Source organism: Sitophilus oryzae, unplaced genomic scaffold (assembly GCF_002938485.1).
Source record: "Sitophilus oryzae breed Bouriz unplaced genomic scaffold, Soryzae_2.0 scaffold_1018_pilon_pilon, whole genome shotgun sequence".
Taxonomy (NCBI): domain Eukaryota; kingdom Metazoa; phylum Arthropoda; class Insecta; order Coleoptera; family Curculionidae; genus Sitophilus; species Sitophilus oryzae.
In genome coordinates, this window is record NW_022145636.1 from 1,258,737 (window position 1) to 1,385,427 (window position 126,691).

A 126,691-nucleotide genomic window follows, 5' to 3' on the forward strand; every position below is an offset into this window, starting at 1 on the left:
ATTTTTTTTTCATAGAACTGAATATTTATTATGTTTTCTGAAGGGAAACCATGATATTGGAAATGGAAAACCGTATGATTTTCCATCAAAAATATAGGGCCGAATATTATATACATAGATAATATTTTAATTATGTTTTTGTTTTTAATTTTCTAGACGATCACTCAAAAGATAAAGTTATTTTTCGGGATAATTTTTATACCTATATTTTTGCAAACGCCAACATATTTTGAAAGTCCTTTTTTTCAAATTCTAGTATTGTGTTGATATTGGAATATACTTTTGGAAGAAAATAGGACAGATTTGGATACAGTAAACACTCTGTATCAGTGAGTATATACTGAAAATGAAATTTGTACAAAAGAAGATTTTTTTTTGGTAGAGTCTAATAGTTTTTTTCACGCAAAATGCTGAAAGAAATACCTAAAAAAATAACTGAAAAACATTTTTTATGTTGATATTAAAAATGCTTGAATAATACATCACCAAAAAAACTTTTGAAACAGGTGAAATGTCCGCCCAGAATGATAAAAAAATGTTTAAAGTACATTTTTGCTGTAAAATTTCTGTACTGTTATTGATTTTTTATTTAAATTTTACTGTATATACAGGGTGGTCAATTAGTGCGAGGAAGTCCAATATATCGTCGTTGTTATCCGGCAAAAAAAAGTTTTATATAAATGTACATGGTTTATAAAGGTCTATATCATAAAATATTTAGTTGTATACAGGGGGTACCAAAAAAAGTGATAAAGTTTTAATTTTTTTTAAATAGCAACATCCATTTTTCTTTACATAATCGAAATCAGAATAAAATTCTGCATATAGTATTTTTATTTGAAGCACTATGCTGAGTTGCCATTTTATTTCTTATTTACTAAAACTTTTGTTAAATAAACAAGTTCCAATCAGTTCATAACTTATAGGAACACTTTAAATACAAAAAATGTTCATTTTTTAATTATGCATCTAATAGAAAAATATTATACAGGGTGTTGCATTAAAAAAAATACGATATAGCATTTTAAATATTGCTATGTTGGCGACGCTATAAAAAAACCTGTATAAGATTATGTAAATTTTCCTTCGCAGATTTTTTTCTGTTATCTTTGGTGTTTAGGAAAATATAGCTAAGTTTTAGTAAAGTTAAATGTATTCGCATACAGTGTTTTTAACCAAAGTTTCAGTAAATAAGAAATAGAATGGCAACATTGCATAGTGCTTCAAATAAAAATACTATACTATATGCAGAATGCAGAATTTTATGTTGCACTCAATTATGTACAGAAAAACAGGGGTAGCAATTTAAAAAAAAACTTCTAACTTTATTATTACTTTTCATGGGACATCCTGTATACAAGGTGGTCCGAATTGTATTCCGGAAACTTCGGCAGCATATTCTGCAGATAAAAATAATTAAAACATTTCTTATAAATGTATGTCCTAAAATGCTTAGTTTCATGGAGATACAGGGTGTAGAAGTTTCATTTTTATTTCGATTTTTTCCAAATAATTTATGAAGGAAGGTAAATATTTGGATGAAAATTGGTGTTTGGGAGTTTTTTCACATGACACAGTTTTAGTTTGATGTCAATATGACCTCTACTTGTAGAGGGCGCCACCTACACATTTTTTAACAGGTTTCAATAATGACATGTATTTCCATTCTAAATATCTTGAGAACGGTTGCTCGTAGCGATTTTTACCAAGAGACATTTTTTACGTAAAAAGTCACAAAAATGTATATTTTTTCACTCAGTAGTTTTATACAGGTACAGAAGAAAAGTTATTACTCTTCAAAAGAGTTAAAACACATGTAGGTGGTGCCCTTTACAAATAGTAGATATATTGACATCAAAATCAAGTTTCTCATGTCAAAAAACTCCCAGACACCAATTTTCATCCAAATATTGACGTTACTTCAGAAATTATTTGGAAAAAATTGAAGTAAAAATGAAACTTCTACACCCTGTATCTCCGAAACTAAGCATTTTAGGACATACATTTATACGAACTTTATTACTTATTTTTATCTGCAGAATATGCTGCCGAAGTTTCCAGAATACAGTTCGGACCACCCTGTATAGCCATGCAACATTATTTATATAAAACTTTTTTCATTTCTTCGACAGCAACGACGATATTGGACTTCCTGTCTCTAATGGGCCACCCTGTATGTTTATCTCTCTCAGCATAGAGCGTTCGACTTTGGAAAACTAAGCTTTAGGCTATTTTAAATATATCTCATCGTGCTACAAACTACGAAGTACTTTGTCAATTCTCTGCATTGCTTTTAGAACAGTCTTGATTAGATTTAATTCTTTTTACAACTATACAGACTGGACCGCGCACGATGCGCAGCAAGTCGATGATCTCGTTAGTGTTCATGTGATCCACGCTCTCGTCGTTAACCTGAAAATAACAAGAATAAAAAGTTAGACAATAAAAAATACAATTCATCAACACCCACTATACTATGCCCGAAATGTTTCTGGAAATATTTCGTGAAACATTTCGCGAAGCATTTCTCGAAATACTTTCAGAAGCAAAGTCTGACTAGAATGACATATCATATGTCAACAATTGACATTTTCGAATATGGCTTATATGAAATTGCGATACATGCGATACATAACGAATATATACATACATTCCGACAAGCCGTCAGTGAAACAGAAGAAGGAATTAAGATCAATGGAGAAACCATCAATAATTTAATGTACGCGGACGATACAGTTCTCATAGCAGATAGTGCTGAGGGATTGCAGAAATTAATAGACTGAGCGGTAGAGGCATGTGATATGTATGGTATGGGGCTTAATTGCAAGAAGACCAAAATTCCAGCAGTTAGTAAAAATGTTGAGGCGCAGTTCAAGGCGAATAACGAAACCTTGAAAACAGCAGATACAATCACGTATTTGGGCTGTAGCCTGAACAAGGAATGGGATCACTCACGCGAGATCAGATGCCGCATAGAAAAAGCCAGAACCGTTTTAACCGCCTTAGAAAGATCCTATGCAATATGCACCTGAATATTGCTATAAGAGCACAGGTCTTAAGGTGCTACGTATTCTCCACGCTCCTATATGGAGTGGAAGCTTGGACCTTGACAGATGCTACATCTAAACGCTTGGAAGCCTTTGAAATGTGGTGTAACGTTTTTAGTTCGTTACATGTCTTTTTTATATATAATATATGATGTCTGGGCATATCGTCACCCGATTCCGTATCGTTCGGGCCTGATGATTTATTTGATGAATTTTTACGTTCCACAACCCTGTTTTCGTTTGACACAACCCTGTTATCGCTCTGTGGAGGCGCGCGCTGTCAACATCGCTTCTGTCAACTCTCTGTGATTTAACTTCACTTTTGGTTAGACTGTTTGGCCTGTCAGACGCCATTAGTCCCAGTTTTTGAGAAATTGTGATTATTTAAATCTTGCTGTGTAATCTGAATCAGCTGCTATTTCGAAGCTACAGGTAAAGATGAGATATTATCCTTTTAGATTCGTTACTATTACTGCGTATTTTTAGGGTAGAGTTGCGGATGCCCCAATCTAACTTGTAATTGTGTTTTGCTGGCACGTTGGCGTCCTTTTTCTTTTTGTCCTCCAGAATGTCACATGGAAGGGAAGGACAGGTTCTTTATTATTTAGTGAGCCCTCGGAAGTAATTCGAGGTAGGTTCATTTGTTTATAAGATCTTGTTTGGTTTTAAACAAGAGTTTCATATTTGTAGGGTCCAAGATACGGACTGTGTCCAAGGTACGGACTATTTCCAAGGTACGGACTGTGTCCAAGGTACGGACTGTGTCCAAGGTACAGACTGTGTCCAAGGTACGGATAGTGTCTTATGTACAGACATTATCTTATGTACAGATGTCCTGTGGACGAGTGTCCCCAGTTAGAATGATTTTTTTCCTACATATAAGTGCCACAGCGTGGATGTAGCTTGAATCCCATGCTGCTTCGTTCCCAGCTATAAGCTAGTTAGTTACGGGTGTATCAAGTCATGGTGTCCTCATTCTGGCCCCTTTGGTTGTGTTGGATGGCTGATACAGAGATGCGAGACCACCTCACGCTGTTACTGTTTAAAGCAGGATTGCATAAAGAACAGCTAAGTGTAGATTTAAGTTATAGTTTTGCATTTAACATTCAAAACATTTACAGTCTTAAACAATAACGTACATCTTAAATAATATCGTATAGACTATGTTGAGTGGTTAGATTGTTAAGAACATTCATGTCGATTTAGTAGTTAAAATATAATTTAGATCTTAGGTTTCATTGCATTATGTCTTGTAATAGTATTACTTTTTTATAGATATTATTATTGCACTAACATCATATAAAATATATCAAATTAATTAAAGTAATGCTACATTTCATATATTCTCTTAAACTTTACATGTCTTGTATTTTATCATAGTTGTTTTCATAGATATTTAGTACAACTCTTACCACCACTTTCTTTGACATATAACCACTACATATTCACTAGAACTCTACAATGTCATGTATCAGCAACGAACATCATGAATAAATATAGTCATTAGTTTTAAGTAATATACAACTGTGTTTTCTTTCTCTGTACATGCCTGGCGCCCAATATCTATTTTTTTGTTTATTGTTATTAATTAGTTTTCTTTCCAGTGAAATACCTTATCCACGACTGCTCTCCGATGAAAAGCTGCCGTTCGCAGTGGTGGTTGTTTAAAAAACGCTACAGTGGTGCTATTGCCGCATGCTCAGGATTTCATACACTTACCAAGTTACAAACAACACCGTGATCCAGAGAGTGCAAAAAGAACTAGAAATGGTACATAGTGTGAAAGTGAGAAAAATGGCATACCTTGGGCATGTGATGCGTAATGATAAATACCAACTTATCCAACTAATACTGCAGAGTAAAATCGATAGTAGCGGTCAGGGACGACGACGAACATCATGGCTGAAAAATATTAGACAGTGGACGGGCGTAAACGACGACCGTATATTTATTCAGGCCGCCTGTCAATAGGATTATATGGACCAATATGATTGCCAACATCCATAGAGGATAGGCACTGAAAGAAGAAGAAGATACATAACGACGATTTGACTCGAATTACCAAGTGTGTGGTACGAAATTATTCCTAAAAAAAGGCTTTTTCAAAATATGCTAATGAGCCACCCTCGTTCCATTTGAAGAAATTGAGATATGATTAAAAATACGATTTGGGCATTTTTAACTTGCTCTTTCCAAGGCTCCTTGAAAAAAAGTAGTGTTTTTAACACAGCCATGGCACTCTAGATTGAATTTTAAAATACGATTTTTTATTAAGCAAAAATGTCAAAAATTGACATATATGTCATTCTAAATCAAATCAAATCAAATCAAATCTCGTTTTTTTTTATCTAAAAAAATAAAAAAGTTATAGGGGCGAGTCACTTTTGAGACGCACCCGGTACAGTAAACAAATATATTTCCAAAACTTAAAATCGTAAAACTGCAGGGCAACAGTAACCAGTGGGGATAGAGAGGGGGGCCCATGGGGCCCGGTCCCCCCCTAAAATCTATAAATTGGCTCAAATATTAGGCTTTTGGGTAAAAAATGGCACCATAAAAAACACATTCTACATTACTTTATATTTGGGCCCCCCCCTAAAATAAATTCCTGTATCCGCCCCTGACAATAACTAACTGTTCTGACGGCCCGTCTTTTATAGGTTATGATCCACGGTGTTAAACCATGGTACAAAGAATACAAGGTATGATCGATAGCGGCTCCAATTTCGTTCGGTTCGCGCATACCACCTGTGACGTCACTAGGAAAATAATGAATAAATAAAAAATAAAAAAAGTTGACAGGAGATCTGCAATTTTTGGGGTTATGGTTAAGAATTGTTTATTTTAAGACTTTTTAGTTCGTTTAATTTAATAATTACTAAAACCAGCAGTTCCAAAAATATATTTAAAAATAATAATTATCTATTAACATGGATTTGGACGATAGGTAAGAATACTGAATTTATTTCTATATTCGGTATAAAATTGTTTATTAGGTTTTTAGTTTGCGATGTTTATGGTAAATAATTTTCATTTTCATTGCCTCTGAATTCACATGAGGACAGAGTTGAGGATATCTATGGAAAAGTAACCACAAGAGGAATTGTTACATCATTTAAAAAATATTGGGAAGTTTATTGTTTCCCATCGAAAAGTAGAAAATGCCAATGCAGATGAACGTATTGTAATTGTGATAGAAGTAATCCAAGGGTGAAGTTTATTATAATTAGTGGAAGTAATTCCAAGGGTGAAGTTTATTATAATTAGTGACCTGTGCTTTTCTTTTTATATGTAGATGTTTCTGGTTTTGAGAATAAATCCGTTGAACGACACCCAAAATTTAGAGGAAGTATTTGCATACCCAGAATATGCCCATCAAAGATTATATAGCTCAAATTTCCTTTAATGGTAGGCAATTATTCAATGCAAATTAACTTTTTAAGTGACTGAAATATTAAATAGTTTACAATATGGTATATCATTAAAAATATATTACTTTTAGGTACAATTAGGGCCTGATACATTTCAAAAAGTAGAATATTATTTTATATTAAATGAGGTATTGTACCAACAGTCAATTTATATTAATACCGGAGATGAAAAAATAACAGAATAAATAGTTCTTTTTTTATACTACAAAAATAAACTATAGAATACAACAGTATTTAAAAAAATAAATAAAAAGTTATGTCCCGGCCGAGATTCGAACTCCGGTCTCTCGCTTCCTAGCCCAACTCCTTACGCACTGCTCCACAGTAACTTGCTTAGCGATAATTCAATGACGGTATATAAACAAAAAAAACAGGTTTATAACAATATCTTGACGATTTGAACTGGCGCGCGGAGCGTGCTGACCAATAGCGCCTGTTATCACCTGTGACGTAGCGACCAACCTGCGCAATATCATACCTTGTATTCTTTGTACCATGGTGTTAAACTAATAGTTTCTATAAATATTTCGTAAAACATTTCGGGATAGTGTACCTAGAGGGTATTTTAGAAATTATAGGTAAATTAAAGCTAAATATACTGATGATTTTTTTCCATTTTGACGAACGAAATAATTTTCGAGCCAATTATTAATACTATTTACCTTTATTATCCTATCACCAGGCCTGATGCGTCCATCTTTGGCAGCCACAGAGTCAGCGTGGACAGCACTGACATATGTCACTCCAGCAGCGCCTTGCAAACTGAAGCCAAGCCTGCTGTTCCAGCCCCTATTCAGTTCAATGGCAAGAATCTGCGTAAAAATACATTTTTTTAAAATTATTTGCAAAATTAGGCGCTTACAAAAAGTAACTTGTACAGTTATTGTAAAATACTCCGGCCGTCAATAATTTATTCAACTTTATGATATTGTCATTGATACATTTTTGAAGCATTGAAGTCAAAAACATTTTTTTTCGTGTCATGAAATATTCAATTAAAGAGAAAGTCACCACGATGAAAATGATAGTTTGGTGAAAATAGCTACCAAAAAAAGTTGATTGGTAGCCTCTGATCTAATACAATACTTTTTTTTAATTAATAGGTGAGCCAAAAAACGATACCCTTAAAAGTTACATGGGGTTTCCTCTTTGATTGTAGTTAAAGAAAATTGTATTGACAAAGAAATAATTATTGTTCTAAACGTCCTACCTCGTAATCTTCCTTCATTGGTGTCATTTTGTCACCATCCACCTTCATTTCAGGCCTTCTTTCCGTATCTTTCTTCAAAATTCCTTTCTTCCTCTTGATGGTATCCGTTTCTTCATCCTTATGCGTGTTTTGGCTGCTTTTGGAAGTGCTACTGCTGCTCCGCGCATCAGTCTCGACGCATGGAGGATGCGCAGATTGGTAGGCAGGGTTTTTGTAACTGTAAACAGGACAAATTTATGTAGAAATATCTACAAGAATATAAACAACGCATCAATGCTTGTATTATACCGAGTGTTGCATCGTCGGACGGGACATAGGAAATCCCATGTAAATTTTAATGGGGTCAATTATTGGCTTTCCTAATTATTTTACAGAATAATTCTATTTAGGTTTATTGAAGAGCACTAAAACCCACATTCAAAAGAATAACTTTAGATATTTTTGATTAGCTCGTTTACGAGTTATCGCCGATTTCTTTTTAAATATTTCTCCTGTCTTATTAGTCAAGGTAAAAGATACCTGTCACAAATGAAGTTGTAATTTCAGAAATTTATCTATTTAGTGCTTTATTATTATTATTAAAAACTCATACCTACATCGAAAATATTTTTATAGTCACGAATTACACTACCGAAGAAAAAGTATTGATGATTAAATGGTATTATCAAGGAAATAGTTATTAAAAGGTGTCGGACATGTTTGCTGCTCTGTATCCGAATAGACCGATACCTGGAAAACCTACAATCGCAAGGAATATCCAGAGATTTAAGAACAAAGGTACCCTAATAAATAACTGCAGATGTGAAGCAAGGCAGGAAAAAAGAGAAGATGCAAGAAATGATACCGACTTGGAAGTTTTATTGTGCGTTGAAGAGAACGATGGAAAGATCAGCACAAGGAAACTTGAGGATGAAATAGGAATAGATCACACTACAGCGTTTCGAATTTTGAAACGACATAAATACTACTCCTTCAAATATGTCTGACGTTACTTCAACATAGTTGTCTAATTAGTCCAACTTTAACCACTAGTTATCATTTTGTGTCAGTTAAAACAAAAAAAATTCTGAGGAATAGAAAACCTTAATAATATTTTGAAGATATATAAATTTCCCATTGAACACCAGAAAAATATACTGGGTGTTCCATTTAAAATAAAGGAGTAACTTGCTTTTAAAAGTGTCTTAAAACTGTGTAACTTTTCGGGTCAAATTTCAATTTGGTTTAGCATACATTGGTTACTGTAATTAAATATCAGACAATACAAGGTCAATTAAAATTTAGATGTTATCGAAATTTAAAATTTACTCCTCATTTTCACAAAATGTGAAATATATCAAAATTCTTAGATTTTAGGTATATGCCTCTTTAATAAAACTCATCTTTATTTTTTTCCTAGAGTCCGAAAATCAATTAATATATAGCGTGTTCGATTAGAAAAAACACAAATTTGATGTGTAACTTTTTTTGGGGAGACCCTGTATAATTCTATATATTTTTATAAAATGCTTTCAGTTAACCTACATATGCTGCCAAAATTTAATTTCGATATAAACTACCGTTCTCCTTGGAGCTTCTGTGGCCTATGGGAGGCGCCACCCTGTATATAGGTAGAGTGTTTAGTACAAATGGTATATTACCTGAAGGTACTTGAGGTTCCTTCGAGTGGAATGTGAGGCATGCTGGCAGGTTCAGAGGGAAAACTGGCTTTATTTTCTAACTCTATATGACTTCCATCATCGACACCTGCAAAAAAATATTTATTACAATTCACATCAAGACATTTACAAATTACTTTAAACATAATTATAAAACGCTTCAACTAGACTTAACTTACCAAGGTTATAGGCCAAATTTGGAGCATCCAAAACTTCCGGATCCAAATTATTCAATTCATACGCGTTATGAGCCAGCGAAAAATTGAACCTCGGCTTCCTAGTAGCTACCGGAGTCTGATTTGGGTTGTACAGATCCAAAGAACTGGGCCTACAACAAGAACTACAGCTAAAATTTTTCGATATCCTTCAAAACCAAACCAATCTATACCTTGAAGGCCTGTCCATATCCTCACTATCGATACTAAACAACGAATTGTAAGCGTCCTCTTCGAAATGAGCGGCGCACTTGAGCAAACCTTCGTGGAACTGTTCCTCTGGAATGAGGTACTTGATGCCGGAAGAGGAGGAGTCCTGGGACGCGTCACTGGGACAGTTGTGACGTCTTAGTCTTCTGGGTGAGGAGGACCTGTGACCTGGAGGCTCCTGGAGGTTGCTGGGTAAGAGTTTTCGTACTGCGATATCGTTCAGCATGTCCACAGCTTCTTGCCTGTAACAAAAAAATAAATCTAGTAAAATTATTGTTCCATTTTAAGTGAAGATTTTTATTATTTGATCATCAAATGGTAATATGGAAAAAGGAATTTTTTAAAATAGCTTATAGAAGATTATAATACACTGATAAAAAGATAGACTTGAACTAAAATCGTCATCGTTCTTGAAAAAAAAATATTAGTGGCAGGAGAATTTATTTTAGCGCAAAAGAAAATATTTTGCTTGAAGAAAAACTCTCTTATCTCAAGAAAACTTGTTCTCTTGAAAAATTCGAAAATTTCTCTTGAATCTATTTTCATTTAACCAAGTGCAAGTTACTTTGTTTTAAGATAATAACAAAAATATGTATAGACTTCTCTTAGATCAAAATAAATTTTAGTTGAGTCAATAGTATTCGCTATTGGTTTAAGAAAAGTGTCTCTTTAATCAAGAAATATCCCTTTTCAATCAAGAATTTTTGCATGAATCAAAGAGACTATTGTTCTTGTAGCAAGAACTTCTTTGCATATTCATTTTGGGTCAAAAGTGAAATACTTTGGACAGATAGATTCTTCTATTCTCTAAAGTAATTTTTTAAAGCTTATGAAAAGATAGTTAATGCTTTGGTTAAAGAAACGTCGTTCTTGACCCTATTGAAAAGCGCCAATCTTTTGGGTCAAAGTCGTATTCATTTCGACTGTGAGATCCTTTTTTTCAGTGTACACACTTTATTATCAATATTTGTTACATTTGTAGCTGCTTTTTTATCTGCCTTACATGCCCAAGCTTGCAAAACTGTTTTTTAGTCACGATTAATAAAATTAAAATAAAAATTAAATTAATAAATTATACATATATTTTACCTAAATTATTATTAGATATTATTGCTATTAGTTGTTATTACTATTAAAATAAATATTATTTTTACGTGAGGAATCTCCCCACGACAGATGGCACATGTTTTCTGAAACACCCTGTATGTGGCAAATTTGTATTTTTTTATGATATAGTATTGAGCAACTTCCATTTCTATCAGTCATTTGTCATCATCTATAACCAATAATCTGTAGATTTTCTGTCCTGCGGTAAGACGTCTATTTGATAAAATCACTTAATATTTCTGAAACAGTTAAAGATAGGTATAGGACATTATATATAAAATATGTCTAGAATTTCCCGAGGAATCCAAAAATCGAATAATATACAGGGTATTATATTTAAAATAAAAAAGTTGGTATTGGTAACTATTACACGACACACCCTGTATAAAAAGTTTTTACTGAAAAAAATGCGCAATTAAAAATACTAATCGACGTGTCCGAGGTTTTTTTTGAAAACACCTCCGTTTATTTATTATTAATTTTATTCTATTTTACTTATACACAAACGGTATATATTTAATATTACTGTTTATAAAAAGATACAATATTCCTATATAAAATTTGTAGGATTTCTTTAAAAATATTAAGTAGCCAAAAATTAAAAAAAAAATGCTTCAGTAAATAATTTCATTAACGTCTGATTCAAGCTTTAAATTACTGAGAAAAATTAGTCTAGATTCGGCCTTAGCTTTTCCGTTTACTAGACACGGCGCGCGCTTGGGTAAAATTTCGAAAAGTTGGCCGTGCACGCTTGGCTGTCAAGATCAACAGAAAAAAAAGACGTTCTGAAGTAAAAAATATACTAAATTATGTCGTGTTTGTATTATTTTGTGTAATTATTTGTTCAAATAGTGCTGTTTTGTACTGTGTGTTGTTTTAAAATGTGTTTTACGCGTGTGTTAATGTAACTTTTGTATCAAGCTGTAACAGTTTTGCTGGAACTTAAGGTAAGTAACGATATTGTCTATACATATATGTCCACGTTTATTTTGAGTGTTCGAAACAGGCTTGAATAGCTAAAATGGCATCAAATACTGATAGAAACGTGTACAGGGTGACTCATTTTCGTGTGTTTTATGAGGTTTCTTGTTTATGGGTAGAAATACAAAGATTACTGTGCTACTTTTCTATGAAACTATAAAGATGCTACACATAGATTTGTCCTAGCCCCCTTGGTTCCTGAAATACAGAGCGAACTTGAAAATTTTGCATTTTTCGATTCTCTTCGTATCTCGGTTATCTTATAACTTATAGAAAAGGTGAAAACTTTGTCCCATGGAGTTTTTCACGTAGAATCCAGTGGCATATGTAAAAGAGGGCAACACTGTGCCGGTCAAGCTTAACCACGTGATTAAAATTTTAATTGGTGTTTTTCAAAAATAAGGTAACAAATGCATTATTTAACTTGTTTCTCTTCTGGTGTACGAGATTCCTGTAGCGTGCATTTTTATACGAGACACCTTGTATACACGTCTGTTAAATTGTTTGCTATTCTCCTATTGTTCCCGGAAACATGTAATGTATATTTATAAGAACAATAAAAAGAAATAACCCAGCGACAGCGAAAATAAAAAAAAACACGCTACAAAAGGGAGTGGAAAAATGAAAAACCGTCAAAAATTCTCGGGCAACGAGATGCTCTGAAATGCGGGCCAGCTACACACATCACTAATTTACAAAAGAGGTAGCTATATAGCAACGCCATATTGCACACCAGAATCCGCACTGAAATTTATTACTAGGGATGTGCTGTTTTCAGGTGAAACATCGATATACTGGGCGTTTTTCAAAAGTGTATATAACTTTTTTATTTTTTCAGATAAAAAAAACGAAAATTGGTATGTTAGAACATAACATAATATTTCGTACAGTTTCGAAAAATCTGGTCATTGATTAATCACGATCATGCTTAAAGCGCTTGACGTAAAAAGCTGATTTTTGGAAAACGGATTGACTCCAGGGTGTAGAGGTTCGATAAGAAGGGATTTTTCAAAACTCGAATTCCAAGGGGGTGAAACCACCCCTCAAATATTAGAATATTTTTTAATTTAAAACCGGTGAGTTTTTCGGAAAAAACTCTTAAACACGTATATTTTATTTTGTTGTTTTACATATTTTAAGACTTTTTTAAAAATTATACAAGGTGTTTCATAAAATATGACCATTGAGTAATCACGATTCTGCTTAAACTGCTTAACGTTTAAAGCTGATTTTTGGCAAACGGATTGACTGTGGGGTGTAGCGGTTCGATAAGGAGGGGTTTCTCGAATCTCAAATTCCAAGAGGGCGAAAACGCCCCTTAAATATTACAATATTTCTTATTTAAAAAACGGTTAGTCTTTCGGGAAAACGCATAATTTATATAGTTTTTTTACAATTTTGAAATTTTTTAAAAAATCGTACAGAGTGTTCCAAAAAGTTGGGTAGTTGATTAACCACGATTCTGCTTAAACTGCTTGACGTAAAAAACTACCCCTCAAATATTACCAAGTTATATAATAATATCGTCATATTGTTTTTTCTCATGCTGACATAAATGTGAGAAAATGTTATCCAGTTTGTATGGTAATGGTAATTCTTGCTTTGCTTTATCATCACCATTACAAATGATTAATTCGACGCGAACGAAGTCGCGGGTACACGCTAGTATATCAATAATTATGAAAAAAAACTCTATCGATATTTCGATATATCGATAGTTCCAGGATATCCCTATCATTGCAGCAATATAATCCGACGGTGCAGGATAATACTGCTTTGCAAATTTCAATTATCAGGTCGAAATTTATGTTCTTTCGAACGAATGGCACATTCACACGTTCTCAATCAGACAAAGATACAGAGCAGATCTATTCCTGGTGTACATTGTTCGTTTCCAAATTAATAGAAGACCGTATAAAGGACCTTTGAAACTTTTGAGTTTAAAATTTAATGAAAAATCATGTTTTCACCATTAAATATCGAAAAAAACATGATTTTGTGAACAAAAAGTGACATAATATGCTTAGGTTCTATTTTTGATGGCAAATGATCTGAAAAAATAAAATATCTTGTGATTTCCGTTAAAAAAACTATACTTTTATATATATTTTCAAGTAATTTTTTTATTACATTTTTATAGTTACCCTGTATGTATATGTATTTATTAAGTTAATAATAGCAAATTATGTTCTCTTTTGATAGAAGATCGACATAAATAATTAATTAAAAAATTAAGATATGATTTGGTTAATTTTAAAACTGTATTATTGTATTAGTTTATTGTTATGTATTATAAAATTGTAGCAATTAAAGTACTGACCTCAAGTTAGCCTTTCTTGAAAACGAAGCCCTAGGAGTGGTCTCTGTGGGGCTCAATGTAGCTACTGGAGTTTGCGCTGAGTCCCTGTATAGCTTTAATTTAACTTTATCTCCACACTGACGCAGATACTGTACGGCTTGTTCGTGGCTCATTGGTGATATCTCCACCTCATTTACCTGAAGAATAAAGAAAATACAAGTAATGTTAATATTAAAAAAATAATATTAATAGTACTGAGTATGTGGCTGGTTCTTTGTGAAACATCGTTGAAATAGTGTTAGTAATATATGTAGGTGGCTACAAGTAGGAGTCATACTGACCTCTAAATCAAATTTCTCTAATCAAAAAACACCCAGACACATCCCCTGTATCTCCGAAACGAAGCACTTTAGGACATAAATTTATACGAAATTTTTACTTATTTTTATCTGCAGAATATGGTGCCGAAGTTTCCCGAATACAATTCGGACCACCCTGTATATTAATGTTTCCACTGAGGTCAGAGAATTTTCAAAAAGAGATTAATATTATTAAACAAATCGCCATGCGCCATCAACAATGGATATAAGTAGTGTTCCCTTATTGATAATATGATAAAAGAAGAAATACTGGTATAATAATGTTAATCTACGACAATGTCATTATGACACATGTAACATTGTCATTTGGATGTCATTATGGCTTTCATAATAGAGCTATTATGAATTCATAATATCACGCAAATTTTAAAATAAGAAACAAGCAAAAAAAGGTACCTAAATACGATTATTTATTGTAAACATTAATTATATCAGTACAATTGGTTAAATTAATTCCAGACGATGACAGGTGAGTTGAATTTTTAGAAAGTAAATTTATTTCCTGAGCGCTTGAACTTATTGAAGATCCATCATTGCCAGAAATGTTACCCAAGATATTACATGACACTTTTTTTCTTATTTTCTTTGGAATTTTCTATATAGCACCTGATAATTTTGAATTTTAATTTTTATGAGGATATCTCTGATATTTTAAATTAAATCAAATCTCTTTGGATCGTCCCTCGTGTCGCGTCGTAGATTAAATTTTGAATGATACACATTCGATACGAACTTTTTAATGAAACTTGTGTAACTAAGCGTTACACGTGTTTCATTATGATGTTCGTATCGAACTTGTATCATTAATAACAATAACTATAATGTTCTTACTGCGATGATCTTGTCTCCTGCTTTGATTCTGCCATCAGTTAGGGCTGGCTCTCTGACTAAGGCTCTGACGTAGTGACCTAGGGCACTGTCATCCTCCTTTCTAAGGGTGAATCCCAACGAACCTTGGATTTTCGTAAGTGTTATCTCGAATTCCTGGAAAAAAATGGATAGCAATAAGTAGGGGTGAGAATTGTATCTAATAAATCTATAGCTTTAAATAAGAAGACTAAGGAAGGAGCATATCAAAAATCTTAGGTACACCGCGATGGGCCTCAAATATGGCCGTCTTAAATTCCGGTTTATCAGTGTCGTTCTAATTTTATTTAAAAATTGTAAAACTATGATGTAGACATGGGATAGACTCAATAATTTGTTGTTTTATTTTACGTTGTGAATAAATGTTGGTAGTTATTAAAATTGTTATAAAAATATATAATTCTAATAAAAATAGATAAGTTATAATAAGTATTTATTAACACAAACATCCGATACGCTACTGAAGCAGGTAAGTAAAATTAACGTATCTAAATTCTTTGACATCTAATCTTTGACAAGTAATAAATAAAAGCTAAAATCCAAGAAAAATATATAATTTAGTTAATTTAAGTGAATTTCATAAATGATCGGTTTACTGCACGTATGTATATTTTATAGTCACTTACTAGCGAAAAGTTGTTCCATTATTTCACTCAATTTTTGCCGAGATCTACCGCACGCTACACAACCAACTATTTTAGAGTCTTTTTCGATAAATCGCGATAGTGTCACTGTTAATTTAAGTTCTGCCACAATTTCCATCTAGATTTACTACCTTTATACAACTATCAGTAGTAGAATAAATAATAAATAACATAAAATAAGCTCCGTAAAGACTGACAAATCCACAAAATTTCAAATCAAATTCAAATGTGTCAAATGAATCGTCAAACAGAACTGTCATGGATCCTCACCCTAGAGTGCTTTTTCCGCCCACCATGCATGAATATATGGATAGCATTATGCTCCTTCCTTAGTCTTCTTATTCAAAGATCTATAGTTAGGGATAACAGGAGAAGATAATGATAAAAGCCTAATAATGAAGTGAATTGAAATTAGAGTTTTTTTACCAATCTTGTGATATGGATGACTGACTGCATGATGGAATAATTGAAACCAATCGATTTGACAGTTAAAACAGTTAAAAAAAACGAAATAAAAATATAATTTCTACACCCTGTATCTTCGAAACTAAGCATTTTAGCGAGAGAATATGAACTTTTTTGTTTATTTTTATCTACAGAATATGCTGCCGAAATTTCCGGAATACAGTTCGGACCACCCTGTATGTTGTCTAGCATGGCACTGATTTGTAGTGGACATTAATTATTACAATTTAGCTGTAAGCGTGAGTGACGTGAGCTGTCAATTGCAGAAAATGGCGGAATTCCAAACCAGTTTACATAAAAATTAATTTTCAAAGTATAATTTTTGTGATTTACTTAGTTATTCTGCTATTTCAAATCAGAGATATATAGATGGTGTAAAAAACTACAGTTTATTCTTTGAACCATAGACTATATGATATAGACTAGATAGAAAAAATCGTACACCCTGTATATACAAACATAATAATTTAAGAATCGCCGAATGTCGAGGAGAATTCATCACTCCGTCGATCTTTCTCTTATCGATTTTCCATTTTTTCTTTTTCTTGACAGCTCAATTCCCTTTATACACGCTTGATAAAGACCGCTCGGCATCTACATTCGCATGTATTTGGGTCAGAGCTATTTCTACCCTTGTGTGCGATGCGGGGGACTTACACGCACCCCGTAATGGATTATCGCGGGCATTCGCCTTACAAGAATATTAAGAAATACTAAAAAATCTCAAAAAGTAGGCTAAATGGAGTTTTTACAAGAGATAAAAATCGTAGTAAATACTAAAATGGCTATTTTACAACAAAAATCAGTTGTCGTTGTAGTTAGAAAAGTATTCGTGTTCCGACGACCACACGGTATATCAGGTTATTTCATTTCTAGTTATATAATTTTTAAATGCTTTAGAGCTAAATGGAGATATTATATAACACTCTTTTCCTGTTTAGACAAAGTTTAAAGGACATTTCCAGACTTAAGGGGTACGAAGTCAGTCGTGTCAGCTAATTTTTAAATATTTTGACTTACCCCGTGGTAGTACTCGTCTTCGGGAGTAGTCCCATAACAATTCCCCGCCAAATTCAGACTATTCGGTGGTTCCCTGCGTGTGGGGGGAGGCGGGGGCACCTCAGAAATGGGACTCACGCAGTTTAGGACATCGGGAGGGGGCCGACATACCCTGAGCTCCACCTGGTTGGAGGCCGTACGTAATACATCTAAGGCTTCCTGAAAAGAAATCAGATCATCAATAATAGTTATTTTTTATACAAGACGATAATGAAATTTTATCGTCGTGCATAAAACAATATTTTTTTCCATAGCGAGTTACGTTTTAAAAAATATTCAGAAATTATTATTTCAAGGAATTTATTACGGGTAGAAAAATATTGTGCTGGGTTGGCGTTGGTTTCTATTTAATTTGACAAATAAATAAAGCTGTCTCTTTAGTTGTCAGTTTTGAGTCAATATTTTTTAATTCTCTTTCGTGTCGATTGCCGATTGAATTGGAGCCAGAACTGGCTCAAAACGAAATAAGTAAACAGGGCCGTCCTTAGCCTGTAGGCCGCCTGGAGCAAGCCCGAAAAAATGCGTCCCCCCTACATACAATCTTTTTTTATTAGTGCGAAGTTTGATCCGAAGAATCAGGTGTGAAAAAAAATTATGAAAGTTGTGCCACAGGTGTTTGATTGGTTATTGAAATAAACAATTTCACATGGGTCGCGTATGCTCCGTCCGGATGAGCTATCTTGAAAAAACATCCGCGCGGACGGTCCGTTCCATCTGAAAGCCCTGTTAGACTGTTCGCTATTTCGTGCTTAATAGATATTAAAGATAATCCGCTTAATCGTTCTTGTGTCATACTTGATCTCAGGTAATTCTCAATTATTTTGAGTTTAGAAAAACTTCTCTCTCCGGTTGCCACTGAAACCGGCAGCGTTAGTAAGATTCTTATTGAGAGTAAATATTTGGAAAGTTTCCAATGAGATCGTGAATTTTTAAATATTTTAGTGTTTGTTTTGGACAACTGAAGTTTTCGGCATTACCTGGTGGTATTAGAACAATTAGAGCTAATATCTCGTCCCGAACTACTAGGCCATTAATATCACATTTGTCTCCGTCCGTTAAATAGAGATGAAGATCCATACAATGCTTCGTTGTTTCCTCTCGTTGATATTCCTGAGAACTGTGAAGTCGTATAAAAACGGAAAATAGTCCGAGTGAGCTTTTAACAACCTTTCCTGGAGAGGAACAACACAGGACAACAAAGAAAAAATCGATTTTAAACTTTTCCTGTGGATCTAAAATTGGCTCATCCACTGATTCATACAAAAACTGTCTAGTTTTTTTTCTGAGACGAGCTCTAATGTCGTTAGTAAAAACTGCTTCAATTTCCAGTTCTTCTGCCAGCTCTGCAGCATCCACTAATATTTCTCTAAAATGGTCGTCAGTCCTTATTTTGACAAAATAATCGTCGATAGCTTTTAGAGCTTTTGTGGACTCAATGATGTCGAGTTTCTCATTCTGAAGCAGTTTACTAGTTGCATTTATACTGTTACTGTTGGAAATTTCGTACCGAAAATTACCATTTTCCGAAAATGTAGTACTGACGCATGACGTACCGAATTTGGTCAAGATGTACCGAATTCAGTACAATTGTACCGAAACGGCCGCCCTCAAATTTGGCCGCCTGGAGCAAGTGCTCCTCTGCTCCACCCCTCAGGGCGGCCCTGAAGTAAATTACCAACAGATATTCAGGCTGAGGCGACAAAAGCCATATCCAAACTACTTCCATTTAAATCCCGAATAACTTATGAAAAGGAATACAAAAATTTTCAAAAATGGAAGCAATTAAAAAACGTGCTGGGCGAAATAAAGTTTTTAACCTATCCTCGCTGTTAAAGTATCATTTAATCCTTATTTAATCTACGTTTGCGGTTAAAATACTATTTTATCTACTATTTTTGATAGATACAAGGCAATTTTAACAGTTGCTATGGAAAAAAATGATTTAAATCAAAAAAGACTCAAGTTCTCTTGTCAAGTGAGCTTGCAGCTCTGCTAAGGACATTGTCAGTTGGTGCTTTTCGATGAAAACAACCCGATTACCAAATCAAATTAAATTTTCTTCTCAAAATTCAGCAGAATTAAGAGCTTATAAATCCTGTACAGGACCGAGGAAATCGAAAACGTCTCTCAATCTCCATAAGGGATGAGAATTAATTTTAACCGGCACTTAGAGAGCGTTAAATTATAAATGCGTCACGCTGCGGTAGGGGAGGGAGGAGTACCCCGTGCTTTTTAGCAGGGCAGAAATTAGGGGAGACCGGTCGCAGCTTCATTGGAAACAAGTTTCGAAAGTTTGAGCAGTCGTTGAGAGAGAATTAAGTCTTGCCTTGTTTAATTTGCAGGAAAATTGTTGAAGAACGGCGGAAAATGGAGCCGAATTTCGCAGTTTTCCCGGTATTATTTAGGTTTAATATGGTAATGGGTTTGAGACATAATGTTTAAGCATTTATTTTTGTTCAGGGTGTCCTACTACTATAAGAATGGCTTTCGGCTGTATCTCGGAAAATATTAGCTGTATGACCTGCGGAAAAAAATATTCTAATTAATATTCAGGGCGTTTCAAAACAAATGCGAAAAACTTCAGGGGGTGATTCCTTGTTCAAAATAAAGGGTAGTTTGCTTCATAAACGTTGGGTCAAAAGTCAACCATTAGGGAGATATCGCGGTACAAAGATGGCGGAAAAATACTGTTTTTATTTTTTATCTTGAAAACGAAAAGAGATAGACTAATGAAATTTCATGGAAGCATTACTGTTATGAAAACACACTTTCTGGTAATTTTTCACTTTTTTAAATGAGTGGAAGGGTTGAAATAAACTACCCCTATCATTCTTGTTAACGAAATTTAAAGAAAAATCTAATCAAACACATGCAAAAAAATTAATTTCGATAGCTTAGTTTGTTTAGAAACTTTTTTATCTCTTGTGTTTTTTTGATAAAACTCACCGATTTGAAATTAAAAAATAAAATGTAAAGCATTACATGCAAGGAAAAAAAACATTTTCTGATAAAGAATCTAGTGGGCTACTAGAGCTACTAGCTACTAGTAATTTTTTTACGAAAAAAGCTAGTCGGCCGCTGTTACTTTTTAGGATGTTCCTAATATTATTTTATTTGACATTACTCTACTGCAATACGTTATTATCTAGATGATTATTATTATCGTTATTATCACTAGATTCTTAATCTAAAAATGTTTTTTGTCCTGACATGTAATGTTTTACATTTTATTTTTTAATTTCAAATCGGTGAGTTTTATCAAAAAAACACAAGAGATAAAAAAGTTTCTAAACAAACTAAGCTATCCAAATTAATTTTTTTGCATGTGTTTCATAAGATTTTTCTTTAAATTTCGTTAACAAGAATTATAGGGGTAGTTTATTTCAACCCCTTCCACCCATTTTAAAAAAAGTGAAAAAATTACCAGAAAGTATGTTTTCATAATAGTAATGCTTCCATAAAATTTCATTAGTCTATCTCTTTTCGTTGTCAAGATAAAAAATAAAAACATTATTTTTCCGCCATCTTTGTACCGCCATATCTCCCCAATGGTTGACTTTTAACCCAACGTTTATAAAGCAAACTACCCTTTATTTTGGACAAGGAATCACCCCCTGAAGTTTTTCGCATTTGTTTTGACAAACACCCTGTATATTCGAAGAATTTTAAATTTTTTTAGCCGCAGATACCTACTATATAACAGTGTCTTTTTTAAAGTTCAGCCCACCAATAATTTGCAATCTTGTTTGACATATACAGAGTGGGTTAAAACTAAATGTTGTTGTACGTATCTTATACAGGGTGCGTCTTCTATAAGTGCACATATTTTCGGGACTGGTAGATCTGGATAAAAGAAACATATTTTTTCTCTCCATTTTTCAAATACCTCCAAATCCAAAGTTCTTTCTTAAATTCCATTGGATTTCTTCTGTGTTTTCGTTCCTCTAAATGTAATCTACTACCTATGTTGCCATATTATCAAGATATTATATTTTTTAACTAACTTTTTTTATATTTACCCCTAAAAATATGTGTACTTATTTAAGAGTCATCCTCTATATCAATTGTTTTTGTAAAATTAAAAAGAAAAATGGAGGTGACTGAAATCAGATTCAATCTTCACCAAAGTGAGAGGAGTTCGCAAACAGAATAAATTATAAGTTTACACCATAGTAGCGTTTAATAACTAGAGAACATAATTAATAGAGATCGATGAGCTAGCTCCTCGCGTAAGTGTGGAGCTCAATTTATTATTCATCTTTTATATACACGACCATAAAAACCGCCCAGTCACTGTCCTGTTTATTATTTTTATCTGCACACGATCGGTCAATTTAATATACAAGATGGTCTGGTATAAGAATGGGCGATAATGGAGTTTGCATATCGATAAGTTATCGCAATTCATCCATCGATATATTATAATTATCGATATACCGATAGGTATGTATACAGGGTACTCCGAATTGTATTCCGGTAACTTCGGCAGTATATTCTACAGATAAAAATAAGTAAAAAAGTTTGTATAAATGTATGTCCGAAAATGCATAGTTTCGGAGATACAGGGTGCAGAAGTTTCATTTTTATTTCGAGTTTTTCCAAATAATTTCTGAAGTATCGTCAATAGTTGGATGAAAATTGGTATTTGGGAGTTTTTTGCCATGAGAAATTTGATTTTGATGTCAATATGACTCCTACTTGTAGAGGGCGCCTTTTACATATTTTTTAACTGGTTTGACGAGTAATAACTTTTCATCCGTACCTGTATAAAACTACTGAGTAAAAAAATATACATTTACGACGTTTTTTACATAAAAAAATCTCTTAGTAAAAATCGCTATGAGTATTGTTTCTCGAGATATTTGGAATCGAAATTATCAATACCCTATTACCATTGACATAAATTAAACATGCTCACTAAATAGTTATTAGACTGAAATCATAAATTTGAAATGTTTTTGTACCAAACTATCTCCGAAACTAAGCACTTTAAAACATACATTTATACAAACTTTTTTACTGGTTTTTATCTGCAGAATATGCTGCCGAAGTTGGAATACAGTTCGGACCACCCTGTATATCGAGGAATCGATAATTTTGACGTAACCTATTGTTATTCAATATATCGATAGTTATCGATATATCGGAGAAAATCCATTCCTAATTGAAACTATCTAGATTGTTGTATTATGAAATTTTAGGGAATAATGATTTAGAGAAAATAAAAATATAGTATATCGTATTTTATACAGGGTGTCCCAGAAATAAGTACAGATATTTAACTAGTAGTATATTCCAACCCCCGAAACACGCCAGTGAGGTTATTTTCGCGAAAAAAAAATTTGAAAATTTGGAATTTTTTGAAAAACGGTAAAGAGAAAATATGTTTCTTTTATCGAGATCTATCACCTCTCAAAATATCTGTACTTATTTCTGGGACACCCTGTATAATAATTACAAAATGTCCAGCTAGTATTCAGTTTTTTAAACGGGTAAATAAAAATTATACGCACAAAAATAAATTTTAAAATATCGATATATCTATGGATATATTAATATTTCGATTGTTATTGACATATCGATAACTATCAATAACAGATACTTATGGAAATGATATAAAAATCGATAGGTGACGATAAATATCGATAGTTATCGATATATCGGGAAAACTCCCATCCCTAGTATATTATACACAGAATATTTAAAGGTTTATCATTAGTTTAAAAATAATTTATTTGTTTTTTTTTCTTTTCAACAAATAAAATCTTAATAAATTAAGTTACTTTAAGCTATAGACACGTATTATTATATAGAATGGCTACAAAACAGTTTGTGACTAACAAATCTCCAGAATGATGGAGAAATTTACTAGAACTGAGACAGAAAAAAGTCGAAAAATGGCTAATTTTTGGCTATTTTTTTCCTTATTTTCAAGTCTCTTAGAAAAATAGTAAACACAGTCATAAAATTATGAAAATGTCACCATTTATGGGAAATTTTACACTGATTTAGAATATATAAAGAGATTTAGAATATGTAAATTTGTCCGAGAACACAAATAATCCATAACCTATTTTATCCTTCTTAAACCTTAACCAGACCATATTACTAACAAATAAGCCGCCCTATCGATCAAAGGAAAACGGACGTAATCCCTACTCCTTCCCTTACCCTATTTAACCCCCTTTACCCTTACACCGTGATTTTCCCACCCCCTAGTACTAGTAATCCTCTAGTTATACCCTTACACCACCTCCAATTGGGGAAATGAATGCAGAAACCGCGCTATCGACCCACATTATCCCCCCAACTCCTTTAAACGGCGCTGCAACAACCTGGTCGGCGTACTTTTACCCCTGGTTCTCCTGTTTCGGCAAAAATTCGTAATTCGCTGCAGGCTAGCGTGTTTGAGGGGGTGGGGAGTGTATTGGGGGTTGTTTTAATAGGAAATAGGCTAGAATCTAGAATTAGGGGGTTGTTTGTATTGGAGACCAGTGAAGACACTAGCTAAAAATACGAAATAATATTATACATGTATTGATTTCTTTCGAAAATCGACATGAAAAACTATGAAACTATGATCTCTTCCCGGACACAAACGGTACATTGTGAGACAGGAAATTGTAGAGAGAAACAAGTTCTATAACATAGGATACAACATTTTAATGAACAGTGCTTTCCATAAAATCAATAAAATGAAAAATATACGAAATAATATACATGTACTGATTTCTTTCGAAAATCGACAACTATGAAACTATAAACCCTTCCCGGACACAAACGGTACATTGTGAAACAGGAAATTGTAGAGACAAACAAGCCCTATAACATAGGATACAACATTTTAATGAACAGTGCTTTCCATAAAATCAATAAAATGAAAAATATACGAAATAATATACATTTACTGATTTCTTTCGAAAATCGACAACTATGAAACTATGATCCCTTCCCCGATACAAACGGTATATTGTGAGACAGGAAATTGTAGAGAAAAACAAGCCCTATAACATAGGATACAACATTTTAATGAACAGTACTTTCCATACAATCAATAAAATGAAAAAATACGAAATAATATTATACATGTACTGATTTCTTTCGAAAATCGTAAACTATGACACTATGATCCCTTCCCCGACACAAAGGGTACATTGTGAAGAAATTGTAGAGAGAAACAAGCCCTATAACATAGGATACAACATTTTAATGAACAGTGCTTTCCATAAAGTCAATAAAATGAAAAATATACATGTACTGTATATTATTATATATTTCGTATAGATAAAGAGTTGTTATCGAAAAGTTGTTTGATTTTTAGGACTTTTTGATTTTTAGGAAAAAATTTAACCATATTTTCATGTTTTTTTCTTATTTTCTCTAAAACGCTATGGAAATTTGGAAAAAGATAAACTAGAATAACCATTTTAGAACAAGTAAATTTTTTTTATGAAGAATGAATTTTTCTGAAAATATAAATAATAAAAAAGTTTTTCCTCTTGTAAAGACAATCCGGGGACATACTGTATATTTATGTAATTAACTTACAACAAAGTTTCATGCACAAATATTTTTTTAACTTTTCAAATTCTTTTTTCATCATCAGCTGATTTTTTTTATTCTTTACATGCATCATTCCTTCAAAAAATTTACTCTAAAAAAATCATAATATTAATCTTTTTTCTCTCTGTAACTTGCCCACCCTAACCAAAGATTAATAGTCGTTTTAAAATTACGACAAGACCAAAATGACACAGTTTAGAAGTGTGAGCGAGCTGCTGAGCAGAAAAAAAAATCAGGAAAGGCCTAAAATGACAAAGCACCTTCCTCTGAAGGGACAGGCAAAAAACCGGTGTTAAAATTTTGTCACTGACAAACTGTAATAATTAGATGAGAAAATATAGGGTTGGTGTAAGTTACCCTTTTTCCCTTAGTAAAGGTTAGAGGATTTTGTGGGTGAATAAGAAAATAATAAGGGATGAACACCCTTTTTTATGAGTATACAGGGTGTTTCAAAAACATTTGCCGTCTCTCGTGGGGAGATTTTAATTATCTAATAATATTATATAATTATTCCAAAAGTGTTTTACGTTTAAAAAAAATATTAAGAAATTATTATTTCAAGGAATTTATTACGAGTAGAAAAAATATTGTACTGGGCTGACGTTGGTTTCTATGCAATTTGACAAATAAATAAAGCTGTCTCTTTAGTTGTCAGTTTTGAGTCAATATTTTTTAATTCTCTTTCGTGTCGATTGCTGATTGAATTGGAGCCAGAAATGGCTCAAAATGAAATAAGTAAATTACCGACAGATATTCAGGTTGAGGCGACAAACGCCATATCCAAACTACTTCCATTTAAATCCCGAATAACTTATGAAAAGGAATACAAAAAGTTTCAAAAATGGAAGCAATTAAAAAACGTGCGAGAAGAAATAAAGTTTTTAACCTATACTCGCTGTTAAAGTATCATTTAATCTACCCCTGCGGTTAAAGTACTATTTCATCTACTATTTTTGATAGATATAAGGCAATTTTAACAGTTGCTATGGAAAAAAAAAATCCGTTGATTTAAATCATTGCACCACGGGTTAAAGGTTAAACTCTTCATTTTTTTTTCCATTAGCGGTTTACTCTTTTAAAGGTATTTGGTATCATGTATAAGTAATTGCGTCAGCGTACATATCAAACGATACGTTTACGTATACGTCTTTCTTACGTATAAGATTCGTATTGGCGATCACTAGTACTTACGTAGTTTGTTAGGCCTGTGAGGGGCACACCGTTGGCCTCCAGCAGAAGGTCTCCCACGTTGAGCAGGCCGCAGGACGAGGCCGGTTGGTGGGGAAACAGCCTCTTGATTCTGACCAATCCCGGCCAAGAGCCGGCGCTGTCCACGCCGCCTGTCACGCTGAGGCCTAGACCTCGCGTGCCTTTGGCCAGTTTGACAGAAAAAGTACTCTCTGAAACAGAAAAAAAATTATTTAACATAAAAATAAACCAGAAATATAATGTGTGATATAGAATTGAAATACAGAGTTGTTCACGCTCTACTACAGGGATCTGTATTACCAGAAATCAACAGAAGAATTACGACTGTATTACGTTGCTTACATTGGTTATAGTTATACCGTGCTGGCAACTGTTACTTTTGGGTCGGCATTTACATGTGTGGAAGTAAATCGCATAGGAATCTTATTAAGTCGGAGTGAGAGAAACGCGACGCGCGACGGTGTGTTGTTGCGGCGTTGCCGATACGCCTTCCCCTATCAAGTAAAGTAAAATCACGATCGCAAACCGCTTATTTTTAAAAGACTTTTTTTCAAGAGATAACTAGATAAAATCATTAGACATGTTTCTGAGCATCTGAAATGGAATTATAAGGATATCGTTAAGGTGTCGTTTTTTTTATAACGAGAAAAGGTCAGTAATCGCGATAATTTAAAAATTCAACTTTTTAACACAAGAACTTTAATACAAGGCCATTACTCAAGAACCACTTTAGGTATTGAAACTTTTTTTTGTTTTCAAGATCGGATATTTTACAATATGTTAACTTAAGAAAAATTCGATGAGGTTGTTTTTTCCATTCAAAAATTGTAAACAATCCATCCATTTACTTTTAGAGGATAGCAATTTTCAGCAATCGTGTAATTTTTTTATTGATAAAGATTTTCACATACTGTCTACAAAGAAAATTCAGCAGAAATATTAACAAAGTTCTTGAAAAAACTACAAGCTATTATTTCTAATAGATTTCGAGATATCGATTTTTGAATTCAGAGTTCTAATAGCGCGACCACTATCGAACACCCACTCAATTCCACTTATTTTTACCAAAAATGCAAGTGTTTCTAGCTTGCACTTAAAAAAATCAAGCTATAGGGAAAATTACAACGACTCGTTAATAAATAAACAAATTAAGTATCACGAGACGTAATTAAACCGTGAAGCTGAACGCATGACGTACACCTTTCCGTAGAACTTTAAGTACTGACAGAGGTATTGATTGGGTCGACCGGTCAACTGCGACAAATCTACTATATCCCCTTCCACGTCTCTTAGCGATGTGCACAGTTTCTCGGTTTATTTCATACGTTTGGCAACGTGTTTACTGTCCTCTCTTTGTTCAGTACATTATAAACGCATTGTACTCTTCTTATATAGGGAAATCTCGACCCAGGACTAACCTTTGCCAGCCCTTAGTATGTTCTGTTTCTATCGGTTTCCTGAAAGTTTTCTTACTACGGAACACAGTTCCTGAAAAATATCTATCATAATTGCCACCGAACTAACCCATGGTACAAAGAATACAAGGTATGATCGATAGCGGCTCCAATTTCGTTCAGTTCGCGCATACCACCTGTAACGTCACTAGGAAAATAATGAATAAATAAAAAATAAAGAAAGTTGACAGGAGTTCTGCATTTTTGGGGTTATGCTTAAGAATTGTTTATTTTTAAGACTTTTTAGTTCGTTTAATAAGTTAAATTACTAAAACCAGCAGTTCCAAAAATATATTTAAAAATAATAATTATCTATTAACATGGATTTGGACGATAATAGGTAAAAATACTAAATTTATTTCTATATTCGGTATAAAATTGTTTATTAGGTTTTTAGTTTGCGATGTTTATGGTAAATAATTTTCATTTTCATTGCCTCTGAATTCACATGAGGACAGAGTTGAGGATATCTATGGAAAAGTAACCACAAGAGGAATTGTTACATCATTTAAAAAATGTTGGGAAGTTTATTGTTTCCCATCGAAAAGTAGAAAATGCCAATGCAGATGAACGTATTGTAATTGTGATAGAAGTAATTCTAAGGGTGAAGTTTATTATAATTAGTGGAAGTAATACCAAGGGTGAAGTTTATTATAATTAGTGACCTGTGCTTCTTTTTATATGTAGATGTTTCTGGTTTTGAGAATAAATCGGTTGAACGACACCCAAAATTTAAAGGAAGTATTTGCATACCCAGAATATGCCCATCAAGGATTATATAGCTCAAATTTCCTTTAATGGTAGGCAATTATTCAATGCAAATTAACTTTTTAAGTGACTGAAATATTAAATAGTTTACAATATGGTATATCACTAAAAATATATTACTTTTAGGTACAATTAGGGCCCGATACATTTCAAAAAGTAGAATATTATTTTATATTAAATGAGGTATTGTACTAACAATCAATTTATATTAATAACGGAGATTAAAAAATAACAGAATAAATAGTTCTTTTTTTTATACTACAAAAATAAACTATAGAATACAACAGTATTTAAAAACAATAAATAGAAAGTGATGTTCCGGCCGAGATTCGAACTCCGGTCTCTCGCTTCCTAGCCCGACTCCTTATGCTCCACAGTAACTTGCTTAGCGATAATTCAATGACGGTATATAAACAAAAAAAAACAGGTTTATAACAATATCTTGACGATTTGAACTGGCGCGCGGAGCGTGCTGACCAATAGCGCCTGTTGTCACCTGTGACGTAGCGACCAACCTGCGCAATATCATACCTTGTATTCTTTGTACCATGGAACTAACCAGCGCGAGAAGGCTGGTTTTTCTGGTTTTGTTTGTCAATCAATGTAATTTATGTGACAGAAATCAGGCAAATATTGGAAGTTCGAGTGAAATTCTCTCATTTACTTTCTAATATTTGTAATAATATTTTGTATTTATATCCAAAAGCCATGAAGGTCGGTAGTAAAATTAAGTCAATTTCATTAACTAAATAGAATGACTTTTTAGGACCATTTAAACTTATTATGCAGCCATTGTTCCTTAAAGTCAGGAACATTTAAAGAAAACATGATGAGAAACAAGACAACAAGTAAGCGTGAATGTTTGTAAGCTATAAAAATATAAATATTGATTAGATTTGTTTAATGATTTTTGATCTGTTTCAATATTTGTATACCAATTTTTATCCTTGCAAGAAATTTAGTCAGAAATAAGTTTGGTTGTGTATATTTTAATTAAGTAACATTAAAAAACTTTAACTCTCATTTTCTTCATAATTATCTTCTAGGACTTGATCCAAGTCACTTCTAAACCTCATATATTATTACATTTTTAGTTTCTACGATTAAAATAAACTCTCTGAGCTTTAAAAGGTAAAATATAAACAAAGCGTACAAAAACGAATTAAAATAATTTGGAGGAACATTTCCAAATGTCATTTTCAGTAAAATATTGAATCTTAATTCAATTGGTATCGCTGGAGAGCCTCAACTTTTTAATTTAGCCCTTAACAACAGCCCTGGGGCACTATATTACGTTCAAAAATTTGAAATGCAGATTCGGTTTTGTCTTGGTGAGGGTTTTTGAGGGTGCTTTGAAGGGATATAATACGCAGGCAAGGGTGATTTTTTTGCTATAAAGAAATTAGTGCCAATTTTGACTTTTTTCTTCATTGAAAACGACAGTATTTGTAAAACTAAGTGGAAGTTTCTGGTCTGAAGAGTATACAAAAATATTTTTCGATTTTTTTTATTACCTTTATCGAATCGCGTCTCCCTCTAAAAATTTCAGCGCAAATTGTGTTCAATTAACATATTTTGATTCCAAAAATACGTAGTTTTTCTATGTCCACGCAATATTGGGACACCCTGTACATTTCTACCTAACCAAGATGGACTCTATGCATTGTACAGGGTGGCGCCTTTCATATGATTTTTTTTTAAACTTTTAAAAACATAGAGAGATCTACAGGGCGTCTCCAAAAAAAGTTATCCATCAAAGTTGTGCTTGTTATAATAGAACATCTTATATATCACTAGATTTTCAGATTCTAGAAGAAAAATAAAGGTGACTTTCATTAGAGGAGTATATTATGTCTAAAATGTAAGGTTTTTGACATACATATTTAACATTTTCTAAAAATGAGGAACAAATTTTAAATTTCAATAAAAGCTAGCTAAATTGGATTTACCCAGTATATAGCCTAATATGTAGTTAAAATAACTATTGTACCTTAAATCAAATTAAAACTTGACCCGAAAATTTATACAGGGTGAGACAAAATTAATATTGAACATTGGCCATTTTTAAAAGCAAGTTACTCCTTTATTTTAAATGGAACACAGAGTATATTATTCCGATATTCTATGAAAAAATTATGTATCTTCAAAATACTATTAAAGTTATGTTAGCCTATCCACTAGACAAAGATTTTCCGAGATATTTTCATATTTATGATTTTCCGTAAGTAGATTTTATAATTTGATAAAATCTAGGTTGCTGTCATGGGCGCCGGAAGAATGAGATTTAGGGGGGGGGGGCAAGGTAAAAATGAATAAAAAATTGAAACACATTTTTGGTAATTATTGGGAAAACTGGAAATCGTCCGATTTTCACCAAAATTGGTATACACCCTATTATGAAGTCGTAGATTATGAATCTGAACTTTTTTCTTGGCGGTCTCTTACCGTTTTTCAGAAAAACGGAAAATAATTTCAATATCGAATTTTTCTTAATTTCTCATATTTTTTAAGGTTTTCTAGCACATATTTTGTTAGGTATTCAATAATCAATGATGTTTTTGCTATTTTCTGTTACTTTTTTAACCAATTCTATGCATAATAGAGGAAAATTTGCTAAAATAAATTTGTAAACAATCTGAAATTGTTAGGTTATGGTTTTGTTCGGGTTCTTGTTATTACCGATTCTGAACAGTCCTAGAACTCTGCAGCGCATGCGCAAATGAAATAATGTCTTCATATTTCCTACTGCGCATACGCATCACAGTTCTAGGACGGTTCAGAATCGGTAATAAGAGAAACCCGAAGTAAGCTTATGTGTTTCTGGCATTTAAAGCAACGTTGCCAATGCTAAACCTAAATTTAGCGTGTTTTGTTCGCTCATTCTGGAATTACGAAAGGCGGTCGCCAGAAGAACGGCTCCTTCCCATAACTGCTATTTTACCAACGAGATCTGACTATTTATAACCACGAAGTTGCACGAAAGAGTTTTGATTGCATTGGTTACAACTTCCATGCGGAGGGTGTTAATCTTTTGTTGTTATATTATATCAAAAAAAGATTAACCCCCCCAGCAAAGAAGTTAAAACCAATGCAATCAAAACTCTTCCGCGTAACTTTGTGGATATAGGTGTATATTTAATTATTGTCGATCTCATAATAGGTTATTTATTTAAAATCTCTAATCACCCGAAAAAATAGAAGATATGGCAACGTTGTACATTTTCAAATTTCTAGATTAGGTCTAGAATATATTTGTCTCTCGCATTGCATAGGAGAGAGAAAGAAGGATATATCAAATGTCAAACTTCCATCTGGTCTCAATTTTCTTTGTTATTTTGTTAAGAAAAGCGTTTTTCAGTAAAATGTTGGACATTTTTGTATCCCCAATCAAGTGTGGCTTTTAGATAAACTATAATATAATGAAAATATAGTGAAATTATTACTTTATAGGGCCGAAATAAAGAAAAATTCAATGTTGAAATAATTTGCCGTTTTTCTGAAAAACGGTAAGAGACCGTCAAGAAAAAAGTAGATTCGTAATCTACGACCTCAAATGTAAACCAATTATGGTGAAAATCGGACGATTTCCAGTTTTTCCAATAATTACCACATTTATTATTATTTTACAGAAAACACCTAAAAATTTCATAATAATGATTATTTTTTTACAGATGGATGTAAGAAGAGAGCTTTTATTTTTATTGTTTCAGTGATCCAGGGGGGGGGGCAAATGTCCCCTCTTGCCCCCCCTGTCCGGCGCCCATGAGGTTGCTGATATACCTTTTGTTAATTTAACAAAAATTAAAGAATTTAAAGTAAAATATTCAACGGTAATAAAAAGATGCACTTTTAAAAGATATTTTAATTATTTCAGAATTAGAACTAAATATAAACTTTTTATTTTTTCCTAAAATCTGAAAATTAATATACAAGGTGAGTATTAAATAAGTGCAAATATTTTCAGGGCTGGTAGATCTCGATAAAAGAAACATATTTTCTCTTTACCGTTTTTCAAAATAAAATCCAAAATAACCGAGTTATTTTATTTGGGAAAATTTCCAAAAAAAGTATTTTTTGCTAAAATTTTTAGCTATTCTGGATTTTCTTTCTTGTAAATTTAATCTACTACCTATGTTGCCTATGTATCAACAAATTATGTTTTTTAACTAAAAACTAAACAAATTTTTTCAAAAATTCCGAAATTTTGAATTTTTTTTGCGAAAAAAACTCATAATCGTGTTTCTGAGGTCGAAATATACTACACCTAAAAATATTTGCACTTATTTAAGACTGAGCCTCTATAGGGTGCTCCATTACAAAAAAAACAACTTTGATAAGTAACTTTTTTGGGGACACCCTGAAGAACTCTATATATTTTAATAATATGCTTTCAATTAACCGACATATGCTCCCAAAATTTAATTTCGATATAAACTACCGTTTTCTACCTATATAAACTACCGAGACTTCACCCTGTATTAAAAGCTACAGGTAATTTCAAAATTAAACAAATTAAAACCTGGAAGAAATTAATAAGAACCCCGATGTTCAGGCGCAACAAAGGGCATTTTTGGCATCGTGCTGAGGCTGTTATTAAATCTGTGGCTATATTCCGCACCGTTTCACGCCCTTAGCAGAAAATTTAATATCGTGTGGAGCGGTACAAAGTTTTTTGGAACCGCTGCTGTGACATACCGATAATGTTCGATTTTTAATCAAAACTTCTTAATTTGTTCTGTGGCAATTTTTCGGCTCTAACGCTCCAGTTAAATTGGCCCAAGTTGTGAAATATAGCCCAACAGAAAGTGCCAGAACCGTTTTAGAAGTCTTACGGAAATGTAGGGGCTCTAAAAGGTCATAGACGAAACTTAAGTTTCTATTTTTTCGAAAAATATCATCAAAATGTCATAAGAGTTAAAAATTTCAAAATACAATTAATAGTTATTTTTTATACAAGACGATAAAATTGTATTTTATCGTCGACCGAAAAGATTAATTCACGAGCGATTTATTAATTTCGGGAAACGATAATATAATTTTATCGTCGTGTAAACAATATTTTTTTCTATAGCGAGTTACGTTTAAAAAATATTCAGAAATTATTATTTCAGGGAATTTATTACGAGTAGAAAAAATATAGTGCTGGGTTGGCGTTGGTTTCTATGTAATTTGTCAAATAAATAAAGCTGTCTCTTTAGTTGTCAGTTTTGAGTCAATATTTCTTAATTCTCTTTCGTGTCGATTGCTGATTGAATTGGAGCCAGAAATGGCTCAGAACGAAATAAGTAAATTACCAACAGATGTTCAGGCTGAGGCGACAAACGCCATATCCAAACTACTTCTATTCAAATCCCGAATAGCTTATGAAAAGGAATACAAAAATTTTCAAAAATGGAGGCAATTAAAAAACGTGCGAGAAGAAATAAAGTTTTTAACCGATCCTCGCTGTTAACCCATATAACACAACACAGTCCTATAGATATCCTTGAGGATATCCACCAAGGATATAGTAAATATCTTAGGGATATCCAAAAACCAGAGGAGGATATTTATGGAATATCCAAGTGGGACAAAAAAAGTCATCTTCAAGACATCCCTAGGCAAACCTTTTACGATTATTTGGGATATTTATAGGATAATACAAGGATGATGTTGGGAGCATTATAGAATATTTTTAGGACATTATATGAGGACTGTTATTTGACAATACTTACTCCGTCCTTAGTTTATAGTAAAAACGTTCACAATTTAGTTTAATTTAGCCTCTGATTTAGCCACATTTTGACGTTATTCATTTGATATTTTTATTAACAGCTCTAAAATATACCTACATATTATGTCAATGACTTTTGCGTCAAAATTTAGAAGTTTATTTGTATGAGTTAAGAGCTTTCGATTTATACTGTACCGTCGCAAAAAAAAAACGGCGTACAGTTGGCTTGAAAATTACGATCGATGACATTCCCCATATAATTTTACATACAAAATCACAGCAATCTTCATTTCCAAGCCACCTCTGACGCCGTTTTTTTCGATCGTACGGTATTATACCAGATTATACAGAAGTGTCTAGCCCTAGCAGTCAACTATTAAGCTTGACCAATCAGGTTTGTTAGCGTGGTTATTTGGAGGGTTTTAATTCATTTATGTTTGTCAAAAACTCTAACGTGACTGGTCGGGCTTAAGGGCTTAATAGTTGCCTGCTAGGGCTAGACACAAGTGATTATAGCACACAGGGGATACAGGTATAATTTCTAACACCACACCTTCCAGAAACTCACAATTTAAACACAAAAATGGGATTTCTGTTCTAATAGATCAAACACGAAAATGGGTTCAGGGATAAAGAACAAGCGCTTTTCAACAAATTTTCACCTATAATTTTGTCACAAATTTTTCATTGCGAGACCCTGAGTCGTTCGTCGTTTTTCGACATTAGTTGAGGTTAGGACAGGATAGAATTTCTGCTAGAAAAAGGCTAGAACTATGAGTATATGAAAAAACTAAGTGAAACTCGACCGAATTCACCTCGAATTACACTAAATCAAAGAACTGAATGATACACGATGCAAAAACAAACAACTGTCGAGATGGATTGTGGGAAATTTTTTGAGCGGGCGTTTTAAATTCTCTGTATTACTGGGAGTGGCAAAGCTAATAAATATCCAGATTATCCCAAAGAGACCAAGTTGCCTTGACGTAATATATATCTATCTGTATGGTTTATTGCATTTTATGTAATATAAAAAGTAGTAAATTATTTATTTTTCCTAAATATCTAGACCATATTGTTAGGATATTTTATTGTCATGAGCACGTTTGGATATCTCAGCTGGATGTACATTAGATATACGACAGACATATCCATAGGATATTCTATTCTGAGACATCTACAGGATTTCAGGATGTCTAGAGGATATCCTATAGATATCTTTATAGGATGATCCTGTAGTAGGACATTCCGACATTCTATGGATATCCTGCGGATAGTTGTATGTTATATGGGAAAGTATCATTTAATCTACCCTTGCGTAAAAGCACTATTTTATCTACTATTTTTGATGGATATATGACAATTTTAACAGTTGCTATGAAAAAAAAGTACCTAAATTAACTGTTACAAACTATGTTTATTTTTGAACCAACCCGATCACTTATCCCGAATCCGATTCAATTTAAAGAAACTTGGGTTAAAGTACTATTTTATCTACTATTTTTGATAGATATATGACAATTTTAACAGTTGCTATGAAAAAAAAGTACCTAAATTAACTGTTACAAACTATGTTTATTTTTGAACCAACCCGATCACTTATCCCGAATCCGATTCAATTTAAAGAAACTTTGGCGAAATTTAAAAATAAATAATGAACCTTTCCTGCGATTGCCTGCTTGGTCCGCGCCGGCCCCCGTTTCCCCTAGGTGTCGTTTCCTGGATGATGCCTCTTCCATTAGGCGCGTTCATTACGCCAGGCTGGAAAATTCCGTCTTGAAAAATCCCGTTGTGAACGGGTACGAAGCGGGCCCGTGCATGATTTATTAGGGGAGAGTCGGGTAAAAGGGTAATTATACTAACTTTACGTGCAGGTGGTCTAGCGGGAGCCATATAAAACCAGATTTTGTTTAGATATACGTTTTTTATTAACATATTCCTAAAAAAACTACATTTTTCCGCTTAATTTTTCCACAGGGCGTTAAATTTTATAACAAAATTAGTTTGTTTCTTGCTTAGTAAAAAAATGACTGTGTTATCAACAACGTCACAGAAATTAAAAGTTTTGTGGCGTTTGAAAAATAGTATATTGTTTTATTAGAAGTAAAAATGACACTTTTCACGAGGCTGTACGTTTGACAGGCGAGGCACAAAAAGTTCGCATAATTATAGTTTCGGAGATACAGAGTGTAGAAGTTTCATATTTATTTCGGTTTTTCCAAATAATTTCTAAGTAACGTCAATATTTGTATGAAAATTGGTGTCTGGGATTTTTTTGACATGAGAAATTTGATTTAGATGTCAATATGACTCCTACTTGTAGGGGGCACCATTTATATGTGTTTTAACTGTTTTGAAGAGTAATAACTTTTCTCGTCCGTACCTGTATAAAACCACTGGGTGAAAAAATATTGCTAAAAATCGCTACGAGCAACTGTTCTCAAGATATTTAGAATGGAAATAGTCAACACATGTCATTATTGACAAAAAATAAACACGTTGATTAGATAGTTATTTGACTGAAATGATAAATTTGGGAACATTTTATTTTTTTAAATTAATCATAAATTTTTCTTCGAAAAAATGATGATAAAACAGTTTCTGTTGAGCTCTTGGCACAAAAACATTTCAAATTTATGATTCCAGTCTAATAACTATTTAGTCAACATGTTTAATTTATGTCAATAATGACAGGTATTAATGATTTCGATTCCGAATATCTCCAGAACTCATTACTCGTAGCGATTTTTACCAAGAGACAATTTTTTACGTAAAAAACGTCGTAAATGTATTTTTTTACTCAGTAGTTTTATACAGGTACGGACGAAAAGTTATTGCTCTTCAAACCACTTAAAAAATATGTAGGTGGTGCCCTCTACAAGTAGGAGTCATATAGACATCAAAATCAAATTTCTCATGTCAAAAAACTCTCAGACACCAATTTTCATTCAAATATTGACGTTACATCAGAAATTATTTTGAAAAAATCGAAATAAAAATGAAACACCTACTTCTACACCCTAAAAGCAGCGTTTGAAAAAAAAAAAGAATTTTTACAAATGAAATATTAACTAATTTCAACTGTAATATTACTTAAATTTATTCAATAATCGTTCAAAAACATGTTTTTCCACTAAAGAAAGGAGTTGAACAGGGAGTTTACGAGTAAAGTTCTCCAACTAATCCTCCAACTGACCCACAAAAGTTCCCTGATTTGGAGAAATTCCAAATGAAAGATAGGAGGCAATATTGATCACCTCCATATTATTACTGGGCGTGTTATTATTAAGTTCCAGATAGGTATTAAAAGTCCATTTCACTAGTAGAGAAAGTAGCAAAATAGACGTTCGGCATTTAACGTTTTATGTAAAACTGTCTAGGTATTTTTACACAAATGAAGAAGGAAATTAAATATAAAGCATTAAACTATATCCGCCTTGTAGCACATTTTAAGACAACTTCTTTATTTTTAAGATTTTGATGGTCAAACTGCTGGTGGAATGTGGTGGATGCTGGTGGAATACTAGTTAGGAATAATAGTTTCATCGGCATACCACTGAACAATTTGCGCTACGCGGACGATACAGTCCTTCTCGATGAAAACATGCAAGACCTTCAGAATAAGTTAAATAACGCCATCACAACTAGTCGAGAATATCGTCTGACACTCCATGTTAAGAAGACCAAATACATGATTGTCACTAAAACTGGAGTTCCCAATGAACATCTGTACGCGGAAGGTGAGGAGTTCGAAAGAGTAGAGAGGTATGACTACCTGGGTACAAGTGTCGAGACTGCACCGCGGATTATTGTTCAGAAATAAAGATTCGCATTGAAAAGGCCCGTGCATCCTTTGTAAAGATTAAGAAGCTGCTCTGTAGCTTCTTAATTAGCTAAATGTTATGTATTCCCAGTCCTTTTGTATGGTATGGAAGCTTGGACCCTCAACGAGCTTTGCGAGCGAAAACTGGAGGCCTTCGAGATGTGGGCATACCGTAGGATGTTGAGAATACCATGGACAGATACTCCTACCAAAGCAGGGACAGGGATAGGAGTATTTGGGCCGAAAACTGAATACTCCGAACCAATGGGCACCTACCCCAGTATCCTTCAGGCAGAAATTTGCGCTATCGAAAGATGCGTACAATTTATCTTAGATAGGAACTATCGAAAACAGGAAATTGCCATCCTATCCGATAGTCAAGCAGCACTTAACGCGATCAACTCAGTAACCATCAATTCGAAGTTGGTCAAAGAATGCCTAGAGAAGCTCAACAAATTAGGCAAAGAAAATAAAGTCCTCCTACTCTGGGTGCCTGCTCACCAAGGGATAGAAGGCAATGAAAAAGCAAATGATCTAGCTAGAAAAGGAGCGAACACTCCACTAACTGGACCAGAACCGTTCTGTTTTCCAAACGGGAACCAACTGAAAGCGGAACTGAAGAATCTGGAAGACTCCATCCGCAACTTGGAATGGGTGTCCTCCAACGATCTAAGACACTCGAAAAAGTTCCTTAGAACTTATGACCGAGAAAAATCAAAGCTTTTCCTTGATTTAAGTAAAAACAATCTTCGGATTGTCACGGGGTTTCTAACAGGACACTGTCTCCTCAACGAACACCTCAGTAGGCTGAAACTGAGAACCAGAACACCTTATCACTGAGTGTGCCGAGACGACGACCATTCGTGCCATGAACCTTGGTACGTCTAATGTCGTGGATGGAGAGCTGGCCTCTGTGGAGCCGTCTCAGATATTGGCTTTTCCTAAAGCCCTGAGACTGTATGATGAGTTATAACTCGTTATAACTCAAGAAAGGGGAACACACAATAGATCTATAAGGTCGCGGTGATTAACTCCCCTCCTAAACATTCTACATTCTACCATGGACAGAACATGTAACCAATGTGGAGGTTCTGAGAAGAACGAGTAAGGGCGTAGAGATCCTCAAGGAAGTGAAAAAAAAGAAAATTGCAATATCTCGGCCATATCATGAGGGGTCCAAGGTATGAGATTTTGCAACTCATAATCCAGGAAAAAATTTTAGGAAAAAGATCTGTTGGAAGGAGAAGAATATCCTAGCTCAGAAACCTGCGAAAATGGTTTAATGTCACGTCATCTGACCTATTAAGGGCCGCAGGTCTTCCAAGGTCAAAATAGCAATGATGATAGCCAACCTCCGATATGGAGACGGTACATAAAGAAGAAAAGAAGATGGCCAAACATCAACCAAATATTCCTTATATTTGGATTAAATTTTCTCAAAAATAAAGACATAATTTAAAATTCCCTAACAATACGGATATAGATTGAAGTTTTGTGATTACAGCGATAAATAATTTATATGGTTTTGTAACAAATTGCTCGCTATTTTATGGCAAATGCTGAAGCTCTGCAAACCTTAATCAAGCCTTAATCAAAGCACGTGTGTTTGGGATTTTGGGTGTGGCTTAACACGATAGGGTCAGGCTAAACCTTAGGCAGATTTCTAAAATACGACCGCTGAGAGCGACCCGAAAGTACAGCGTAGATTAAAATGCGTAATAAAATTTTGTTAAACATCTGAAGATTTGTTTTTGAAGATGCCGAAGAGACTTCCCGATTGCAATTCTGACCACCTTGTATGCTGCTATATTTCTACATAGTGTGCAAAATAAATTAAATCTACTAACCTGGGGTAATGAAAGGGTAACAAGAATGCGGCTCCAAGTGGTGGTGGCATTGGTTGAGCTCGTGGTCTGGCAAAGGGGGCGGATATTCCTCCTCAGGAGATCGCTCAGAACCATAACCCTGATCCTGACACAGAGCTGTCTGAGCATCGGAGAATTTCCAGTGCAGGGGGGCTCCATCTCCCAAAGGTGGGATCCTCTCGACCTGAAATACATAGAAATAAAAAATAGAATACCGGTTGCGTCTCAAAAGTGGCTCACCTCTATAAATTTTTTATTTTTTCAGATAAAAAAACGAGATTTATGTTAGTATAGATATAAATTAAGATTGTTTGACGTATTCATTTTTTTTTGTCACTTCCTGTTTGTTCACCGGGAATATCTACAACTTTTGTTTTTTGAATGGCACCATCGGTATTTTTTTAATTTATTCGATAGAAAACGACACTCTGAATAGAATGACATATCATATGTCAACTTTTGACATTTTCTCATATGGTTAATTTGAATTGTTCATAACGACAATTTGACTCGAAATACCAAGTGTGGTACCAAATTATTCGGAAAAAATACTTTTTCCAAATATGCTAATGAACCACCCTCGTTCCATTTGAAAAAATTGAGATATGATTAAAAACAACAAATGGGGCATCTATTAAACATTAGACGATTGAATCTATTTTTCCAAGGCTCCTTGATTAAAAATTAGCGTTTTTAACAGAGCCATGGCTCTCCAGATTGAAATTTAAAATACGAGTTTTTTTGTTGTGTGTTGAAAGTTTGTCATTTTCTATCGAATAAAGTAAAAAAAATACCGAGAATGTCATTTAAAAATCAAAATTTGTGTTCATTTCCGGTGAAACAAGAAGCGACCGACAATAAATGAATACGTTAATCAATCCTAATTTATGTCATTAACAACATACCAAATCTCGTTTTTTTTATCTGAAGAAATAAAAAAGTTATAGGGGTGAGCCACTTTTGAGACGTTCACCTGATATATCTTTTCTATTAATAAATATTCGCAATATTAATCACCCTATATATTATTTTCTACAGAGGGTACAAAATAAATCACGCAGTATGTATTATTTTTTTATAAAAGTATATTAAAAAAAAATAATTTAATGATTTAAATCACGTCGCTACTGTTGTCGTGATGTATAAGCGGTTATAGTAGACAATCTTAAAGAAATTAACCTTCAGTTAGTATTAACTGCACTTTTTTTTCTAACTGTATTTTGTCTTGTGATCATATACCGTGCAAATTGTAATAACACGTTGAAAGAATCTTTTTCATTTTCACGCTAGTAATAAGAATAATCATATCAATAAAGAATTCTCTATTTTCTGTTTTTGTTTAAACCCTAGATCATACACCGGGTGTTGCATCGTCGGACGGGACATAGGAAATCCCATGTAAATTTTAATGGGGTCAATTATTGACTTCCCCAATTATTTTAGAGAATAATTCTATTTAGGTTTATTGAAGAGCACTAAAACCCACATTCAAAAGAATAACTTTAGATATTTTTGATTAGCTCGTTTACGAGTTATCGCCGATTTCTTTTTAAATATTTCTCCTTTCTTATGGCCCTCTATTTACTTATGAGCACCAGTCAAGGTAAAAGATAACTGTCAAATGAAGTTGTCATTTCAGAAATTTATCTATTTAGTGCTTTATTATTATTGTTAAAAACTCATACCTACATCGAAAATATTAGCCATGAGTTACACTACCGAAGAAAAAGTACTGATGATTAAATGGTATTATCAAGGAAATAGGTATCAAAAGGTGTCGGACATGTTTGTTGCTCTGTATTCGAATAGACCGATACCTGGAAAATCTACAATCCCAAGGAATATCCACAGATTTGAGCCCAAAGGTACCCTAATAAATAACTGCAGATGTGAAGCAAAGCAAGAATAAAGAGAAGATGCAAGAAATGATACCGACTTGGAAGTTTTATTGTGCGTGGAAGAGAACGATGGAAAGATCAGCACAAGGAAACTTGAGGATGAAATAGGAATAGATCACACTACAGCGTTTCGAATTTTGAAACGACATAAATACTATTCCTTCAAATATGAAAAAGCACCAAGAGCTACGAGATGGGGACGAAATACGGCGGCAGGCGTTTTGTTTTGATATGCTGGAAAGAGCAAACACGGATAGGGAATTTTTAAAAAACATATGTTTCACTGACGAATGCACGTTTACCTTAAATAATGAACCCAATTTTCAAAATTATCGATATTGGAACAAAGAAAACCAACACAGGTTTGTCGAAACAAGGACGCAATATCCACAGAAAGTAAATGTTTGGGCAGGGATATTCGGACACAATATTATCGGGCCATTATTTCTTACGCGAAATTTAAATGCAGCATATTATTTGGAACTACTCGAAAATCATATTTTACCTGCTTTACATGATGCCGCTAGGGAAAATCAGGAAGTTTGGTACCAAATTAATGGCTGCCCGGCTCATAGTACCCTGGCTGTTCGGGAATATTTAGACAATAATTTTAACGGAAACGTTATTGGCCTAAATCATACAGTAAATTGGCCAGCAAGGTCTCCTGATATTTCGCCAAAGGATTTCTTTCTCTGGGGCCATTTAAAAAACAGGATATACAAGGATAAAAAAATACCCAAATCTAGACGAGTTAAAAAATGCTATTTCTGCCGAATGCAATAGAATTTCAGTTTATCAACTAGCGAATGTAAGAAGATAATTTTATGATCGCCTGGGTTATTGTCTAGCAGTCGATGGAGGAATATTTGAACATCTTCTTAAATCCTAAAGTTCTAACAATTTAATAGTACCTAAATTAATAAGTTATTGAATATTGTAATAATACTATAATTAACCTTGTAATTGATTACTCTATTTTACTTTAATTCATATTAATTTGTATTTATAAATACATCTTTAAGATTTCCGATGTAGGAATGAGTTTTCAATAATAATAAAGCACTAAATAGGTAAATTTCTGAAATGAGAACTTCATTTGACAGTTATCTTTTACCTTGACTGGTGCTCATAAGTAAATACAGGGCCATAAGAAATGGGAAATATTTTTTAGAAATATTTTTAGTTTTAGTGCTCTTCAATAAACCTGAATAGCATTATTCTCTAAAATAATTAGGGAAGTCAATAATTGACCCCATTAAAATTTACATGGGATTTCCTATGTCCCGTCCGACGATGCAACACCTGGTATATGATCTAGGGTTTAAACAGATACTATGTAAACATTCTGGCAATACAGCCAGGGGTGTTTAACTTAGATTTGTTAGAAAAAAATCTTATCCATTGCTATTTCTTTTAACCTCGAAGCATCTGATATTAATAGTAGCAAACTTCTACACTCCGAACCAAGATATATTTAAGAAACTACTCGAGATTTTCCCTCTGTAATGAAAAACGTAACTTTTCCAAGAGGTCTTCGAAAGATTTTCTTCTTGGTTAAACTTTTCCCGCTTCGAGATTTAATAGAAACTGACCGAAGTCGACGAAAATAATTATGAAAACCTTTGGGAAAACTCGTATTTGCCGCGGAAAAATCAAGAGAGCGACACGACGCTCGGCCAGCTTAAATTCAATCAGAGATTTCCCGAAAAAAGGTCAAAAAGGAGTTTTCGGATCGTCGACTTTATGGTAATTACGAGAAAAAATCTGGGAAAGCGTAAAAAAAGATCAAGGAAATTTGGCTAATTCAATGTTTAGCAAGAGTGTTTCTTGGGTGTATTAAATATCTCTAATTTAATTGCCTATCAAATTGTATTATACCATTTTTTACCTATCCCTTCAAGTTTTTGTAGAAAATACATTTTCTTATAATTGTATATTTTGTATATTTTAAGAGAATCAAATGTACAATTTAATTGTCAATCAAATTGTAATATACCATTTTTTACCTATCTCTTCGAGATTTGGTAGAAAATACATTTTCTTATAATTTACACCTCATTTATCAATATACCCATGGAATATTGCCATTTTAGATTGTTTTTACAACAACAAATGTACAAAATGTACAGGTGCTGAAAACGATAATATTACTAGGTAGCCCATTAGTATACAAAAAGAAAACTATTTAAATCTTTATAAAAGAGTATACCATTAATTAAATATACCACCATTATTTCCGCCCAAATATTAATTACATACTTAAGTGTGTTGGTTAATAAATTATTCTAAATAAATGTGGATTTGAATCAGAAATCAATATAATAATAAGTTATGAAAATGAACGTCTTTGTTGTTATAAATATGCATTCGTCAAAAAATTAAATAAAATTATTAAGGTGTTACTCTTTACGACACTGTCTAATATACATACAAAATTCATTTTTTTAGTATTTGGAATTATATTAATTGGTCCTCTTTAACAATCGTTTAAACAGTTTTTTTTTTATTTTTTAATGAAATAAACGAACTATATCGACAATATTAGTATCTGTATTCTTTAAAAATTTGTTACAATTTTAAAAATAATTTAAAATGTCAATATTCCATGGGTATATCGATAAATAATGTCTAAATTATAAAAACATGAATTTTCTACGAAAACTTGAAGAGATAGGTAAATAATGGTATAATACAATTTGATAGACAATTAAATTGTGCATCTGATTCTCATAAAATATACGGGGTGTTCCATTTAAATTAAACAAGTTATTGCCGTTTAAAGCTAGTAATTACTTAAAATAAATTTTGAGACACTAAGGGTAGTATAATTTTTATTATTCCAACACAAAATTATTTAGTAAATAGAAATACTTCAGTACAATATTTGGTTTGAAAAACTTAAATACGCTTAGAAAAATGAAGTATTAAAATTATTATTGTATTTTGACAAAAACCTAAATATTTCAAAAACGGTAAGATTAAAATGCGGCAAACCTTAATCAAATTTACCTTTATTTTAATCGTAGAAACTAAAAATGTGATAATATACAGGGTGTCCCATTTAAAAAAAATAAAACTTTGATATTTTTTATTTGTTTTGGACACTCTGTATCTTGTAAAAATATTTTTAAATTGTAGTTCTACGTTTTGAACAACACTGTAGTATGTCGTTGGGTAGGATAACTCTACTGGGCGAAGTCCCTAGCCTATATGGCTACCCTTTACTTAACTCTCAAATAAAAATACAGAGCTTGAATAATATATTCTGTATTCATTCGTAGAACACTGTACAAGATAAGTACATATATCAAAGACACTCGAATTACAAATGGGGTACTTGGAAATGTTTTTATTTTATCTCGATACTCCTATTACTGTGGGAACTCGAGCTTATCGAAGATTTTAAGCCACTTAGCTGGCGTATTTCGAACCCTCTTACACTTGTTCTTTTTAACCATATCCAGTTACACGATGTTTTAACAGGAATACAAGGCATAACATAATTTTTATTTTATTTTTGTATTGTGTAATATGTATAAAGATTACACATTGACTTATTCTAAGAAAAAAAATCATAATAATTCTGATGTTATAGATATTTTTATTAATTTAGATACACAATTGTAAATATTGACATTAAGGAACAGTTGTATTTCATAGAGCAGTAATTTTTCTTACCTCGTCCAGTGAAGATTTCTCTGCATCATCCCCGTAATTGTTGTTGCAAGAGGACGATTCCCTATCGTCCAAATAACTGGGCAAACTACCTCCGCTACCTTTTCCGCTACCGTCACCCTGGTGTCTGCCCTTTCCGTTACAAATACTACCACTTGATTGTGATCTTCGACCTGAAAAATTAAAGAAAAATGGTCAATGAAAGACATAAGATTGATAGCGAAGCTGTATTAGGGACAGACCGCTCCTCTTCAATATACAGGGTGGTCCGAACTGTATTCTGAAAACTTCGGAAGCATATTCTGCTAGTAAAAAGTTCGTATAAATGTATGTCCTAAAATGCTTAGTTTCGAAGATACAGGGTGTATAAATTTAATTTTTATTTCGATTTTTTCCAAATAATTTCTGCAGTAACGTCAATATTTGGATGAAAATTGGTATCTGGGAGCTTTTTCACATGAGAAATTTGATTTTGATGCTAATATGACTCCTACTTGTAGATGGCGCCACCTACATATTTTTTAACTGGTTTGAAGAGTAATAACTTTTCGTCCGTACCTGTATAAAACTACTGAGTAAAAAATATACATTTACGACATTTTTTACGTAAAAAAAAGTTACTAGTAATAGTTCTCGAGATATTTGGAATCGAAATTATCAATACCTATCAACATTAACATAAATTAAACATGTTGACTAAATAGTTTAGCAATTTTTACCAAGAGACATTTTTTACGTAAAAAGTCACGGAAATGTATATTTTTTTACTCAGTAGTTTTATACAGGTACGGGCGAAAAGTAATTAATCTTCAATACAGTTAAAACACATGTAGGTGGCGTCCTTTACAAATAGGAGTCATATTGATATCAAAATCAAATTTCTCAGGTCAAAAAACTCCTAAACACCAATTTTCATCCAAATATTGGCGTTACTTCAGAAATTAATAGGAAAAAATCGAAATAAAAATCAAACTTCTACACCCTGTATCTCCGAAACTAAGCATTTTAGGATATACATTTTTTGGAACTTTTTTACTTATATTTATCTGTAGAATATGCTGCCGAAGTTTCCGGAAACACAGTTCGGACCACTCTGTATATACAGGGTGTCCCAGAAATAAGTGGATAAGTGAATAAGTATTTTAAGGGATAATAGATCTCGATAAAAGAAACATTTTTTCTCTTTACCGTTTTCAAATAAGTCCAAAATAACGGAGTTATTTTACTTTGAAAATTTCCAAAAAAAAATATTTTTTACTAAAATTTTGAGAACTGGATCTTTTCTGGATTTTCTCTCTTGTAAATTTAATCTACTACATATTATGTTGCCATATTATTAAGAAATTATGTTTGTTGACTAAAAATTAAAAAAAAATCCAAAAATTCCTAATTTTCAAAAAAAAAATTCGCGAAAAAAGGTGTGTTTCTGGGGTTGAACTATACTACCAGTTAAAATACTGGCACTTATTTTTGGGATACCCTGTATAGTGAGACCATTTTTCGAAAATCTTTGGAAAAGAGAGATGAGGGAATCAAAGTGAATGGTCAACGAATCAACAATATCAGATACGCTGACGTTGCAGTAGTTATGAAAGAATTGTAAAGATCTGCAGAACCTACTTCAAAGAGTAAATGTATCCTGCAAACAATAAGGGCTTAATATGCATTTGAAGAAAACAAAATTCATGATTATTACGAAAATGTAAATACTTCAGTATCAATAGACAGCACGCCGTGCGCCAATAGAAAAAGTCCAAAACCAGAAATATTTGGGCACAATAATAAATGAAACTGCCGAACAATTGCAAGAAATAAAGTCCAGTGGCCGTATTCTCGTTTCTCAAAACGCTGTGCGTTTTAGGTCGCTCGCCACTTTTGACGTCATATTCGCATAGCGCAATGCCGAACGGTATTCTTGTTTGATTTTGCTACACGTTTTTAAAAAACGCTCTCCACTTTGAAAACGGCTACCATAAGGTATCTGTTTTGGTAATCGAACGTCAAAAAGTGAAGTCTCATTTTTTTCTGAAGTATCTGTGTTTCAATAATAATCTAAGATAATAATGGATAATTTTGAACAAATTGCGATTAACTTAATAGAAAATATAGAAAATGCCGAAGGACAACGGCGGCAGCGGTTTTTTCCGGATAATCCTTTTGCATTATCAGATTATAACTTTGTTAAGCTATATCGGCTAAGAAAAGAAAATGTCCAGGATTTAGAAAACTTGCTAGGCCCTTTTTTGCCAGCCCAACATAAAGTAGATGCGTTAACCAATAGAAACAAGGTAAAAAACGACTAAAGATAACTTCTATAATGGACATTTTTGCCAACTTTTTGTAATGGTATTTGCAGATTTTACTTACTTTACGCTTTTTGGCCGGTGGAAGCTACCAATTAGATATAGGCAGAAATCAAATGATGAAAGTAAGCCAGTCTTCAGTAAGTAGATCACTCCATAGTGTAATTGACGCATTCAACCATCATAATATTCTGAATACTTACATTCATTTTCCTAATTCAATGGAAGAGTTGAGAGATGTTAGACAGAGGTAAGTATAGTACCTACATTAAAAAGCATTATAACACGTTTTACTCACTGACTATTATAGAGTAATTTTATGTTGAAAGTACCTTACATAAATCGATTCCTATATTTTTTAGGTTTTTTAATCTGTATCGACTACCAGGCATTATAGGGTGCATTGACTGCACCCATATCGCAATTGTAGCCCCAGTTATAAATGAACATATTTACATGAATCGAAAAGGATTTCATTCTTTGAATGTTCAGATGGTAGGTAGTAAGCGGAATAATATCATTACACTTTACTTTACCGTCCCAGTTGTATATTATGTGTGTTATTTTAAGATATGTGATGAAAAGTTACGCATCACAAACGTTAATGCACGTTTTTGTGGTAGTACCCATGATAGTTTTATATGGCAGAATTCCAACATAGAACGTTTTCTAAGTGAGCTTCCACAAAATGAAATGGGAAATTTTTATCTATTTGGTTGGTAAAATATTTTACTCTTTAGGGAAAAGTTTCTTTTCCAATAATAATTTTTAGGGGATTCTGGCTACCCGATTCGGCCTTGGTTAATAACACCATTTTTACCTGAACCTGAACCTGACACCCCAGAAGCAAGATTTAATCGTCGATTTAGAGCAATTCGGGTTACAGTTGAACGATGCTTTGGGCTTCTAAAAAATAGATTTAGATGTCTTTTGAAGCACCGTGTTCTTCATTATACACCAGAAACAGCTGCAAAAATTGTAAATACCTGCGCAGTTCTTCATAATATTTGTCTTGAAAACAATATTCCCTTATACAATGATGAAGAAATGATGGGTTTCAATGAGGTGGAAGGTGGAAACCTAAATGAGAATATTAATCATATCCCCGACAATAATGTCCTTGGACGAGGACGGGAAGTACGACAATTATTAGTAAATAATTATTTCGTTTAATAAAATATACTGAGATACAAATGTCTTTTATTCTTTCAAAAATAACACAACACAACACAAAATTTAAAACATTACAAAAACAAATTAACAATAACAATAAACAATAACAGTAAACTAACTAATAATACATTGGACATTTATTCGTAATGTTCAATAAATGTTTTATTTTTTAAAAATTCAGCACAATTTTCGACCCCAACTGCAATCCTTTCCAAAGTTTCAGATTGCTTTTCCAAAATTTGAATTTTTTTTTCATAATAATTCTTTTTTAATTCATATTTGTCCCTTGCAATTTTTATAAACTTTTGGGATGCTTCAATTGAAGCAGTATGATTAGTTTTTCTTTTAGTTTTTTCAAGAGGGACTGCAGATATAGCCCTTTTCTTGATTAGAGGAGGTCTAACTCTTGTTGATGTTTTAGGGCTATTATTAGAATGATTTTCATTAGCTTTTTCCTTATCAGCCTCATGAATTTCACCACAATCAGTATCTTCTGATTCTTCGATATAACTACCTTTGGGTAGTGAAACTGTTGCTGGTTCATTGATGGCAGATACTAAAGGTAATCCAATTTCAGGCACGTCTATGCCTGAAATTAAAACATCGCCACCTGAAAATTTATACTTAATTAAATGGGTCAACAAAATTTATGAGAAAATACCTATAATATTTAATATTTTTTGGTCCATTTCATCGGGCCCATCTTCTTCCGGGGGTCCACCGCCAGTCATATTCATTGACCGCTTTTCTTGCGCTTTCTTTTTTTTGCTCCTGCATTTCATATCACTCCAACACTAAAATAAAAAAGTTTTTTATTTTTTATTTCGCGTATGTTTTATTAAAATGCATAAATGGGAAACGGGTTGGTATACATACCTTTCTCCATTCCTTCCAGGACTTATTGCATCCAGGAATGCTATTTAACCTATCCGTGATTTCCGCCCATTTTTGATTCATATCAGCACTTGTATATTGGTTACTTATTTTTTGGGTAACCAGTTGAGGATTTTCCTCCATAAACTCTAACAATGTTTTTTTCTGAGTTTGGCTCATTTGCTTCTTTGCCATTTTTTAACAATATTAAATTATTATTATGTGATTAGAACCAAACAGCGACTTTGGCAACAAAACGTCACGAAAACTTCAAAAATAATTTTGATTGATTTTTTTAAAGATTTTTGTATTGAAAACATTACCAATTTAATTTTTTAGTTTTGTTCCATTGGCATCATTGAAAAATTGCAACGTAGTCAACAAGTGCAAAGCGGTTATTTTAAAAGTGAAGCGTTTAGCAAAAATTTTTAATAAGAATACCATAATCAAGTGCTTATCGTTTTGCTAAGCGAGTTGTTTCGCTTAGCGTTTTGAAAACGATACGTTTTCGTGTATGAAAACGAGAATACGGACCCAGGGCCCGTATTCTGTAACTTTGAAAACGCTAAGCGCTTTTAGACGCACAGCTTATATGACGTTAATTTTCGCTGAGCGCGCATTTAATTAACGATTTCGGTATTCTTGTCTGAGGCGCTTAGCGTCTTTACTGATTGCGCTCAGCGCTTTGAAAACGGTTGCCTTAAAGGATCGTTTTGCTTGTCGAACTCTCAGTGAAAATCGAAAAAATTGTGATTTTGTGCTTTATCTTGCTCTTTAGTGAAAGTTACTACTTCTTCTATAAATTCCTCAATAAGTAATTGATAATTTACGACTTGGCAGCTATAAATATTGTTCAAAACATCGAAAATGCTCAGAAGCGACTTCAACACTTCCCTCGTATAATAAGAATAATGACATATCCATAGAAAAATAGCTTGACATAACTCAACAATAGGTTATGAAATTCATGTAACATTGACATTTTTCATTGTTACATCCGTCAGTTATCAACTTTTGACTATTACCTACATTAGAAATTGTGATGTTGCCAATATGTGCTCAACGCGTATCCAGAACACGATTCGCATGGTAACGAGAATACCAAAATCGATTGCCTTGCGTTTCGCTGATCGAATACTTGCGCTCACCGCTTTGAAAGCGTAACGTTTTTATGTCAAAGTTACAGAATACGGGCCCAGGATTAGATAGCCAGAAATTCTTTTTAAAACTAAAGAAATTTCTTAGCAGTAGATATAACTCACCTGAAAGTCCTTTGTCGAGTGCCGACTGACGTTAGCGCCCATCACGCCGGCCCTCACATGGCGCCTGTCGACGTTTCGCGTGTCTACGTCGAAATTCCGCCCTTCTTCAGGATCCTTGGCACTCGAGTCGGTTTTGGAGGGCGTGGAGGTGGAGAGACGTCGTACTAGTCGCAACAGGTCGCGCTCGCTAGTTTCCTGAGTTCTTGGAGACCGTACCAAGGGTCCTGTAATAAAAAAGAAGTGCGTTGTTAAAAACATATAACTACAAATTTAGGAAACTATTTTTCATCACTCTGTATAAGTCTATGACTAAAAAGATTAAGAGTCCATTTCAATAGTTCGAAAAAGTAGCAAAATAAGCGTTCGGTATTTAACCTTTTATGTAAAACTGGCTAGGTATTTTTACACAAATGACGAAGAAAATGAAAGATAAAGGATTATACCATATCCGTATTGTAGCACATTTTTAGATAACTACTTTATTTTTAAGATTTTGGTGGTCAAACATCAACAAAATATTCTTTATGTTTGGACTAAATTTTCTAGAAAATAAAGACATAATTTAAAATTCCGTTACAATACGGAAATAGATTGAAGTTTTGTGATAACAGTGATATATAATTTATATGGTTTTGTAACAAATTGCTCGCTATTTTATGGCAAATGCTGAAGCTCTGCAAACCTTAATCAAGCCTTAATCAAGCACGTGTGTTTGGAATTTTGGGCGTGGCTTAACACGACAGGATCGGGCTAAGCCTTAGGCAGAAATAAAATATATATTTCCTTCGGCCACACACCCGCTTTACCCGACCCCTCAGAGCGGTCCGAACAGTACAGCGTAAGGCTCCGCGCGCACTGCATCGGATCGGACCGACCAGCAAAAGCGACTGCGACCATCGTACATATAGACGGCGCCGGCGTCCACTAAAACATTTCGGCCTGTAGAGGCCAGATTCCTACCTCTACCTATCTACGATAGTCGAGTCACCGCCTTCGCCGTTTCTCGCCGGACTGGTACCGATTCAGTGCGCGTACACCTTAATACCGTGCTGGCAACTGTTACTTTTGGGTCGGCATTTACATATGTGTGGAAGTAAATCGCATAGGGATCTTATTAAGTCGGAGTGAGAGAAATGCGACAAACCGACGAGACGCGCGACGGTGTGCTGTTGCGGCGTTGCCGATACGCCTTTCCTTATCAAGTAAAGTAAAATCACGATCGCAAATCGCTTATTTTTAAAAGAATTTTTTTCAAGAGACAACTAGATAAAATCATTAGACATGTTTCTGAGCATCTGAAATGGAATTATAAGAATATCGTTAAGGTGTCATTTTTTTATAACGAAGAAACGTCAGTAATCGCGATAACTTAAGAACTCAACTTTTTAACACATAACAGGCCATAACTCAAGAACCACTTTAGATATTGAAACTTTTTTTTATTTTCAAGAACGGATATTTTACAATATGTTTACATAAGAAAAATTCGATAAGGTTGTTTTTTCCATTCAAAAATTGTAAACAATCCATCCATTTACATTTAGAGCATAGCAATTTTCAGTAATCGTGTAATTTTTTTATTGATAAAGATTTTCACATACTGTCTACAAAGAAAATACAGCAGAAATATAAACAAAGTTCTTGAAAAAACTACAATCTAATATTTTTAATAGATTTCGAGATATCGATTTTCGAGTTCTAATAGCGCGACCACTATCGAACACCCACTCAATTCCACTTCGACCAATCACGTTAGAGTTTTTGATAAACAGGAATGAATTAACACACTCCAAATAACCACGCTAACCAACCTGATTGGTCAAGCTTAATAGTTGAGTGCTAGGACTAGACACTTCTGGTCGACCGGTCAACTGCGACAAATCTGCTATATCCCCTTCCACGTCTCTTAGCGATGTGCACAGTTTCTCGGTTTATTTCATACGTTTGGCAACGTGTTCACTGTCCTCTCTTTTTTCAGTACATAATAAACGCATTGTACTCTTCTTACATACGGAAATCTCGGCCCAAGACTAACCTTTGCCAGCCCTTAGTATACTCAAAACTATTGCCAGATAAAATCAAAAAGCTTCAAATATTTTTTAAACCCTTTCATTTGTCGAAAAAATCAATGAAACTTATTCATACAAAACTTAATCAATACTTGGGGTATTTTCGTCACAAAACAGTGACGTACCGATTTAAACGGAATGCAGAAAAAACATTTCGTGAGGTATTCCAGCTGATTTAAAATAGAACGTATATCAGAATCAATCTGAAAAAAGGGAAAATATTGGGAAAGCTTGTAGCAAGTCACGCGATCTGCCCATTTCATCGAAGAAAACGAAGAAATGAATAATAATCAGTGAAATTCTTAAAAACCCCTTCACTTTATTGTAATATCGATGCGCCAGACAATTTTTTTTTCAATTTTATTTTAATTTATTTTAAACACAGGGTACAGGGTGGACGAAATTAGTCTGCTTTAACAGAGTAAACCTATTTCCTAACTATATAGAGCAAAACCGACATAGATGTCATTAGCTCGAGTTCTGAGACTTGCTTAATGGCATAAACTGCCAGTCAACAACATTGTGCACTGACCAGGAATCTCTAAATAATGAAATAAATAATCTATACTAATATATAAAATCCTTAAGTGACTCATTGATTAATCACGATCCTGCTCAAACCACTCAACGTAAGAAGCTCAATTTTGGCATACAGGTTGATTCTAGGGTGTAGAGGTAAGAAGGGATTTTTCGAAATTCCAGTTCCAAGGGGGTGAAACCACCCCTCAAATATTACAATATTTTTTATTTAAAAAACGGTCAAGTTTCCGAAAAAAACGCTTAAACACGTATATTTTATTTTGTTTTTTTACATATTTTAAGATTTTTTAAAAATGTATACAGAGTGTTTCATAAAATATGACCATTGATTAATCATGTTCCTGCTTAAAGCCCTTGACGTAAAAAGCTGATTTTTGGAAAACTGATTGACATTAGGGTGTAGAGGTTCGACAAGAAGGGATTTTTCGAAACTCGGATTCTAAGGGGGTGAAACCACCTCTCAACTATTAGAATATTTTTTATTTAAATTCGAAGCGAACAAAGTCGCGGGTACACGCTAGTATTAAAATAAATTGCCGTGTTATATCTATATGTGTATCTATTTGTTTATTTCAAAACGTAATTTTTAATCTTTTTATGCAACATTTTTTAACGTTCTTTCCCTCTTTTATATCCCATTTTTTTTGGCATTTTTCCATTTTGAATAATAGTACAGGATTTAGCTTCGGCATTTTAAACTAAACTGCAGCAAAATATGTATTTCTCGATATCCCACGGGACCAATTTATCCATGAATATAATTCCTAACTGTAGTTAAAAAAATTCGCGTCCATAATCAACAAAAATTTGCAATTTTTTCATCAGAGGGCATATTTCAAAGTTTTATTTAAATTTTTTAAAAATACCAGTTTAAATTTTGGTAGATAGACGTTCAAACTGGATTAATTCAGAGTTTTGGTTTAATGTTTTTTTTTATTACAGTTACATATATACTCAATAATGGCTGATGATCTTTGATTTCCTGGATAAGTATCCGGTTCCAAATAATAGAATAACTATTGAAATTTCAGAAAAATTCGCGTAAAAAAATAACCATTTTCATACAGTACGTCTGTTCGTTCTATAGCTACGGGGTATCCGTGAGAGGGGAAACGATATTCTCTCGATGTTTTTCTTAAAAAAATAGACGACGCGTCCCATCAATAAAAATTCAACAAAATAGCAAATAGCCAATAAAATAAGTGGGCGGAACGATTTGCGGTGACGTACTTGTTAAGTCGACGTATAAAATAAATTGCTGTTTATTTAAATATTTTTTGTCCGCATTCCTTTCATAGAAACAGATCCAGCAGACGTACTGTACATGACCAAATCGCTAAAATTTTAATGTAAATTTTCATAGCAAAATAAATATAGTTTTTGGACATTTTGGTTCGCACTTAGGTAATAAAAACAAGGTTTTGGAAAATAAAAAATTATTTTAAACTTAAATTTGCCGTTTTAAAAATTTTGCCATTGAAATTTACGGTAAAATTTTACCGATTTAGTCATGTATGAAAATGGTTATTATTTTTTTTACGCGAAATCGGTGCGTCGTACCAAAAAAAAGTCAAAAGATCAAATTTGTTCCAAATTTACTTCAGATTTTAAAAATAATTTTTATTTTAGAAAAAAAAAACAGTGGCGTACCATTTTTTTCTTCAATAATATTAAGTTTAAATACCGTAGGGACGCCACTGATGTAAATAAAGAAAAGTTAATAGCATCAAAAAATGTCATTTTATGGTAAAACAACGTGTACCAAATTTAGTGATTTTCGTCCAACAGGGCCCTGAGATATTAAAAAAAAACTCTTTTTAGGGGCAAAATACAGGGGGCTGTAAATCCGAAAAGGGGGGCCCCTCGCCAAAAAAAAAGGGTCACCTATTTTTTTTTCAAGAATCTATAACCAAATTTTGTTGCATTAATTTCCGGATACCCTGTAGAGTACCAATCACCACAACTGCCAAATCTATTAGTTTCAATCATTTTTTCATTTGAAAACTTTGTAATACTCCACAAAATATTAAATTAACTAAACCTTCTCTTCCCTCTAATAATTTTTCATCTATTAACAATAGCGATTTTTAGAAAATCCCAATCAAAACGAACAGTATAGGCTTTATTTTGGCCCTATCATCGCAGCCAGCCGCTTCCTGTCAACAGGGTCAATTTCAGCAGGCACTGGACCGTGAAGCCGACCAACGAATGGTCAGCAAGCGAAAATATCAATATTTGAACAGCGGACGCCACTGCGACCCCTGATTTCCTGATTATCGATGCCTCAGATCGTTAATAAAACAATAAAACAATAGAACCTTTACTCTTATGGCTTAGCTTCAATCTATTGAGGTGATGATTGAGGAGAACCCCGAGATAAACCGAAGATTGTTTTTAAATAAAGGAAAATCTTTGATTTTTCTCGGTCGTAAGTTTTGAGGAACTTTTTTGAGTGTCTTAGACCGTTGGAGGACACCCATTCCAGGTTACAGATAGTATCTTCCAGGTTCTTCAGTTCCGCTTTCAGTTGGTTCCCGCTTGTAAAACAGAATTGTTCTGGTCCAGTTAGTGGAGTGTTCGCTCCTTGGTGAACAGGCACCTTAGCCTTGGTGAACAGGCACCCAGAGTAGGAGGACTTTATTTTCTTTGCCTAATTTGTTCAGATTCCTTAGGCATTCTTTGATCAATTTCAAATTGATGGTTACTGAGTTGATCGCGTTTAGTGCTGCTTGACTATCGGATAAGATGGCTATTTCCTATTTTCGATAGTTCCTATCTAAGATAAATAGTACGCATCTTTCGATAGCGTATAGATTGCTGGTGCCCATTGATTCGGAGTATTTAGTTTTCGGCCTAAATACTCCTATCCCTGTCCCTGCTTTGGTTTTGGAAGCATCAGTATACCACGTTATGGTATGGTCTTTTTCATGCTGAGCAAACGTTTCTTCCTTCCAATCCTTTTTATTACTCAATACTACAGTGAGGTGTTTCTCAAAGTTGTAAATCCTTGGTATGTCATCCACTGGGAGTTGGAGAAGTGGAATTTTCTTTTTGAGGGTGTTCTAAGCCCTAGACCTGAAAATTCTCTCAGTACCTACTGTTTCCATCAATGACCACTCTAATCATTGTCGCATTGGCACAACTACCGACGACAATGCGGTAGTGGTGTTAGGTCTAAGATGACCTCCATTGCTGCTGTTGGCTATGTATATAGAAAACAATAAGAAAAAAGGAAAAAATCCAGAATAAAATTTTAAAAAGTAACTGATTGATTTGTAAATCTATTTTTTTATAATTATAAGTTCTCGACATTTGTTCGTTTTTCTTAAAAATAAATAATAATTAAAAAAATAAATTTTCGTGCATTTTACACTAGAACTTTTACACTTATTTTGCCTAGAAGGATGTCTAAGTTTATTTTAATTGTTCATTATTATTTCATAAATTGAAAGAAAAAAGTCCCTAGAATGTTAAGAAGTCTAGTCTAATTTAGCGTTTAGGATAATATGGTTTTAAAGAATAAAATCTTATTTACCTGTAAGTAAGTATGGGTTACCGTAAATATTATTAAACAGGGTGTCAAAAATATAGTGTCTAACTTTGGTGGATGATTCTATAGATAAAAATAAAACAAAAAGTTACTATGAACATAAATATGCCCGAAGAAGTTACAGTCCTCAAAAGGTTAAATAAAAATAATATATTTTGTTCATTTTTAAGAACATTGGTAAACCGGTTTTCCTGAAATTTGGTACTCTTACAAACATTTTAATGCCAAAGAGAATGACGATAGTGTAAAATTCCGTAACACTCCTGAAAGGGTACTGCCTTAGGCTTAGCCCTATTCGGTCGTGTTAAGCCTCACCCAAAATTCCAAACTCACGTGCTTTGATTAAGGCTTGATTAAGGTTTGCAGAACTTCAGCATTTGCCATAAAATAGTGAGCAACTTGTTACAAAATCATATAAATTGTGTATCACTGTAATCACAAAACTTCTATCTATTTCCGTATTGTAACGGAATTTTAAATTATGGCTTTATTTTCGAGAAAATTTAGTCCAAACATAAGGAATATTACGTTGATGTTTGACCATCAAAATCTTAAAAATAAAAAAGTTGTCTAAAAATGTGCTACAATACGGATGTAGTATAATCTTTTATCTTTAATTTCCTTCTTTATTTGTGTAAAAATACCTAGCCAGTTTTACATAAAACTTTAAATGCCGAACACTTATTTTGCTACTTTTTCGGACTAGTGAAATGGGCTCTTAAGTATATTTGCATCTAAAATTAAATTATCTTCACCACAACTCTCATCAAAGTTCTTCTGTCACTTCTGTTTGTTTTATTGCTCTGAACGAGAGCATATTTAACTTTAATGGGGGCATTAAAATTTTAAATAATACCGTCACATGTCGAATTTCGCCGATGATAAACGGCCCGATAATGTTTACGTTGGGTCGTAGAAAAGATATATACCGCCCATTTTCCATAATAATGGACCATGGAAAATGGAAAATGAACTAGAAGCCTCGCAAATCGGAGTTTAATTATGTTTTATTCGTGTACGTGCGAAGAAAAATCAAAAATGTTATCAATATATGAATTTAATAAGGTATATAATATGTGTATTTTAGAGTATTTTATAATATGTGAGTATAATTATCATCATATCCATCTTCTTTAACCATTTCTAATTATGGTGTAGCCTCCCTCACATGTAGCATCCATACCTCTTTGTAGTTGGGCCCATTGTTGTCTATAGTTGGCTATGCGGGCCCAAGTTATCCCTGCTATCATGGTCCAATCTCAGGTTCGTTCTTCCTCTAGGTCTCTTAATTCTTTGTGGGTACCATGTTGTAATTTTTGTGGTCCATCTAATGTCTGTTCTTCTTACCAGGTGTCCTTCCCATTGACATTTGAGGGATTTTTCGAAAGAATCATATTATGGCTTATATCGCTAAAAAGCTTATAAAATGGAGCTTTTTAAGAAGTCATGGCCAACTATGGTTTCCATTTAAAAAAACATATGTTTGTGTCATATGTCAAAAATGACAGGCTTTAGAAAAAAACGAAGGATACAGTGTCATTAAGAATGTGATTATCTACAACTTTTATCTGAAAACTTTTTGTCTAAAATAGATTATAATGGAATTAGGGACAATTTTTAAAATAGCCGAAATTTGTATTTTTCAAAATATCTAGTAAGCCATGAACTTCAAAAATTTGAAAGGCGCATGTTTATGACCCCGCAAAACTGCAATTCTTTCCCCATTTAACAGACTCTCAATCTCCAGTAGTTTCCGAGATACCCATAGAGAACATCGTAGGAAACTCACCCTGTATATTCTTATTAATATACAAGGGTATTATATATGTTAGAGGTCATAGGTTTAATTTGATAAAAATTGGCAAAAGTGGAGATGTGCAGCACATTTTGTAACATAATTGTAAGAGGCTTCTCTAAAGGTAGCATCAGACATAGCTACTTTTGTTGCGCTTGGTCTGCTGCAAGTGTGAATACCTAGGCAACCTGCAACGTTGCGATCGCAGCTTGGTTGCGGAAGATACTTTTTTGTTGCGAGCAGTTTAAGAAATAGCCGTGTTTGAACAGTTGTTGAGGAAGGTTGCAAGTGCAGCAAAAGATTACTAATCAGTTGAAACTTTTACTGCGGATATCGGTGCAGTATTCTGTTGGTATGCCCGAAATCTATACACTTTTTTTAGTTAACGCCAGAATTTATATGTAGGTATTTAGTAAAGAATTAACCGACAAATTGCGAAGTCGTCGAAGTCAAAACAAGCGATTTGGAACAGAGAACAAGTAAAATGTTTAATAGAAGCGGTAGAAGCAAGGGAGTGTTTATGGAACGTAAAAAAAGTCCATTCTATCACAACCAAACGAAAAGACGAGCCGCTATTTCGGAAATTTCTTCTGAATTACATATGCCCGATGAAGACATAAAAAAGAAAATTCACACGTTGCGTGCACAATATTCGAAAGAACGTTCAAAAATGAAAAGTTCCAAATCCGGTTTGCTCTGCCAAAAGGTACACACACGATACCTGGAGCTGTGGGTGGTGTACTATTGAATGTTGTCCCTCCAAGGCTGTGGCTACCAAAATATGTTGCAAAAGTAGCGCTTTGGTGTGAACATATGAAAAGCATGTAGTGTCGACCTGCAACCTTTTTAGGCAGCTGCTGCATAAAAACTGCGCGTTTTGGGCTACTTTCTGCTGGTGTATGAACACTGTATGCAACTTTTGCAGCGGCTGCAAAAAAATTGTGCAACAAAAGTAGCTGTATCTGATACTCCCTTAAGATGTACAAAAAAATCTGTCAAGGGTTGCAATCTGTAAGATGCGCAACAGAATCTTGTATGAGGCTTTTCCAAGACGATACTGTAAAATATATAACACCTTTTCAAGGGGCTTCTGTAAGAATATACAACATAATAATTCTATAAACGGTTTCTATAAGAGGCCACTGTAAGAGGAACAACAGAATTCTGTAAGAGACTTCTGTAAATTGCTGCACTGTATTCTGTAAGAGGCTTTGTAGGATGCCCAGCAGAATTTTGTAAGAGACTTACGCTAGAGGCTTTTGTAAGGTGTAAAACTGAATTCTGTAAGGGGATTCTGTAAGAGGCACAACAGAATTCTGTAAGAGACTTCTACATCGTAAAAAAATAACTTAACTTTCAGTGATGTGACAGAGCCTCCCAGATAAATCATAAGCACCATAAGAAGCTTCAGGTCAATTTCAACAAACGATACCTATAAAGCCCTTTCATAAATAACACAGTATCACATCTAAAACCTAAAATTGACTAGAACCTTCAATAAACCACAAGAATTCCACTTACCAATCTGAATATCCAACATTTTTCCAACAAAATCTCTCTCTCTACAACATATTATCCTGAATATCTCTCTGTATCACTTAAACACCCCGTAGAAATATTAGTTTATTCAACTCTACACTACTAAACCTCTTTTTCTAATAACCGCATGCAACTGTAACATTATCAATAAATACACACAGACTTTCACTCGGTGCACTGATTAAACTCGATAAAATGCGCCAAGATAGTCGAGCAAAACTATCAATTAGACCGTATTAACACTGATAGTATTATTTCTATTTGTTAATTTATATCGTTTTTACTATAGCACAAAAACTACAAAACAATGTTCATTTCGATTTGAATCATCGGCTTTGTAAGGACGTTCGCGTTCGCGGTTGTCATGACGACGTTGAACGCACCAAACAGTAGAACCAGCGCCGACTGAATTCAGTGAATTCCATGGCTGGCTTAGTAAAAGGTAGACCATTAACTCAGACAGATTTAGTGGGAGGAACAATGGTCAACTGGTTGGGTTTACAGAGCTTGATTTAGTCAGATACAGCAAACTTTTGACATTTTTGGATAACCAAATGTATCGAAAATACAATCGAATAAATTTTGAAACACTCTGTGAGATATGTTAAGGCAGAAAGGAATTTAAAAATTATTTTATCGTCTAGATACATCCTTCTGGAGAGTTTGTTTTTTGGTTTATCTCAATAGCTTTATTTTTTTTAGGAGATATTCGCTTTTGAACAAAGATTATAACTTTTTTTTTGTAATTTTTACATTAAAACCATGCCTTTGCTTATTGGTCTTAGTCTGTTTTTGAAAAATCATATTATTGTCTGGTAGGCAGTTACTCTAGTAGATATGGTTTTAAGTCCAAAAGTTGAACTCTACCAACTCGCAATGGAAAAAATATTGTTTTATACACGGCGATAAAATTGCATTATCATCTCCCGAAATTAATTCACTCGCGATTTCATCAAAATACAATTTTATCGTCTTGTATAAAAAATAACTTAAAATCACTAGAACACAATACAGGTACCGGGTGTTGCATCCTGTTGCATCGTCGAGCGGGACATAGGAAATCCCATGTAAATTTTAATGGAGTCAATTATTGGCTTCCCTAATTATTTTAAAGAATAATTCTATTTAGGTTTATTGAAGAGCACTAAAACCCACATTCAAAAGAATAACTTTAGATATTTTTGATTAGCCCGTTTACGAGTTATCGCCGATTTCTTTTTAAATATTTCTCCTTTCTTATGTCCCTGTATTTACTTATGAGCACCAGTCAAGGAAAAAGATAACTGTCAAATGAAGTTGTCATTTCAGAAATTTATCTATTTAGTGCTTTATTATTATTATTAAAAACTCATACCTACATCGAAAATATTAGCCATGAATAACACTACCGAAGAAAAAGTATTGATGATTAAATGGTATTATCAAGGAAATAGTTATCAAAAGGTGTCGGACATGTTTGCTGCTCTCTATCCGAATAGACCGATACCTGGAAAATCTACAATCGCAAGGAATATCCAGAGATTTGAGATCAAAGGTACCCTAATAAATAACTGCAGATGTGAAGCAAGGCAGGAACAAAGGGAAGATGCAAGAAATGATACCGACTTGGAAGTTTTATTGGGCGTGGAAGAGAACGATGGAAAGATCAGCACAAGGAAACTTGAGGATGAAGTAGGAATAGATCACACTACAAAGTTTCGAATTTTGAAACGATATAAATACTATTCCTTCAAATATGAAAAGCACCAAGAGCTACAAGATGGGGACGAAATACGGCGGTAGGCGTTTTGTTTTGATATGATGGAAAGAGCAAACACGGATAGGGAATTTTTAAAAAACATATGTTTCACTGACGAATGCACGTTTACCTTAAATAATGAACCCAATTTTCAAAATTATCGATATTGGAACAAAAAAAAACACAAGTTTGTCGAAACAAGGATGCAATATCGACAGAAAGTAAATATTTGGGCAGGGATATTCGGACACAATATTATCGGGCCATTATTTCTTATGCGAAATTTAAATGCAGAATATTATTTGGAACTACTCAAAAATCATATTTTACCTGCTTTACATGATGCTGCTAGGGAAAATCAGGAAGTTTGGTACCAAATGGATGGTTGCCCGGCACATAGTACCCTGGCTATTCGGGAATATTTAGACAATAGTTTTAACGGAAACGTTATTGTACTAAATCATACAGTAAATTGGCCAGCAAGGTCTCCTGATATTTCGCCAAATGATTTATTTCTCTGGGGCCATTTAAAAAACAGGATATACAAGGATAAAAAATACCCAAATTTAGACGAGTTAAAAAATGCTATTTCTGCCGAATGCAATAGAATTTCAATTTACCAACTAGCGAATGTAAGAAGAGAATTTTATGATCGTCTGGGTTATTGTCTAGCAGTCGATGGAGGAATATTTGAACATTTTCTTAAATGTTCTAACAATTTAATAGTACCTAAATTAATAAGTTATTGAATATTGTAATAATACTATAATTAACCTTGTAATTGATTACTTTATTTTACTTTAATTCATATTAATTTGTATTTATAAATACATTTTTAAGATTTCCGATGTAGGAATGAGTTTTCAATAATAATAAAGCACGAAATAGGTAAATTTCTGAAATGACAACTTCATTTGACAGTTATCTTTTACCTTGACTGGTGCTCATAAGTAAATAGAGGGCCATAAGAAAGGAGAAATATTTAAAAAGAAATCGGCGATAACTCGTAAACGAGCTAATCAAAAATATCTAAAGTTATTCTTTTAAATGTGGGTTTTAGTGCTCTTCAATAAACCTAAATAGAATTATTCTCTAAAATAATTAGGGCCAAGCCAATAATTAACCCCATTAAAATTTACATGGGATTTCCTATGTCCCGTCCGACGATGCAACACCCGGTATAAAACTTTTAGCATATTCCACAGGGTGTTCCACACTTTCATCATTTATAATTACATTTGTCTGTGGTAATTTATGACTCAACTTGACATAAAATAAACGGTGTAAACCTAACCAAACTGAGTCACCTTGCACTCCACTAAGCTGTAATAACTTAAGCATGGAATTCTAACAAGACACCAACAAAAATGCGTCGCTCTATCTCTTTCACTCTCACACATTTCCCAGGCACAGCAAACAAAGACAGAGATTGACATTTTTACTAGGGGTGTATGTCAACGTCTCGCGACGGTACCCCGAGACCTTTGGGTACGATTTTTGTCGGCGATGACTAATTTTGGAAATATTTCAGGCCCAAAAATGAAAGAACTGTGATAGATTTTTAGGAAGAGACGACAGTACCGGGGATATAGTACTATACAGGTACTATAAAAGGAAATCTAGGATTATGATGATAAAGTTAGGTTTTTAAATGGGACAGGTAGTAGGGAATTTTTGTTTATGGGGTATAAAATTATGGTTTATGGTAAAAGTTAAGCTGATTGGGATAGTTGTAGTTGTATTCAGGTAGAATAAAATGTGAGACTAGGTACCTACTTCCTTTGTTAACTTTAGACTCTTATTTTTGTCCACATTCATACAGTAATAGCAGTTTTATCCACTCATTATGAAGCGTTTAAAGTTATATTTTATCTACTAGTGGATAAAATAAAGTTTTAATTTCTTTTTCAGCTTCTGTAAAAATTGTTGCAGGAATACCATTATCATCATCTACTTGCATATTTGCATAACAGTTTTTGCATATTATCCCTGACATTACGAAATGACAATTTTGACTTTTTTATTAGATTTTTTTTCTCATGATTCTTTTATACAGGGTTGTTCACCACATACGACACGGAGTATTGTAGCTAAATGATTAGATTTTTACAGATTGTAAGTTTTGGGTTTGTTGAACGACTATTAGAGCTACAATTTAAAAATATTTTTACAAGATACAGAGTGTCCCAAATAAATAAAAAATATCAAAGTTGTATTTTTTTAAATGGAACACCCTGTATATCATTACATTTTTAGTTTCTACGATTAAAACAAAGGTAAATTTGATTAAGGTTTATTACACTTAAACCTTACCGTTTTTGAAATATTTTCAATTTTGTGAAATTGCAGTAAAATTTTTAAGGCTTCATTTCTCCAAAGGTATCAAAGTTTTTAATACTAAATATTTACTGAAGTTTATTTATTGATCAGTTATTGTGTTGCAATAATAAAAATTATACTACCTTATACAGAGTGTCTAAAATTGTATTTTAAATAATTACTAGCTTTAAACGGCAATAACTTGTTTAATTTAAATGGAACGCCCTGTATATTTTAGGATAATCAGATGTATAATCTAATTGTCTATCTATTGTATTATACCACTTTTTACCTATCCCTTCAAGTTTTTGTAGAAAATGCATTTTCTTATAATTTAGACCTCATTTATCAATATACCCATGGAATATTGACATTTTAGATTGTTTTTAAAGCAACAAATATACAAAATGTATAGGCTAGTAATATTATCGTTTTTAGCAAAATGATAATATTACTAGCCCATTTGTATGCAAAAAGAAAACTATTTAAATCTTTATAAAAGAGTATACTATTAATTAAATATACCACCATTATTTCCGCCCAAATACTAATTAATTAAATACTTAATTATGTTCGTTAATAAATTATTCTAAATAAATGTGGATTTGAATCAGAAATCAATATAATAATAAGTTATAAAAATGAATATCTCTGTTGTTTTATATAAGCATTTGTCAAGAAATGAAATATCATTTTTAAGGTGTTACTTTTTACCACACTGTCTAATACACATAAAGAATTCAGTTTTCTAGTATTTGGAGCAATTATTATTAATCAACGCAAACAGTCAATTAATGTAGTTTGAATACTGGAATCATATTAATTGGTCCTCTTTAACAAATATTTAAACAGTTTTTTTTATCTTTAAATGAAATAAACAAACTATATCGACAATATTAGTATATGTACTCTTTAAAAGTTTGGTACATCTTTAAAAATAATCTAAAATGTCAGTATTCCATGGGTATATTGATAAATGAATTTAAAATTACAAGAAAATGCATTTTCTACGGAAACTTGAAGCGATAGGTAAAAATGATATAATACAATTTGATAGACAATTAAATCGTGCATCTGATTCTCATAAAATATACAGGGTGTTCTATTTAAATTAAACAAGTTATTGGCCATTTAAAGCTAGTAATTATTTAAAATAAAATTTTAGACACTCTGTACAAGGTAGTATAATTTTTATTAATGCAACACAATAATTTATCAATAAATAAACTTCAGTAAATATTTAGTATTAAAAATTGTAGCTCTAATAGTCCTTCAACGAACCCAAAACTTACAATTTGTAAAAATATAATCGTTTGGCTACAATACTCCGTGTCGTATGTGGTGAACAACCCTGTATAAACAACTTTTTAATGTTATTTTAAGAGCATTTTTAAAGCTCTTTAACAAAAAATAAAAGAAACTTTTTCCTTAGAAATAATAAAAAAACTTTTTCCAAAAAATTAAAAACCTCAAACTTCCACAAAGAGCTTTTTTCTTAAGGTGAAATTTCCGGTTTTTTTTTCGGGTTTTAATATGATTTGATCTTGCCAAAGGAAAAAGACAAAGACCTGATATCGCTTTGAGAAAATTAAACCTCCTAATGTAAAGAAAATTAAATTAATTTCTTGTCGAGATAGGAGAGGTAAAAAAAAACAACGTTGAAAAAGCGATGAAATATTAGGGAGGACGGTAGGTTTGCAAGATAAACTTCCAAAGAGTTATGTCGCCTATTTTTAAGGGGTTATATTTTACGGGATATAAATTTGAGGATATTAAACAATGGAAAATGACTAAGGAAAGTTAAATATTAAATATCGTTGATACTTTAAATTTCTACCCAAAATAATAGTAAAATCCAGCTCTGCGCGGCTTTATATTCTCTTTTAGGGAATATATCTTACACTGAGAAAAATATAAGTAATTTTACAAAAAAAATATTGATACATTAGAGTATTTTTAATAAGAAACTTCACAAAAATAATTTCACAAAAAATGTAATTTTGCAAAACGGTTTATTAATATTAAATGATTATTACTAAACGAGATTAAATGCTCTTTCAAACTATATTAGGGTTTCTTATACCGATCAGACTCAGATTTTGAATAAAAAGCTGTAAATCTAAGTTAACACTAATCTAAGTTCTAATTATTTACCATTAACTTTTTTTATATAAAAACATAAATCAAATAAAAACAGATATCTTTTATATTTTTTGTTAAGTTTTTGTTGAGTTCTCAAATGAAAAAACTAGTAAAATATTCAAGCCCGTCCGGTTAACAGAAAAAAGAGGAAACCTAACGAAGGAAAAACAAGAAAATTGTGAAAAGAAAAGCTGCGGATGAATGGCAAAGTCATTTGACAAATTAGAAAAGTGCAGGTAAGGGTTTTTAAAAATGTCGCGTCTTTCTTGAAAAAATCATAAAACACGGAGTTTCTCTGTTTGTAGTAGTAGAGCCGTCAGCAGAAAAATACGTTTTTTATTAATGATAAAAGATGTTTTTCTTTTTCTGTTTTTTTTTCTCTATATAAAAGAAAACCCGATGGTTTATCAAGAACCGTCTATACATAACATTTTATATTATATTTTTTCTCTTCAATCAAAACTTTCAAAAAATATAATTAAACTTAGCAGCATCTTTAATGATCAGGAAAATGCAGAATCAGACTATCAGGGAAAAGCAGAATGTCCACTGGAGAAACAGACAGGGGCACCAAAGGTTCCAACCCTCAACTGTAATAATAACAATAGGCCTCACAAAAAGGCATTCTTTGACCAACTTCGAATTGATGGTTACTGTAATCTAGGAGCATATAGATAAGTAACATTTTCAGATGTTCTCTGTTTTCGGTACACATTTTCAGGGTGTACAGCGAAATAAAAGTGTTTTTGCAATATTTTATCTGTCGCCTGGTTGTTCCCCGACCTAGATCCGTTCAAATGGCGAACTATAGGAGTTGTGAAAGGCGCGCACCAACAGCGAGCTGATTAAATCTCGTTTATACCATTTCCTTTTGCTATTTTTCTTTCGTAATTGTGTCTGACTGTCGGCTATGATAAGATAAACTTCCAAAGAGTTATGTCGCCTATTTTTAAGGGGTTATATTTTACGGGATATAAATTTGAGGATATTAAACAATGGAAAATGACTAAGGAAAGTTAAATATTAAATATCGTTGATACTTTAAATTTCTACCCAAAATAATAGTAAAATCCAGCTCTGCGCGGCTTTTATATTCTCTTTAGGGAATATATCTTACACTGAGAAAAATATAAGTAATTTTACAAAAAAAATATTGATACATTAGAGTATTTTTAATAAGAAACTTCACAAAAATAATTTCACAAAAAATGTAATTTTGCAAAACGGTTTATTAATATTAAATGATTATTGCTAAACGAGATTAAATGCTCTTTCAAACTATATTAGGGTTTCTTATACCGATCAGGCTCAGATTTTGAATAAAAAGCTGTAAATCTAAGTTAACACTAATCTAAGTTCTAATTATTTACCATTAACTTTTTTTATATAAAAACATAAATCAAATAAAACAGATATCTTTATATATTTTTTGTTAAGTTTTTGTTGAGTTCTCAAATGAAAAAACTAGTAAAATATTCAAGCCCGTCCGGTTAACAGAAAAAGAGGAAACCTAACGAAGGAAAACAAGAAAATTGTGAAAAGAAAAGCTGCGGATGAATGGCAAAGTCATTTGACAAATTAGAAAAAGTGCAGGTAAGGGTTTCTAAAATTTCAAGTCTTTTCTTGAAAAAATCATAAAACACGGAGTTTCTCTGTTTGTAGTAGTAGAGCCGTCAGCAGAAAATACGTTTTTATTAATGATAAAGATGTTTTTCTTTTCTGTTTTTTTTTTCTATATAAAAGAAAACCCGATGGTTTATCAAGAACCGTCTATACATAACATTTTATATTATATTTTTCTCTTCAATCAAAACTTTCAAAAATATATAATTAAACTTAGCAGCATCTTTAATGATCAGGAAAATGCAGAATCAGACTATCAGGGAAAAGCAGAATGTCCACTGGAGAAACAGACAGGGGCACCAAAGGTTCCAACTCTCAACTGTAATAATAACAATAGGCCTCACAAAAAGGCATTCTTTGACCAACTTCGAATTGATGGTTACTGTAATCTAGGAGCATATAGATAAGTAACATTTTCAGATGTTCTCTGTTTTCGGTACACATTTTCAGGGTTGTACAGCGAAATAAAAGTGTTTTTGCAATATTTTATCTGTCGCCTGGTTGTTCCCCGACCTAGATCCGTTCAAATGGCGAACTATAGGAGTTGTGAAAGGCGCGCACCGACAGCGAGCTGATTAAATCTCGTTTATACCATTTCCTTTTGCTATTTTTCTTTCGTAATTGTGTCTGACTGTCGGCTATGATAAGCCGTTTTTATTGTTCTGTTGACGGTGTCGCATACTTTTCTATTTTTTTTTGTCGAGAAAATTAATGTTTTGTACTCTCTAGCAAGTTTTGCTCAATACTTTTTCTTTAAGTTTACGAAAATGCATATTAGGATATTAGGTTTAGAATTTGTGATATTCAGTCAATTTGATTGTCTAATATATTGTAGGAGTGTTCCATACGAAAAAAAACGGCGTCAAAGAAATCGATTTAAAAATCGACGGAAAAGTTTTATCCTTTTTTGGAAACGTTATATAATTTTTTAATCTTTGTATAATAAGTGTTAATTCTGAGAAATTTTATGTCAATTTTTAGTAAATAACGTCTAGAGTCGTCATTGACCTCCAATGACGTAGTTTTTTTTTTTCATTATACGGTGGTATATTATAGTCCAGAGGTTAACAAAAATCTCGCGAGATAGTAATGAATAACTTTTCTCTGAGGCTTGTATAGTAGTTATTTACAACCCCTTTAATTAAAATGTATGTAGAATATTTAATTTTGAAAATGAAAAATACAGTAAAAATTCATTTTGCTTTGACGTTCTAACTTTCAAATCCACTAATATACAGGGTGGTCCGAACCGTATTCCGGAAACTTCGGCAGCATATTCAGCAGATTAAAATAAGTAAAAAAGTTCTTATAAATGTATGTCCTAAAATGCTTAGTTTCGGAGATACAGGGTGTAGAAGTTTCATTTTTATTTCGATTTTTTCCAAATAATTTATGGAGTAACATCAATATTTGGATGAAAATTGGTGTCTGGGAGTTTTTTGCCATGAGAAATTTCAAATCCATTTTTTCCATCCAGACATTTTTTACGTAAAATATTATGGAAATGTTTATTTTGTTAGTCATAGTTTTATACAGGTACGGACGAAAAGTTAATACTATTTAAAACAGTCAAAATGCATGTAGGTGGCGCCCCCTGCAAATAGGAGTAATTTTAAGGTGAAAATCAAATTTCTCGTACCAGAAAACTTCCAGACACAAATTTTCATCCAAATATTGACGTTACTTCAGAAATTAATTGGAAAAAATCGAAATAAAAATGAAACTTCTACACCCTGTATCTCCGAAACTAAGTATTTTAGGACATACATTTATACGAACTTTTTTACCTATTTTTATCTGCAGAATATGCTACCGAAGTTTTCGGAATACAGTTCGGACTATCCTGTATATAACTTTTGTCAATTTTGAATTTCTGGTTAATTTTTCAAATTTGTGTTACAAAGAGTAGCTAAAATGTTGTCAGAAAAAGATGATAACAAAATACTATTTTTAAACTGCTATCCCTCCAGAACATAAAAAAAAACTGCAGAATGAGCAGAAGCAAAAGAAATAGAAGAAGAATAGGATTGAAGAAAGTAAGTGAGAATAATGAGCGAGGAAATTAAAAAAAGGTACTGAGAGAGGCTGTTTTTAGTCAGGAGATTTTTTAGCTAACTAGAAAAAAAGTTTAAAACATTTCTTTGTTCATAGAAACTCACATTAGCACAAATTTTCCCCAAACCTCATAAAATAAATTGAAATTGTTCCAATTTTTAATCAAAAACTGTTAAAATTACTGTACAGGGTGGCTCGAATTCGAAGCTCATCATTGGGATTTCGGAAACCGTAAGAGATACAGGATCGATTAAACGGAGGCAAAGTTGCGCAATTGGATGCTCAATAAAATGCCGTATTGCATTTTTATTTTTTTTGCATAAAATATTCTGGTGATGAAATTTTCTGTACGAAACGTCGGCAAATATCAAAGTGACTATATATAGTGTTTTAAGAGTGATGAAACTTAACAAATAAAGCCAGGAAACAATAGAAAACAAAATTTTTTTTCGGATATATTCGGAAGTATTAGGAATTTTTCAAAATGCAATACGGCATTTTATTGAGCATCAAATTGCGCAACTTTGCCTCCATTTAACCGGCCCTGTATCTCTTACGGTTTCCGAAATCCCAAATAAATATTTAAAAAGATGAAGTTAATGTTGAATTAAACTGTTATTCATTGACATATTTCTATAAAAATTAGTTTGTCACGGCATTATAACCCACCTAAATAAAATAATCACACCACAAACGATCAAAGGAAACGAATAAAAATGACGAAATAACAACAAATTCCAAAAATCGCGGTTTTTTGTTCCATCGAGCTACGAACAAAGACGGACGGGGTCACGCGCGCATCGACGGTAGATCCGGTGGGACGGATCATTTTCTATAAAACTAACCGATTCATTGTGCAAACTTGAAATGGGGCGGTTTCTATGCGAGATCTGTCCGCGGGCCAAATTAGTCTGGATTCGGTACTTACTTTTATGGAGGACGCGAATTGTTATTGCCCGATTTTTAGACGAGCTTCGAATAGATAAATTCCGGTTAGTTTTACGATGGAAGACGGTCTTTAAAACTTGGAAAATGTAACATTTTGTATAAAGTTTTAAAGTTTTAAAGTACATAATGTGTATTTTTTGAATTACACGACAGGGTGTCAAAAAACAGTGTATCTAACTTTGCTGGGTGATTTTACAGATAAAAATAAAACAAAAAGTTCCTATGAACATATATCGTCGTGTATAAAACAACATTTTTTTCCATAGCGAGCTTTGAATAAGAAGACTAAGGAAGGAGCATATCAAAAATCTTAGGTACACCGCGATGGGCCTCAAATATGGCCGACTTAATTCTAATTTTATTTAAGAAATGTATGTACGAGGCATGTTTTTTAAGTAAGTACCGTTTTGCGATTCCGCCGCCGCAGCGCTACGGTCGGCGTTCCGCGCATGCGCGCTGGTTACCTACATCTCTTGTCTATGCACAGACGCCAGTACAGTCTGATTCTTCATTGTATACGTTGTTTATTGAGTGTTTAAGATGCCTCCGACAATCGTGAGCCCCGCCGATTGTGAAGTACGGGCTGTTATACGATTTCTTAGTGCTAAAGGCGTAAAACCGATCGATATTCATCGTGAGATCTGTGAAGTTTACGGACAAAACATTATGAGTGATGGAATGGTAAGGAAATGGGTGAGAGCATTTAAAAATAGCCGCACAAATGTGCATGATGAAGAACGGAGTGGGCGTCCTTCGGTCGTTAATGAAGATTTGGTGCAGAAAGTGGACGAAAAGGTGAAAGAAAACAGACGCTTTACAATTTCATCATTGTGCGACTACTTTCCTCAATGTTCTCATAGTGTTTTGTATCGCATTGTGACCGAGAACTTGAATTACCGGAAATTGTGTTCACTTTGGGTTCCGAAAATGTTGACGGATTTACACAAAACCCAACGTTTAGGCAGTGCATTGACTTTCCTTGAGCAGTACCACAATGAAGGTGAAGATTTTTTAGACAAAATTGTTACTGGTGACGGAACATGGGTGGCCTACGTCACACCAGAATCGAAACAACAGTCCATGGAATGGCGACATTCATCATCACCCAAAACAGTGAAGTTTAAACAAACAATTTCTGCCCGGAAAAGCATGTGCACAGTTTTTTGGGACAGAAAAGGAGTATTGCTAGTGGAGTTTCTGCCTCGTAATGAGACAATCAATGCAGCATCTTATTGTGAGACATTGAACAATCTGCGCCGTGCAATCCAAAACAAAAGACGTGGCAAGTTGAGTAAGGGTATTGTTTTGCTGTATGACAATGCCCGTCCACATGTGGCTAATCGGACCAAAGATCTCATCAAATCTTTTAAATGGGAAACTCTAGATCATACAGCCCTGATCTGGCGCCCAGTGACTACCATTTATTCCTGCACTTGAAGAAACACCTGGGCGGTCAGCGTCTTCAAGACGATAACGAAGTCAAAACAGTTGTGATACAGTGGTTAACCAGTCAGGCGGCAGAATTTTATAAGGAGGGTATTGAAAAACTGGTGCCACGTTATGACAAGTGCCTCAATATTCACGGAAATTATGTAGAAAAGTAGATTAAGGTACAGGCTTTCATGTAAAAATAAAATTATTGCGATATCTTTGCACGTTTTTTTTTAATTCCAAAACGGTACTTACTTAAAAAACATGCCTCTGTATGATGTAGGGTAGACGCGGGGTAGACTCAATAATTTGTTGTTTTATTTTACGTTGTGAATAAATGTTGGTAGTTATTAAAATTGTTATCTTCTTCTTTACGTGCCGTCTCTTTCGTGGAGGTTGGCGATCACATTGGCAAAATCTTCACGATTCTCGGCTTTCCTTATAAGTTCTTCAAAAGTTAGGTGAGTCCAGTTTCTGGTGTTTCTCAACCAAGATAGTGTCTTCCTGCCGAGACCTCTCTTTCCTTCAATCTTACCCTTAACTATCAAATTTTCAAAAATGGAAGCAATTAAAAAACGTGCGAGAAGAAATAAAGTTTTTAACCTATCTTCGCTGTTAAAGTATCATTTAATCTACCCTTGCGGCTGTTAAAGTACTATTTTATCTACTATTTTTGATAGATATAAGGCAATTTTAACAGTTGCTATGGAGAAAAGAAATATATTTGTGTATCTGGAAACCTTCTATACTTTTTTAATCTTTCTAGAATTAGTATTAATTTTTTGTAGTAACCTTGTCAAAATTACCATCGATTATCATTCCCCAGCTGTCTTTGACGCCGTTTTTTCGATCGTACGGTATATTTAGCTTCAAAATACATGAAAATTTTAAGGTGTTTTTCATGCCAGTTAGTGTGTGTTATATTCCGGTCCTGCATATATTATAAAGTACGGATCTCCCCATATATATAACTCTGCTCTGTGGCATAACGTTGTGGCTGCTGTAAACTCTCGTGCCACCGCAAATGTACAGGATTAATGGACCCCCTCGCCCAGGGGGGTGTTGTACACCCCCTATTCCCTCCCACATATCCCTCATACTCCCATATAACATCCATTATTAGTGTGGTTTTCTGTATTTTTTATTACCCCTTTCTTCACGCTCCCAAAAACTTTCTAAAAGCCACGACTTTATTTATGATCTTTATTATAAATTTTGTCTTGCTTCTGTACTGTAGTTTTGTTGATTTCTTTTTAATTTTCATTAGTATTTGTGTGTTTAAAAATATTTTTTTTTAAATAATATAGGTATCTACAGAGAGAACACTAATAACTAAAGTGAGAGAGACCGGTCAACGTTAATTTTTGAAGACTGTATTAGTAGCGCGGCCTTTGGCGTCTAACCCGAACTATGAGCGTATTATCGATATAGTAGGTTGCATTCATACCTATATACTGGCGCCAAAAATTTAAAATTTGTATATTTGAACCGATTCTTAATCTTTCAAATTTATAATAAGAAATCTTTTAAAAGATTATTTTGTTGACAACGAAAATTTATTAATAGACTTTAAAGCATTAAAACCTATAAATAAAATACTGTGTAGGAACATAATAATTTATTTAACTCCATACTCCTTGCCATACTCCAACTCAAGGCTGCAATCTTCAGTATCTTTTTTATCTAACTTGGTTGGGAGTGAACAGGGAAGCACGGCTGGGAGCTCGCACAGAGTATCAGTAGGTATCCCGTAGGTATTCAATGTTTTTGATAGTCTTTATTCTATAACAAGAACCTAGCAGTTAAAGAAAATAATTTGTATTACTGGAAATAATACCAGGTATAATACCTAGTCGTTTCATAAGTATCAGAAAAGAATGTGATGTTTTAAATTAAAAAAATTAAATTAGCAATGTACGATTATTATGGGCACTCACTATTACTATTAGGTATGTTAAAATAATTACCGTGATAAAACTTACCTTTAAAAGAAACGTTCTGTCTGGGTCTCAACCACAAAACATTACAAAAATGCCGAATAATCGTGGAATCTGAAATACTCAATAATGACAATAATCTACAGGCACATTCAGTCAACAACAATTTATTACTCCGATTTGCTCCGATTATCAACAGATTTTAGTTATCTCCTTCTAGAACTAAGAAATAGAAAAAGCTACTGACAATCTAATTAATCCTGTCAAATGTTTAACATGCAAAGTTGAAAACTTCCTTTTTTGACCGCCTAAACGCTATGCGCGTCTGGGATGCGCGGTGACAAAATAAACTTGTCTACGAAATGCCCGTTCCACAAGCCCTCTCACTTTAGTTATTAGTTTCCCTCTGGGTATCTACATAAACCAGGCTTGATTGACGTATTTTTTAATTTCTTTGACATTCTGAATAGAATGACATATCGTATGTCAACTTTTGACATATTCGCATAAAAACTGTATTTTAAATTTCAATCATGGCTGGGAAACTTAAATGGAAATGACAGTTCATTAAAAATAGTTTTTCCTCCAAGATGCAGAGGCGCAAAATATTAAAACTGTCAATATTAACAATGCAAATGTCAATATCTGACAATAATAAAATTTGATTTTTAACTGTCACTCAGAGAGCTTTTGTTGTGATTTTACGGTTTGATTTCGTTTTGATTTGTCGAATTATTGTAAAATTAAATTCCTTCAGATTTTTTGCCAGTATTCTGTTTTAGACAATGTTTTTTAAAAATGGTGGGACAATTTGTGTTTTGTAATAACTTTTAATTATTTTTTATCATGGAGTTTAATTGTTGTACTCCTGGTTTCCGAAGGATACAATGGTAAGTAAATTAAACATATCTACTTACAGTTATAGATTTTTTAAATTAGTACTGCTAATAAATGCTACTTGCAGAGCAGTTATTTAAATTTTTTTACGGTGCATGTAAGGAATTAAGGACGCGCGTTTTATATTAGCATGATCAGCAGATGATTACATCTGATTTAATTTGTTTTTATTATTTCAGGTCCCAAACGGAAACAAACTGGGAATCTTGCCTACACCAAAATTATATACCTAGCCGTTTCCAATTCACTTCAAAGGGAGGAAAATTATGTAAAACTGCCTGCTATTTGCTGAAAACCGCCAAAGATTAAATTATAACTGTAACAACTTAATATATACTATTTCTAGTATTTTTAATATATTTTTTAATTAATATCCGACATATAAGAACACTTTGTATGCTTTTAATTCAGTTGATTTATCGTTTATAATATGATCGACCTAATTAAAAAGCACACAAAGTGTTCTTACATGTATGTCTAAATTTATTTTAAATTAACTAAAACCTTAGACTAAAACAACCCCCCTTCCTCGCACCCCTCTCTTCCATTAGTATTTCTTCCTCCGTCTACCAGAGGCGCCCTTGTATAATAAAATTGAAATGTATTATAAGTTGCCTATCTATTTAATAGTATAAGTCTTTTATCTATGATTTCAATCTACAGTACGTTCCCGAATTGTCTTTAGAAGAGGGAAAAAAAAACTTTTTTTATTATTGACATTTTGAGGAAAATACATTCTTCATAAAAAATTTTGCTTGTTCAAAAATGGTTAATCCTGTTTATATACTTTTCCAAATTTCCATACCGTTTTAGAGAAAATTATGAAAAACATGAAAATATGGTTGAATTTTCCTAAAAATCCTAAATAAAATAGTGTCTAAATCCTAATACAGAATAAACTGGAAATAATGATGATCATAGAAAATTATATTGTCCAGACGGATCTTGAATTTTTTTTTGTAAAAAAATCGTATATAGATTCTAGCCAATTATTGGACTAGTCAAACTTTTTTAGCAGAAATGTAATATTTTATGGGAATTAATACCCACCAAGAACCTTTTCGCTGTGCGAAATCTGCAATATCTTGATTGGTAACTTTATTCCGCGATAAAAAACGAAGTAAATTTGCCAAGGTTGTAAATTTTACGACACACAGGCACTCTTATAATCAAAGAGCACTAATAAAGTGGAGTTCAATTGCAAACGGCCTGTAATTGCCCATCGAGACTGGCGCCATCTGTATTACCTACGAGGGAGTGTCAAAAAGATCCGCTTTCTTGAATTTTCATTAGGTCGATCCAAAATTCAAAAAATCACAGACTTTTTTATTGTACCTACCTATACTATATTCACCTCATTCGACATGGAGTATTGTAGGACTACTGGAGGACTACTAAAGCTACAATTTAAAATTATTTTCAAAAAGTACAGAGTGTCCCAAATAAAAATATCAATGTTGTATTTTTTAATGGAACACGCTGTATATTATTCCATTTTTAGTTATTATGTTTCATTTCTCTAGGCGTATTTAAGTCTTTAAAACCAATAATACTAGATACCCTATACAGAGTGACTAAAAATTTATATTAAATAATTATCCACCAGCTTTAAAGGGCAATAACTTGTTTCATTTAAGTGCACAATTTAATTGTTTATTAAATTGTATTCTTTACCTATCCCTTCAACTTTTCGTAGAAAATGCATTTCCTTCCATAATTTATACCTCATTTATCAATAATATATCCATGGAATATTAATATTTGCTTTTGAAAATTGGATTTCGGGAAAAACTCGCGAGACTCAATTTCTGAACTATTTATAACATACTAGCTTGTACTTGTTGACTTCGTTCGCGTCGAATTAATCATTTGTAATGGTGATGATAAAGCAAAGCAAGAATTTCCATTAACATACAAACTGGATAAAATTTTCTCACATTTATGTCAGCATGAGAAAAAACAATATGGCGATATTATTATATAACTTGGTAATATTTGAGGGGTAGTTTCATCTCGTTGGAATTAGACTTTCGAAAAATCCGTTTGCCAAAAATAAGCTTTTTACGTCAAGCAGTTTAAGCAGAATCGTGGTTAAGAAATTACCCAATTTTTTGGAACACCCTGTATGATTTTTTAAAAAATTTCAAAATATGTAAAAAAACCGAAGAAATTATGCTTGTCCAAGCGTTTTCCCGAAAGACTAACCGTTTTTTAAATAACAAATATTGTAATATTTGAGGGGCGTTTTCACCCTCTCGGAATTTGAGATTCGAGAAACCCCTCCTTATCGAACCTCTACACCTCACAGTCAATCCGTTTGCCAAAAATCGGCTTTAAACGTCAAGCAGTTTAAGCAGAATCGTGATTACACAATGGTCATATTTTATGAAACACCATGTATAAATTAATAAAAAAATCTTAACATATGTAAAACAACAAAATAAAATATACGTGTTTAAGAGTTTTTCCGAAAAACTCACCGGTTTTTAAATAAAAAATATTTTAATATTTGAGGGATAGTTTCACCCCCTTAGAATTCGAGTTTCGAAAAATCCCTTCTTATCGAACCTCTACACCCTAAAGTCAATCTGTTTTCCAAAAATCAGCTTTTTACGTCAAGCGCTTTAAGCAGGTTCGTGAATAATCAATGACCAGATTTTTGGAAACACCCTGTATACATTTTTAAAAAATCTTAAAATATGTAAAAAAACAAAATAAAATATACGTGTTTAAGCGTTTTTTCGGAAACTTGACCGTTTTTTAAATAAAAAATATTGTAATATTTGGGGGGTGGTTTCACCCTCTTGGAAATGGAATTTCGAAAAATCCCTTCTTATCGAACCTCTACACCCTAGAACCAACCTGTATGCCAAAATTGAGCTTCTTACGTTGAGTGGTTTGAGCAGGATCGTGATTAATCAGTATGTCAGTCACTTAAGGATTTTATATATTAGTATAGATATACACTTGTTCGTTTCTTTTCCTTGACAAACATGGTTTAACTTGATACATTTGCTCTAAACATGTAAAACGGCCAGGTAAAACTTTATGTGTAGAGGGTACTTTACTGGGACCTGCGTTTAAAATTCCGTCAAAGTTTTTCCGGGCTATATTATAGTCTTCGTCCTTTTGTGTTTTTATTTTTGTTCGCAGCCCATTTTCTTTTAATAATTCATGCTGCCAAACCCTCGTCTTGCCCTTTTCTTACTTCGTTTTTCTTGGGACGCCATTAAAACCTGGCCTATATACCTTTTCTGGTGATAAGTATTCAGGAACCGTTCCTGTAGCCGAAGACAGGTGGCGCTAGTCCATCAAACTCGCCTCGGAAATTCTGATTTTTAATTACAAGTGATTGTTATCATTGTGAAAATTAAATTAGACTCTCTATTTTTTAAATTCTAAAAAGGTTTGTAAAGTTGGATTAACTCAAAATGTATGTTTTAAATGTGCTCAAGCTGATACTAGAGTAGACTCTACTCTAGTATCTACTCAGTAGTTTAGTACATTATTATTATTACAGTGATAAATAATTTATATGGTTTTGTAACAAACTACTCGCTATTTTATGACAAATGCTGAAGCTCTGCAAACCTTAATCAAGCCTTAATCAAAGCACGTTTGTTTGGAATTTTGGATGTGGCTTAACATGACAGGATCGGGCTAAGCTTTAGGCAGATTTCTGAAATATAATATATATTTCCTTCGGCCATACACCCGCTTTACCCGATCCCTGAGAGCGACCCGAATAGTACAGCGTAATAGACTTTTAAGGGAAACAAATCTAATTCTCGAAGTATGCACTAACCATGGATATACAAAATTTACAGGATACTTCTTACGAATAAATTTTCGTATTTCGTATGAATTGCTTGGTCGTGATTTTATTCCCCCGCGATCGGTGTCAAAAGCATCAAGCAAGCTCTAGCAAGCGTTCCATTTCCAGTTCCTATCCAGAAGGCCCGTAGTCCGCGCGGCGCGTCTGTACTTGTGTGTTTGTGTGTGCGTTTGTTTGCCGAAAGCTGGCAAGTGCGCGTCGCTCTCTTCAGAGGGCCCTCGAGGCGCCACATTCGCGGCCTGGCACACTTGATCGCGTCACACGTCAACGCTCTTTTATTTATTTCCGTCATTCTCCTTATAGTTTGGATAGGGAAAAGGCGCTATTTTCTGGGTCGTGTCAATAGAAAGGAATAATATAAACAGGCAAATCTAATTGCACAAGTACTTAAGATCAGGGTAGGGTAGCGACACACGTAGATGAGTGTGAGTGATAATTTTCTGAGGGTGGCTCATTATTTGGACAAAAACATTTTTTTGCGAATAATTTGGCACCACATACTTGGTATTTTCTTTTGGTATTTGAAGCCAAATTCCCCCACCACTTTATTTTAGCAGATAGGAGAAAATGGTTCCAATGAAAAAAATCCAAAATTTAGTGAAGATTATGAAGCTATTATTTATAGTACCCATTATCTAGGCAAAATTCTGTAAAAATTCTATTTTCTTATTTTCCATAGCAGTTGCGCCCTCTAGCGGCCGTTTTACAAAGTTGAAAATAATTTCCAGCAATTTCTCATAGCCCCTTTAGTTATAAATATTTTTTTCCGTAGGCCCCACGGCAAATACTTTCTCAGATACAGCCGAGAGCTGTTCTTAGTGGGACACCCTGTACAAATTTCTTAATTTGAGGATTCTACATTATTATAGTAGGTCTAACTGGTCGCTACAATATGTATAAACTCTGCAGGGCGATAAGTTGTTTAGTCCTATGATATATGCCTGATAAAAACATCGAATACACGTAAAGAACCTGACAACCGCCAGCCGTTCAGTGCTTTCCTGTAAAATTAGTAAAATGGCGCTTATCATGTTTTTTCCCTGGACCCTTCATATTCTACCTAAAAAACTGGCTTTTTTATCCAATTTCTCTTGAAAATGAATTGAAAGATGCAGGAAACAAAAGACTACTGTGCTGATTGAAATATTCCCCCGCCCACTTTCATTTACCCCCCTAAACTCTTCAGGTTTCGATTTCCGCTGAATTCAACTTAAAACCAATTAACTTCTGCGAATCGGATAACTACTTTGCCGTCTTATTCTACCCCTTGTTCCCCTATTTCATCGATTTTCGCGAGATTGAAAGCCGAAAGTTTCAGTCTTTGGGAGTCTTCTATCCGTAAATACTAAAATTGAAGTTTAAATGATTTTAAAATTATTTTATATGTTTTAATTTATTGAAAAAAGTCCCTTCTTAGTCAAGAACATACCGGTGTTGCATCGTCGGACGGAAATCCCATGTAAATTTTAATGGGGTCAATTATTGGCTTCCCTAATTATTTTAGACAATAATTCTATTTAGGTTTATTGAAGAGCACTAAAACCCACATTTAAAAGAATAACTTTAGATATTTTTGATTAGCTCGTTTACGAGTTATCGCCGATTTCTTTTTAAATATTTCTCCTTTCTTATGGCCCTGTATTTACTTATGAGCATCAGTCAAGGTAAAAGATAACTGTCAAATGAAGTTGTCATTTCAGAAATTTACCTACTTAGTGCTTTATTCTTATTGAAAACTCATTCCTACATCGGAAATCTTAAAGATGTATTTATAAATACAAATTAATATGAATGACAGTAATAAATAAAAAATAAAGTAATCAATTACAAGGTTAATTATAGTATTATTACAATATTCAATAACTTATTAATTTAGGTACTATTAAATTGTTAGAACTTTAGGATTTAAGAAGATGTTCAAATATTCCTCCATCGACTGCTAGACAATAACCCAGGCGATCATAAAATTCTCTTCTTACATTCGCTAGTTGGTAAACTGAAATTCTATTGCATTCGGCAGAAATAGCATTTTTTAACTCGTCTAGATTTGGGTATTTTTTATCCTTATATATCCTGTTTTTTAAATTGCCCCAGAGAAAGAAATCATTTGGCGAAATATCAGGAGACCTTGCTGGCCAATTTACTGTATGATTTAGGCCAATAACGTTTCCGTTAAAGCTATTGTCTAAATATTCCCGAACAGCCAGGGTACTATGTGCCGGTCAGCCATCCATTTGGTACCAAACATCCTGATTTTCCCTAGCGGCATCATGTAAAGCAGGTAAAATATGTTATTTTCGAGTGGTTCCAAATATTCTGCATTTAAATTTCGCGTAAGAAATAATGGCCCGATAATATTGTGTCCGAATATCCCTACCCAAACATTTACTTTCTGTGGATATTGCGTCCTTGTTTCGACAAACCTGTGTTGGTTTTCTTTGTTCCAATATCGATAATTTTAACATTGGGTTCATTATTTAAGGTAAACGTGCATTCGTCAGTGAAACATATGTTTTTTTAAAATTCCCTATCCGTGTTTGCTCGGTCCATCATACCAAAACAAAACGCCTGCCGCCGTATTTCGTCCCCATTTCGTAGCTCTTGGTGCTTTTCATATTTGAAGGAATAGTATTTATGTCGTTTCAAAATTCGAAACGCTGTAGTGTGATCTATTCCTATTTCATTCTCAAGTTTCCTTGTGCTGATTTTTCCATCGTTCTCTTCCACGCACTTCCAAGTGGGTATCATTACTTGCATCTTCTCTTTGTTCCTGCCTTGCTTCACATCTGCAGTTATTTATTAGGGTACATTTGGTCTCAAATCTCTGGATATTCCTTGCGATTGTAGATTTTCCAGGTATCGGTCTATTCGGATACAGAGCAGCAAACATGTCCGACACCTTTTGATAACCATTTCCTTCATAATACCATTTAATCATCAATACATTTTCTTCAGTAGTGTAATTCATGGTTAATATTTTCGGTGTAGGTATGAGTTTTTAATAATAATAATAAAGCACTAAATAGACAAATTTCTGAAATGACAACTTCATATGACAGTTATCTTTTACCTTGACTGGTGCTCATAAGTAAATACAGGGCCATAAGAAAGGAGAAATATTTAAAAAGAAATCGGCGATAACTCGTAAACGGGCTAATCAAAAATATTTAAAGTTATTCTTTTGAATGTGGGTTTTAGTGCTCTTCAATAAACCTAAATAGAATTATTCTCTAAAATAATTAGGGAAGCCAATAATTGACCACATTAAAATTTACATGGGATTTCCTATGTCCCGCTCGACGATGCCCAACACCCGGTATGTATCTTCTTACAATAGATTATATCCCAGCCATAGTGCTTTAATATCTAAATTTAATTACACAAACTTAAAGTCCCCGAAGAACAAAAGTTTTAAATGAAAACCGCCGTAAAAAGGTTAAAAGAGAAAAATGAACAAGAGATATGAGGGAAATCTCTGCTACTTTACGAAGATAATCCACAAGTTATTCGGCTCATTTTTAAAGCGTTACATCATTCGAGACATAAATCTCACAGAAATGAAGGGAACCCAGACGTACAGGGGAAGGAAAACAACTCTTAAAACTTCATTTTCGTAATTTTTTTGCTCTGGAACAGACACCCAAGCAAAACGTTTTTGGAAAATGTAGATTGATCACGCCTAAGATCGATTTAGAATTTTTATCAGGTGTGTCGGACTTATCTTGAGATCCCTTTACTAGTATTTTTTTCTTCTTTTTTTAGTCCGAAAAAGTAACAAAATAAGCGTTCGGCATTTAACGTTTTATGTAAAACTGTCTAGGTATTTTTACACAAATGAAGAAGGAAATTAAAGATAAAGGATTATACTATATCCGTATTGTTGCACATTTTTAAACAAGCTCTGCATTTTTAAGATTTTGATGGTCAAAGATCAACGAAATATTCCTTATGTTTGGACTAAATTTTCTCGAAAATAAAGACATAATTTAAAATTCCGTTACAATACGGAAACAGATTGAAGTTTTGTGGTTACAGTGCTATATAATTTGTATGGTTTTGTAACAAACTACTCGCTATTTTATGGCAAATGCTGAAGGTCTGCAAACCTTAATCAAGCCTTAATCCAAGCACGTGTGTTTGGAATTTTAGGTGTGGCTTAACACGACAGGATCGGGAAAACTGAAACTCGCAAATAGAAAAAATCGCAGTCCCAATTTCTATTTTAAAATTGCTGCTAAGGAATCGCAGTTAACGATTTTTTGGTCATCTCTACTAAGTAATATGAAATTAATAAAACCGCGTTAAATAAGTCACTGGTGTGATGCGCGAAACCGCGTATAAATATTCCGCGTAAAACGAGACACTCCTGTATATTAAACGAATAGTCATTCGTTTATTTTACAAATTAGCGTCTACTTAAAATAACATTTAATTATATTTTTAACAAAGGTAACGTTGTTTTACGTGCGAATAATAATTGCTTATTTTATATTAGTTTAACAGAAAAGTGTAAATTGAAAAAATATCATTCCTGTTTTTTCCTGGCCAGTAACACTTAAAACCATTATTAATATTGTTAGATCATTATTTTGTCAAGATTATAAGGCGATTTTTATAATCTATACGCAGTGGCTAAAAAACCGCTGGCGGTGTTGTTAGTGTATACAAAGAAATACCGCCATAGCGGTATGATATTTCTGTGTCTGTGGAAAATTGAATTAATTTGACGTTGACAGCGGTGTTCTTAACCTGGTGGGTAAATGGCAGCGGCATATTGTATTTTAAGCATCAAATGCCGCCGAAATCATAACCTAATATTTTTGCATCTACATTTTTTTACTTGAATTGGGTTGTCATTGATATTTGATAATTGTAAAATATTGTAAATCATTCAATTTTAAAATTAAAATATTGAAAGCAATCAGATGTGCATTAATCAAACAGAGAAAAACGAAAAAAAACAGACAAAAAAAACAAGAGTGAAACCAAAGCAATCAAAACACGTTTTTACAGCGGTGGATATACAGAGTATCAGAAAAATAGTGTATCTAACATTGGTGGCTGATTCTACAGATAAAAATAAAACAAAAAGTTCCTATAAACATATGCTCTAAAATGATTCTTGAAGAAGTTACAGTCGTCGAAAGATTAAATAAAAATAATATATTTTCTTCATTTTTAAGGACATTGGTAAATCGTTTATAAGTTTGTAATTAACTAATTTGTGGGCGTAAATAATGGTGGTATATTTAAATGGTATACTCTTTTACAAAGATTTAAATAGTTTTCTTTTTGTAAACAAATGGCCTTGCAATATTGTTATTTTTACCACCTGTCCATTTTGTAAATATTTTGCTTTAAAAAAATCTAAAATATCAATATCCCATGGGTATAGTGATTAATGAGGTTTAAATTATAAGAAAATGCATTTTCTACGAAAACTTGTAGAAATAGGCAAATAATGGTATAATACAATTTGATAGACAATTAAAGTGTGCACCTGATTCGCGTCAAATATACAGGGTATTCCATTTAAATTAAACAAGTTTTTGCCGTTTAAAGTTAGAAATTATTTAAAATAAATTTTTAGACACTCTGTATGAGGTAGTATTATTGTTATTATTGCAACACAATAAACGATCAATAAATAAACTTCAGTAAATATTGAGTATTAAAAACGTTTATACCCTTGGAGAAACAAAGCCTTAAATATTTTACTGCAATTTCACAAAATTGAAAATATTTCAAAAACGGTAAGGTTTAAGTGTGATAAACCTTAATCAAATTTACATTTATTTTAATCGTAGAAACTAAAAATGTAATAATATACAGGGTGTTCCATTTAAAAAAATACAAGTTCGATATTTTTTATTTATTTGGGACACTCCGTACCTTGCAAAAATATTTTTAAATTGTAGCTCTAATAAATAGTCTTTCAATGAACCCAAAACTTACAATTTCTAAAATTATTCTAAAAATATAACCGTTTACCTACAATACTCCGTGTCGTGGTGAAGAACCCTGTATAACATCAAGTATATACTTATAAATATATAATTTAACCAATTAACACACTATAATCACGCTCGATATTTTGGGTAATACTATATTACAATAACTTCCCTTACCCCAGCAAACAAATAAGGGAGGAATTGATAGGGTGCGAAGATAGTAACTCCCAATTTTGTTTATCTTCCTCTATTTTAACAGAAATTTGATAATATCTTACTGTAGGGAAAGTGATATGCTAATATGTAGGCAAGGGGATGAAAACAACCTGACAGCGGCAAGGAAATCACCCTATTTAAAAAAATATTAGCGTCGTAGTAGCTCATATTTCCCCCAAATTGTCAGTTCGTCGTTTGCCGTGATGGATCCGGCATTTTATGGAGAGGCGTTTAGTTGATGGAAAGTCAATTTTTCATTTTCCTCCTTTTTCAGGTCTGATTTATGTAAAATCGTAGATTTTCCTTAAATAATTTTTTAATTTTTCGTCAGTTTTATAAGTTACCGCACATTTTTCAGGACATAAAATGTATTCTGTCATTTTTTCGTCAAAATTAATCTGACAGATCAAGTCTGCGGATTTGGCCTGTGACAGGCTTGGTCCACCAAAGTCTTGTCGTGCCACAGACTTTGTCCACTACTTAGAATAGAATAAGTGGGAGGGGGGTTAATCTTTGCGACCTTAGAGATCTATTGTGTCCCCCTTTCTTGAGTTATAACTCATCATACAGTCCCAGGACTTCCTACGGAGACCCGTGTCCTTCACAGTCGAGGAGCTACGACCCAGGCCGGGTAGACGAAACGGTAGCTTGTGTCGCCTGTTGGGTTTAGAGGTAGGAGGTAGGCTCCCGACTCTTGGAGGAGGTGGTAGCTTGTATGCCACTTGCGGAGGATGGTCTCACGCAAGTGTCAGCCACCTCTCCTGTAGTTCTCTTTGGGTTTGGCCCCTTGGAACTTTCATTGTTACTGTTCCCAGTGTCGCTAGGGGGTTTCCCCCCAGCTTCACCGGTGATGTTTTTATTACTATTATTACCAGATCTCATAGTGTTCCCATGAGTCGCTAGGGACAGTCGGTCCACTTCTACAGAGCCCCGTATGTAGAAGTAAGGGGTAAAATACAATGAGGTGCCCCCCTATGCCCCAAGGTTGAGGCTGTCCGTAGCCCCGCCCGGTATCGATATATGTCTTGGTGCAATTCCCTGGCCACGACACTACAGTCAGGGACAAGACGATGAGTGAGATGCTTCTTAGACCAAGCCAAGTGCTAGGGGGGATTCCCCCCAGCACCTGACCAGGAGCTTCCCCACCAACGACAAGGTCTTGCATCTCCTAGGGGAAGACCACTACACAAACACAAAGATTTTATCCACATACCAAGTCCGCAGGCTAAATTCACAGGCCAAATCTTCTGGTGTATGGAGGGCTATTGATGAGCGTTCTTTAACCATTTCATGTGCCTTATCCTTATATTAGAGACCCTAGTGCCCAGATGTTGACGATATAATATTTCAAATTTTAAATAACAAAATATTTCATATGCATATTGGATTAAAGCACATTAAAAATTTATCTACCCATTTTCATTTCATTCTATTTAAATTTCAATTTTCCAGTTAACTGAAATAAATAAAACGTTTTAATCAACTTGATGTATTTTGGACGCGAAATTATATGACATCGATTTTTGCGAAAATTCAATCGGACAGATTTAATATTTATCGTAAATTTTAAATAATCTACAGTCACATAACGTTTTATTTCAATCATATAAGAATCTGCATGCAAGTTTTGATCAGTTACAGTGAGATAAAACAAAAAAAAATAATTATAAAATATTTTTTCCATAGCAACTGTTAAAATTGCCTCATATCCATAGACAAACAAATAAAAAGAGACTGACAAATCTCATGGTAAAGAGTGGGACCAGGGGCCGGAAAGTGAAATAACAAAAGCGGTTCCACCGTTTCCACGGCAATTTAAAATAAAATAGTTCCAGCCTCGGGCGCTAGGTGGTAGTGCAATTAATTTTTAGGTTAAGAAATTGCTACTAGTTATTGCCAGATGGCGTTCAATCAGATTTTTTTTGTAGTTTCCATAGTTTCCAACGGCCATTGTCATACTATTGTCAAATTCTCAAAAAATATTGTCGTTGTTATAGCGCCAATAATCAAAAATGATTATCAAAACGTTTTTCAAACTATAATTTGTTATATGTGTTTTTATTAGACAATTCCTATTATTTGTGGCCCTAAAAATATAATGTAAGTCTTTTATTTTTGCCATCATTTAAGTACCTATTTATATTTACTCCATTTACAAAACTTTGGGCGGATTACGTCGGTTTTGTTTTATTATAATAAACGATGTTTAAATATTTGACTTATAAATAAAAACTTTTAATAATAAATAATATTTACACATGTTTGGCTTTAATTTTATTTAATAATTGTATAAATTATACTGTTAAATCTTATTTTTTACACATCACAACGATACTTGTTATTAGTATTGTTGAATTTGTGTAAAAAATAAGATTTCAAAATTCAATAAAAACGCTCATTTAAAAAGCCCGCGCTTCGATCCATTTAAAACAAGCCCTACTCAATAGATGGCGCCACTTCTGTAGGACCATTTTTCAGTATGGCAGAGTCCATTCTTTTTCTAGCTAGGTATATTCTTTGAGTGGGACCGCGTTCCCGTAGCGGAACACAGAATAACAATTTTGAAACCAATTAGGCAGGACCATGGCAGGACGTACGTCTTTATTGCTATCTTTCTTTATTATTATGATACTAATATTATGATACTAATGATACTAACAATTTTAGTTCAATTTTTAATAAAATGTATTTAATATTAATAGAAATCCAAGAGATTTGAAACCTCTTTTAGCGATTTATAACATTCTCAAATGAATTACAGGTGCCTTTATTTTGTATGAAAATCACACAGCTTTTTTCATAGTTGCTGGAGTTGCTATAGCTATAAAAAACTAATTTTTTAAGGTGTGAAAATCGCGACACACGCTAAATGGACTTGATTTTCCGTATGTCTCGAAGTCTGTGGACCTTTTTGTATGCCTCGATAACATATTGGTGCAGATTATTTTCACCCAAACAAATAATAACCCAAACTATACATTGATGCGGATTGTCTATGAACTCTTTCTGAAGGTCACAGAAACCTGAACGCGTAATTCGGTGATCTTTCGCATCTGTTGTAGTTAATTTGTGCCTGTACCAAGATATAAAGGAGGAACTGTAATGTTCTGGGGAGGTATTATGCTGGAAGCAAAAATTCCATTGTTACCACTTCAACAAACTTTAACGGGTCGGAGGTATGTTGATTTAGTGCTAGAACCAATCGTTAAGTTTAACTTCATGCACGGGAATGTCTTGAAAATAATACAGAAAACAGTAATACCTACAATAAAAAATAAACAATATTTTAGAGAAACCCACAAAATATAAGTGAATTTATTAAATTATCCAGTATTTTCTTTAACCAAAAAATACTGTGCACCTTTTTTTACAGATATATTTTAATTTTATATGGTATACAACGGTAAAGCGGTTTAAAATGTTCCGGAAAAATGTTCTGTAAAAGCTGCTGATGTTTTTTTCTCCCATTTTGGAACAAGCGAGTTAAATGCGTTTTTTTTTGTTTAGGTGATATTGTAAAATGGCGCTTTTTATCGTCGCGTTTTTTTAATGCCTCTACTAGAATAACAGCGAATTAAAACATGCAGTTGCATAAATGCAATGTTATATCGTTTTTTTTTAATTTCGCTTTAACACTAAACCATTACGTATCAAAAAAAAAACTAGCTAAAATATAAACTTTTATTCTCAGGTAAACATATACAGTAGGGTGGGTCAAAAAATCGCCTTTTATTCATCTTATACTCTGAAAAAATGGTTGGTAATTTTAATAGGAAAGTCCCCCGCTTTTCAGTTTTCTATTTTTTCCATATTATTAGAAAAAAAATTCATATCTCGCTTTCTACTATTTGGGGAAAATATCTCGTCTCATACATTTGTAGGAAATTGAATTCCCTACAAAAAAGGCCTCTTACAATTTTTTTGTAAACCTCACCGTTCGAAAGTTATTAAAGGTTGAAATTTGGTTATTTTAATACAGTTTTCTTTTTTCTTGTGAATTTTATAACTCGTTAACAAAAAATTATTATGACACGTGCAATACATGGTTTTGTAGGAAATTCACTGATCTACAAAAATGGTTTCTTATGCTTAGTCGACTAAATTAACCATTTAAAAGATATTCATCGTCAAAGTTCAATGCACAATAATTTTAACAGTTTTTAATTAATAATTCGAACCAATCCCAATCCAATATATCTCAGTTGATAATTAAATAAACAAAAATGACGTCTAGAGATTGACCTCGCCAAAATTATCATTGATTGTCATTCCCCAGCCGTCTTTGACGCCGTTTTTTTTTCGATCATACGTTATTTATCTATACTAATATATAAAATTAGTGAGTCACTGATTAATCACAATCCTGCTCAAACCACTCAACGTAAGAAGCTCAATTTTGGCATACAGGTTGATTCTAGGGTGTAGAGGGTCGATAAAAAGGGATTTTTCGAAATTCCAGTTCCAAGGGGGTGAAACCACCCCTCAAATATTACAATATTTTTATTTAAAAAACGGTCAAGTTTCCGAAAAAAAACAACGTATATTTTGAGATGAACCGCCTATTTAAACATAGACATATTTATTTAAATTCAAAACATTCATTTTTAAGACACTCTGTATACATAAACAAAATTATTGATTTTTAAAATATTATTCACAAACTAGGGAGAGGGAAATCAGGCGACGAACAGAGGTGATAGTTGTTAGATAATAGCTTCTAGACTACCATTCGAAACGCATTGATTTTATTTTGGTTCTTGAGTTCTGTGACAAAGAATGTTATTAAAGGTAAAGTAAATGTTTTCTCATTATTTAACTAATGTTAACTAAATCATATTATTTTGTTTTCTTGTTGTAATTCGTTCTAAAGCTTTTTCATTATTCATTTGATCTGACAAAGACAATATATAACATGTGAATGCATTTAATGGAATCTATTTATGCTGTAAATAATTTCAGTTTAAAAGTAATCTAAATAAAATCGTTTACTGTTCCTTCGTGCCGATGCTTGTGGTTTGTGAGAATAAGAGCCTTGTTGAGTGTACTAACAATTTTGGACCTTGCATGGGCGAATATTTTAGCTCGCAAAAGGGCAAACAAAAACAATAAATAAAATAATTCATAGAATAACTTACAATTTATTAAATTATAAGATATTGGCACCAAACCTTCAACTTTAGCGTCGATTCCGCAACAAGGGACTTCGTACCTACGGGTGGGGACCCGTTAAACTAACAAAAAACTCTTCAGTTTTGAACGATATAAATGTGGCATGTTTTGAGTGTATTAAACTATAAACCTAGGTATGAGGACAGTTTCTATAGTATTACTTCTCTTTTATTAAAGTTCAGGACAGCATAGTTAGATTCTCTGGAATAGTGATCATGGTTTTCTCTGCCGTGTTCTTTTACATGTGAATTCCAGGCAGAGTACGGCACTCCTTTCATTTCATTTAATAAAATATGTAGGGCTATTTACAAATTTAGCGTTTTATTTACATACCCTATTCTCCTCAAATTTCCCAAAATATTGCTTCTGTCGAGGCGCATCCGAGGTAATCGTAATAAAAAAAGATTTAACACAACGTTGGGGGGTTCCTTTCTTTTATTTAAATTTCTTGTTATACAGTTGGCCAAAATATTACCTCTTCAACTTTGTTGACGAATTTGGGTTGTTACGCTACAATTTAATTTTTTTTACATAATTTAAGATTTTTTAAAAATGTATACAGGGTGTTTAAAAAAATCTGGTCATTGATTAATCACGATCCTGCTTAAAGCGCTTGACGTAAAAAGCTGATTTTTGGAAAACGGATTGACTTTAGGGTGTAGAGGTTCGATAAGAAGGGATTTTTCGAAATTCGAATTCTAAGGGGGTGAAACCACCCCTCAAATATTAGAATATTTTTTATTTAAAAACCGGTGAGTTTGTCGGAAAAACTCTTAAACATGTATATTTTATTCTGTTGTTTTACATATTTTAAGATTTTTTAAAAATTTATACAGGGTGTTTCATAAAATGTTACCATTGAGTAATCACGATTCTGCTTAAACTGCTTGACGTTTAAAGCTGATTTTTGGCAAGCGGATTGGATGTGGGGTGTAGAGGATCGATACAGGGGGGTTTCTCGAATCTCAAATTCCAAGAGGGTGAAAACGCCCCTCAAATATTTGTTATTTAAAAAACAGTTAGACTTTCGGGAAAACGCTTGCACACGCATAATTTATTTTGTTTTTTTACATATTTTGAAACTTTTTAAAAAAATCATACAGGGTGTTCCAAAAAGTTGAATAAAGCTTAATTTCTTAACCACGATTCTGCTTAAACTGCTTGACATAAAAAGCTTATTTTTGGCGAACGGATTTTTCGAAAGTCAAATTCCAACGAGATGAAACTACCCCTCAAATATCACCAAGTTATATAATAAAATCGCCATATTGTTTTTTCTCATGCTGTCATAAATGTGAGAAAATTTTATCCAGTTTGTATGTTAATGGAAATTCTTGCTTTGCTTTATCATCACCATTACAAATGATACTCAAACACAAATCATTACAAGTTGCGGGTACACGGTAGTAAGTAGATAAATTAAAAAGAAAAGTCTTGTTACTGACGTATATACCACAGACAATTTAACTCTTTTATTCCGCACTCAGCCTTTAATATGTTTATTCAGAGAGATGCGGGAAAGCGAGTTTTCCGTGGGAAATCTTGCGATCCTATCGATTTCCCATGAATTATTGAAAAATGCACGGCCGAAACGACATCTCCTCGATCTAAAGGCGACGAAATATCCATGAAAAGGAGAATGGAGACGTCGCCTCTCCAATTGGAGGAGGTTTGGGAAATTTCAGACCCGAGCTGGTTTTATTAGTGTGGGAAAAGCCGATTGGAAAACTAGATACGGCGGCTTTTTGTGTTTCCTTTAAAGGAAAATACATAAAAATTGGCTCGGAGTAAATGCGAATCTTTATATTTTTATGTGGGTACTGATGAAAAAAAGGATATATTTGAAAAAGTGACTTATCTTTTAATGCTGTTTTAATATAAATATTATTTTCAATTTACTTCTGTAATCTGTACATTTCCTGTTTCCTAAATAGCCTGCAAATTTTGGGGAATACCACCCAAAATACACACTTTTATGCAAATGCCTAATAATGTTAACGCTTAAATTTTTAAGAAGAGAAAAAATGTTGAACTTAACCAGCAATTCGTATTTATAGTGATTTACAGTAATTTTGTTAGATTATACGAATATTCTCGTTGATTGTAGCACTGTTCATGAAAATGTTGTATCCTATGTTATAGGGCTTGTTTGTCTCTACAATTTCCTGTCTCACAATGTACCATTTGTGTCCGGGAAGGGTTCATAGTTTCATAGTTGTCGATTTTCGAAAGAAATCAGTACATGTATATTATTTATTATTTCGTATATTTTTCATTTGATTGATTTTACGGAAAGCACTGTTCATTAAAATGTTGTCTTCTATGTTATAGGGCTTGTTTCTCTCTACAATTTCCTGTCTCACAATGTATCGTTTGTGTCCGGGAAGGGTTCATGGTTTCATAGTTGTCGATTTTCGAAAGAAATCAGTACATGTATATTATTTCGTATATTTTTCATTTTATTGATTTTATGGAAAGCACTGTTCATTAAAATGTTGTATCCTATGTTATAGGGCTTGTTTCTCTCTACAATTTCCTGTCTCACAATGTACCGTTTGTGTCCGGGAAGGGTTCATAGTTTCATAGTTGTCGGTTTTCGAAAGAAATCAGTACATGTATATTATTTCGTATATTTTTCATTTTATTGATTTTATGGGAAGCACTGTTTATTAAAAAGTTGTCTTCTATATTATAGGGCTTGTTTCTCTCTACAATTTCCTGTCTCACAATGTACCGTTTGTGTCCGGGAAGGGTTCATGGTTTCATAGTTGTCGATTTTCGAAAGAAATCAGTACATGTATATTATTTCGTATATTTTTCATTTTATTGATTTTATGGAAAGCACTGTTCATTAAAATGTTGTATCCTATGTTATAGGGCTTGTTTCTCTCTACAATTTTCTGTCTCACAATGTACCGTTTGTGTCCGGGAAGGGTTCATAGTTTCATAGTTGTCGATTTTCGAAAGAAATCAGTATATTTATATTATTTCGTATATTTTTCATTTTATTGATTTTATGGAAAGCACTGTTCATTAAAATGTTGTATCCTATGTTATAGTATAAGGTAAGTTTATCTTTTATCCATTTTTTTATGATCGTTTTTATCGATCATCCACTACCTTTGTCGTAAAATTTATTGAAAATTAATTTCTCTTCGGTTTTCCGTGTTTTCATTCGAGGAAAGCGCCATATTTTCCATTTATGCAATTGGAAATGGGAAAGGGCACTGGCGCCGAACAAAAGCTTCGATTTTTTGAGAGGATAAATTTTCCTCGCCCGCCGCTTTTCCACCGAAGATTATTTATTTTAAAAGGAAAATAGTAGGTTTAATGAAAACTCTGCTGGATGAAGAGTAGTATAGAGGCACAAGGGGGGAGAGGGGGGAGGATTTTACTGCGGTTATTGTATTCAGAGGCAATGGAAAGCGTTGGAAAATGGAAAGAAAGAGTTTTCCGGGAATTGTTGAACGCGAGAGAAAACAGGAAATAGAATTAGGGGGCATGGAAGAATGAAGAAACAATCTAGAGAAATGAAATGTTTTCTGGCAGTGCCATTTTCTTTACGGTTTATTTTTTCCAATCCAAATAAATATTTTTTTCAAAATTAGTTTTTGTTAAATGTCACTCTCTTAGAATCTAAACGGAAACCATCTTGAAACCAGTTTTTTAATAAAAAAAAGTTTTTTTTTTAATAAAATAAACGAACTATATCGGCAATATTAGTATCTGTACTCTTTAAAAATTTGTTACATCTTTAAAAATAATCAAAATGTCAATATTCCATGGGTATATTCATAAATGAGGTCTAAATTATAAGAAAATGCATTTTTTTACGAAAACTTGAAGAGATAAGTAAAAATGCTATAAAACAATTTGATAGACAATTAAATTGTGCATCTGATTATCAACAAATATACAGGGTGTTCCATTTAAATTAAACAAGTTATTGCCGTTTAAAGCTAGTAATTATTTAAAATAAAATTCTCAACACTCTGTATCAGGTCTTACTATTTTTATTACTGCAACACATTAACTGATTAATAAGTAAATATTTTTGGTATTAAAAACTTTGATATCCTTGGAGAAATGAAACCTTAAAATTTTTACTGCAATTTCATAAAATTGAAAATATTTCAAAAACGGTAAGGTTTAAGTGGTTAAAACCTTAATCAAAATTACCTTTATTTTAATCGAAGAAACTGAAAATGTAATAATATACAGGGTGTTACAAAAATAAAACTTTCATATTTTTTATTTATTTGGGACAAACTGTATGTTTTAAAAATATTTTTAAATTGTAGCTCTAATAGTCCTTCAACGAACCCAAAACTTATTTGCAAAAATCGAATAGTTTAGCTACAATACCCCGTATCGTATGTGGTGAACAACCCTATATACAGCGAGCCAATTGCATTTAAAAAAAAAAATTTTTGTTATCAAAAGAAGAAAAAATATTAAAAAAACACTGCAGATAAATTATTTTCAGTCGATTTTACAATCAATGTTTCTATAGGTCATTGTTTTTGTTATACAACCTCGAAATTTTGTTGGCCAAGGTTGATTGTAGTTTATGTGACATCCAGTGGTTCAATACTTCCGAGGTGCACAATCTTAAGAAAAAAAATTTAAGCAACCATTCCCACAAAACACTTTCTTGGGTTATAAATTCATTAACCTAAGGCTACGAATCATGGGCGCCGGAAGAATGAAATTTAGGGGCGGGCAAGGTAAAAATGAATAAAAAATTGACATTTTTGGTAATTATTTGGAAAACTGGAAATCGTCCCATTTTCACCAAAATTGGTATACACCCTATTTTGAAGTCGTAGATTACGAATCTGAACTTTTTTCTTGGCGGTCTCTTACCGTTTTTCAGAAAAACGGAAAATAATAATTTCAATATCGAATTTTTCTTAATTTCTCATATTTTTAAGGTTTTATAGCACATATTTTGTTAGGTATTCAATAATCAATAATGTTTTTGCTATTTTCTGTTACTTTTTTAACCAATTCTTTGCATAATAGAGGAAAATTTGCTAAAATAAATTTGTAAACAATCTGAAAATGTTAGGTTATAGCTTTGTTCGGGTTCTTGTTATTACCGATTCTGAACCGTCCAAGAACTCTGCAGCGCATGCGCAAATGAAATAATGTCTTCATATTTCCTTCTGCGCATACGCATTACAGTTCTAGGACGGTTCAGAATCGGTAATAAGAGAAACCCGAAGTAAGTTTATGTGTTTCTGGCATTTAAAGCAACGTTGCCAATGCTAAAAACGGCTCCTTCCTATAACTGCTATTTTACCATCGAGATCTGACTATTTATACCCACGAAGTTGCACGAAAGAGTTTTGATTGCATTGGTTACAACTTCCATGCAGAGGGTGTTAATCTTTTGTTGTTATATTATTAGATTAACTAAAAAAAGATTAACCCCCTCCGCAAAGAAGTTAAAACCAATGCAATCAAAACTCTTCCGCGTAATTTTGTGGATATAGGTGTATATTTAATTATTGTCGATCTCATAATAGAGGTAATTTATTTAAAATCCCTAATCATCCGAAAAAATAGAAGATATGGCAACGTTGTAAATTTTCAAATTTCTAGATCTAGAATATATTTGTCTCTCTTATTACATAGGAGAGGGAAAGAAGGATATATCAAATGTGAAACTTCCATCTGGTCTCAATTTTCTTTGCTATTTTGTTAAGAAAAGTGTTTTTCAGTAAAATGTAGGACACTTTTCTATCCCCAATCAAGTGTGGCTTTTAGATAAACTATAATATAATGAAAATATAGTGAAATTATTGCTTTATAGGGCCGAAATAAAGAAAAATTCAATGTTGAAATAATTTTCCGTTTTTCTGAAAAACGGTAAGAGACCGCCAAGAAAAAAATTGATTCGTAATCTACGACCTCAAAATAGTGTGTATACCAATTTTGGTGAAAATCGGACGATTTCCAGTTTTCCCAACAATTACCACATTTTTTATTATTTTACAGGTAACACCTAACAATTTCATAATAATGATTATTTTTTTTACAGATGGATGTAAGAAGATAGCTTTTATTTTTATTGTTTCAGTGATCCAAGGGGGGGGCAAATGCCCCCTCTTGCCCCCCCTGTCCGGCGCCCATGCTACGAATTAAAGAATCTCATTTAATTAATGAACTACATTTTTAGTATCGAGAAAAATCAAAGATTTTCTTTGATTTCTATCAACTTGCGAAAGTTTTAAATCATTAAGGTAAGCTCATTGGTTCCTTATCAAAAAATATGAAAAAAAGTTTCTATAAACATGAGTATGGAAATGCATAGTTTTAGAGTTACAGGATGTTAAAATTTTTAAAATTAGTTTTTTTGTAATTATCTTAAATACCATAATTTTTTATTTGAAATTGCTGTAGGTTCGACTAATAGTATTAATAACTAATAGTAATACATAATATTTAGTAATAAATTAGCTAAAATGTACAATTTATTAATTTCATTTTTATTTTAATTTTATTAATAATTGTGATTTATAAAATTGCGTTTATCTCATCAAGGAGGCCGAATTCAACAAAATATCAAGAGATAACTTTTAATCGGCATTAAACGGCCTAGACAATTTTAATACAAAAATGTCAGTGGCGTGTATATTTTTTTTGAAAAATATTCCAGTAATAACCCATTTGCACGTCCCTGATGAATTTATCGACATTTTTTTAGCATTAAAATATGTACCACTATATATATATATATATATATATATATATATATATATATATATATATATATATATATATATATATATATACCCTCAAAATTTCGTTCGAATCACTATAAAAGTACTCCACCAATTTCGAGATCATCCTGTACTTAAAACCGTTGCAAGTTAAACAGAGAAACTTGTAAAAGCACGAAAAAGCTAAGATAAGATATTATGTCACTCAAATTTCCCACTTTTAGGTTTCGATATCTTTTTGACTTCTGAATTTTCCAAAGACTGTAGGGGAAGATTGTAAGGCCCTGGGGGTGGTTGGGGGTAAAAAAAGGGATGGGGGAGCAGGCACGACGGTGATTTACCGCCTCGCTTTGGCGGAATCTGTTGGAAATTTTCCACAAAACGCCAATTTACGATATTCCTATTCCAGCAGCAGTAAAAATAAGGAGACGTTTCGGTGTTTGCGAGTCGCCCGGGCTCGGGTTTTTGCGAATTTTTGCATTTTCCGGGCACCCTCGACCTAGATCTGCACGGGTTTTATTTGTTTATTTTTTGATAATAAGGGTCAAAATAGAAAGAAAAATCTAATCATTTTAACGACTAGAATTTTTTCTATTTCGACTTTAAAGCTTCATTCAGAACCTGGAAATTAGTGAAACAAGTTAGTGGTTTCAATTAGCGTTTCAAAAATTAATGGTTTCAATTTCTAATTAATAGAAAAAGTTAACAAACAACATTAACTTAAAATATTATTAAAAAAATATTATATTAAATTAAAAAAAATATCCTGAGTCTATACTGGATGCATCTCAAAAGTGGCTTGTTTTTTTAAAATAATTTAATTAAGATTTAATATTACATTGAAATAATGTTAATTTAATTGTTCTTTAGTTTATTTTTGTTCAATTAACACAATAATTATTATCGAATTATTTTAATTTAATTAAAAAAAAATGTACAAAGATTTTTTTTCGCAGTTTATTGATAGAAGTAGTGAAACAATACCGGGTGCGTCTCAAAAGTGGCTCACCCCCTATAACTTTTTTATTTTTTCAGATAAAAAACGAGATTTGGTATTTTAGTATATGACATAAATTAGGATTGATTGACGTATTCAATTATTTTCGTCCACTTCCTCTTTGACCGGAAATCACTACAACTTTTAATCTTCGGTATTTTTTACTTTATTCGATAGAAAACTACATTCTGAATAGAATGATATATATCATCTGTCAAATTATGACATTTTCGCTTAGAAAGCCTTAGAAAAATAGATTTGATAGTCTATTGTTTTTCGTGTCTTCTCCTGGCTAGTTAAAAGATGCCCAAATAGTATTTTTAATCATATCTCAATTTTTTCAAATGGAACTAGGGTAGCTCATTAGCATATTTGGAAAAAGCATTTTTTGCGAATAATTTGGTACCACACACTTGGTATTTCGAGTCAAATTGTCGTTATGAATCGCATATCACAATTTCAAATAAACCATATTTGAAAATGTCAAAAGTTGACATATGATATGTCATCCTATTCAGAGTGTCATTTTCTATAATATAAAGTAACAAAATACCGAGAGTGTCATTTAAAAATCAAAAGTTGTAGTCATTTCCGGTGAAACAGGAAGTGATCGAAAACAATTGAATACGTCAATCAATCCTAATTTATGTCATATACTAATATACCAAATCACGATTTTTTACCTGAAAAAAAAACAAAAAAAGTTATAGGGGTGAGCCACTTTTGAGACCCACCCGGTATACCAATTATTTCAAATAAATAATCTGGCCTCTTTAAAAGTTATGTGTTTTAATTTTTTTCTAAATTAATCTCTTTATAACTTAAGACAAATCCAATTTAAAATTCGAAAAACATTAATCTTTGAGTTTTTTTTTCAAGCTACAAAAAGTTTTTCCATGATATTCTCCAAATTCGCGAGTCAGAGACGATCTTTCGACTCTCAACTTTTGTTCTTTTCACAAACTTTTCTTTTACAAGCGCTAACTTATTTTGCTCCTTAAGTCCTTCATCCTATAAGTCGGAAAATAAAAGCCAAGCATCGATTTTTGGTGCTAGAACTGTCTTTTAATGCCAGAAGTTCATACGATTTGAAAATACCATCGTTTTATTGTTAAATATTACAACAAAGAAGTATAAAAGTACTAGCTCATTCTTTGCATCATCTGACAGTGAAGTGAACTGAAATGTGGTACGGATGATTGATTGACTAAATGACCTGGAATGATTAAAATCCATCGATTTGACAGTTACTGTCATTAGTTCTTGTTAGCGGCACGCCAATGAATAGGACCATATATCTTAAGTAAGTATGTTATGTGTACAACAAGTCCAAGGGGTGGTTTGGCGCAACCCTCAAGCAGTGACCGCAGCAGGGTACCTGCGGTACGATAACCTCGTGCCTTGTCGCTTTTTACACAAACATAAAAATTATTTCATAAATTGACAGATTATTAATAATATAATCTAATATCTAACATCAGAAGTGGGATGGTTTGGTTATTTTCGTTTATACTTCAATTCTAGTTTTTTTTCTATACAGTATGTCCCTGGTTTGTCTTTACGAGAGGAAAAACTTTTTATTTTGGGCACTTTGAGGAGAATGTATTCTTCATAAAAAAAATTTGCTTGTTCCAAAATGGTTAATCCCGTTTATGCCTTTCCAAATTATTTCCGTTTTAGAGAAAATTAAAAAAAAACATGAAAATATGGTTGAATTTTTTCTAAATCTTAAATTTCTATGGTAATATAATTTTGTTTTCAATCTTTGATAGATTTTTATTGATAGAATTTTAATTAACGTTAAATTTATCGCCGTTTTAAAATGATGAAGAAGCACAGAATTTATTTAGTTCAATGCTACGGAAAGGGTGATAATATTTATTGGAAAATGTGATACCTTAACAATAGAAAAAAATATGACGTTAATCAAAATTACTAGGGTTTCTTTTTGATTTTGCGTTTTGATTTTTAGAAAAAAATCAACCTTATTTTCTTGTTTTTTTTTAATTTTTTCTAAAACGGTATGGAAATTTGGAAAAGTATAAACAGGATTAACCATTTTAGAACAAGCAAAATTGTTTAAGAAGCATGCATTTTTCTTAAAATGTCAATAATAAAAACGTTTTTCCTCTTGTAAAGAAATTCTGGGGACGTACTGTATACTGTAATATTCTGAGAACTTTAACAATTCTTATTACAACAGGAATAAATATATCTAACTTTTCTTATTATAAAAATACAACTACATTTGAATCATCCTGTATATCCATGAAATATTTTTAAATTGTGCTCTCTATTATTGTCCGTATATTTTACCAAAAAGGTTGATAATAAAAATAACATATAAAAACGGGGTATAAATATAATTTTTGGAGTAGTCTTTTGATTCTGATGATATTTTATCTCACCATGGAGACCTAATAAGTTAGACAAATATCATGATGGTGTCTTTGGGTTTGCAGAAATATTAAAACTTATAACGAATACACACACAGAGTGTAATATAAAAAAGATCACAAAAAATCTGTATTAACATACTTGTTTAGTACATCTATCTCAACAATTCTAGATTTAACCCCCTTTTTTACTAAAACCCATCATTACGCACCCTTAAGGGTATTCTAGAACCAAAACAAACTCGATTTAACATCAAACAACATCGGTACCTTGCTCCAAGCATCGTTTTTCTTCTGGGTAGCCTCCTGTTTGACCAGATCCGATGCCGGTTGATTTTTTTTTGGAAAAAATGACTCCGGATCGGAATTTACTCACTCCGGCCACTAGATATAGAGTCTAGAACGATTCTGTGTGAGTTTCGAGGAGGAAAACATGGTTTCGAGTGGTGGAAAGTCGAGTTTTCGGTGGTTTTAGTTCGGGTTTCGGACGATTGGCGTGCGGAGCCGCTCGGAGCAGATTCGCGACGACCTCTGCCAGAGCGCCGGCAACGCGGCAGGGCCAAGAGAGGCGAGGTCGAGCCGGAAGCGGCGTTGCCGAATATCCAGCAGGAAAATCAGGATACGCCAACTTTGTTATTTTCGACCGTATTTGGTCGATATGTTACGGTTAAAGTTTCCGGTTAGATGTCCGGTTAATGTCGACATTAACAGGTTAATGTTTGGGTTTTGTTTTGTTTTTGGTTGTTTTGTTTTGTGTTATTCTCTAGATTAACCGGGTAATGTCGATATATGGTATAACGCAATTTAATTGTCTATGAAATTGTGTTATACCATTTTTTACCTATTTCTTCAAGTTTTCGTAGAAAATGCATTTTCTTATAATTTCGACTTTATTTATCACTATACCCATGCAATATTGATATTTTAGATTTTTTTTAAAGTAACATATGTACAAAATGTACAGGTGGTAAATATAATAATATTGCCATACTGTCTAATACACAAAATTCAATTTTTTAGTATTATTAATCAACGTAAACAGTCAATTAATGTAGTTTGAATACTGGGATCATATTAATTGGTCCAATTTAACAAAAAATACAAAAAAAAACAAAAAATATATAAACAGTTTTTTTAACTTTTAATGAAATAAGCGAACTATAACGACAATATTAGTATCTGTTCTCTTTGAAAATTTGTTACATCTTTAAAAATAATCTAAAATGTCAATATTCCATGGCTATAGTGATAAATGAGGTCTAAATTATAAGAAAATGAATTTTCTACAAAAGCTTGAAGAGATATGTAAGTAAAAAATGGTATAGTTCAATTTGATAGACATTTAAATCGTGCATCCGATTCTTCTAAAATATACAGGGTGTTCCATTTAAATTAAACGAGTTATTCCCGTTTAAAGCTAGAAATTATCTAAAATACATTTTTAGACACTCTGTATGAGGTAGTATTATTTTTATTATTGCAACACAATATCTGATCAATAAATAAACTTCAGTAAATATTTAGTATTAAAAACTTTGATACCCTTGGAGAAATGGAGTCTTCAAATGTTTACTGCAATTTCATAAAATTGAAAATATTTCAAAAACGGTACGGTTTAAGTGTGATAAACCTTAATCAAATTTACCTTTATGTCAATCGTAGAATCTAAAAATGTAATTATATACAGGGTGTGAAACAAACTATTTAAAAAAAAACACAACTATAATATTTTTTACTTATTTGGGACACTCTGTATCTTGTAAAAATATTTTTAAATTGTAACTCTAATAGTCCTTCAACATACCTAAAACTTACAATTTGTAAAAATCTAATCGTTTAGCTACAATACTCCGTGTCGTATGTGGTGAACAACCCTGTATAGTTTAAATAAAAAAAAATCTTTTATTCTGATATTTTGCGTAACAATTGGCAACGGTGTTTCCTGTGGCGGCAGCAAGCCTGCTATGATCGCGTCGTCGCAAGAGACCTTGACAGGACGAACGTAGGGCAGACCACAGTCAGCCGGGCCTATCCTGGAGGAACTTGCCAGGAACGAGGGTCTTATCCTGGGGGAAGACCTTTCAATTTTGCTCCCGAATTGTTTCGCAAAAAATAGATTGTTTTATGAACAAAAAACAATTTAATTATGATTTAATATTGCAATGAAATAATGTTAATTTAATTGTTCTTTAGTTTATTTCTGTTCAATTAACACAATAATTATTATCGGATTATTTTAATTTAATTAAAAAAAATGTACAAAGATTTTTTTTTACAGTTTATTGACAGAAGTAGTGAAACAATACTGGGTGCGTCTCAAAAGTGGCTCACCCCTATAACTTTTTTATTTTTTTAGATTAAAAAGCGAGATTTGGTACCTTAGTATATGACAAAAATTAGGATTGATTGACGTATTCAATTGTTTTTGATTACTTCCTGTTTGTATTTTGTTGTATTTTTTTACTTTATTCGATAGAAAATGACACTCTGAATAGAATGACATATCATATATCAACTTTTGACATTTTCGCATATGGTTTATTTGAAATTATAACGTGTGGTTCATAACGACAATTTGACTCGAAATACCAAGTGTGTGGTACCAAATTATTCGTAAAAATGCCTTTTTCAAATATGCTAACCTTTGATCCATTTTCAAAAATAGAGATATGATCAAAAATAAGATTTGGACGTCTTTCACCCGGCCAGGACAAGACACGAAAAACATTAGACGATACATTTTATTTTTCCAAGGCTCCTTGATTAAAAATTAGTGTTTTTAACACAGCCATGTCACTCTAGATTGAAATTTAAAAACCGATTTTTTAAGTGAAAATGTCAAAAAATGACATATGCTATATCATTCTGTCCAGAGCGTCATTTTCTATCGAACAGAGTAAAAATATACCGAGAGTGCCATTTAAAAATGAAAAGTTGTAGTCATTTTTGGTAAAACAGGATGTGACCAAAAACCAAAAATAATTGAATACATCAATCAATCCTATTTATGTCATATACTAACGTACCAAATCTCGTTTTTTATTTAAAAAATAAAAAAGTTATAGACGTGAACTACTTTTGAGACGCACCCGGTATAGCCATTCCAAAAACGCTTTTAGATGGTTTTCCGTTTTACCTGACACGTAAAACTGGCAGGTAAAACGTTACCTATAGACAAAACTTTAGACCAGAAGTAAATCTTCAAAAACAACTTCTTTTAACGTGATTTTTCATATTTGCCAAAGTTCTATTAGTTCAGAACGTATCAATTTTCCAAAGCAAACGCAATTTTCCTATTTTTCCAGCGATTTCGTGGTTGACTGGCACTTTTTCCTGGCCGTTTGTCGTGGAAATGTTGACTCATTTCGTATCATTGTCGGAAAATCTTGACAAATATCCAGTTTTATTAGATCTCGTCCAGGGCGACAACAGTTTCTTTGGCTATTTTTCATCCGTTCTCGAAATCAATAAGCAACACTGCGTAAATAATATTGTCTTATTTTATATCGTAAACATCCAGAAATAGATTGTATCAATAAAATGGGGACGTCAATAGACTAATGATATGTGAAATTATTTTTCTTTCCAAGAACTTACTGTTTTCTCGTAGACTAACCATATACAGTATGTTCCAGGATTGTCTTTACAAGAGGAAAAACATTTTTCTTACTGACATTTTGTTATTATATATGTTGTTAATATAATTTCGTTTTCGTTCTTTGATAGATTGTTATCGATAGAATTTTAATTGACGTCATATTTTTTGCTGTTTTAAAACGTTAAAGAAGCACAACATTTATTTAGTTCAATCAGGGTTAGGGTTGGCATGATTTAAATCGTGATTTAAATCAAGTAATATTTTTATTTTAATCATGTGATTTAAATAAAAAAATCAACTTTTTTAAAACTTTATGATAAATCGAAAAATAACTATAAAAGTCATAAAATTGTGTCTTAGAAAACTATAACAATATTTCTATAACAGATTTACCCTATATATGTCCATGAAATAAAATGTTACACTTGCCATTATAACGTTTAAATACTTTTAATAAATTGAACAGTAGTTGTAAATATTATAAAACTATATTAAAAATTATTAGGGAATATACCTACTTCACCAAGTACTTATACCTACTTCATCTATTCATTAATTAAAATGTTGAACCGTTTTTTGAAGTAATTTTGTGTGAATCCATTAGACCTCTAAACGGCAGAAATTTATGTACAAGTGACAAAAATCCGCTGTTCGAATACATTTTATTCGCAAACTCTAGTGCAGAACTAGGTTCTTCTGATGTTAGACTGTATCTTCATTCCCCAGAATCAACAATCGTTGTCAGAAAATATTTATGATGTATTTATCTTTTTTCGCAACAGCTGTATATTGATCAAGATAACTCCTGCCTTCTCCAATTTATCTTCTAGTTCTTTCCAAATTTCAACCGACACTTCGATCTGCGGTAAGTACTTTACACTTTGAAATTAGATAATACTAATTGCATTCTTGACTTAAGACTATTTCCGAACAATACTGTATTGTTCCCAGATTATATAGAGTAATTACACCCATTACCTCTCCCAATATGAACCCCTGATATCATTAGGTGGCATTAACCAAAGCAAAAAAGGCACAAACATTTACTCACCTGTCTGAATCTCATCCAAAGCTGTGCTAGACGAAGTAGATCCATCAGTATATCTCCTTCCAATTCTTCTTCTTCTTCTTTTCGATATTTCTTCAGCTATATCCTTACCACTCTCACTATTAGGGGTTGTAAGAGGCTCCTGAACTGTATAGTTGCAATTGGCATCCATCTCGACAGGAAGATCTCTGTATTTCTTCTCTTCTGGATAGTTGCAGTCTTTGGTAAGATGATGGAATGGAAATACATCACTTTTGGAATAGAATAGTTGCGTCTCAGAACCAGGAGTTTTGTAACTTCGAAAAGAAATGCTATTATAAATATATTAAATACAATTTTTACTCAAAATATGAGTAGTCTAATAAAAAAGTGTCTCAAAAAAATGTGAGGAGATCGGGATGATTTTTTTTATTAGAACGTCATCATTATCATCATCAATCTCAGCTTATTCAACAATTTTTAATTATGGTGTACCTTCCCTCACATACTTAAAAACATTCTTTGTAGTTGGGCCACAAGTGACTTGTTTTCTTTATCTTAACCAAATATCAAGTTTAACTAAAGAAACCACTTAAAATCTAGTCTGCGTAGATTTTTAATCCATTCTAACTCAAATAATCCAGTTTGATGTCTTTGACAACCGCGCTGGAAGGCCGGAAAACCAATTTTAGCGGCGCTAGGCCCCGGAAAACCCGTAGAAATTCAAAATAATACGGAAAATTCGCCAAAATTGCCTCGTAAATCCACCCGGGGGCTTAGTAGGGCTTCGCTGGCACGAGGGGCCCGAAAAGTGAGGCTCGAGGCACGTTTTCTCCATAAAATGTGTCTCGAGCTCGTTTATTTCGTGTTTTCAGACAAGCTTTTCCGCGTAAAGGAAATATTGTTATTTAAACTTGAACAAAACTCGCATTGAAAAGTGTTTTTTTCGATAATTTTATAGTTCAAGAAGTGTTTTGGAATAAACAATAATGATTTAATATGTACTTTTTCATATTTCTGGCGCATTTATCAAAGAAGAATTATCCAGTTTCTTATTTGCAGTCGAGAATTGCCACGTTGTCAGCTCAAGCTTTTTACTAATTCTATAAAAGTGTTCCTTAATGACATAATAATATTTAAAGAAATAATTTTTTGAGGAAAGAACTTTAAATGAAAGTATATCATAAACATCTTAAATTTTGATATACAGGGTGGTAGAATTTAAAAAAAAATCAAACGTCATTAGTTTTTGCCTTTGAATAAGAAGACTAAGGAAGGAGCATATATCAAAAATCTTAGGTCCACCGCGATGGGCTCAAATATGGCCGACTTAAATTCCGGTTTATCAGTGCCGTTCTAATTTTATTTAAAAAATGTAAAACTATGATGTAGGGTAGACGTGGGGTAGACTCAATAATATGTTGTTTTATTTGACGTTGTGAATAAATGTTGGTAGTTATTAAAATTGTTACAAAAATATATAATTCTAATAAAAATAGATAAGTTATAATAATTATTTTATTAACACAAACATCCGATACGCTACTGAAGCAGGTAAATCTGGTAAATCAAATTGACGTATCTAAATTCTTTGATATCTAATCTTTGACAAGTAGTAAATAAAAGCAAAAATGCAAGAAAAAATATAATTAGTTAATTTAAGTGAATTTCATAAATTATCGGTTTACTACACGTATGTATATTTTATAGTCACTTACTAGCGAAAAGTTGTTCCATTATTTCACTGGATTTTTGCCGAGATCTACCGCACGCTACACAACCATTTTAGAGCCTTTTTCGATAAATCGCGATAGTGTCACTGTTAATTTAAGTTCTACCACAATTTCCATCTAGATTTACTACCTTTATACAACTATCAGTAGTAGAATAAATAATAAATAATATAAAATAAGCTCCGTAAAGACTGACAAATCCATAAAATTTCAAATCAAATTTAAATGTGTCAAATAAATCGTCAAACAGAACTGTAAAGGATCCCATCCCTAGAGTGCTTTTTCCGCCCACCATGCATGAATACATGGATAGCATTATGCTCCTTCCTTAGTCTTCTTATTCAAAGGTTTTTGCGACGTGATTGTCAATATAACTTTTACCCCTAGATCTTATAAACTTCGTGGATAAATAAATTCGCTTCATTTTTGTTGAAGACACATCAGCGATATTCGATCCTCTGATTATCTTTGTCTTTGACACTGATTAACCAATCGTCTGTCTTTTACGACTACGTCTGTAGCTACGAAACAAAACTAATCGGACATACGTTGATATGAAAAATCAATCTTATTTTTATTTGAGGAATCTCCCCACGAGACATGGCACATGTTTTTTGAAACACCCTGTATATTAGTATGTCGTTAAGGAAAACCCTGTAGATCTAAATATTTTAGAAAAACTGTAATATTTGGCAACGTCACTTAAGAAGTACCTGCAGGACTGCCCTCGTCCGGCGATGGCTCTGACGTCATCGGGACACGTCGACGTCATCGTCCTAGGTCCGATACCGTATCGATTCGTCGGCAATCGCGCTGTCCAAACACCTGCCGGATCGCTGGCCTGCCTGAACGGTCGTCCGTGGTCCGGGATTGGCCTAATCAACGCCAACAATGTCAAAAATGTCAATTAGAAACAAGGGTATAGAAGAAAACCCCCGAAAATTAATGATTTTCGTATAAAAATTAAATAAAGTGGATTCCACACTTTCAGTCATGTTGTACGGATATGTTGTGTAGTTTTTGTGCATTTAAAACCATTAATTTTTTTTAAATTGGTCTAATCCTCGGTCTAATCAATATTGAGAATGTCAAAAATGTCAATTAGAAACAAGGGTATAAAAGAAAACCTCTGAAAATTAATCATTTTCTTATAAAAATTAAATAAAGTGGGTTCCACACTTCCAGTCATGTTGTACGGGTATGCTAAATAGTTTTTGTGCACTTATAACCATTAAATTCATTTAAATTGGCTTAATAAACGCCAGCAAAGTCAAAAAACTCAAACAGGAAAAAGGGTGTAAAAATAAACTCCCCAAAAATTAATTGTTTTCGTATAAAAATGATATAAAGTGGGTCCCACACTTTCAATCATGTTTGACGTATATGCCGAATAGTTTTTTTTTGCTCTTAGACCTCTTAAATTTGTTTAAATTTGTGTAATCAGCTTCAGCAATGTCAAAAAAGCCTATTAAAATCAAGAGTATAAAAGTAAACAACCAAAAATTAATCATTTTCGTATGAAAATGATATAAAGTGGATTCCACACTTTCAGTCTTGTTGCACGAATATGATGAATAATTTGTGTGCACTTAAAACCATTAAATTTGTTTAAAATTACCTAAGCAACGTCAGTGAAGTCAAAAGAAGTCAATTGAAAACAAGGGTATAAAAGAAAACTCTCCAAAATTAATAATTTTTGTTTATAATTAAATAAAGTGGGCCCCACACAAATAAAGTAGATCCCACACACTTTTAGTCATGTTTTACGAATATGCTGAATAGTTTTTGTGGACTTAAAATCATTAATTTTGTTTAAATTCGCCTAATCAATGTCAACAGTGTCAAAAAGTCAATTGGAAACAAGGGTATAAAAGAACACCCTCCAAAATTAATCGTTTTCATATAAAAATAAAATAAAGCGGATTCCACACTTCCAGACAAGTTATACGAATATGCTGAATAGTTTTCGTGCACCTGGAACCCTTAAATTTTATTTAAATTTATCTAATCAACTTGATCAATGTCATTTGAAAAGAAGGGTATGAAACAAAATTAATCATTTTCGTATAAAAATAAAATAAAGTGAGTCTCACACTTCGAAACAAGTTGTACGACTATGCTGAATAGTATTTGTAAAAAAAAAATCGTCTAAATTGACATAATCAACGTCAGCAAAGTAAAAGAAATTAAAAAATATTAATTAAAAATAAAAAAATATTAATTTTTCTTTATGAAAGATTTAAAGTGGGTTCGCCACTTCCAGTCATATCGTATAAATAGTCAACTGTCAACTATGCCAAGCAGCTTAAATATCATATTTAAAAACTTAAAGTATGTTGCACACATTCAGTCGTGTTGTACAAACATTCTAAACAATTTCAAAACATTCACAAAACTGTAAAATAAAAGAATCACCCTGTCTATAGAAAATATCTATCGATTTTTCACCTCGAAGACTAATTAGTTGTTTTAATTAACATCAAAATTGTTAATTGAACTCAGACCAAGCTAATTAGAGGTTTACAAAGCTAAATCGAGTTTGGAAAATAATAATAAACGTATTTCGTGGGAATTTCATGATTAAATTAGGTGATAAACATTGAAAAGCATCCTTATTTTGTTATTTTACAATAGAGATATTGTAGATTTTCACATAATTATTTAAACTTTCTTTTTACACATACATTTTCATAAATAAAAAAAATAATTCTTTATATAAATCAGTTTATTACAATTTTACAATAAAAAGCTTTTAAAAATATGTTTATTTTATTAAAAAACACATTAAATAATTACAAAAAACCATTAGTTAATTTGCCGTGACATGTTTATATTAGACATTGATTGACATGGACATAAAAATAATTATTTTCAACGCCAGAAGTTAAAAATAATTATTTTATTTTAACCACCTACACCATTTAAAAATAATTTTTACACAAATAAACGCCATTAAAAAATAACGAAGAGTACGGGCAAAATAAATGAAGTCTAGAGCTTGACCTAGACAAAATTATTTTTGATTGTCGTTGCCCGTTCATTTGACGCCCTTTTTTTTGGGTTGTATGGTATTTTTTCATTTAATTCGATTTAATATAAACCATACCTTTTTCTTAGCTCGTTCAAATCTTCTACGGAACTTGTCAGATCTCCTTCTATAATTACGTCACCACTGTCTTCCCTACAATCGCCCAGGTCACCGTGACACCTTTTTCTGTGACTCGAACTGAAGCTCTCGTCACTGATCACCAAGATACCCGCTCTACTCTGTCTCAGTCTGTACCTTTTTGGTTTTTCTACGTCCTTGATCTTGAAAAATGTACAGGGTGTCAATGAAATAGTGTACCAAATTTCAGTGGATGATTTTTCAGATAAAAACAAAACAAAATGTTCCTATAAACAAATGAAACTTAAAGCAGTATTCAAGAACATGGAAGACTCCATAAGTGCTATAAACTTTTGTACGACTGATATCGGAGATGGAGAACTAATTTCTGTAAAACAGTCTTAGATACTGGCTTTTGTAAAGGGCCTGAGACTTTATGATGAGTTATAACTCAAGAAGATCTGAAAGAGTGAAGGCTGTAAGGACTGTAAATAATATCAGGAGCTGTAACTTCTTCAGGAAGCATTTTAAAGCATATATGTCTAGAGGAACTTTTTGTTTTATTTTTATCCATAGAATCATCTACTGAAGTTTAGAACACTATTTTTTTCACACCCTGTAAAGTTAAAGTTTCTGGTATAAAAAAAATATGGATTTACCTCGAAATTTTGAGGTTTGTTGTTGCAAAAAACTGTCTCAGCTGTTTCCAGATATCCTGGAACAGGCTTTTTTCTGTTTCTATCGCTAGATCTATCCACGGAACATGCCCGGTAAGGCGTGGTATCCAGAAAATTCTTGTAACCATCTTTTTCTGCTCTTTTCAGGCTTTCTTTTATGTTGTATTTGTGCCAGGACTTCTGGAATAAATCGTCACTACCAGTTCTTCGGTGGTAAGGTCTTTGAACGTGTTGAGATGGTTTTGATTTAACTAAAAATTAGCAAAATTTCAATATAATCCAGAAATACCGGGTGTTTTTCAATTTTTATACACAGTATGTCTCCGGATTGTCTTTAAAAAAATGGTATAAAGTGGGCACACTTTCAGTCATGTTGTGCGAATATGCTGAATAGTTTGTGTGCATTTAAAACCATTAAATTCGTTTAAATTGACCTAAGCAACGTTAGCAAAGTCAAAAAAGTCCAATTGGAAACAAGGGTATAAAAGAAAAACTCTCAAAAATTAATAATTTCGTTTAAAATTAAATAAAGTGGGTCCCACACTTTCAGTCATGTTGTAAGAATGCATTTTTCTCAAAATGTCAATAATAATATAATAAAAAGATTTTCCACTTGTAAAGACAATGCGTGGACATACTGTAGACCGACAGTGTTGAATCATACCTTGAATGTCTATTACATCGCTTTTTGATTTTTGCAGTCCGTACAGTCTTCTCTGCTCTATATCTCTGAGTCTCTCATTTAGAGTTCTTTGTGTTGATGGCCTGTCAACAGGTACTTCATCTAAGACTCCTTTATCTAAAGAAATATTTACGTACATTTATATCCAACACATTATACCATGCGATCGAAAAAAAAAACGGCGTCAAAAACGGCTGGGGAATGACAATCGATGATAATTTTGTCGATGTCAAACCCTAGACATCATTATTTGGCCCGTATTCTTTATTTTTTTGATTTTTAAAATGATTTTTAAATGGTGTCTTATACTTTTTTAAGTTTTCTATAATTAGTGTTAATTTTTGACGTTTAGAGAATGACCTCGCCAAAATAATCATCGATTATCATTCGCCAGTCGTCTTTGACGCCGTTTTTTTTTATCATGAGGTACTTGCACTTATTTCAAAAACATCCTGTATGTTAAGTAAGTTTTTTATCTTTACCTTTGTTTCTACTTCTGTCACTACTAATTACAGCTTCACTAGACCTATTTTTTCTTCTACTAGGTAATAGTACTGAGTCAGTTAAGGTATCGCTGCGACATCTTTTGACATACTTGTTTTTTAAACGATTTGATTCAAACTCACTAAAAAATAAAAAGAAAATTAATAAATAATAAAAATTTAAAAAAACTTTACTAATTTTGCAAAGTAAACAAAGTCGGTTGGATAAGAAAATATAATATTAAATTAGGTAGGTCTTTCCAACTAACTTTTAGCAATTAACTTTAATCTCTTTACTGTTCTACTTTTGGATTCGTCGGGGATTGTACAGTGAGTCTGATATTGCAAAAGTTTCATTAAGTTTCTAGAAACTTGTGTTGAATCTTAGTTTATTTCTAAATAAATCTTTTGTTTGTAAGATACAAAACTCTAAGAAAGTTTTTTCCGACTGTTCAATACAGGCCAGCTTATGTATTTATTAAAGTCTGTACCTTGTACAGGGTGTCCCACTAAGAATAGCTCTCGGCTGTATCTCGGAAAGTATTAGCCGTAGCGAGTGCGGAAAAAAATATTTATAACTAAAGAGGCTATGGGAAATTGCCGGAAATTATTTTCAAGTTTGTAGAACGACCGCTAGGAGGCGCAACTGCAACAAAAAAATAAGAAAATGGAGTTTTTACACAATTTTGCATAGATAAGGTGTACTATAAGTAACAGCTTCATAATCTTCAGTAAGTTTTGAATATTTTTGTTAGAGCCATTTTCCCCTATCTACCAAAATAAAGTGGTGGGGAAGGTTAGATCTATTTTGATTTGAATATTAATAACTCTGGACTGGATGATCGGAATCCAACAAGCTCGGGCTCGTTTAAAGAGCGTTTCTTACTCTATATTGTGCCATATAAACAATAATAATAAGCTTTTGAACGTAGACACTAGGGGCGTTGTCTTACAATTTAACAAACATTGCGCGTTTTTCAAAAAATTAAATGCAACAGTATACGTACTTTTAGCTGATAGTAAAGAGTAGTAAAAGCTTAAAAGTCAGCGAAAACCGCATCTTGATATCTTCTTTCAAACCGAAGATATTAGCAAAATTATAATAAATACCAAAAATAAGCCCTTAATTACCTTATTTTTACAACACGGTATCAGTAGCCCTCTTGATTATGCCCATTCTAATCTAAAAATAAGATAAAAACAGTTAGTTTATTTTAAAATCGACGATATACCAGAATATTATAATAGCAGATGTATTAATATCTAATAATTAAGATATTAATAATAGTGAACAAGAAACGATGATTCAGTGAAGTCATGGTAGGCTTTGGAAAAAGTTGCTTTTGACGTAATAGTATAAACGTCAAATTGTTATTAGATCAACATTTTGATAGTCATTTTAGCAGAGTTTTTTATCTTTTGATTGCTTTTTAAAAATGCCAACAAATTCAACTACTTCAAATAATAAAAGCATTTTGAAAAAGCATTTAAAAGATAAAAAACGCTGCTGAGACTATCAAAATGTTGATCTAATAACAATTTGACGTTTATACTATTACGCGAAAAGCAACTTTTTTGCAAAGCCTACCATGACTTCACTGAATCATCGTTTCTTGTTCACTATTATTAATATCTTAATTATTAGATATTAATACATCTGGTAATTATGGTATTCTGGTATATCGTCGATTTTAAAATAAACTAACTGTTTCTATCTTATTTTTTTGTTCGAATGGGCCTAATCAAGAGGGCTACTGATACTGTAAAAGGTAATTAAGGGCTTATTTTTTGGTATTTATTATAATTTTGCTAATATCTTCGGTTTAAAAGAAGATATCAAGATGCGCTTTTCGCTGACTTTAAGCTTTACTACTCTTTACTATCAGCTAAAATAACACATACTATTGTATTTAATTTTTTGAAAAAACGCGCTATGTTTGTCAAATTGTAAGAAAGCGCCTTAGCGTCTACGTTCAAAACCTTATTATTATTATTTTTATGCTATAATATAGAGTAAGAAACGCTCTTTTTAAACGAGCTCTCGTTTATTGGATTCTGATCATTCAGAGATGAGAGAGAGAGAGAGAGTAGTCCGGAGTTATTAACATTTAAATAAAGACAGATCTAACCTTCCCCCACCACTTTATTTTAGCTGACAGGGGAAAATGGTTCTAACAAAGAAAATCCAGAATTTACTAAAGATTATGAAGCTATTATTTATAGTACCCATTATCTAGGCAAAATTCTGTAAAAATCGTATTTTTTTATTTTCCATAGCAGTTGCGCCCTCTAGCGACCGTTTTACAAACTTGAAAATAATTTCCAGAGATTTCTCATAGCCCCTTTAGTTATACATATCTTTTTCCGTAGGCCCTGCGGCTAATACTTTCCGAGATACAGCCGAGAGCTATTCTTAATGGGACATCCTGTAAAGTAACACTTGTATATATTATTTGTTCGAATATAAATCTGTAAAATTATGGAAAAAGTTACCTGATTTTTGCCAGTTTCTGTTCAAGATTCTCGCTTCTGCATTTTTGTATATGTATTTGAGTTCTATCAGCTTTAGTATCCGAGCTTTTCCAACTTTGTCTTGAACTGGAACCATCATCTTTGGTTTCAACTAAATTTTAAAATTAGATCACTAACTTCATACCTTTTACTTTATTGAATTTATCTTTTTTTTTGTTTAATAGCACTTTTAGGCTTAAATAAGTATCATTCAAACCAAAATATATATTAGTTATTAGTTAAGACACCTTAAAGACACTAAAATGAAAAAATAAAAAAGAACACACTTCTAGGCATAACAGAGACTTTAAATAAAATATATTCTTTGACTAAAGCCTCCGCTACCTTAACGTTTTATCTTACGTTTTGCCTGTCAGTCAAAAAAAAAAAAAAAGACATACAAAAATTAACTAATCGAGGTAAATGCTTACCAAGAAGTTTCCCTTTAGAGTTATAAAGCTGAATCGTTGGTAAACTAATATGTGGCGAAGATCTCGAAGTTGACAGTTCCCAATTCCAATTTCTGGGCTTCTTCAGTTGCAGTCTAATAATTTCTTTGAGATAGTCTTCAGCTCCCGTCATTATAGGCAATCTACCTAATAAAAAACTGTGTTTAAAATAGTTAATTTGATGTAGTCACTAGATTTAATAAAGCAGACCATCCACTGGAGAAACAGACTGAGACACAGGACTTCATGCAAGGACCTAATTCTAAAATCACAAAGGAACTATACAGGTGGTCCGAACTGTATTGCGGAAACTTCGGCAGCATATTCTGTAGATAAAAGTAAGTAAAAATTTTCGTATAAATATATGTCCGAAAATGCTTAGTTTCGGAGATACAGGTGTAGAAGTTTCATTTTTATTTCAATTTTTTCCAAATAATTTCTGAAGTAATCTCGATATTTAGATGAAAATTTGTGTCTGGAGTATTTTGACATGAGAAATTTGATTTTGATGTCAATATGACTCCTACTAGTAGAGGGCGCCACCTAGATATTTTTAATTGGTTTGAAAAGTAATAACTTTTCTTCCGTATCTGTATAAAACTACTGAGTAAAAAATATACATTTTACGACGTTTTTACGTAAAAATGTCTCTTGGTAAAATCGCTACTATTGTATTGGTTTTCGAGGTATTTGGAATCGAAATTATCAATACCTGTCATCATTGACATAAATTAAACATGTTGACTAAATAGTTATTAGACTGAGAGCATAAATTTGAAAGTTTTGTGCCAAAAGTTCAACAGAAACTGTTTTATCATAATTTTTTGCAGAAAAATTTATGATTAATTTAAAAAATAAAAAATTTTCCAAATTTATTATTTCAGTGAAATAACTATCGACTCAACGTGTTTATTTTTTCATCAATAATGACATGCATTGACTATTTCCATTCTAAATATCTTCAGAACGGTTGCTCGTAGCAATTTTTACAAAGAGATATTTTTTACGTAAAAAGTCACAGAGATGTATATTTTTTTCTTCGGTAGTTTTCATACAGGTACGGACAAAAGTTATTACTCTTCAAAACAGTTAAAACACATGTAGGTGGCGCCCTCTACCAGTAGTAGAGTCATATTTATATCAAAATCAAATTTCTCATGTCAAAAAACTCCTAGACACCAATTTTCATCCAAATATTGACGTTACTTCAGAAATTATTTGGAAAAAATCGAAATAGAAATGAAACTTCTACACCCTGTATCTCTGAAACTAACCATTTTCGGACATACATTTATATGAACTTTTTTACTTATTTTTACCAGCAGAATATGCTGCCGAACCACCCTGTATACTAATACTGAGCAGGAATAAAATACGGATTATAACAGGTTCCTTGACAGGACATATGGCTGTCAAGTGATAACTGAACAAGCTCAACTTGTATCAAGGAAGTCTTTGCTTCAGACTCCATGATAAAGATCCTGAAACAGCTAGAGCACATAATGAATACTTTCTATTTGGGGAAGCATAACTAGAATTGAAGGAACTATGCTCCCATCCTATCAAGGACCTGCACAAGTTGGTGCAGGGTACAGGGGTAGGAGATCAGGTGGAGACATAGGCAGGGGGGGACAAACACAATTGAGCTTACATGTCGTAGTGTTTCTGACATAGGATTGACCCTTAACACTTAGAAAAAAAAACTAGTTTTAAGTATATAAAGTTTCATTAAGAACCTCGTAATTAGTGGTATAAATTAGTGGTTGCAGTAAGCGTAGAAATTTGTTCCTCTAATGCCAATGTAAGAATTCAGAGCGTCAAAATTAGTACTGGTAATTTTCGATCGAAACTTTTAATTTTTTCCACTAATTACACTTGCTAGTAATGTCATTTTGACTTTTGATTATTATCATCCGTCAAAATTAATTGTGGTTAAAATAAAGCCACTATAACACTATCAAATGTCTTTTTTAAATATTTTATTTAAGGATAAAGATATTTTATGAAGAATTTGACAGCGTAATATGTGTAATTTTATAAGATATTGTATATTAATACTGTCAAATGTTTCATCAAATATCTTTTTAAAAGATCTTTTACAAAGAAATTTTATAGTCTCATAGTAGCCTTAAGCTTCATTCAGAACCTCCCAATTAGTAGAATAAATTAGTCGTTTAAATTAGTGGTTTCAATAAGTCAATTAGAAGTATGTTTCTTTAATTTGAATGTAAGAACTTAGAACGTCAAAATTAGTTGTAGGAATTTTGAATTAGTCGAAAAAGTTATCAAACTTTTAACTTTTCCACTAATTATATACTCTGTTTTTTTTCTCAGGTAAGATTTCGACAGACGATGACAGAAGAAAAGCAGATGACGTGTCATACCAATCTATTTATTTTACTAAAAAAAGTTTCTAATAATTTTTAAGTTAACTATGGATGGCTTTAAATATAAATTCGTCATGCGTCGTCACTTGTTGTTTTTAACCAGTTTTATTGGTTTATTTCAAAATGACAGATCGTATTTTCAATTTTATTGGTTTGACGGAACGATGAACGACAAACGGACGCCGATGCGTATGAGCTCGCCTTTAGATTTTTGACGTTTGTCAAAGTCTTGCTAAATTATAGGTTATAATTTTGTGACAACTTTTGTCAAATACCCTGCGTTTTGGAAGATGATGCATTTTGATTCGTGTTATTACGTGTGTTTTGTGTCTTTTGAAGTCAAGTAGAGGAAAAATCGAGTGAAAATTAACTGTAGAACCCAGAGCACAGTTTATGGTCAATACTCGCTGCCCAGGCAGAAAGTCTTATAATGTGGTCTTATACAGATACACCAATAAAGTTACTATCAATAAACCATCTCGTCGTAGATAAGTGCATCGAATATGGTAGAAGGACCATACTAAACACATACTAAAAACTGGAGTATCTGTAAAATATCGACATCACACGATAGGTAAATAATGGATTTTAGTACTGCAGAAAAATAATGTCAAAAGGTACTGGTTTAAAAAAATTATGATTAAAGTTAATTAATCAACCTGTGAGGTATAAAATTTGGTAAGTGTTATTATTAATAAAATAGTTTGTTTTATTTGTGTTGTTTTATTTATTCCTGCGGAATATTACAAATTTCTATTTGTAGATAAGTTATATTGATAAATATAATCATAAATGCGGGAAGTTTCATAAGGCTTGAAAGTAAGAAATAGTTCTTTTATATATTTTTTGGTATGTGGTGTCTTGTTTTTGTTTGTTTTGTATTAACACATACCGTTTTTTATTAAATAAAATAACCCGATTACATGTTTTTAGTTTTATACAGTTTTTTTCACAATATTTTGATGTTACTTGTCAGTCAAATTTTAAATTAATATATTAATTTCCTGCTATGCGTTCCAGTTGTACCAACTTATTTCTTTGTAAAATAAAATAAACTACTTTGAAATTAAAATGACAGACACATCTATCACTGTCAAGGATCTTCTCGTTGGATAGACTATACTTCAAAATTTGCGAGAAATGTCATTTTGGCGTTTGATAATCATCCGTAAAGTAAAATTGTGGTTAGAAATAAACTTTTGTATTGTTTTATACTTTGAATAAGAAGTCTAAGGAAGGAGCATATCAAAAATATTAGGTACACCGCGATGGGCCTCAAATATGGCCGACTTAAATTCCGGTTTATCAGTGTCGTTCTAATTTTATTTAAAAAATGTAAAACTATGATGTAGGGTAGACGTGGGGTAGACTCAATAATTTGTTGTTTTATTTTACGTTGTGAATAAATGTTGGTAGTTATTAAAATTGTTATAAAAATATATAATTCTAATAAAAATAGATAAGTTATAATAAGTATTTATTAACACAAACATCCGATACGCTACTGAAGTAGGTAAGTCAAATTAACGTATCTCAATTCTTTGACATCTAATCTTTGACAAGTAATAAATAAAAGCTAAAATGCAAGAAAAATATATAATTTAGTTAATTTAAGTGAATTTCATAAATGATCGGTTTACTACACGTATGTATATTATATAGTCACTTACTAGCGAAAAGTTCTTCCATTATTTCACTCAATTTTGCCGAGATCTACCGCACGCTACACAACCAACTATTTTAGAGTCTTTTTCGATAAATCGCGATAGTGTCACTGTTAATTTAAGTTCTGCCACAATTTCCATCTAGATTTACTACCTTTATACAACTATCAGTAGTAGAATAAATAATAAATAACATAAAATAAGCTCCGTAAAGACTGACAAATCCGCAAAATTTCAAATCAAATTCAAATGTGTCAAATGAATCGTCAAACAGAACTGTCAAGGATCCCCACCCTAGAGAGCTTTTATGGTGGCTTTTCCGCCCACCATGCATGAATACATGGATAGCATTATGCTCCTTCCTTAGTCTTCTTATTCAACGGTTTTATAAGCTAAATATTAGCCTTTCTCTAAGGATACAACTGATTACCTCAAGCGGTTGCTAGGATATTCTATTAATTTTAATTGTGTCTTTTAGACATTGTGAATGATCGTAAACTAAAAAGTATAAAGTGTAATTGAAACCACTAATATATTCCACTAATTGGGAGGTTCCGAATGAAGCTTAAGAATTCAAAATCCAAAATGAACCAATAAAGTCGAGTTTAGTATAACGGAGGGATAAAAAAAACAAAAAGAAAAAACGTATAAGCAAAAATTACACATTTATTAGAAAAAATTAATTATTTAATGCATTAACACACTCTTTAATTTTAGTAATTAATTGTTAAAAATATAATTTAAACATATTTACCCACTACTCTGACGTATTTAATAATATACAAACGATAAAACTATAGAAAAAAGCACTTTGAGATCTCCATAACAAGTTTCAAACACCTAGTAATTACCGAAGGGTATTTTTTTGACTACAAACTCGAATTTTCAATGGCAAATTTCACAATGGCGCACTGCCACCACCGGTTGATGAGTTTTGAAAAATAATTTTTACGAAATCTTAATAGTTACGCTGTTCGTGATGACTCTTGGCAATGGTATGGAATGAAAACAGTTGCGGGATTTTTTGGCAGTGCCCGAAGTAGCCCAGTACCGGATTGGAGAAAAATTTTAAGTCCATTAGTTGGGTAAAATTATATATCTACAATTTTTCAAGTGCACTGGTTAAAAAGATAGACTTGAACTAAAGTCGTCATCGTTCTTGAAAAAAAAAATTTAGTGGCAAGAGAATTTATTTTAGCGTATAAGAAAATATTTTGCCTGAAGAAAAACTCTCTTAACTCAAGAAAACTGGTTCTCTTGAAAAATTCGAAAATTTCTCTTGAATCTATTTTCATTCAACCAAGTGCAAGTTACTTTGTTTTAAGATAATAAGAAAAATACGCTAGGAAGTACTTCATTCAAGAAACATGGCCATTTTTCCAATAGCTAAATACTCTTTTGACGAAAAATAATAACAACACGCAAAGACGATGACGAAGGACGGTATATACAATCAGTCGGCAGTCCGATCAGTCGTACATCATAGTGCGCACGGGTTTTGTTGCTTGGAATTTTCCAGTTGGAATTTTGCATAATTTGCTTTTTAAACGCATTTCGTATAACAAATTAGTGATCGTTATTAACATGCATTTGTCATTTTTTATGGACAAATTTTAGGATATATGGATACTTTAAAGGGGTTTCTGAAAAAATGGAAATTAGAGCATTTATTTGCTATATTTGAAGGTAAGAGACATTTACCTAATGCACCTGTTTAAATAATGCATGTGTGACTATAGATAGAATAAGAATATAGGTATCGATTTTTTATGCAAATAATTACAAAAATTTTAGAATTTCAAGTCGTCTTATTAAAAAATTCAAAATGTGACCAAAGCTTAATAATTTATTTTCTTTACTTTGATTAATCTTGATGTAACATTTGTTTGTAATTTGTAGAGTGATGAACCACCCCAAAAAATACCAAGGAGTGAAGAAGCAGAAATATCTACTATCGAGGAAAATAATATCACTTTACTTACTGCAGACCAGGAAAACCTAAATTTATCAGAAAATAATATACCTCGTAATATGCCTGTATATGAAGTACAGACTTCTCTTAGATCAAAATAAATTTTAGTTGACTCAATAATATTCGCTATTTGTTTAAGAAAAGTGTCTCTTTAATCAAGAAATGTCCCTTTTCAATCAAGAATTTTTGCATGAATTAAAGAGACTATTGTTCTTGTAGCAAGAACTTCTTTGCATATTCATTTTGGGTCAAGAGTGAAATATTTTGGACAGATAGATTCTTCTATTCTCTAAAGTTATTTTTTAAAGCTGATGAAAAGATAGTTAATACTTTGGGCAAAGAAACGTCGTTCTTGGCCCTATTGAAAAGCGCCAATCTTTTGGGTCAAAGTCATATTCATTTCGACTGAGAGATCCTTTTTTTCAGTGTGTTTCTTAGGGTTCCGTACCCAAAGGGTAAAAACGGGAACCCTATTACTACGACTTAGCTGTCCGTCCGTCTGTCCGTCTGTCACAAGGGTCTATCGTATGAACCGTTATAGCTAGACAGTTGAAATTTTTACAGATAATGTTACCGCTATAAGAACAAATACTAAAAACAGAATTAAATAAATTTTTATAAATAAAAAAGTACTTTCAAACAAAATTATGTTTTAAGTAAGAATTTTACATAGAATCTTTCAAATCCTCGGTGGCCGCGTGGTTTAAAGCGTTAGGACTTTACGCTGCTATGACGTTGGAGCCGTAGTAAGGCAGGTTCGAATCCTAGTCAAGGCGACTTTTTTTTAATCGTTTTTTTAATTTTCACATATTTTTGCATATTTATTTTTATTTTTTACATATTTATTATTGATTAACACAATTTTTAGTAATGTGTTTCTTCATTTTTTTTAAATTACTTATACGCGCATTCAAAATTTCAGCTAAATCGGAAAAAAAGTTTATAATAATATAGTATCTAATGTTGTATAGATAATGAATGGCACGGTACCCTTCGTGCGCGAGTCCGACTCGCACTTGCCCAATTTTTTATAATTTTAATAAATATTAGTCGAATTACAAGCAGGTTTGCTAGTTAGGCCATCATGTCTTCATATATAAACAATAACTTCAATATATAACTACTCAAACCATTGAATTTACAGATTTGTACCAATGTTACAGATTTGTACCAAAAAAAAAACATTTTTTAATACTTTTAATACAAAATTATCAATTTTTAACAAATAGGTATACTTTTTTATTATTAATCCTGGATACGATACTGTCTTTCTGCCGAGACTTTTATTGTTAGAATGACTCGCGCGTGTGTGTTTGGTACTATTTCTGTCTCACCCACACTATCAGTACGAAATTCGAAAATGCTATTTCACGTGTATCGTCTGTCCGTGTTTACTTTTCTGCACCAACAGATGTTTTATCGCACGAAACCGCGGTTAATTTGTCATAAAAACAACTGATTTTTTAAATAATTTGTGTTTGAATTTTTTTAAAATATTTTTTTTAACATTAGACTGGTTGTAAGAATAAAATACTTATCAGATACCTTTTAAACTTGTAAATCACTTTTAATACTATCGCTGGAAGAATAGAATGTTTTTTAAAAATGAATTTATACCCCACAACCGAAGAATCCTACTTCTTCAGCTAATGGTAAACTGCTGATGGACAGATGCCGTCCAGTTCGAAAGGACCCAGCCCAGGAAAGTTTTCTCGTTATAATTCGGTTTTAATATATTCTTTTGATGATAATAATGTTATTTAATAATGAATTTATACCCCACAACCGAAGAATCCTACTTCTTCAGCTATTGGTAAACTGCTGATGGACTCATGCCATCCTTTTCGAAAGGACTCACTCCAGGAAAGTTTTCTGGTTATAATTCGGTTTTAATATATTCTTTTGATGATAATAATGTTATTTAATAATGAATTTATACCCCACAACCGAAGAATCCCACTTCTTCAGCTAATGGTAAACTGCTGATGGACACATGTCATCCAGTTCGAAAGGACCCGGTCCAGGAATGTTTTCTTGTTATAATTCGGTTTTAATATATTCTTTTGATGATAATAATGTTATTTAATAATGAATTTATACCTCACAACCGAAGAATCCTACTTCTTCAGCTATTGGTAAACTGCTGATGGACACATGCCATCCTGTTCGAAAGGACTCACTCCAGGAAAGTTTTCTCGTTATAATTCGGTTTTAATATATTGTTTTGATGATAATAATGTTATTTAATAATGAATTTATACCCCACAACCGAAGAATCCTACTTCTTCAGCTAATGGTAAACTGCTGATGGACACATGCCATCCAGTTCGAAAGGACCCAGTCCAGGAATGTTTTCTTGTTATAATTCGGTTTTAATATATTCTTTTGACGATAATAATGTTATTTAATAACGAATTTATACCCCACAATCGAAGAATCCTACTTCTTCAGCTAATGGTAAACTGCTGATGGACACATGCCATCCAGTTCGAAAGGACCCAGTCCAGGAATGTTTTCTTGTTATAATTCGGTTTTAATATATTCTTTTGATGATAATAATGTTATTTAATAACGAATTTATACCCCACAACCGAAGAATCCTACTTCTTCAGCTAATGGTAAACTGCTGATGGACACATGCCATCCAGTTCGAAAGGACCCAGTCCAGGAATGTTTTCTTGTTGTAATTCGGTTTTAATATATTCTTTTGATGATAATAATGTTATTTAATAATGAATTTATACCCCACAACTGATGAATCCTACTTCTTCAGCTATTGGTAAACTTCTGATGGACACATGCCATCCTGTTCGAAAGGACTCACTCCAGGAAAGTTTTCTCGTTATAATTCGGTTTTAATATATTCTTTTGATGATAATAATGTTATTTAATAATGAATTTATACCCTACAACCGAAGAATCCTACTTCTTCAGCTAATGGTAAACTGCTAATGGACACATGCCATCCAGATCGAAAGAACCCAGTCCAGGAATGTTTTCTTGTTATAATTCGGTTTTAATATATTCTTTTGATGATAATAATGTTATTTAATAATAAATTTATACCCCACAACCGACGAATCCTACTTCTTCAGCTATTGGTAAACTGCTGATGGACACATGCCATCCTGTTCGAAAGGACTCACTCCAGGAAAGTTTTCTCGTTATAATTCGGTTTTAATATATTGTTTTGATGATAATAGTGTTATTTAATAATGAATTTATACCCGAAAACCGAAAAATCCTACTTCTTCAGCTAATGGTAAACTGCTGATGGACACATGCCATCCAGTTCGAAAGGACTCACTGCAGGAAAGTTTTCTCGTTATAATTCGGTTTTAATATATTCTTTTGATGATAATAATGTTATTTAATAATGAATTTATACCCCACAACCGAAGAATCCTACTTCTTCAGCTAATGGTAAACTGCTAATGGACACATGCCATCCAGTTCGAAAGAACCCAGTCCAGGAATGTTTTCTTGTTATAATTCGGTTTTAATATATTCTTTTTGATGATAATAATGTTATTTAATAATGAATTTATACCCCACAACCGACGAATCCTACTTCTTCAGCTATTGGTAAACTGCTGATGGATATATGCCATCCTGTTCGAAAGGACTCACTCCAGAAAAGTTTTCTCGTTATAATTCGGTTTTAATATATTGTTTTGATGATAATAGTGTTATTTAATAATGAATTTATACCCGAAAACCGAAGAATCCTACTTCTTCAGCTAATGGTAAACTGCTGATGGACACATGCCATCCAGTTCGAAAGGACTCCAGTCCAGGAATGTTTTCTTGTTATAATTCGGTTTTAATATATTCTTTTGATGATAATAATGTTCTTTAATAATGAATTTATACCCCACAACCGAAGAATCCTACTTCTTCAGCTATTGGTAAACTTCTGATGGACACATGACATCCAGTTCGAAAGGACCCAGTCCAGGAATGTTTTCTTGTTATAATTCGGTTTTAATATATTTCTTTGATGATAATAATGTTATTTAATAATGAATTTATACCCCACAACCGAAGAATCCTACTTCTTCAGCTATTGGTAAACTTCTGATGGACACATGCCATCCTGTTCGAAAGGACTCACTCCAGGAAAGTTTTCTCGTTATAATTCGGTTTTAATATATTCTTTTGATGATAATAATGTTATTTAATAATGAATTTATACCCTACAACCGAAGAATCCTACTTCTTCAGCTAATGGTAAACTGCTAATGGACACATGCCATCCAGTTCGAAAGAACCCAGTCCAGGAATGTTTTCTTGTTATAATTCGGTTTTAATATATTCTTTTGATGATAATAATGTTATTTAATAATGAATTTATACCCCACAACCGACGAATCCTACTTCTTCAGCTATTGGTAAACTGCTGATGGACATATGCCATCCTGTTCGAAAGGACTCACTCCAGAAAAGTTTTCTCGTTATAATTCGGTTTTAATATATTGTTTTGATGATAATAGTGTTATTTAATAATGAATTTATACCCGAAAACCGAAAAATCCTACTTCTTCAGCTAATGGTAAACTGCTGATGGACACATGCCATCCAGTTCGAAAGGACTCACTCCAGGAAAGTTTTCTCGTTATAATTCGGTTTTAATATATTCTTTTGATGATAATAATGTTATTTAAAAATGAATTTATACCCCACAACCGAAGAATCCTACTTCTTCAGCTAATGGTAAACTGCTAATGGACACATGCCATCCAGTTCGAAAGAACCCAGTCCAGGAATGTTTTCTTGTTATAATTCGGTTTTAATATATTCTTTTGATGATAATAATGTTATTTAATAATGAATTTATACCCCACAACCGACGAATCCTACTTCTTCAGCTATTGGTAAACTGCTGATGGACATATGCCATCCTGTTCGAAAGGACTCACTCCAGAAAAGTTTTCTCGTTATAATTCGGTTTTAATATATTGTTTTGATGATAATAGTGTTATTTAATAATGAATTTATACCCGAAAACCGAAGAATCCTACTTCTTCAGCTAATGGTAAACTGCTGATGGACACATGCCATCCAGTTCGAAAGGACCCAGTCCAGGAATGTTTTCTTGTTATAATTCGGTTTTAATATATTCTTTTGATGATAATAATGTTCTTTAATAATGAATTTATACCCCACAACCGAAGAATCCTACTTCTTCAGCTATTGGTAAACTTCTGATGGACACATGCCATCCAGTTCGAAAGGACCCAGTCCAGGAATGTTTTCTTGTTATAATTCGGTTTTAATATATTTCTTTGATGATAATAATGTTATTTAATAATGAATTTATACCCCACAACCGAAGAATCCTACTTCTTCAGCTATTGGTAAACTTCTGATGGACAC

At 32.7% G+C, this 126,691-nt stretch overlaps 3 protein-coding genes across 6 annotated transcripts; 1 reads left to right on the forward strand and 2 right to left on the reverse strand.

The window, feature by feature from the left end:
- Positions 1–2,081: 2,081 nt before the first annotated feature.
- Positions 2,082–120,318, reverse strand: LOC115874802. 3 transcript variants are annotated; one of them, XM_030890102.1, is made up of 13 exons: positions 120,098–120,318; positions 115,275–115,435; positions 114,826–114,955; positions 112,333–112,475; positions 111,833–111,967; positions 111,151–111,419; positions 110,492–110,694; positions 108,099–108,260; positions 105,677–105,969; positions 51,153–51,376; positions 45,545–45,714; positions 39,951–40,152; positions 26,359–26,536 (listed from the first exon to the last, which is right to left on the reverse strand). In XM_030890102.1, the coding sequence occupies exons 2-13, from the start codon at positions 115,423–115,425 to the stop codon at positions 26,492–26,494; spliced, it is 2,127 nt and encodes a 708-aa protein (XP_030745962.1). In that variant the 5' UTR covers positions 115,426–115,435; positions 120,098–120,318; the 3' UTR covers positions 26,359–26,491. The 3 variants fall into 3 exon arrangements, with proteins under 3 accessions (XP_030745971.1, XP_030745962.1, XP_030745952.1); XM_030890092.1 differs by having other exon boundaries at positions 115,275–115,439; XM_030890111.1 differs by lacking the exons at positions 51,153–51,376; positions 105,677–105,969; positions 108,099–108,260; ... (5 more) ...; positions 115,275–115,435; positions 120,098–120,318 and adding exons at positions 2,082–2,412; positions 7,141–7,290; positions 7,689–7,905; ... (4 more) ...; positions 15,370–15,522; positions 17,535–17,732 and having other exon boundaries at positions 26,328–26,536.
- Positions 47,585–49,049, forward strand: LOC115874819 (putative nuclease HARBI1). Of its 2 annotated transcripts, XM_030890129.1 has the most exons (5): positions 47,585–47,829; positions 47,898–48,094; positions 48,207–48,339; positions 48,415–48,559; positions 48,617–49,049. In XM_030890129.1, exons 1-5 carry the CDS (start codon positions 47,605–47,607, stop codon positions 49,015–49,017), a joined length of 1,101 nt encoding a protein of 366 aa, XP_030745989.1. In that variant the 5' UTR covers positions 47,585–47,604; the 3' UTR covers positions 49,018–49,049. The 2 variants fall into 2 exon arrangements, with proteins under 2 accessions (XP_030745989.1, XP_030745980.1); XM_030890120.1 differs by having other exon boundaries at positions 48,207–48,559.
- On the reverse strand, positions 49,131–50,137 carry LOC115874831. Its single transcript, XM_030890142.1, has 3 exons — positions 49,894–50,137; positions 49,679–49,811; positions 49,131–49,627 (listed from the first exon to the last, which is right to left on the reverse strand). Exons 1-3 carry the CDS (start codon positions 50,083–50,085, stop codon positions 49,155–49,157), a joined length of 798 nt encoding a protein of 265 aa, XP_030746002.1. The 5' UTR covers positions 50,086–50,137; the 3' UTR covers positions 49,131–49,154.
- Positions 120,319–126,691: the final 6,373 nt, after the last annotated feature.

Excerpts from the sequence above, each read along its gene's own strand:
- LOC115874819 (XM_030890120.1), top strand. The coding sequence starts at position 47,605 with ATGGATAATTTTGAACAAATTGCGATTAACTTAATAGAAAATATAGAA. Across the intron at positions 47,830-47,897 it reads CGTTAACCAATAGAAACAAG|ATTTTACTTACTTTACGCTT; the intron begins GTAAAAAACGAC and ends TGGTATTTGCAG. Across the intron at positions 48,560-48,616 it reads GGGAAATTTTTATCTATTTG|GGGATTCTGGCTACCCGATT; the intron begins GTTGGTAAAATA and ends AATAATTTTTAG.
- LOC115874831 (XM_030890142.1), bottom strand. The coding sequence starts at position 50,085 with ATGGCAAAGAAGCAAATGAGCCAAACTCAGAAAAAAACATTGTTAGAG. Across the intron at positions 49,812-49,893 it reads CCTGGAAGGAATGGAGAAAG|TGTTGGAGTGATATGAAATG; the intron begins GTATGTATACCA and ends TTTTTATTTTAG. Across the intron at positions 49,628-49,678 it reads AAAAATATTAAATATTATAG|GTGGCGATGTTTTAATTTCA; the intron begins GTATTTTCTCAT and ends ATAAATTTTCAG.
- LOC115874802 (XM_030890102.1), bottom strand. The coding sequence starts at position 115,425 with ATGACGGGAGCTGAAGACTATCTCAAAGAAATTATTAGACTGCAACTG. Across the intron at positions 110,695-111,150 it reads ACAAACCTCAAAATTTCGAG|ATCAAGGACGTAGAAAAACC; the intron begins GTAAATCCATAT and ends ACATTTTTCAAG. Across the intron at positions 26,537-39,950 it reads TTACCCTTTCATTACCCCAG|AGAGTACTTTTTCTGTCAAA; the intron begins GTTAGTAGATTT and ends TTTCTGTTTCAG.